This window comes from Rhipicephalus microplus, unplaced genomic scaffold (genome assembly GCF_043290135.1).
Source record: "Rhipicephalus microplus isolate Deutch F79 unplaced genomic scaffold, USDA_Rmic scaffold_16, whole genome shotgun sequence".
Lineage (NCBI taxonomy): Eukaryota > Metazoa > Arthropoda > Arachnida > Ixodida > Ixodidae > Rhipicephalus > Rhipicephalus microplus.
The window spans coordinates 13,955,032-14,099,210 of record NW_027464589.1 but is presented as its reverse complement, the minus strand read 5'-3'; the positions used below and the strand labels follow the sequence as shown (position 1 = coordinate 14,099,210).

The window sequence follows — 144,179 nt, the reverse complement described above, 5'->3', positions numbered from 1 at the left end:
AGGATAAGGGTATGGAGTACATAATCCCAATTTAACACTTAACAAAGGCCCTCTCATGTTTCTTCTGGCAGCCACGCTTCTTATCGCACACACGTTGGCACAGTCTTCCGATTTTTCCTGGTGCGGAAAACACCATCGGTACGACGTGCCTGGCCGCACGGCGTATATATACTTCAGTCCAACTCAGGAAAGAAATCATCGCTGCATTCTTAAGCAAGTCGGTTATTATTCTTTATTCTACACTACTTGTCGCGTGTGCGATACAGATCGCGCTTTCCGGCAACGGGCTCGGTCGTGTTGTATATCGCACGCACGAAATGCATCGCGAAGGTCAGCTTGGGCGTCTGCAGTTCGCCTGTGCTTTGCGACCGCCTGGAAATATGCCGCCATTGCCGTCGGCCTCCCGTACGCTCGCTCATCGTGTGCTCGCGTCTCTTCGCCGCTGCGATGAGCTCCGGGTTGACGATAATGGGCTGCGACCTCGTTGCTGTGTTGGGAGTCGTCGAAAACACGTTGCGAGTTCTCGTAAAGAGCTTTGTTGTAGTATGTCACGCGCTGTAAGTGCACCAGCACATGATGGTGGGGCTTTCGCCAGCATCGGAACTCGGTGAAATTTGATCAACATTACAGTTGGCTTACCCATCAGTCGGTACAAGCAGCTTAGCGCCGTTTGTTGGCCGCGGCGGTGGACTCGCGTTTGCGCGCTGCACTCGCTCGATTTTGTGGACAAAGGCCGCATTACCGTCGATTTCTTCAGCGCTAGCTCCAAACCAGTTCGACACTGTTCGTGGGGGCGGCCAAGCGTACGCTCGCTCTCCTGTTCGATGTTCGCTCGCGGCAGACACTCCGCGTGCAGCGCCGTGTTTGGTCTCGCGTTCGTTTGCTTGAGCTGAACGACGTCGCTCGCTTAGGACTCGCCGACTTGTTCGCGGCACGGTGGTTCGCGGAGTTGTGGCTGCGGCCGCCACTCCTAAGCTGTTGCGCTACGGGTATCGAAATGAGTCTTTGACAATGTGTGACATCACGGTGAAATTATTAACATGTCATATCTCACGCATGTTTTTATTTCATCTTGCACGTATTTCTGATATGCATTTGTATTCATCCTCTGTCACGTGTGACTCACTATTTTACATATTGTGCAGCCGTGGGAACGCACCATGCTGAAGACTGTGTGCGCTGGCGTCTGCGATGGCTGTCATCCATCTCCTTCGTCAGAGCAGCTTCAGAATGACTGCGCGAGATGTGAAGATAAAGTTATTTGTGTGTCATATTTTAACGCTTGTTTTTATATTAACGTGCACGTACTTATCATATGCGTCCATCTTCATCTTCTGCCACGTGTGTCTCACAATTTTTACTATATTATTGTACGTGAAGACGTGGTAACACAACAGGCAGAAGGCTGCGTGCGCTGGCGTCTGCAATGCCTGTCATCTATCGCTTCCGTCGCAGGAGCTCCACAAGGAGTGAACAAGATTTGACAACGAGACTGGACTTGTACACTTCACCATGAATTCACTTAAAAGAATGGAGAAACTTGTGTATGTAGAAAAATAGAAAATTTCGATGTGTCACTTTTGTATTTCGTTGTTGCCGTGACTGCGAAAGCAGTTTTATATAGGTGGCTAACTACTTTTTCGCGTGTTCTTTCCCGTGCTATTTGTTGCTGACTGCGCAGAAAAACAGGTGAAAAAAGTATTAGGCCTGTCTGGAAACAAACAAAAACAAACAAAAACAATGTTTGAACTTGGGGATAAAAAACTCATCCGATTGGAGTATTTGAGTGGATGAACCGTTCGTCCGGCGAGGTGCGAGTGTGAGGACTAACGGTTGCCCGGTAAGGTGTACTGCGGGGATTAACAATCGCCCTATAAAGTGCAATTGTGAGGACGAAATGGTAGTCCTTAGAGGTGAACTGTGGGACTAACGGCTACGTAATAAGGTGTAAATGTGAGGACTAAATCTTAGTTTCTTGAGCTCGTCTGTGGAGACTAACTGTTAGGCATGATACCGTTAGTCCTTAAAGAGATTAATGGTTGTGGCAGCCCCATTAGTCCCCAAAGAGACAAACCACACACCCTTTTAACACTCTTTTGCCTTAGAGTGTAGGATTCTGCTGCAGAAAAAAGGGACAACTCTGAATGAGGCCCGCGCGTGCGTGGTTCTCACGTTTGCCTACAACTATCACAGAAAAGTTGTGCCTGTAAGAATGATGTGCTGCTTCCCACAATGTGGGGAATTCTCTTGCATTGTGCTTTGTAGGGCTATGTGCGCTATACAAAAAATGTAAATTTGATCATGCTTGTTATATAAACCACGGCCCGTCTTCAGATGCAAACCTACAATGAATGGTGTAGAGTGAATTCACACTTTTTTGCAGCAAAGATAAGTTTCTTCACCATTAATATCTATTTAATGCTTGATTTTGACACGGAATGAATTGTTACCTTTTACAGAAGCAGCGCGATCGGCCCCCGTGGTTTTCATTTCGGTAGCCATTGCAAATGACGCCGGCAGTAACGCATCATGATTAGCGCAACGCTTTTGGGGGGCGATTACTTAGGACGAGCGGGGACAAACAAGGGTCATAGCTCGACACTTAAAGCGCGCTGCTCAAATAAAAAGAAAGACGCACGTAATGAACGTACAGGTATACACAGGACGAGTGCAAACAACTATACAAACATTACTTCTCCATGTCGGACGAACGCGAACAACTGTACAAATATTACTTCTTCGTGCCAGATTAGCGCGAACAACTGTTACAATTATTGCTTTTTCCTGTTTGAGCATCTCGCTCCTTTCGTAAATGCACCACGGCAGAGAGTGAAGTGACCTACGTAATCTCCTTAAGCGCTGTAAATTCAAGTCAAACTTGCGGTGCATGCACGAGAAGCACAAAACGCCCAAATTGAGAGATAACAGTTCGTGCGAGTGAGCCACCCTGCTAGAAAACATCTTGACCGGGTGTGCGACCGATTGCGGCGCTGCGAAAGGCGCTTCTACGACTTCAGCTTGAGGATTTGGGCGCTTTCGAGGCATAGTGCCGTATAGAAACCTCTGTCGTGGTAAAACTAGACAAAGAAGCAGTTCAGTTGATTATCTTCTGTGTGGTGGCTGCCGACGCTGCTCTAAATACCATGGGTGTTCGTTTTTAACGCTTATTTGAAAAGCACGGTGCTTTGTTTCTTAAAACTGCGGCTTGTCTCCACGGTGAGTGCTGTGCAATGGTAGAGTAATGCTCTGTGCCTCTATGTGACCACCCGCCCATGAAAATGGGGTTAAATATCACAACTATCTTAAGGACGGACCCGAAGCTGAGGGAAAAGTGGATAGTCAAACTCAGAGAAGAGAAGAGCCCCACGGCATCATCGACCGTGTGCAGCAAGCACTTCACAGATAGTGACTTGTGCTATACCTGCTCCGTGCTCCACTTTTTGGCAAGCTTTCAACCACGTTTCAGCCTCTTGCCAGTACTTCGCCCGTTCATTGCACACCAGGCTAAAGGCGTAGGTGATTTCACCAGGTCAGCTGCCGTTATAAAACTAAATACCGCGCAGGCTTCTAGGCAGGAAACCGAGGACGGGGCCTCCGAATTGCTTTGGGTAAGCGCACTTTGTGAACGCAGCTGAGCGGCGCAAAACATCTGTGACTGCAGATTTATTTGGTTGGTCTCTGTTCGTATATATATGTGTAGTTTACTGAGAAATGGGAGCACGCGCCTAGCGCACTGCTTATCATAAAATTAAAGGGCCAGTCAACAGGTTCCGAAACTCGCATGAAAAGATTGCGCATTTTCCCTGCACGTTACCAACCTTCTTAAATGCGCAGTGGCGTCAACTCGATGATCAGTGACGTTAGCTTCATTACTCTTTGCTGAGACCTAGTTTATACAAATAGACGAACTGCGTGCTATATACGTCAAGTTTCCGATCGCCGAGTTGACGACACTGTGAGTATAAGGAGGTTCGTCACGCGCAGAAAAAATTGCGCGAGCTTTTCCTGCACGTTGCGAAGCCTGTTGACTGGCTCTTCAATAAGAGAAAGCTGCTCTCGCTGTTTAATGCACATTTACTAAAGGATGTTGTTGAAACTCGCCGAAGAAAAGAAGAAGAAGAAGAAAACAAGGGGCACAAAAGAGTGCGCGTGTTATTAGGCAAAGTAAAAAAAGAAGATTCGTGCTGTTTGTTCGCATCGATCGCAGTCCAAGCTTGTCTAGTCTCATTTCCGGGAAATGGTGCTGTGACCAGGTCGCGGCTTCTCCTCTTCCTACTGGCCATGGAATACCAAGACAAATGACATGCCACAGAGGACAGACGAAGAGAAGGCCCAGTGCAAACTGACGGCAGTGAGATGGGACATCGTCATCTGAGAGAGCAGCACAGACATGGTGGAAGCCACAGCCACGGACGAAGACTCACCGCTGAAATCCGTAAGCGACCAGCCATTTCCTGAATTGTTCAAGATGAACAGGAAAGTAATTTTGAAGAAAAGAAAAACGCTGAGGACGCAAATAACCCACCTAGTGAGCGAAGCAGGAAGTAAGCTTCAGGAGAAATAGGATCCTATGGCAATATCACTGAAAGGCAGTCATATTAGAGGTATTGTCGCCGTGTTTAAGAAAGTTGACGAACAGGTGGAAGAGTTCATAACGCCGGTAACAGCCGAAGCCGAGTTTGCGAGGACCACTGAGTACGAGCTAAAGATGATTAGCATTCTGCTTGATATCAATGCTTACCTTTTCCGGCAGGAGCAGCGTGAGCCAGTGAGGGAACAAGTCCCTTCCAATGATAATGCCAGGCAAGCACCAAAGCAAATGCACCAAAGCTACCAAAGGCAGAAATAAATAAGTTTGATGGTGACAGGAGGAAGTAGCAGAGATTCGGGCATCATTTAGAGTCGGCTGTTCACGTGAGAACAGAATCAAACGAGAATCAAAAGTTCACGTACCTTCTGTCATCACTAACCGGGAGAGTGGCAGCTACCGCGGAGGGACTTCAATATTCAGACAGTAACTATGTGAAAACTATCGACATGCTCAAGCAGCGATACGGCAAAGACGAAGCGCTTCTAGAAAACGCATGAAGGAGCTAACTAACCTGAGTACAGCAGCAAGCTGCAGGGACTATGAAAGATTAAGAAAACTGTCATACAAGGTACAAGTGCAGACACAATTGCTAGAATTCTTAGGCGTGAAGCTCGAGTCCTGTGCATCGATGATACTACCAGTATTCAAAAAAATATTTACCTGCAGAGATGCACATGAGGTTCAAACTGAAACAAAGAAAATCGGCCGGTAGGTCTTCATATCAAGATCAGATTGCAACAAAACATATAAAGAAACTCTGAAGCGCTTGGTGAGATATGTAAAGACCAAGTTGAGTGCAGAGAGGAATTGGTAGAGTGGAAGGAAAGCCACGGCAACAAATTTGACAGTAGGCAACAGAAAAGAACGGTTAATCTTCAAGGCACCGCTGCAATGTTTTGCATATTCTGTGGGACCAATACCCACTATTCTGATTACTGCAGAAAGAATATGTCATATGAAGTGAAGAAAATGAAGCTAGAAGCGTCTCATAAATAATTCCGTTGCACAAGGCCTCGCCACACTGCCAAAATATGCAAAGCAAGCATAAGATGCAAGATAGACCGGAAAAGGCACGACACGTCTATGTGCCGGGGAAAAGAACTCACAGTGCAGTGCTCAGCAGCCATTGAAGGTAAAAATGAAAATCAGAAAGAGCAAGGGTCAACCTGCCTATATACGAATATATCGTGAAGCATTTTTCTGCAGACTGCGTGGCAATAGCAGAAGTTAGAAACAAGTTGTGCTATTGTCGGGTTCTCTTGAACACTATTAGCCAAAGAACATTCATCCTTAAGAGCTTGTCAAAAAAGCTTGGCTACCCGGTCAAAAAAACAAAAAGACTGTCCCTAGGCTCTTTCGGAGGACAAGAGGAAAAGACTATGCATTCAGTTGAAGTCAAATTATCGCGCATATAGTGGCGAAGAGGAAAGCACTTGAGGTTGACGTTATATCAAGAAAAGAATAATGTTTCTGATTGATTGATTTGTGGGGCTTAACGTCCCGAAACCACCATATGATTATGAGAGACGCCGTAGTGGAGGGCTCCGGAAATTTCGACCACCTGGGGTTCTTTAACGTGAACCCAAATCTGAGCGCATGGGCATACAACCTTTCCGCCTCCATCGGAAATGCAGCCGCCGCAGCCGGGATTCGAACCCGCGACCTGCGGGTCAGCAGCCGAGTACCTTATCCACTAGAACACTAAGGCGAGGCAAGGATACCGTTTCTGCCAGCTTCTCTGAACAAGTATGAAGACGATGGATTAAAGCTGGCTGAGGGTTCATGTACAAGCACAGACTAAAGAAAAATCGGAATACTTTTTGGATCCGACCAGGGCTGGCAAATTCATTGATGGTATTCATGGATGCTTAAAGGGTTCATGATTTCACGCTAAACCAGCTAAGCAAGACACAGCACCTCTACCTGCTGACAAAGTAAACCACCGACAACGATTTGAAGTGACTGGTGTAGATTTCGCCGCCAAATTCCTGTAAAAAACGCCTTGAAAGTCATGACAAAACTGTACATCGCAGTATTCGTGTGTGCAACAAGAGCTGTACATTTCCAAGTTGTCGATAACTGTAAAACAGAAGCATTCTTACTTGCAGTAAGAAGATTTACAGCGAGAAAAGGCCTATGTCGCACAATACTTAGTGATAACACAAGAACGTTCAAGAAAGCCAACGAAGAAATTAATCGTATGCTGAAGGAATTACAAAAAGAAGTCTCTAAAAGAGTTAACCAAGGAGATAAAATAAAGTGAAAGTTTATCACCGAACTAGCGCCTTGCTGGGGAGGCTTCTATAAAAGAATAATACGAAGCATGAAATCATCATTGAGTAAAGTGATCCGAAAGAGATTGCTAACTAAGGAAGAGATGGAAACGATAACAACTGAAGTTGAAGCGGTGCTTAACAACAGGCCGTTAACTTACGTATACAGTGAGCCGGATGAGCCGATACTTATTGTTCCAGCTGACATAATAGGAGAGAAATACAGTTTTGCTGGCAATAACGAAGATCGACACGAAGTCGAAATTGAAGAAACCTGGAAAAAGCGGCAAACCGTCATGAAAGATTGGTGGAATATATGGAATAAGGAATATCTGAAGGAATTTATAGAGCAAGCTTACGCCACTAAAGAAGAAAGGAGAGTGAACGGAGGAGACATCATACTGCTTGGCTCACGTACTCTACACTCTAAAAAAATATCGGATAAAAAGGGTGTCTTTTTGTCCCAAAACAATAATCGGCATCGGCCTTGCGTGCCCTTTTTTTTTGAAAACTTGGCGCTGGTCACTTTCCTATCGAGAATGCAATGTAACCCTGATAGCGGGCATGTCCATCATGACCGGAATGTACCGGACGCGGGGCGATAGTGCAAGGATGGAACGCAACATAGATGACGATTATTGTTGTGGGACAAAAACACACCCTTTCTACTCGATCTTTTTTAGAGCGTAGATCACTTAGAACGTGGCTAAAGTCATGAAAGTTTTTTCGGTAGTCGACGGGAAGATATGCTCCTCTTTTTCAAAACCAATGCAAAACTGATTCGGAGACCTGTATAACATATCTACCAACTTGAAGGTCCCTATCAATGAGGACAACAACACTTCATGTGGGTCGGAAGCTGTTGAATCTCGCCGAAAACAAGGAGAAGAAGAAGAAGACAAGGGGCATGGAAGAACGCGCGTTAATAAGCAAAATAAAAAAAAGAAGAATCTTTCTGTTCACTCGCATCGGACGCAGTCCAAGCTTGTCTCGTCTCGTTTCTGTCATAGTTGTCACATAATCTGTGTGGCCCTGTGCGTGGTATATAGAATCAGCACTAACTATTTATAATATTCCGATACCTGAGCAACGGTCTTGAGCAGTAATAATATGAACTACTTAATGATGTCGCTTTATTTGAACAGACATTACTGAGACAAACTGCAGTCCTTTGCAACGACCAGCGGGTGCAATATGGCGGAACTTGCCCTTTTCCTGAGGCACACCAGCTTCACCCCTCAAACTTCTCTTACTGCAATACAATACGGGCTTGCGTTCTGCCGAGGCACCTAACTGCAATACAAGCACGATTATCTCATTTGGGTATTTGATGCTGTTTAGAATTTCTTGTATATTCTAAAAACGGTTGACAAACTGCCGAAGCAGCAGTATAAACAGCCACTGTGAGGTAAATATCTCATCTGTTTTGCGAATGGCAGAATTGCAGAAAGCAGTAATTTTTACGCGTATCCTCGTGTACACTGTCACTATCGATGCACTTAAAAAAAATTATCCTAAGAAACTGGGCAGGCGTGCTTTTTACGTACATTGTGAAAACTAACGTCCTTTTCACGAGCAGACGAAGCACACTGTGGCGCAGAGCAGTACTTCACCTTTGCGCAGCACCCGATGACCACGGGAACGTTGTGCAGTGGGTTCGCAAGTCGACCTGTTTTCAGGACCACAGCCGTGACGGTGATGCGAGCTGCACTGACGGCATCAGCTGCGCACATTTCACAACGAGGCTTGTGTCTTACACCACCGCACCATCGATAAGACACCGCGACATTTTACTAGCTGCATTTACATGCTTGCAGATGCTTGGGAGAAGCACACTTATTTAAATTCCGTAACATCTGAACTTCTAAGTATTGCACGTTAGAAACTGCAGATGACGAGCATGAACACTAACACATTTCATTCATTTTTGTTTCTTATTTTTATTTACAGTGCACTTCAGTCACACAGGACCCTGCATAATGGGATAATATACAAATATAAGGTAGCAAGCAAAGGTAAAGCCGAAGGGAACACGAGCTCACAGAATAATTTATCGCATGTCTAGAAATATTAAAAAAATATCCAGCTTGATCTAACTAGATAACAAAATCATACAGCTTACAGGAGATGGACGTCTAAACAGGATTTAAAACACAAACGCACACACACACAGACGCATGCAACACGCGTGCGCACACACGCACACGCACACATCCTCACCCTTCCACTTCAATATCTCCCATAATAGAGCGCAAAACATATAACAACTGGCAGCTGCTGGAAAAAACAAACAAACAACAACAAAAACAACAACAACAACACAACAACAACAACAACAAAAGCTCCCGCCAAAATAAGTCTGGAGTGTTAATACGGTGTTTGCAACTTATAAAGTACCACTAAGAAAAAAAGTAAAAATGATGAATTACAGAAATAAAAAGCACGGAGAAAAAATAAAAAGTCACACGAACATTCAGTTGTTTAGCACATTCCTGGATGGGTAAGTAGCGGACTTTCTAATGAACTTGGAGATTCTAAACAAACAATATTTTAGGCAGCGAATTCCTATTTGAAATGGTTCGTGGAAAAAAAGAGTACTTGAAAAGATTAGTGCGTGTATCATGAGAAAGTAGATTATATGCATGTCAATTTCTCGACGTGCGATACTTGAATGGCTGAAGGTACGCACGTGCTTTCACATAACGTCTATTGTAATAAAGCAAAAATAAAAATTTAGGTCTTCATGTTTTTTCGGGCTGCTCTAAGGTACGAATAATATTTGCAAGCATGATGGTGAATCTGTTCTTTTATATTTGTGAATTATGAAGCGTACAGTCCGCCTCTGTACCATCTCGAGCCTAATAACACCTTTTTTTGTAGTGAATATTCCAAACTATGCTCGCGTATTCAACTTTAGCTAAAACATAGGTTCTGTAGGCAAGAAGCTTTGCTTCAGGGGCCAAAATTTTCAGTTTGGGCCTAAGTAAGTCCAGTTTTTGAGTAGCTACTCTACAGGTGTATTCAATGTAGAAAGACCATGTAAGTTTGTTGGGGATTGTTAACTCTGTGATGGAGTGTGGGGAATCGGATTTTGTTGGAGTGTGTAGAACTTGAAACGGATTGGGTGAGCGGAATTTCACGTGGGCGCCGTGAACCAAGTTGGAGCTCGGCAACAAGAAAAAAGTTGGCATAGATGTGAACCAAAAAACGATAAATGACTGAAGCATCAGTTCAACGCAGCGATTTTTCGAAGCACGCGCGAGAGAGGAAGAGAAAGAAGAGTCGCAGCGGTGGCCCGAAGAAGACGAGGTCTTTGGCTTTGTCTCGTCGAGCTGTCGGCGTCAGCGACTGCGTTCGTGCCTGCGGCTGCGTTCCTTGTTCCATCCTCAGGGTTGCGGTCAAGTAGCCGGCGGTTACTTTTATTTTATTTTATTAGATCTACCTCTTGTTCCGCATTTGTTTTAGTGCATTGATAAGTGTAACTTCTTATTTCATGTCTGTTTCTTCTCCGGGCCAGAGGCCTGCCCACTGGTCAGCCTCTGTTCCCCCTCAAGATCTTCCTCTGGAGTTGTTTCTCCGCAATGGAACCCGTAGCGTTCCTGTCGCTTTGATGCCGACCACCGGTGGGTTCATCCGCATGAAAAACCCCAAGACAATCCAAACGGAACTTCGTGCGATCACTCCCCACTCTCTACTGATAACAGAGGTTCGTCAGTTTGGACGCGGGGGGATACTATGCTGCTCACCAGACAAGGCCTGCATCCAAGACCTTCTGAAGTGCACTACTTTTACATCACATCCGGTGAGCTCTTTTATCCCACCTCATCTAGCTTGCTGCAAAGGATTGGTTCGGGGGGTAGACGCAAGTCTAAGCCCAGCAGAAGTCTTGGACATCTTTTCCCCAGCAGGTGTTATTTCTGTTTACCGCTGTACCAAACAGGAAAACCAACAGAAAGTTCCCACTGAAACTGTAATTGCCACATTCGCTGGAACAGGTCGCCCTTCGGAGATCAAGGCATGGCCGCTTATCTATAAGGTCGAAGCTTTGGCTCCCCGTCCGCTGCAATGTGCTAAATGTTGGCGCTTTGGACACAGTACTAAAGGTTGTCGATCGGAGACTCGATGCCGCATATGCGGAGCCATATACGGAGCTGGTCATAGTACTGCTGAGTGTCAATCAGACAATAAGACATGCTGTTTGTGCAAGGCAAATCACGCTGCAGATGATCCTAACTGCCCTGCAAGATCAAAGGAACTTCAGGTGATTGAAATCATTGAAAGGAGACGATGCTCTCGTAGAGAAGCAATTGCAGAAATTCAAAGCAGGAGTCAGGGTTATGCCGGTATAGCAGCTCGTCCACCTCTTTCTATGGATGCATCACTTTCTCAGTCCATTTCTGCTATGGTAGAAAAGGCCGTAGAAAAAGTATTAGAAAAATTTTTACTCAATCTGTCCGACTCACTCAATAGTATTATGGATTCACAGATGTCGGGTGCATCTGATCGAATAACTAAGCGTATCCAACCTCCTAGTGCCTCAATTAGTAAACCTGCCTAACATCAGTCAGATGTCTCTATCGATAATGAGGCAATGCTTTCCAGTCCTAACACAACTGAGCAGGAAGGTATATCTGATTCAGAATCAATAATTAATCGGGATGTAGATATGGATGCTCGCCTTTTTAAACGCACCATATCACCCACTAGCAAACTTAATAATTCTTCTCATCCGAAAACAAAAAAGTGTGTGAAGGAACCTAGGACTAAAGCGGACTTCTTAAAAGATAGTACCTTAGATCAAGCAGTTGCTACTGCTTGCTTATCATCATAGGGTACCTTAGAGTACTTCAGTGGAACGGCCGTTCACTTTTTTCTGCAACTACAGACTTATTATACCTAATTTCTCAACAATCTCCAGACGTCATAATTTTACAAGAAACTTGGCTGTCTGCTGATCAAAACTTCTATCTAAAAGGCTATCAGTGCTTTCGACTGGACCGAGACTCACGTGGTGGAGGATTAATGTTTTTCATTTCATCCAAAATTTGCCATAAAGCACACTCAGTTTACCAACAAATATCACACGATTATGAAGTATTGGTTCTGGAAATTCACTTTCCCGGATGCGCGCCACTATCTATAGTCAACAACTACTTTCCGGCTGGAATACAAGATGAAAGAGCCCTCGACGTGACTGCGAGTTTTTGCAGAAACAGTATACTATTTGCGGGTACTTCAATTCCCATCCCGTTTCATGGGGATTCCGCACTGATTCATCAGGAAAACGGTTGTGGGACTGGACTAACCGGAATAACCTTATTTGTTGGAACTCCAGAGTTCCGACATTCGTTCGATGTAATTCGAGGTCCGTCTTAGACTTGACATTTGCTAGCTCAAGTGTGACAATATCGTCTTGGACTGTTCTTGATACTGCTACAAGTAGTGATCACTGCCCCCTGGTATTTGAAGTCAGCATTCCTTGAGTGACGGTAGATCGCCAGGTGCAAAGTTTTGTAAACTACTCTAAATTTAAAAAGAACTTACAGTCAACGCTATCTTCCTTGCCCAACATGGAAACAAATATGAAAGCTATGAGCCTTTGTTCCACCCTAAAGTGTACAATTAGAAAATCACAGTTCACTATATCTTCAACAAAGGGAAAATTCATATCTGCCTGGTGGAATGCGGAATGCGCCAGAGATTTTAGACGCCGCAACGCTGCATGGAAAAAACTCCTCACCAACCAATGTCCGACTAATTGGAGAAATTAATTATTTGCTAAAGCTACCTTTAGGAGAACAGTTTCATTAGCGAAAGACGATTATGAAGAAAAACGGTACAGCTACTTATCCAAGAGTGGCAACAAGAAAGCTCTATTCAGATTTCTCCGTAATCGTAAAGCTATTACAGCACACGTAAATATTGACTCAGTTATTTTTTCTCCAACTGATTTGGAAAATACATTAACGGAAATTGCAATAGAATTGGAGAAGAGATTTACATTACAAATCAAAATAAAGTGTGCAAAACCGTCATTCGGAAATGATTTTATTGAAGTAAGTAGGGATGAACTTGCGCACGTCGTTCGTATTCTGCCAAACACAGGTCCTGGACCAGATGGCGTCACTTCGGAAATGTTAAAAATATTATTCGACATCTCTCCTGAAGACCTCCTTAACGTTGTCAACTATTCACTTGAAAATAGTTGGATACCTCCTGACTGGAGACTTGCAAAAATAATACCGCTTCTTAAAAAACAGGGACTAGGAATGCAGATAGATAACATTAGGCCAATCGCTTTAACATCACACGTAGTTAAGTTAATAGAAAGAATACTTTACATTAGAGTTACGAAGTTCATAACAGTTAATGCGATACTCAGTGCGTGCCAGATTGAATTTAGACCAGGTTACTCTATATGGTGGGCGCATGTTACTTTAGAGGCTTGTATAAAGCTTGCTCGGCACAGACGACAATATGCGGCCCTAGTAACCCTTGATTTAGCCAAGGCATATGACAGTGTTGAACATGCTATTCTTATCAATGTCCTAAAAGAGCTTACGTTCCCGCAGTACATAACAAATTGGATATACGAATTTTTAAAAGACAGAAAATTTTATTGCTTCCAACGAGGTATTTCCACGCCGAAGTATAGCCAAACGAGAGGTGTTCCTCAAAGCTCTGTTCTATCGCCTGTGCTATTTAACATTTTGTTAAGTTCAATACCACAGAGTGATAAGGTACACGTATATGTATATGCAGATGATATCGCGTTCTTTGCATCTGACAACGATATTTATTCACTACATTCGACTTTACAGTGTTATTTGGCAACATTGGAAACCTGGTTTCAGAAAATTCATATGAACCTGAACGTAACTAAAAGTGCTATAATAGTTTTTCCGTTGGACGCACCAGCTACTATTTCTCTTCAGTACCATCAAGAAATAATACCCCAGGTTAATTGTATTAAATATCTGGGTGTACTGTACGATCAAAAACAGAGCTAGCGTGACCACATTGAATATATTAAAATTAAGGCTACACGCGCTGTTGGAATGATAAGTAGGCTTGGCCGCCTCCGTTCCGGTCTTCGCAGAGATACGATGATCATGATTTATCGCATGTACGTTCGTCCGATTCTTGAATTCGGATGTGTACTATTCTCTGGTGGACCAGCATACAAAATAAACCCCCTCATTCTCTTAGAGCGGGAAGCCCTACGTAGTTGTTTAGGTGTGCCAAAATTCACAGCTAACAATCTTTTGTATCAAGAAGCTCGGATACCCACCCTTGCTTGCAGATTTCGTATTTTAACAGTAAACACCTATTTAAAATTTTCTGAATCCACTTTGAGAAGGCGACAATTTGTATTCTTTGCCGAGCCTGGTGTCTTTTTCAATGAGCATTGGTCGTCCCGTGTATATAAACCCCAAGTGCTATTTGTTCAAACACTTCTAGATGCTTTAAATGTTAATATATTCGAGATCACACCATCTGTCAAACCAATCGGCCAAGTGCAAATAGAATTTGACGATATCTTCCCCATGAACGCTAAACACTTGCCCTCTAAATATTTGATTGGTTTATTAGAACAACACATGTCTCAATTAGGTACTAATACAGTAATTGCAACGGATGCATCTATGAGTGGCGAGAAGGCAGGTGTGGGCATTTTTTCTCTCTCATTATTCTGGTCATTTTCATTACGCCTCCGAGATTATACACCAATATTTGAAGCGGAATTAACGGCCGTTATACTAGCTATTCGTAAACTTCCTGCGACTCATTCGACAGCTGCGATAGTGACTGACTCGTATTCCGTGTGTTCATTCTTATCATCGTCGTCGATATCAGCAGTACTAGAGACTTTTAAATCATTAATCCCAGCAAACATTCGTCTAGTGCGAATGATCTGGGTGCCAGGCCATCGTAGTATATTTATAAACGAGATGGCTGACAAACTTGCGCGAACATCTCTTGATGTTCCGATTGTGCCAATCATGCCTCCTACAGCTTATGTAACAGCAGCGAGGTTTAGAAAACTTTCCCTTCTTGAAGATTCATCAAAAACCATGATACCGAATCCAGATTTCTCGCACCTGCACTTCACATGGAATAATAAATGGTGTCCCACGCGTAAATTGGAAGTCTTGGTAACAAAATTACGTTGCCGTGTACCATCTCTTAATTTCTACTTAAACAGGCCTGGTCTGGTGCCATCCCCTCTGTGCTCAAGCTGTAACGAACCTGAACATATCGACCATTTTCTTATCACATGTCACCGATTCAAAAATCAAAGAAAAAACTGCTTCGAAATTTTATTCAGAAAATTAGGAATATCACTTAATACTCCCAATATTTTGTCTTTTTGGGCCATTTCATTGGGACATAGCGACAGGAACATCTGCGGGGCTCTCTGCGAATTCATATTGGGGACATTGGGCACGGTTGCACCGCAGAAATGAAGTCTAACCCTTTCGTGTTTCTTGCGCAGTTGCTCACCACACTGCTACTGATATCGGCTGCGCAGGATGGAAGAAGCGAACCACAACGAGACAACACAACGCAGCTCGTCGCCGAATTCAGTTTTGGTGTGTCGTCCGCGCAGCACATGTGCCATCACAGCGGATATCGGCACGGAAGCCCTACAGCGGCGACCATCAGCGTCGACGCAGTATGCGGAGAGCCCAGGGGGCGCACCTCGCGCCCAACATATACGCCGCCGGAGGATCACTGCTGGACATTGGGCACGGTGGCACCGCAGAAATGAAGTCTAACCCTTTCGTCTTTCTTGCGCAGTTGCTCACCACACTGCTACTGATACCGGCTGCGCAGGATGGAAGAAGCGAACCACAACGAGGCAACACAACGCAGCCCGTCGCCGAATGCAGTTTTGGTGTGTCGTCCGCGCAGCACATGTGCCATCACAGCGGATATCGGCACGGAAGCCCTACAGCGGCGACCATCAGCGTCGACGCAGTATGCGGCAGAGCCCAGGGGGCGCACCTCGCGCCCAACATATACGCCGCCGGAGGACCACTGCTGGACATTGGGCACGGTGGCACCGCAGAAATGAAGTCTAACCCTTTCGTCTTTCTTGCGCAGGTAAGAAAACGTTATGGGAAGTGCTATTGATCGAACGATTTGTGCCTACTTGTGCTGCCGTGCCCAAGGCTGCTATGTTTATTTTTGTATGACTTGTCATCTCATGTTGTGAACGTATTGTTGCTTGCTGGCGATGTAGAGACAAATCCCGGTCTAGACTTAGCGCACATCGCGAAACAACTGCAGGTAATTGCAGGCGACTTAAAAGAAATAAAAGAGGAGAGGCTAACCGCCATAGATAAGAAACTAGAATTGCTGGACTCGCTTCATAGCAAAATAACAATCTGCACGGATCAAGTAACGCACCTGCAAAAAGTATAGTTTCAGACCTTGAACTAAAGCTTGACGACCTGGAAAATCGTTCTAGAAGAGGGAACCTGATTGTGTACGGCATTCCCGAAAAGCACGATGAGGATGATGTCTCACTCGAACAAACTGTTAACAACACGATTATTAAGAAAACACTGGAACTAGAGCCTGTAGCAATCGAAAGAATTCACAGGCTCGGAAAGCCAAACGCTAATAAAACCAGGCCAGTTATTTTAAAACTTCTCGACACGCGTGACAAAATCAAAATCCTAAAAAACTGCCAAAAGCTCAAAGGAACTAAATTAGCGATTAGTGAAGACTTTTCAGCTCGTGTTCGTAGCATAAGGAAAAAGCTGTGGGATAGCGCCAAATCTAACAAAGAATCTGGTGACGAAGTATGGTTGGTATACGACAAGATTAGTATCAATCGAGTACTTTACCGCTGGGATGATACCGCGGGCGATAAGGTTGAGATCAAAACAGAACGCAATGCTCCCTCCAATCAAAAAAACCCAAAAAACCAAGAAGGAACACCACCCATGCGCACTCGCCGCCATCAACCACGTCCAAAATAGTTTTTGTCAATGTGAATGCACGCAGCATACTGAACAAACTCGACTCGCTAGAATCAGTACTTCTTACTGTCGACCCTGACTTCTTGGCTGTGACGGAAACGTGGCTTTCAAACGAGATTGGAGACGCCGAAATAGCACCTCCAAACTACTGCATTGTGAGAAAGGACCGAGCAACACGCGGTGGTGGAGTTGCCATTCTTATTAACAAACGTATTCGATTCACACAGATGCCTGTTGTTGAGGGTGCTGAAGCGGTGTTCTGCAATTTATTGTGCGGCTCATTTTCAATCGTAGTTGGTTGTGTTTATCGCAGTCCAGGGTCAGACCATATCGCTATGCAATCGCTGTACGCATACATGCAGCGCAATGTGAAAGGCAAGAGACTAATCCTTTGGGGGGACTTTAATCTGCCCGACATAAACTGGCGGACCATGCAGCACGAGTGCTTAAACTCGGAAACCCTCTTTGATGCAATGCTATCTTTTAACCTCAATCAGATAATGGAGCCAACACGGGTGCAGGCGGAGAGCTCCAATATACTTGACCAGGTATTCTTAAGCGACCATTTTCCAAGTGACAAACACAGTGTAGAAATTCTCGATGGGATATCGGACCACAAGCTAATCGTGTGCAGCGCATCAATTTGTGCCAAAAAAAGCCACTGCCACTCGCAAAAAAACGTTCCAGATTTTCAGAATGCAGATGACACCAGCATAATTGACCATCTATCAATGAAATTAGCACCGTTTGAAGAAGATTCGAAACGCGCATCCATAAGTGTCGATGAATTGTGGTTAAAATTTAAACATACCATAACGCACTGTATGAAATTATATGTACCAAACAAAACAAAAACATCGAAGAAATATAATCCCTGGAATAATCGTGATATCATTCACGCGAAACGCTAAGTTAAAAGACTCAGGAAATCCCTAAAACTAAGTAAAAGCAATTCTAAGACTGCTCTCACAACTGCCATCACCGACATGAAATTAAAAATAAGAACCGCAAAAAGAACTATTTCACTAACACCCTTCCTAGTTTCAACAAAAACTCGCCGCAAAAATTTTGGGGCTTTTTAAAAAATTCAAAGTCTAGCGAAAACGCTAGTCATCCTCAAGATGGCCTTATTACCCCTTCTTCGCTCAATGAGCACTTCCAATCAGTCTTCACGGCCGATGACGGCAATCAACCACCAATCGACATTTTGAACAAAGAACCATTGGAACTGCCCGTGATAACCGAACAAGGTATCTTTCATCTGCTCCTCCAACTTGACACAAAAAAAGCCTCAGGACCAGATAACATTGCAAATTTGTTTCTCAACCGATATGCGGAGTGGATGGCAAAATATCTGTGCATCATATTTGATAAATTCCTAGCAACATGCACCATACCGGATGATTGGAAAAAAGCGAAAGTTAAACCAATACACAAATCAGGCCCAAAAGATGACGTAAATAACTTCAGGCCTATATCTCTTACTTGCACTTGCAGCAAACTTCTTGAACATATTATCTTAAAGCATATCAATATATATCTTGAAAACGAACGCATCCTGTCGCCTTCTCAACACGGTTTTCGTAGGAGGCTTTCTACAGTCACGCAACTAACAGAACTAACCCATGATTTATCCTTAAGTGTGGACAACCAAAAACAGGTCAACCTTATCCTATTGGACTTTGCAAAAGCCTTTGATAGGGTTTCCCATAAAAAACTAGTACAAAAGTTAGAATGTACCTTAGGCAATGGCTCCGTTACGAAATGGATAAAAAACTATCTTACCGGTCCCACACAATTTGTTGATTTCAATGGACAAGTATCCACAACAGTTCCCGTCAAATCCGGTGTTCCCCAGGGTTGTGTTCTTGCTCCGACCTTATTCCTAATTTTTATCAATGACCTATCCTGTCAAATTCCCGTCCACGTCAGACTTTTCGCGGATGATTGTATAATTTATCATGAAATAAACTCTGCAGAAGATCATCTTGCCTTAAACAAAGCCCTCGAAATAGTATCAAACTGGTGTTCAGATTGGCAAATGATACTTAATGTTAAAAAATCAGCTATAATGACAGTAACAAGAAAAAGGGAATGGTCAGAGTTCTCATATACCATCAATAGTATCCCACTTCCTAGAACAAGTCATCATAAGTACCTTGGCCTCAGCTTTACTAGCGATCTGAGATGGGATGCCCACGTTTCTAACGTTACAGCTACCGCACTGAAACGACTTTTTTTTCTGAGACGATGCCTTCGACTAGCACCTTCTGAAATTAAACTGTTAGCCTACAACACGTACGTGAGATCTGTTCTTGAATATGCGAACATTGTTTGGTTCCCGTACACAAAAAAAACATATTGCGAAGCTAGAAGGCGTGCAATGAAAAGCTGTTCGATTTATCTTTAACAAGTTTAGGCAAACAGACTCACCAACTGATATGCTCGAAGAAGCGGGCATGCTAACGCTGCAAAAACGAGCAAGACTTGCACGCCTACGATTCATGTACCAGCTACGCCATAAGCAAACCAACATCGATGCCTCCAGGTACATTACACTTCAACAATCACGACCCACCCGTAAGAAGCACCCCGAAATGCTACAAGAATACGCATTCCGTACGGAATGTTTCAAACACTCATTCTTCCCAGCATCAATAAGGGAATGGAACAGCTTAGCAGCTATGATTACTAGCAGCAATTCTTTAAATATTTTTTCACGTCTTGTTGAAGAACATTTGCGTTTGGAACCCTAATATTGCGCTATTGTGGTCATCTTTGCAAAATCCATTGTTTTAGACTGTGTTATTTTGACTCTTCCACACTGTAATCATTTGGATATAATACAATTACTGTTAGAACTTTGTTGTTAGAATTTGGTTAGAATTTGTTTGAATTTGATTGTTAGAAATTGTGAGAACTTGGTAGCATCAATGTAACGCGTATCCTAAACGATGTACAACTTACGGATGTTTTTATTGTGTGCTTTTATTGTGTGTTTTCTCGATGTCCTTTCTGCGAAAATCCCGACAAGGAATTGGCAGTATTTTTAAATATTAATAATAATATATAACACAAGAAGATTACCTTGCTGAGTCAGCCATCAGCTCTCGAATTTTACTAGTCACACTACCACTTACTATTTAGCTGATACACTGCAATGATTTAGCTTTCAGGAGAATGTCATATAACGATCCCACCACAGATATTCAACAAATTCTATGATTTCTCCCCCCCCTTTTTTTCTTTTTTTACATTGCGCCAAATTAATTTCACAGTCAAAACACAGTAATCATATTCCCCTAATCTAGAAAATCTATAGGTATTTACTTGCATTAACCACCGGCTTCTTGGCCAATCCCCCTTAGTGGGTGAGAGCCACAAAAGAAAGGAACAAGCAAGCAAGCAAGACGAGCCACGCATCAGGGCAGTCGGGTTTCAGAGCCGAGCCAAGGCTCCTACCTCCATTGTCCAGTGACTTGAGGGGCTTCAAGACTACTTGGCTGCTCTGACTTTTCCGTGCCCGTGAACAGGTCTGAGCTCTTGATCTTCGGGCTCAAGCTCAGGCGGGCTGTCCGGCCGGGACTCTGCCTCGGGGACAGTGCGGCAAAGGCAGCGTCAACTGGTGCGGCGTCAGTTAGTGCAGTGCCCGTCGGCAGCCTAGGAGGGCTGCTTCTTACGGCTCGTGTGGCTGCCCAGCACCGATGCCAACTACGACGACAACAGCATCAACTACCGTGCTTCGTGCCAGGCTTCCACTCAACGACGCCGGTGAGACCCCGCTCTTTCGCAACCCTCGGTTACCAACTCTGTGCAGGGACTGAGTGGTAGGACTTGATGACGAGTGACTAACTTATAGCATGTACATTTCTTTGTGACTGTATCTAAGGAGTAGGAGAAGTTATATTTGGGGTAAGTCTTCTCAACTTATTGTTAATAAATGTCTGCATCAAACGGACTCGTCCTTCGGGAAGTGTCCTGAGGTGGCTCCTCGGACCTCCCAAATCGATCCTGCGCGTTGTGCGAACAAAAAAACTGCAATGTTACAAATTCCAAATATTTATTCTCCGTAGCTTCTGCGAAGTAGTTATACGTAAACAAAAAAGGTTGTCTTTTATTGCTCACGCGTAGCAGCACAGTTTTCTCGGAAATAAGAGACATTGACGATCTTGTGCACCATTCGTGAATTTTCGCTAGGGAAATTAAGAAAATTTGGTAATTTTAGCAAGTTAGTCTTTTTAAAATCAAACAATCATCGGCAAACATCCTCATTAGAACATCAGGGCACACAGCAGCGGTAATATTGTTCGCACGCTTCCTTGAGGCACACCCGACGTAACTGGCAAGCGCGTAGACAAGCACTCATTGACATTAACAAACTGAGTACGGTTCGACAAGTACTGCTTAATCAAATTTATTGTAAAAGATGGTAGATCAAACATCTGAAGATTGCTTGGGAGTTTACTCTAGGATACATGGTAAGAAGCTTTGCTGAATTCCAAAAATAATAAATCAATCTGACCGGCCAAATCTCGAGTTAAAGCGGTACCATGAATAGTAGTAGTAAACTGCGTAATTGTGGAAAGGTTTTTGCGAAAGTTATGTTGGCGGTCAGATAGCAGTTATGCCGTTAAAAGAATTTGGTTATCAAATGTACGAGTATATCTTCAAGTAGTTTCCAGCAGGACAACGTTAGAGACATCGGGTGGTAGTTTTCATTTTTTAAGCCCTCTGCTTTTTTGTGAACTGCCACTACCGGAGCGACACGCCAATTATCTGGAATAATAGCTATGATTAAACATGAACGAAAAATCGCAGTGAAATTGTAGGACGATGGCTCGGCATACCGGCGCAAAAAAGCATTCGGAATGTTTCCTGGGCCGCGTGAAGATATTTCTTTAAGGTTCAGTAAAAGAGAAAAGACACCTTCTATAGATACAAAGTTCTCATCAAAATCTGATGGCTCAATTGACCGCACGCTGCTTTCAGCTGGATAAAATACAGAATGAAGTTATTCATTCAACACGTCAGCTATTCCACTAGGTTTCGTTATTAGCACATCCGCTTCTTTTATTTTGTATACTTTTTAGATTTTGAGCAGATAAAACGCCAAAACAATTGAAGATCAGTTTTTATAGAACTTGGCAAAGTAGCCTCAAAACATTCGTCTTTTTGCGCACGACAGCACACTGTGTAATCTTTCCTGAATTTGAAATAGATTCGTTATTGGAGACCTTTCTTTTTTACTTATTTATTCTCACGCTTCAAATGAATAATGTTTAAATCAACCCAGTGGCTGTGGCGACTTGGCCTAATAAGGTTCGTAGGAACTGAATTTTCAATGCATTTCTCAACAGTGTTTTCAAATTTATTCCAAAGAAATACAGCTTCGTGGTCTCGCAAGTTATCTGCAAGTTCTCACGGCTCGTCGAGAATCGCGCCATCAATCACCTGAATTAAGTTTTTGGAAGTTTTGCTTTTCGGCCTAGTCACCACGCAGTCATTATGATGCAGGCAAAAAGAACTAACTTATGGTCCGATATACCATCCTCTACACGAACAGAAAAATCAGCAATGCTTCTCCTGTCAAATATAGGATCCAGAATTGCGCCACCCCTTTCAGATTCACGGGTGGTTTCATGAACAACTTGAACCAAGTCACTTGCCAGCATTATATGCTGTAGTGCACTGTCAAGCAAGTGAAACATAGTGGTCCAAGCCCAATTTATTGATGTCAGATTAAAATCCGCAGCCATGTTTAGTGTTCCGCTAAATTCGCCGACATGTAATATGATAAAGACAGTAAGAACTCGGGGGGGGGGGGGCGAAGACGGAGGTCTTTAGAGCACACACTGTGTAAGTGCATGTCCCCAGCAGCTTATCTTTAAAAAAAGACTCGTGGTTTTTAAACTGTGGTCATAGTGTAGCTGGTAGTGTGTTTCTTAGGCTGTTGGCGACGCCACCTCCCCGTGACGTACGATAGCTACGTAAAATATAGCGCGAGTTGTCAACTAATACGTCGTCTGGCATGCCACCATGCAGCCATGTTTCCGTTATTGTTGTATTATGAGAATCGTAACCCCGCCGCGGTAGTCTAGTGGCTAAATATACTCGGCCGATGACACGCAGGTCACGAGACCAAATCCCTGTACTGGAGGCTGCATTTGCGATGGAGGCGGAATAGCTGTAGGCCCGTGTGCTCAGATTTGGGCGCACACTAAAGAACACAGGTAGTCTAAATTTCCAGAACTCTCCACTACGGCGTCGCTCATAATCTTATAATGGTTTTGGGACTTTAAACCATACATATCACTCAATATGAGGATCGTGGCTAAGCAGGAGGCACTCGAGTTCACTTGATTTGTTCACGATGCTACAAGGATTAAGTATTCTAAGAGATTTTGGTACCACCCCGCCGCGCTGGTCTAGAGGCTATGGTATGTGGCTGCTGACCCACTGGTCGCAGGATCGAATTCTGGCTGCATTTTCGATGGAGGCTAAAATGCTGTAGGCCTGTGTTCTCAAACTTCGGCGCACGTTAAAGAACCCCGGGTGGTAGAAATTACCGGAGCCCTCCACTACGGCGTCTTTCATAGTCTTATGGTAGTTTTGGGACGTTAAACCACACATATCAATAATATAAATGGACATTTCGGTCTCGCTCTTGCATGATTTCATAAAGCATTTGACGTGTTATGGCTGAGTTCCACCGATACACTCTTTGCCTCTGCGCTATCGCGCGTAAATGCCCTCGAAACTGCTCGATCGTTTCTGTCTTCACCCCACATATAAAGCACATCATCTCCTTTTAGTTTGTCATAAATAAGTGTCACCTACTTGCTGTTGAACTTATATTTTCTGCCCGGACTGCTACAAAAGCCGTCCCCTATTCGTGCCGAAAAACTGTAATCATTACCAATAGACATATTAGTGTCTTTCAACATTCTTTACATTCCGCGTTATGGTCTCTTTTTTTGTGAAGTCTTGGAAATACACAATTACTGGCCTATTTCGGTGACTCTTCCCGAGACGGTGAATTGTCGCCACCGATTTGCACTTTTGCCCAAATTTTCTTCCAAAAAGGTCTGTAATAACCTGTAATAACATTGTCTCTTAACATTTGTTCAACCTCTCTGCTCTGTTCTTGGATGCCATAATTTACCAGGTTAGATCTTCGGCTATGGTCTTCAAGGTGAATAGTTTTTTCGGCCTGTTGGCCTAGCCTTTGCTCAAGTGGGACAATTTCGTTCTGAAGAGTTTCAATTTAAAAAAGATTTGTCCGGAATGTCTGCGATAATTTTGTCAAATTTACTCGTTCCAGCGATGGCTGAGGGCACTTAATGCAGTTTCAGTAACTACTAGTCTATTTCTTATATAAGAAAGCTATCTAGTCTATTTCTTATATAAGAAAGCTAGCCAAGTAATGTGGGTTGACCACTTCGAAGTTTGTTTGACATTTTCTCGACTGTAGTTCAGGGATTTTCTTCAACATCATCACATAAAATTAGTTTACAAGCACACAACAACTATACGCTATCAGAACACATGTCCCTGGGCACAGCACAATGAATAACGTACGGTCGTCGTTTATTATGGTAAATGAATTCAAACAAACCTAGACAAAATCAGTGTCGATTTTGATAGCAGCATAGCTCGTGCCATGTCACTGTGCCCCCTTTTGAAAAACTCGTGCAGGATTTCTTTAATAAGCAGATCTTGTGACATTATCGATGACGAGAAGGGCAAGTGAATGCTGAGGTTTCTGCGCAGCAAGAATCTCGTGCGGTGGGAAGGGACAGCGCTGATAGTCGAAGCCATTCGCGCTGTCACCCATGTTATTCTGTGAGCATGTGCCGCAAGTCGGTGATGGGATGGCGGGGATGAGCAGAAAAGCTTGGAGGGAAACAGCGTGGATTTTGTTAGCAGCAAAACTCATGCCACTTCTCTGTGCCCACTCTGCTACTTCGTCGTGCCTACATAGGTTCACCAGCGATGCGGTCGGCGGCATCGGAGTGCTCATCGGCAATCTGGGAGGTTTCTTGGCCATTTCTATTGGGCTGCAACTAAGGAAATTCATAATTTCACTCGATAACATTCGTTGTGTGCGTTAGAGGACCCTCGCTAGGTTGTTTGTTCGACGAATTTCCCGCCAGAAGCAGACGATTCACGCACTAGAAGCAGCGGCTGCTGCAGCGTGGTTGCGAGTGGAGTCCGCAAACTGACATCACACAAGAGGGGGCTCCACTCCAAAATCTCGAGGCCAATACGTACTTTGAACACGCCAGGTAGAGGCGCACGGGCACAGTGACGCGTGGCTGGCGCGACACGATGACCTTTGAAGTGTGCGCGCCCGAAACGCACCCGTCGTGCCATCTCGCTACTGATGACGGAAACTTGCTGAAGCTGCCGAACTCTGAGGACTGTCAGTGGTACATGTTGCATATAAATGGCTCACCGTTAACGAAAATTGCGAAGTTTTGTTCTGTGACTTGGTGGTTAGCGTCGTGCACTGGGAGCGCAAGGTCGCTGGTTCGACGCTCACTGGGGCAACTTTTCCTTCTCGTTTTTTCTATGCAACCTGTAAGTATGTATGTTACAACGTCGTATTCGTGATGGAAGTAGGTCAGAATAGCCGTGGTAACCCCAGAATAAAACACTTTCGTGTTGAAAGAAAGTGGCCAACCTAAGAAATCGGTGTCCTCTATGACCATGGAACTTAAGGAAACTGTTGATGACAGAACTGCATAGATCCTTGGTTGATATTGCTATGAAAACAATGATAATGCAAGAGGTGATGCTCACATGCCTGTGTATGTTGGCAACTGCAGCGGCATCTCAGAGTTTATGGTAAAATCTTAGGAAAGCTATAAAATAACAGAAAATGCAACTCTCCCGCACGTTTACCTTTGTAGGAGCAACGCCATGCAAACATAGTTGGGGCACTTTTTTTCGTGTTTTGGCCACACTACCCAACTAAGCTTCGCAAAACTTGGTATCCTAACTATGTCGCCCTTCCAAAAGTCAGTGCACTTCATTTTTACTTGTTAGGGGCTACGTAAGTCTCAGAAGACATGCTCGAAATATATAAAGTCTTGACGAATGGTGTGGGAACTTGAAAGTGGCATCGCCACCCGCATTTTCTGTTGCGCCTTTTCTTGATTACCAAGCCTATTCGCGTCGCGACAGCTGTGCTTTTGCTATCGTTGAAGGGTGTTTTACTGTTATGAGAAACGTTTTTTTTTTCTTTAGCTGTGTCATACCCTGGTTCTTACAACGGTTTCTTTTCAACCATGCCCCGCCGCGGTGGTCTGGTGGCTAAGGTACTCGGCTGCTGACCCGCAAGTCGCGGGACCGAATCCCTGCTACGGCGGCTGCATTTTCTATTGAGGGGAAGTGCTAAGGACCCGTGTTCTCAGGATTGGGTGCACGTTAAAGAACCCCAGGTCGTCGAAATTTCCAGAGCCCTCCGCTACGTCACCTCGCATGATATGGTTGTTTTGGGAAGTTAAACTTCACATATAAATCAATCATTCTTTTGAATCATGGAAAACAGAATAGACAGTGATTTGATTAAGTTTGTAGCAAAATAGCGATCCAAATTTCTCACTTTAATAGTATGTCTACTTTTGTGAATGACAATAATATGACGATATATTGTTCAATAACAATAATATGTGTTTCGACAGAGCATGAAATATCTACTTATAATCGGCATCGTTTGGTTCGTCGTCGTGTCATCGCTGGACGCTTTCGCTGCAGCGAACGCCTGTGCCTTCGGCTTCATGAAAGAAAAGGTGCGTGCGAGTGTGTAGTCTTTTTTACGCAGCTGAAAATGAGAAGAAACCCTTTCACGTAGTACTGTGGTTGCTTGGTGAAATAAAGTGATACAACTGGTGGGCCTTTATTATCCGAAGTTAAAGTTAAAGCGCTGTATTGCGATCTCAGTCAAATATTGCGATCTCCCCAGATTGCACTGAAACAATACGAACCGAGGCTTTATTTTTACCAAACATAGTGCTTTCATAAATACATGGGAACACAGTATCAGAGCTTGACATTTCTTACGAATTCCAGCTAGAAACGGAGCTCCACTTCTTAAGCTAAGCTCACAGGGGCCCATTTACCGGGACTTCATGTTCGTAAGGGTGTATTTTTGTTTGTTAAATATTGCCTGTAATGATATTGAAATGCGTGCCCATTATTTTCACTTTATTGTTGTCGGTCGCCATGCACCATGGCCTCTTACCAACGCCAGGCTGAACCGCAATGACTGCAATCTTCACGACTGTGTTAGACTGCTTTTTTATGATGGGTTGTAGTCACTGAGTTTCTTCGAGAGCAGACGTGGGCAGCGGTGGAATTGGTAGAAGCTTGAATAAGGCGTCTGTAAATCAGGCGTATAGGCTCAAACTAGATTTAACAATACCCGATTCAACAAAAGTCCCTTTTTAAGGAAATTACCCTGAGTCCCCCTCAAAGGGCCATGGGGTCTAATGCTTTGACTAACTGCACACAAAGAAATGAATTTTCCTATCTCTGCTGATTTGACGAACTTTGCTTCGAGAACTGAGATCAAAAGGCCCGCAGAAGCACAGCTGTGGGCAAAGAAAAAGGCAAGCCAGGAGTGTTCCAAGCTGAGGCTTCGTGAAGTCTATGGTAACGTAGAAAGGTTCGATCCTTCTTGGCAACCAAATTAATCAGGACAGTTCAGCTTCAGCTTACATAAGAAATATTTCGAGGAAAGAAAACAGTTTGAAGTACCCTGCATGCGTTTTCTTACAGTCACTTACCTCGTTTGCGGAAACGATGTTCCAGGCCGCTAATATGTCAGCAAGAGTAAGTATCTCCGTTCATCTTCAGTGATAGGACCGGCCATGATGTCTCAACACAAAGCTAGGAAGTGTTAACAGGTCATCATTGGATGCTTTCAGCTGAGCGCGTCTTACTCTCCGGCCCGTGCAGATGTACCCTCCCGAGGGAGCTGCAGAGATATCGCGTTTTTGTTGAGCCCGTTTTGCTGTAACGTGCTCAGCTTGACTGCTAAATGACAGCGAATACGAGTGAACCCGCCTTTACTTTCTGCTCAGATGACTGCATAAGTGAAGGGACAGATTCGTTCCACGTTATGCTGCTCGCACGATCAGTCTGCGCCGGCGCACTGTGGCTGTTTCTACATGCTTGTGTGTAAATTGCCTCACGCGCACTCCACTTCCTTCTTCGCGCAGTGCAAATCGCTAGCATACGCAGGTATGACTGGAGCTTGTCGAAAACACTCAGCTAAACGTGCCGAATAAAAGTTTGGAAAGTGGTCGCAGACAACTAGACACTTGCTCACGTGGATGCGCCAGCGGTGCTATCCTTTCTCAATGGCATTCGCGCAATACAACGCGCATGGAGCCACACCTGATAGCTTTAGCCTTCGAGCCATCTTGGGCAAAAAAATACAGAGCTTATGAGGCTTTAATTTCGTAATATCTCATTGAGCTCTGATTGTGTTTCTCATTGAGAGGGTTTCACATTGGGTAAAAGATGTAAGAAATAGAGGACCAACATGAAAAAAAAGAATGCCAGGATGGTACAACTAAATGCAGGAAAATATGGTGATAACAATTGAATGAAATATTACTCGACTAGTGCTGAATAGGAAAACGTAGAGGACGTAACAGTAAAAAAGAAAGCGAGACGCCCCCGCCCTTCCTCTCCCAGAGTTATCTGTATTCGACGCGAGGACATACCGAGGCAGCGCTATGCGGAAGCATCGCGGTGGCGTGTATGATTGGATTGCACCGCGAGCCCTCTCACGCACAGGCCACGGCTGGTTACGCATTGTTATGCCTGCGAGTCCACAGCGGACGTCCGTGCCTCTGAAAAAGGCAATCTGTGTCAAGGCCAGCCCGCCTGACGCGAACAACTCAACGGCGTAAACACGTGCGGCGCCTTTCTGTCGCCCACGTGCAGTGAGTCAGCGAAGCCAGCGAGCCCGTCGAGTAAACAACCGGCGTCTTCCTGTCTGGGGGGCTGACGCAATGCGCGGCGACGTCACTCATCCTTGGGTGCAGCCATCTGCAGCGCAGCCTCTCCAGATTCGATGAGAAAGAAGGACGCAGACCAGCGGCGACCTCATTGGAGGATTCCGACCTCGCGACCAGCGGCGCTTCTGGTTGGACATTCGGGTTGGACCCGGTTCATATAAAAGAAGCCCTGCGGCGCGTCGAAGAGACCCCTTTTGACAGCAGTCCCGTTTGTGAGCAGACCTATGTGTTAGAGAGGAGAGCTCGGCTCTTCGAGTCTCTGTCGGCCCCAGTGCCGAATTTTTAACGCCTCTGTATATATGCTGTACATAAACCTTGTTTAACTCACCGTCGTCTCGTCCGCTCGTCTATCAGCTCTGCGCAGAAGCAGTCGTGAGCTGAAAAACCTACGCTACCAAACGGCTGGTGACCTTTCCGGTGGAGTTCGAAGCAGTGGCGCCTTCGGGACCATGTTGGCGTCGCCGTCTTTCGAAACAGTGGTTGCAGCGGTGAGATTCGTAGCGCCCTTCGTAACGTCGCCGGAGGTGGGATCTTCGCAACAGTGGTTGGCAGCTGCGGGATCGGCCGGCGTCAGCGACATCGATGCGGTGAGTGCCTGATGTTTTCCCCTCAGTTCACCAGACTACTCTAGCTCAGGTTATAGTAGTTTAGAGAAGGGCTGTGTGAAGCATTAGAGTGAGCTTTGATCGTTTCAAGCAAAGTCGAAGCGCTTTGAAACCAAAGTTAATGCGGAGGGTGTAAACACGGGAGTGTTAAAAATTGCTTGCGCGTCTTGCTAGTAGGCTTATAGTTGGTACGGCAAGTAGATTCTTAACTGGGGCAAACAGCAAGAGGCTAGTGTGAACGATAGAGAACCTTAAAGTGAAGGAACTCATCGAAATTTGTGAGGAACTCGGCATTACTTTGGGCCGTGCAAAACGAAAGCAGGCGATCCTTGAGATCATGAAGGATGAGGGAGTGTCAGCTGAGGAAGTCGATGAGGCCTGGGTGGATATCAAAGCACGCCGCGAGGAGGCTGAAAGGCAAGAAGCTCGCGAACGTGAAGAAGCTGAAAGGCGAGAAGCTCGCGAACGTGAAGAAGCTGAAAGGCGAGAACGTGGCGAGCGCGAGGAGGCCGAGAGACAGGAGCGCCTCGAGTTGAAACGAATAGAATTGGCAATCCTACAGTGTTCGCAGGCGCCTAGCGTAGCTTCTGCGACGATTCAGGTCAGCGGTTTTAGAATTCGGGACCAACTGCCACCGTTCGTAATAGGCGAGGACATGGCGAAGTATCTCGTCAAGTTTGAACACGTCTGTGAGCGAAACGCTTTGGAGCGGTCTCTTTGGGCGCGGAACCTGTTAGCTCTTCTTCCCGGCGAAGTGTCCGAAGCGATAACTTGCTTGTCGAGGGAAGCGTTTGAGAGCTATGACGAGGTTAAGGAAGTGCTCTTGAGACGTTATAAGTTGTCACCCGAGGCTTTCAGGCAAAGGTTCCGGTATGCTAAAAATGGGAATGAGTCACACGTTGACTTCGCGTTTCGTCTTAAAGCCGATTTATTTGAATGGCTCAAGAGTGAACGTGTTTATGACGATAGCGATAAAGTGGTGGAATGCGTTGCATTGGAGCAATTCTACCGCTGCATCGAGGAGGATGTAAAACTTTGGCTGCAGGACAAACTTGGTGTAGTACAGCTAAACAAGGCAGCACAGTCAGCTGTGGAGTATTATACTCGCCGAAAGGTGCATAGCAGGGCAGTGCGCGTTGAAAAGGATGAAAGAAAAGAGGACTTTTCAAAAAAACCTGATCAATGGAAACCCGCTCCGCACCGTAATTTCAAAAAGGACCCGTCTCTTACGAAGGACACTGTAGGGGAAGGGCAAACAGAAGCGGAAAAATCGAGTGAGGTTTCTAAACAACGCACTGATACCACACGGGCGTTTGAATCATCGAAACCACTAATCTGCTACAACTGCAAAAAGGAAGGACACATCGCGATAAACTGTCAGGAAAAGTTTGCTTTCGCAACAATCCGAGAATCAGAAAAAAACATGCGGTTGTTGGAGCCGTATCTGCAAGAAATTAGGGTGAATGAGAATACGTGCCGAGCACTTAGAGACTCAGCGGCAACCATGGACGTTGTCCATCCTTCATCGGTGTCTCCGGATGACTTCACGGGAGAATGCGCGTGGATCAGGCAAGTCGCCGAGGAGCAGAGTGCTTGCCTACCAATAGCTACGGTTGTCATTGAAGGCCCGTTCGGTAAGCTTCGCACCGAAGCGGCTGTGTGTGCCGCGCTAAACGATCGTTTTCCTTATCTTTTCTCCAACAACTCAGAGCAGCTTCTCAAAGAGCAGGGTAAATCGTTCTTCCCCAACTTAGTGTACATGGCCCTCACGCGATCGCAAGCACGGAAGCTTTCGCGGAAGCTTGACCTTGTTCAATGCGGTGAACTCTCAAGTGACCTTGTCGGCGGGTCGACGGAACCCCAGAAAGGAAATTTTCCGCGTGAGTCATGTGAGCAGTCACGCGAGCGGCCCGTCGCCGAAGCGACCGGCGCGGTATGCGTAGGGGGAGACGACATGGCGCCATTGAGTCAGAGCGAGAGGGTTGCAACGCTCTCGCCTGCAGCGAAAAGTTGGAGCGAGCTGTCGAGGGATGATCGAGAGACGCCCATTCAAGAGCAGCGCGAGGACCTCTCGATTAAAGCGCCAGTGGAAAGCCACATGAAAGCTGCACAAGGGTTGTCGAAAGAGTACAACGACGAATCGGTGAAGAAGCCCGCTTTTGAAGTAGGAAGCCAGGTAATGCTGCTGCAGCCGTCCAAAAGAAACAAGCTTGAGGTTGATTGGGAAGGGCCTGCCAATGTAATATCGAAGCTTCCCGATACGAATTATGAAGTGAAATTAGGAAGGCGGCAGAACAAAATTTACAACTTGGTGAAACCCAACGTTCAGCATCAAGCAGTCATAAATCAGCTGTTGAATGCTTCAGAGGAAGAGGAAGCAGAAATTTTTAGTTCTTGTGAGGTAATCGAAGGGGGATCGAAAGTAATCTGGGAGCAGAAAATCCTAGAGCCTAGGTTTAGTGAAGTCCGGAAGGAGGACCTGAGAAGGATTGTTTCCGAGTTTGGAGACGTGTTTTCGGACCGCCCCGGAAACACGACTGTGATCGAGCACGATATTGAGCTAATCGGTGAGGAGTCAATCCGTAGCAAGCCGTATCGTTGTTCCCCTGTGCAACGTCGCAAGTGTGAGCCGCTCTTGGTACCGCATAGGTATCGTCGCCTAAAAGTGGCCGGTTACTGAGATGGAGCGTGATACTCCGACAGCGCAACTTTGACGTTCGCTACAAAAAAAAAAAGGAAACCTATACGCTAATGCAGGTGCATTGAGCAGTGCGTTCTATCTAGTACCTTCTCAACCTTTCGGTTTCTCGCTGGCGATTCCGGGCAAAATTTTGACCTCATCACGACTTGGGCTGAGCGCTCTCGTTCAGAGTGATCTCAAGATGCCAACTTTATGTAGTTTTCTAATTCGTTGCGTTGTTGTAAGTGTGAAAAATTTAAGTTCTTATTTTAAGAGTCTTGTGTCCCACATGTGCCTCTTGATGTAGAGGGAACGAAATTCCGATAGACACGTCGATAGGTATATGTTGTACTATACTTTGTCTGGTGTTCTGTCGGGTGACCGAGGGCACTTGCTTGTGTCGTGTGTTGTCTGTTGTCGATCCGTTCTTGACAAGTTGCAGAACCATCGACAAGTGCTGAAACCAAGGATCTTCAGAGACGAGCGAAGCTGGTCAACAAGTTGTGGCGACAAGCCAGCGGAGCTGGGATCCGTCCTCAAGAATGGGACGTGTTCCTGGAACAGAGTCTGGAGCTGCATTCTCCCCATGGCCCTGGAGGCGAACCTGGAGGGACCTGGTGAACGAGCGCGCCTGACATACGAGCCCCGTGGAAGCAGCTCGTCTTTTCGGCGCATTGTCTGGCGGTGGGGGTGCTGTTATGCCTGCGAGTCCACAGCGGACGTCCGTGCCTCTGAAAAAGGCAACCTATGTCAAGGCCAGCCCGCCTGACGCGAACAACTCAACGACGTAAACACGTGTGGCGCCTTTCTGTCGCCCACGTGCAGTGAGTCAGCGAAGCCAGCGAGCCCGTCGAGTAAACAACCGGCGTCTTCCTGTCTGGGGGGCTGACGCAATACGCGGCGACGTCACTCGTCCTTGGGTGCAGCCACCTGCAGCGCAGCCTCTCCAGATTCGATGAGAAAGAAGGACGCGGACCAGCGGCGACCTCATTGGAGGATTCTGACCTCGCGACCAGCGGCGCTTCTGGTTGGACATTCGGGTTGGACCCGGTGCATATAAGAGAAGCCCTGCGGCGCGTCGAAGAGACCCCTTTTGACAGCAGTCCCGTTTGAGAGCAGACCTATGTGTTAGAGAGGAGAGCTCGGCTCTTCGAGTCTCTGTCGGCCCCAGTGTCGAATTGGTAACGCCTCTGTATATATGCTGTGCATAAACCTTGTTTAACTCACCGTCGTCTCGTCCGCTCGTCTATCAGCTCTGCGCAGAAGCAGTCGCGAGCTGAAAAACCTACGCTACCAAACGGCTGGTGACCTTTCCGGCGGAGTTCGAAGCAGTGGCGCCTTCGGGACCATGTTGGCGTCGCCGTCTTTCGAAACAGTGGTTGCAGCGGTGAGATTCGTAGCGCCCTTCGTAACGTCGTCGGAGGTGCGCTTCGAAACAGCGTCTCTCTGCTTAATTAATAAAAACAATAGTCTTTCCTGGGGACCTTCAACGCCGAAGGTTTGGCCTGTCTGCCTGCCTGTCTGTCTGTCTGTACGTTTGTCTGTTTGTCAGCCCTTAACGGTACCTTAAAATGGCACTAAAGTGGCCAAACGATACTCCAAACAGCCGACCCCATCCTCAGCGCTCACAAATGTTGCTCAAGATTCAGCGCTCATACTTGTGCGTTTGTCAATTAAAAATCAATTATTGCGCATATTCAGGGCACCATAACAACATGCAGACATTCCGTATGTGCGTTTTTTACTATGAAAGGCATACATAAGTAATTCTAAGAACCGTACGCTCTAAAAACATTTACACCCATAAAGGTATAAAACGGGTGTACGCATTAAAAGCACCTATATGAGCACTCTTTTTACGCCCCAGTTTTTAAATTAGAGGTGTTCGTAATTAAAACACCCTCAAAACACCAAATTTACACCCTAATATTTGGGGTGTAATGAACAAGGCTACAAATAATTGATTTATATGTAGGGTTCAACCACCCAAAGCCACCATACGATTATGAGAGACGCTGTAGTGGAGGGCGCCGAAAATTTCGAGCACCTGAGGTTCTTTAACGAGCACCCAAATCTGAAAACACGTGCCTACAAGGTTGCAAATGCACATTTTCGGGCCGTTTTGCTTATACTGTAAGTATACGTTAACCATCTTGATACCAGCAAGGCTCCCACTACTAGCTGCTTGCGAGTCTAGTAATGAATCGAAGCAGAAAGTTACGTGACCGAAACGCAGTTTTCATCGATAAAGCACGCAAACTACTATAAGATGGAAGATACAGTAGGAGCGACGTTTGTTCAATAGAGTAAGGGCCAATTCACCTGTACCTGTTTCTTTCATCTGCGTCATTTGCGTGATTAGTCAACATTCACAAAGTACACTGATTTGCCTGAACAAGGTAATGTTGCGCACATTGGTGCAGCCATGCATAGAACACTACCCCCCTCCACCCGTCCCCCATAAGATCGAAGGTTTTAAAGCTAGAGATAAAACGTCCACCACCTGCAAAAAAAACAACAGCAGCACAGTTGTTTAGCCATAACCACTACGTAAGCCGGCCATCAGGTTCCTTAAAAACGACCATTGACATCATGTATTTTGAGCAGGTACGTTTTATTCAATTACTGTAGCGAATGTTTCTCTTCACGTGTACATAAGAGTGCGTCATGGAAATTGAAAAGAGGACACCGACCATAAAAAAAAGCAGAATAAGGACATTTCGGTGACCTTGACGCAGCCTTGCTCACAATGACGGGAGTCTGTGGACTAAATTGCGAACAAAGCTCTCCTCAGGAGAGCCGAAACGCATTCTCTAGTTCTCTCTCTCTCTCTGTTTTTTGTGGATCCCCTGCTTTTAATTTATGTAACTTCCCCGGCAGACATGCTTTGGTCACAGCCTTGACTTTGTAGGTAGTGAGAAAAGAGCATTGAAGAAATATTCTCAGCTGTGGTCTTGTTCTAAGGACTGCAAGCTGAGTACAAATGTATTGCCGCAGCGTGAAGACAGAAGTAGTAATTGACAGGTTGAGAAAGTAGCAGCAGGTCAGTATTTTTATTTACTGCGTGCCAGAGCGTTCCTCTTCTTTCTTGTTATTGGTTGCTGCATAAAATCGTGCAGATGCGCGTATACGCTGTCGTCTTCGTCTTCCTAGCAGTACGCACGTGGCAATATGTTCTCATCGAATAGTGTGACGGCCTATGCATGCAATGTTGAAATGTCTTTACCGAAATGAAAGTGCTGATAAAATATCGCCTGCGTGACCTTGAATGTGCAGTCCCTAAAGACCCATAGAGCTAATCAAAAAGCATCAGCTTAGCTTTTTTACCGAAATTCACTTCATTAGGTCAGTGAAGGTGCGCTAAACATTGTTCCTGAATATTACAAATGCGCGTTCTGACTAGTAGCTCGTGCTGGCCGCACTGCACCGTCACAAAAATCACTGCGACTCAGATGCACTGTTAAAGAACGAGTATAACGCAACAGATTGCTGCCGCAAAAAAAAAAGCAGCGCCGGCGCCATCAACAGAGGGCCGGAGGTAGCGTTAAACCGCATCTAGCCGGTCTGAGAGCGCCACAAGGCGCCATCAGGTCTCGTCGCCTAGACGACCTTGGCTGCCTGGTTTGCTGCGCGCCGGGCGCACAGCGCGGGAAAGAGAACGACATCGTTTTACATGTCACTGCGTGCGCTGGCGAGAAACCTTCCCGTTGTGAAGTTTGGCCTGGAAACTCGTCTGAGCAGACGCCTTTGTGCGTGGGCCGATCCACTGGTGAGGCCCTCAATCCCTTCGGCTCCCAGTCTGACGGACGCTGTCAAGTATTTGAGCGATTATCCAGACCGGGCGGTGGGCAGAGGCGAGTTCCCGTCCTTCAAGTGCGGACCCTTTTGTCGTCCCCTCAAGCAGCAGCGTGACTGATGGCCTCGTCGACTCATCGGGCGACAGGAGGGCTGGCGTGGCCGGTGCCGGAGCTGACGGCGGAGTGGCGCTTCTTTGATCCTCATTCAAGTGGCCGACCGGCCGACTGCCTATGCCCGCCAGGCATTGTCCCTGCTGGCCGGGGGAGGAGACGTCGTGTCGCCGCGGCGCCACAACGAAGGGGGGCAGCAGGGACGGCGTCTTCCTGAAAGAGACTGCAATGGCCACCGCGGATCGCCCCGCTAATTGGGCGAGCTGTGCGGCGGACCCTTTGAAGTGTGCTGCCGGGATCGTGGGAGCTCTCGAATGGCGGCGCACACACGACGAGGAACAGCCCTGCTGGCGCCACCACAGTGCAGTGTTCATGTGGACCGTGCATGCTTGTCCCCCTCACCTGTTGTGTGTGTGTGATTGGTGCTCCACTCGGAGAGGAGGAGCCCGACAGGGCTTAAAACGCCGCCGCAGAGTGCTGGACGTCGCTCTGAACTATGTAACGTTCAACCACCACGCTCGTGGTTTGTGAAACCACTAACCCTTCTTTTCTGTAAATATGTGTAAATAGTGTCATAAACCCCTGTTCTGTTTTTCGTATCCTCAAGCGACCTATTTCCTTCCTTTCAACATCTTACAACTGGTGGCAGCGGTGGGATTCCATCATCAGCAACTTCCTCCTTCGGACCCCGGCCTTACAACTGGTGGCAGCGGTGGGATGCCATCAGCGACCTTCCTTCCCATCCCCAACACCGTGTGCTCATGTGGTGCGCATGGCTTCTGGATCGGTAGAGTTTATTAGTCGGTGTTTAGTTTGAAATGTGCCTGCGCTCTCTGCTCCACCAGTGTGTTCTGTCAGTGCTGATTATTGCGAAGATGCACCATCCTGAAGACTGGACCTGTGGATTCATATTGTGGAGCACTCAAAGTGAAATAGTGAGTACCGCTCTCACGTCGTTCCGTTCAGCGCTTTGTTAACTGCGTAAGCACGAGAATAACGCCTTCAAACAATTTTGTTTTCAACTAGTTGATGACAAATCAGCATTTGTTTACTTAGCGAAAATATTTGTCCGAACTGTTTCACGGGGATGATGGCGAAGTGTGATTGTGGGCAAGTTTTTTTGTTTGTTTGTTTAGATCGTTTGGAGTAAAAAGCCGAGTGAGCGTGCGCCGCTGAGATTCAGCGAAGAAATTGAACAGATTTTTGCGGTGCCCTTTGTTTGAAGCCGTTTTTAACGGGGCCCGCTCGTGCTGCACATCAATTTTAGTTTACTAATCAATACGTGTGTGGGGACGGCGCCTGTTAGCTCTTAGCATCAATCGTATGTAAGACGCATATGCTTGGGCATGTTGGTAGTTCGTTTACTTTCTTTTTTTTTCTTATTGCACAAAAAGACCGATAACGGAAAAAAGGGGCGTGGTGTCCATGTCGTTCATTTCGGATCTTTTTCGTTTTGTGCGGTAAAACTACCGTGATAACTCGGGTTGATGCATCGGGTGACAGCACAGCATATTGTTTCGCTAGAGGTGCGCCTCGTGAAGTTTGCCTACTTGCTAATACATTCAATTTTGTTAAATTTGTCTTCACCGGTGTTTTCGTTCACCCGCAACGTAGTGTGACACTGCCGACAGCCGTGCCTATGTAGCGGATTGAGCACTGAAGCTGGACTTCTGTTTGAACAGACCTTTAGTCTGTGTGTGTGGTCGAATTGCCTACTTGAACCGCGAAAACGCTTGTTTGAATATAACTGGTAACGTTCGAGCACATTTTATTCAGATTGTTTCCATCATGTGTAACTTTCAAAATATTCTTTATATTCAGAGTTTTATTGCCATCGCCTCGCTTTGGCGTTTATCTTGGCTAAGTACTTCAGATGTTAAAGGTATTTTCGCTATGTGAAGCGTATTACTTGTTTTTTTGTTGTACAAAAACACTTTAATGTTATACACACTGCACGGTATCTAAGCATGTGTTGCAGCCAAAATGTAAGACTGGGCAGCATATCTATCTGGGAACACAACAAGCACAACCACTGAGCAGTCTACGCTGCATCGGGAAGGAGTTATGCTTTTTCACCCTAACAGCATGATTGAAACTAATGGCCCTAATTTAGCAGTATGCAATGGTCATTGAGTGAAGGTAACAGGGTCACTTTATTCGACATTTCCCAGCCAATTTTGCGGCTATGGTAAATGTGTTTGAAAAAAAAAATCGTGCTGATTTAATGCACTGCAAACAGTGAACTGCTTGAATATTTCGGAGAGAAAAAAGTTTTTGGTCACGTGGTTGCCTTTCCAACTTTCCAGACTGTTGTTTGAGTGTTGCTTGTGAAAACAAAATATTTTACAAGTACCACACTTTTTTGTATACCAATTTTCAACATGTTAAGTAAAGGAGCTTATGTAAGGTGTTTGAAACTCAGCAATAATAATACAAATTTTTGGCCACATACGTTGCAAGAATTTATCCGAAGTGTGTTATGTTTGCATTTTCTCATTGCTATACTGCACTTCGTATGAATATCTGAGCTGTGACTACTTACTTCACAGAAAAGATATTTTGATGAAAAAATTATTTTTAGACATCTTAAGCTGTTAACCTCTACGAAAAAAGATCACTCATTTCACAGAATTGTCATTTTTGTCGGTATTGAGGCGCAATTTGCACCATGTGGTGGTCCAGTTAAAAATTACCTTCTACCTAAATTGAAAGCAAATAAACAGTTCTTTGTATGTGACAAGTTCCTTTACAATTTCCATTTCAATGAATAAAATATTTTTTGAATTTTCCCATCAATGGCAATGGGAAACTTCAAAGCGTCGGCTGCAGTATGACCAAATGGCGAATGGGGAACTTGGAACTTCAAAAATCATTTAGTGGCAAAGCTCTTGAGACCGTGGGTAATCCCTCCTCTGTAGTCGTACTAGTATTATGTAGCCACTTGATGCGTTGCACAATAGATAGCGTTAGTGGTTTTCACATCATATACACCGACAAAATGATGATTCGTGGGGCGAATCGTTCGTCCGTATATTTGTGCTTTCGTCCGTTCGTCTGTGCATCCATCCGTTCGGGCTTCCGTGTGTCGGTCTGTCCGTGAGTCCGTCCGTGTTTCTGTTTGTTCAACTGGCGTCAGACTGTCTGTTCATCCGTTTGTGCGTCCGTACGGACGAAACGCCCTACTCATCATCATTCACTCCGTGGTTATGCTGTGATCTTTTTCTCAAAACATAAATTGCTATGACAAAATTTGGCACATAAAAAGAACTGTTTATTTGCTTTGATTTAGGTGCAACGTCTATTTTAATTCAACCACCACATGGTTCAAGTTGCGTCTCATTATAGACAAAACAATTATTTTGTGAAGATTGCGCTTTTTTTCTCGTAAAGTTTGACAGCTTGAGAAGTCTAAAGTATATTTTTCCTCCAAATATACCTTATGTGGATTAAGCATTCACTCCTCAGATAGTCATTCAAAGCGCAGTATTGATATAGAAAAATGCAGATATAATACATTTCGGCTAAATTATTTGAGGCGTATGTGGTGGAAAAATGGTAATAATATTACTGAGCTTCAAACACTTTACGCAAGCCCTTCACTTAACTTGTAGACCGAATTTGGCACGGAAGAAATAATTTTTGGCACTTATGAAATAATTTTTTTCACAAACATCCAGACGAGATTCCGGGAAGTTCAGGAAGCAGCCACGTGACCAATAAATTGTTTGTCCGCGAAATATTCAAGCAGTTACCTTTTTCTATGCAGTAAAATCAGTGCAATTTTTTCGAATACATTTGCGGTGGTCAACAAAATGGCTGGGACGTCTGATGTGGAATGACCCAACAGCTAATTCTTCCATTATATAATAGTGTCAATGGTGAGCCATTTCAAGAACACTAGTATCCTTCGCGTTTTAAAACGTAACTGTGCAGTACTTAATTTTACAAGTTACCTGCACTGAATACCTTCTCAATGCGCATACGTCATGTATGCTCGGTTGCATTGTGCTTTTCTGTAATACAGATAAAATATGTATATGTTGTTGCGCGGCTTACTGTATTCCTTTTAATAAACTAATCGAATGAGTACCATCGTAGATCTGCAGGAATACACATGCAGCTGTGTTGATGCATACTTACGGATAGAACTTGGCATTTACTTAGATGGGTCGTTGCATGCAGCTAATGGAACATTATCAACTTCGAGCAGCACCTTTTTATTTGCCTGCACGAGCAAGCTGAAAGGGTAAAGTAAGGTTCATATTTACGGCACGAAAGGCATAATGATTTTGCCACAGCGCGCTTTTTATGGCGTTTATTGCTCAGTATACGTTTTCTAGCATTTCTCACTGCAGTGGAGCCCGATGCGACTGAATATGCTTGGTATGCACTCAATTTATACTTACACATAAAAAAGCAGTTAGTTATGCATGGTGCACACTGTATGTTGCACTCTTTGTGAAATTTCAGTCATTGTTCCTTGTGTATTTGATTTAGGTTTCCGGGATTTAATTTCCTGTACAGAAAGAACAGCTTCGCCCCACTTCTCTCGAAGGCACCAGTCAACTCAGCAGCTGAAGATGATTGTGCAAGCAGCAGTGACGAGTGGTTTTGCAGTTAGAAGTATACCAACACTGACAATACATTAATACAACCACAGTTACACTACCTTGTTGAATGTTCTCTTTTTTAATGTCGAAATTTATACTGCTAGATGTAATAGGTTGTAAATGTGACTCCAGAAACTCGCTTACTCTTTCTAAGTATCTTTTTTCTATTGTATAGGTGTCAATCAAACGCCATACGTCTCAGTCGTTTGCCCGACTAGCCCAAATGTTTTGAAAGTTGTGAAGATTTGTTGTATTGAAAACAATGAATATTTAGTATAGAGAGAAAGAAACTTGGTCCCGTGACATATTTCAAAATTTTGCAGAATGCCTTTAGAGTCTTGTTTGTCAGATTTGCAGTTTTTCTATAATAAAGGCAGAAGTTAAAATTTGGCCTAATTGTTTTTTGCTTCGGCGTTAAGCTCGGTTGGACCTTATGCTACAGCTTACTGCTTGCAATACTGTGGTGTTGTGTGTGTGTGTGTGTGTGTGTGTGTGTGTGTAAGTGCCTTCTGCGTCTTTGCCGTTTCCGGCTTAGTCTACATACACCTATATACACCGGTCTCATGCAGCTCATCCAAGACCATGGCAGCTTATTTCATCAGCTGCATGCATACAGGTATAAATGCAGTGGGTGACTTCAGTATCTTCCTTCTTCCCCTGTCAGCCGCAGAGAAGGTTCATATATGCTTCTCCCTGAGAACAATGGAGGCTTGGGCCAGTTGGTAATGCATATTTGATGGAATGAAGTGCTGTGAACGGCTCTCCTCAACACAGATGTCTATGCGTAACCTCCTGTGTCTCTGCTTTTGTTGCCCGTGAATTGCGCTTCATTTGATCAAGTATGCTCATCCATATAACTGCCATCGTTTCAAGGGAGTTTTCAGTGTACAGCCCACTCGCATGGGTGTAGCTTCATCCAACACCCATAGTTTAGGGGTGTTTATAAACAGCTATTAAAGTAGGGTGTAACGTTTTTTTACACCCTACGGTTTTATGGTGTTTAACACCTTATTGTTTAGGGTGTTTCTAGAAACACTAAAAGGGTGTTGCCCACGGGACAAAACAAATACACCCTTAAGGGTGTAAATTTTTTAGAGTGTATACTGTTTATCACGCGGCGCTGAACATGCAACGCTTGCACGAAAAGGCGAGTTTCCAATGCTTTGCTAAGACGACATGGTGGTGGCACATATCGGTCGCCTTGCGTCCTACACCTTATCGCCTCTAAGAAGGGCACCCACGCCAGTCTCAGAGCCATGCACTTCGTTTTTCAAGAAAACTGCCAAATAGCGCTCATGTCTTACGTGTGACGTGACTTGATTCGTTCGTTCGCTTCCGCTGAATGCGCGAGGCACTCTTATGCAGCGCCTTCAGAATATCAATCACTGATTTCTTGCGCAGAACATCAAATAAATGTTTTTTTTTACTTTCTCCGCACGCAAGGTTATCGTCTTTGAACGACATTTGCATTGTAACATGCAGATACGTGGCCATTTTTTATTGTTGCCCTTAACTTTAACAAAATTGATAGAATATTGCTGTAGATTCCTCACTGCACGAAATGCTGATTAACTGCTACGGCAAAATGTATGTTTCGACTAATGCCTGACTGGCAGCGTCATCTGCATGACCACCTAATATAAAACCACAGAGGCTGAGCTTGGTGCTTTTGTAAAAGGTAACAATTTATTTTGTGTCAAATTGAAGCATGAAATGAGCATTGACGCGTGCTTGCTATGGAGAAACGTATTTTTGCTGCAAGAAACGTGTACAAGCGTGCTACGCTAATAATTGTGGGTTGATTGATTGATTGATTTGTGGGGTTTAACGTCCCAAAACCACCATTTCATTATGAGAGACGCCGTAGTGGAGGGCTCCGGAAATTTCGACCACCTGGGGTTCTTTAACGTGCACCCAAATCTGAGTACACGGGCCTACAACATTTCCGCCTCCATCGGAAATGCAGCCGCCGCAGCTGGGAATCGAACCCGCGACCTGCGGGTCAGCAGCCGAGTACCTTAGCCACTAGACCACCGCGGCGGGGCTAATTGTGGGTTGGAAGTTAGCGACTGGCCGTAGTGGACACGACAAGCTTATATTCCTGTTTAGAAGACATAGCCATACGAAGCACAGCGCAAGCGGATGCACACGTTTATAGGAAGCAACCCAGCGTTCCTAGACCTGCATGCAGCCAAAAACTTTCTGTTATGATTGCAGGCAAACGCAAGAGAATAGCGCGCACAAGCGTACTTCATTCAGTGTAGCTAGGCGAAATTTCACATGAGAAAGCGTTTCTCTGCGGCATGATCCTAATATTTGTTGCTTCAATTTTCTACGATTTTCACAAGCGCGAATTCGATTGTAATCGAGCCATATTGTGGTGAATTTTTCGGATGATTGGTCCAGCTCTGCAGCTTCTATAAAATCAGTCGCAATCGAAAAACGCAATCCTAACCAGGTTAGATCACGATAGTAAATGCACCAAGTATCAGCCAGTCGTGTTTGTGCCCTTGAATGAGCATGGTGCGAAGTCCTGCTTAACATGAATCAATGGCATGTTATACTGGAACATGAATGGCATTCTAATGTTTCGAAAAAAAAAACCTTTCGATTGTTTTTACAGCTTCAGCAGTAAGATGATGAATAGGTTTTCGAAGCTGACTGCATTTTCGCCTAAAGCTCAAAACAGCAAAGCGAAAATGGCTATACGCGCGCATTCTACAGAGTGAATCCTTGAAGGGGCCCTGCACCACTTTTCGAGCATGTTCAAAAAACGCCGCTGATCCGTAGTAGAGGCTCCCGAGAACATGCGAGTCAAATATTCTGGCACAGCAGGCGGCGTGGAATTCATGATAAGTTATAAAAGGCGACTAAATTGATTTCTCTTCTGTCGAAAACTCACGGAAGAAACTCAAAAATCACTCGTAGAAGGCCACGTATCAGTCATTGGCTAATTTAAAGATGGCGCTCTGTCGTTAAAGAGGTCGCCGTGGACGGCAGTGACATGTCCATGCCCGCGCGTGCGATCGCACAGAAAAAGCCGCATATTCAAAGAAAAAAAAAGTGCTCAAGGTAACAAGGCACGTGTGAGGTGTTTTCTTTGCGCCTCCCCTCTTAGCTTCCAGCGCTTTTGTCGGAACGAGTGAATAGTGAATAGGATTGCAGCGTGCGACAAATATTTGTTTCTCTGTTCATACTGAACGAATTCTTAAAAATTTTGTGGCGTGGAGTTTGTAAGGCCGTAAGCTCTTCAAGTAAAATCATCCTGTGGTTACCTAAAAACTGTTTAGGGCACCCTTTAAGCAAAAAAAAAAACCCCTAAGCTGAAGTCAGCAATTGCGGACAGAAATCCGCAAGGTTAAAAAGACATGAAGACACCTCACATGGACAAATAGGAGTTGTGGTGCTGTGGACTGCGGTAAAAGTTACCTTGGTGAGATAAGTGACCTCAATATGAAGACTCAAGTACGCATTAGGCCAAAATGGCCGAATTGGGAGCAACAGCTGCTTTTAGTCCTTCATACCAACTTTCACTCCGCGAAAGGACCAAGCGAAACAATATGACCGACATGTTCGAAAACGGGAGAGCAACTGTATTAGTCTCATTTGATTAATATGTAGGGTTTAACGTTCCAAAACAACCATATGATCATGAGAGACGCTGTAGTGGAGGGCTCCTGAAATTTCGACCACCTGGGGTTCTTTAACGTGCACCTATATCTGAGCACACGGGCCTACAACAATACCGCGTCCATCGAAAATGCAGCCGCCGCAGCCGGGATTTGAACCCGCGACCTGCGGGTCAGTAGCCGAGTACCTTAGCCAGTAGACCACCACGGCGGGGCAGTGTATTAGTCTTAAGTTCGTAAGAGAGCAACGGAAGGAGGAACCACAGCAAATGCCCTCGTCACGCAACGGTTACTCCCCTGAAGGACGCCGCACACAAACATGCATGCCGCCCACATATATATTCATAGGTCAGAATATTATATTGTTCTGTATGCCAAACTTCACCAAACCAAAACAGTGATCCATTTTAGCATCCGCAGATAATAAAAATTGGCTGATCGCACGTACAGTGGGAATCGATGATATGCAAAGCACGAATGAGAAATGTTGATAGGTCACTTTAAACTCAGCATAACGTTACCAGGTGTCGGTAAATGATGCCGTACATGACTTCCATGTGATGATTATTATGTTTGGATGTGTCATTTAGCCTCGTCATGTTGGTATGTTGTCATGTTCTTACATGACATGCGTGTCATAGTTATCATGTTTGCACCAGTCATATACTTCCTCAACTAATAACGTCACGCAACACGAATTTTGGTATATGTGGAGCTAGCAACATGGCCGCGAGCGCATCATGAAGAGCCCAATATACTCCTATGTAGCATTAATGGGCGTGCACGCTGGGAACAGCGACGATACGTTAGCAAAACGCGAGCACTCTATAATGTGACGCCAAGCGCGTCCAGCGTCCATCGGCATGGCCCGAAGACAACCAGCACGAAATGCAAGATGTTGCGTTTTGCGTCGATGCGTTACCCAGACAACGATGCGTCTGCCTTTTTCCATGACGGAGAGACGTCGGGCTTGCTGACACTCGAATGCGTCAAAGCAACGCAGCGTGGTGCGCGCCAGCGAGACCAACTTCGTGTGCTCCGCGGATGCCGGCCGTCTCCTCACCGCCCGCTACGTGCGCGAGCGTCATCCCGACCCTCGCGTAGCAGCTGGAAAGCCGCCGCGGCGGCTTCCTCTCAAGGGACTCCCAAGACGAGACCGCGGTTTCCTTCTCCGTCTCCGCACCGGAGACAACTACACCGCCGAGCGAAAACATCGGCACTCCGGGCGTGGCAGTCCATACTGCATGGACTGCGGCGACCTGGAGACTCTGGACCACCTTTTGCTTCATTGCCCGGCTGGTGACGCGAGCAGACAGGTGATGCTCGCAACGTACGGAGCTCTCGGCCTGCCTCGGACAACAACTGAGCACCTCTTGTTCCCGAACAGTGGCCGCGCGCATATCAAGCGTGCCCTTTCAGCGCTGCTCGACTTTGTAGACGGAAGCGGACTGCGTGAGCGAATTTAGAGAATTCGCGCCCCGTGATTTTGGTAGACGATCTGTGCGTCCCCCCCTTCCTTTGCTCGCTCTCTCCTTTCTCTTTCCTCTCTTCGCTCAAGTCTATTATCCCCCATTCCCCTTCCCATGTGAACCACTGCTGAGGTGTCGCACTTAGCTGCAGACAGTTGCGGGGTTCACTTTTCTTTTCTTTTCCAATTTTAAGAACCACTTCCCCCCAGCGAGTATATGGCAGGACCGGCACCTGGCGTGGCAACGCCGGCGTGACACGACGGTATAAACGCCGGCGAGCACGCACACCACGTCACGTCGAAATGTATTGGCGCCTTGACTGTGGCATGTAGTCATGTTCTCACAAGACACGCCTCTCATGATTATCATGTTTGCACCAGTCACATACCTTCGTCATTCATTGGTGTCACGTAATACCAAGTTTGGCATATGTGAAGATAGCAAAATGGCCGTGAGCGCTTCATGAGCGTGGTATGCAGTCATGTTACATGACACGCATTTCATGATTATCATGTTTGCACAAGTATGATACTTTCGTCATCTATTCACGTCTCGTAATACCAAATTCGGTATAAAGCTAGCAAAACGGCTGCCAGCGCAATGTGAGCATGGCTTGTAGTCAAGTTGCTACATGACACGCATCTCATGATTATCATATTTGCACCAGTCACATACTTTGGTCAGTCATTGACATACCGTAGTACCAAAATTGGCATATGTGACGCTAGTGAAACGGCCGCGAGCTCATCACAATCATGGCATGTAGTCATGTTGTTACATGGCACGCATGTCATAAATTTTATGCTGGGTCGGTCACTTGTGTTTGGCATGCAATCATGTCATACCATACCGCTTTTGCAACATGTCATGCGAACGAAACCACCGCAAGAGCTTCGAACTATGAAATGTAAATAATGACATTCACGACATACATGTCACGATTTTCATGTTATGACAAGTCAAATATGTTCCTCATACAGTGATGTTATGCCATACCAAGTTTGGTATCGATACCATTATCAAAATGGCCAGGACAGCTAAAAGTTGTAGGCGGCTAGATAGATAGATAGATAGATAGATAGATAGATAGATAGATAGATAGATAGATACGCTCAGAGTAGCTGAAGTTTGCTTAGAAATGCTTGACATTTAAAATGGCAGCGTTGGCTGGAAGCACAAGACCTGATAATACAGCTACCGCATGCGCCTAACACACGCAGCAGCAGCATAAATACAGATGGCACGTCAAAGCAGACCAAACGCCAAAATACGTGCAAAACAAGGATGTAAAAAAAGAAAGCCCAGATGAGCCGTTTGTCTGGTAGGGAAGGGCATCAAAGCCGATCATCACCGAAACACATGCGAAACAAGACCTAAAAAAATATCGAAAAAAATTGGCCCCGTCTCTGCATTTAATCTGATATTTTCGTCGAAAGACGATAGTCTTGCGTGTAGAGAGAGTGAACAAAGCATTTATTTGATGTTCTGCTCAAGAAAATCGGTGAATTGTATTGTGGAGGCCCTGCGTTAGATTACCTCTAGCGTGCAGTGGAGGCAAACGAGCTGATCAAGTCATGTCACACGTGAGACATGACCGCTATCTGGTAGTTTTTTTTAAGAACAAGGCGTGTGGCTCTGAGACGGGTGTGCAGGCCCGCCTCAGAGGTGATGAGGTATAGAACGGAAGGCGACGGGTAGGTGCCTCCACCGTCTCGTTTTAGCAAAGCGTTGGAAACATTCGCCTCTCCGTGCAAGCGTTGGATAGTCAGCGCAGCGTCATAAGCGCTACGGTCCTTAAAATTGCTTCTGTATGCGTTTCCAGTAAAAGACACACATGCAGAATATATACGTGTTGTTATGGTGCCCCAGACACGCGCAAGAATTGCTTTTTAATCGACAATTGTACAAGTATGAACGCTGAACTTTAAGCAACATCAATCAATCAAGCAATCAGTTTATTATCATGTCATAAAAGGATGATACAGGCAGTAAAATATACAGAAGAGGGTCCCAAAGTACAAGATTGCAACGGGACCCTCTGTGATCATTACAAATAATAAAAAAACAAGCAGCTGTTAGAATCGTAGAAACAAAATTATATAAAGCAGGATGAAAACAAAAAGGCATAGAATCAAAAAACAAATAATACAGCATAAAACAACACAAAGAAGATAGATCAACTATTTAACAGGTACTCTTTTATAGAGTTTTTAAAGGAAAGTAAAGAAACTTTGCATTTTAGCGAAATGGGCGAATTATTCCATATGGTGATGGCACAGAAGAGAGAAGATGATTTACCGTAGTTAGTACGAACCTTAGGAAGTAAAAAGTTATTATTGGCCGCAAACCTGGTTGTGTTAGTATTAACTAACATCTTAGGATCAATGAAATTAGCAGAAAGTTGATTTCTTATTTCTTTATGCAGAACATAGGTGGGCGCTGCGGATGGGGTCGGCCGTTTCAAATACCCAATGCTGTTAAGAGTAGACAAACATACAAATGTACAGACAGATAGACAGACAGACCAAAATTTTTGCGTCGAAGGTCCCCAACAAAGACTATCGTCTTTAGAAAAAAGCATACCCAGACGCGCATTTCATGAGCCGTAAAATATAGTAGCACGCTCTAACGTGTAGTTTGAAGGGCAGGTGTGCGCCGAGGCGGTTTCGACCAGCGGCGGCGTGAAGGTCGTTCCGAGTCGACGGCGGCGTCGTCGTCGGCGCATGCCGGGCAAAATGATCGGCGGCGGCGCACGGGCACTTTTCGTTGGCGGCAGCAGCGCCGGTGACGTGAAAACCGAAAGTACAATTTAAAAAAAAAAACTACTTTAGTGTGGTTTCTGTACTTATTTAGCAAAAATTCAGTACTTTTACAGTAATGCCTGAGACAACAGCATGGAGATGTAAGAGGACTGGCAAACGCTCCGTAAATGATTTGTTTTCCTGCATACATATTGAACGCAAGTTCTTTCAGGGCCCCGTTTGGTCACATAGCTAACACTGTATCGCAAGAAATTTTATTTCTTTTACTCTCGCAGCGATGCTGTTATGTCTGCTAGGTTTTTTCCTTATTACCTTCCACTTTGTAATGTTTTTACTTCCAAAAAACTGTTAAGCTTTGATTCATTATCAAATGTCCCACCTGCCTCTGTAATGCCTTCCAGCCTTGAGGCTACTAATATATGAATGAATAATGAAGGAGCCTCTTTTCAATGGTTAAGTAGGAGCAAGTCGAGCTCACAGTCTGTGTGCGTATGCGCTGCTTTTTTTTTCTGAGTAAGAGACAGGTCGCCAATTTATGTAGGTCAGAATGGCATATAGTGAATCATGAAACACCCGAGAAAGGCTCTAATTTGTCTCCCATAAAGGACACTGCTCAGCGACTTATCGCGCAAGTGCTACAACGCAATGAATTCTAAAAGAGTGAAATCATTATAGGACTCGCTTTTAGGGGCGAAGATCCTTAGAGCGACACCCGTTCATCCCTCGTAGCCATTGTAATGTGTAACAAGTATAACATTTCGGCCTCCAAGGTGGTGCCGGTGAGAGATTTCTTCTGTGCGTTGTTGAAAAATAAAAGATAGCGTTCAAAATACATGTCAATGGCTGCTAAGGAGGAATGAGAGACAGGAGAATTCGGCTTATAGTTAACGCGCACACTGCGATCCCCATTAGCAGCCATTGGCATGTACATTGAGCACTATCTGAAAAGAAAGCGTTGCTACGTTATTTTCGCTGCTTGTAACCTCCTTAGTTTTAAAAAGGTTTAGCAAGCGTTGAGCCGCAGTGCCGTGAATACAATGAGCTATTATATATCATGAACTCGAGGTGGTTAAAGGTGGGAAGTAAACCCGAAGCGCAAGCCGTAAGGAAGTGTGCGTGTGCCACCTCTCGTTTAGTCCTTGGAATGTCCGCTGAATCGCGGTGCCTCTATATAGAGAATATATGATGAAAACATGCATGATAGTGGTACTTGGAGTGTTGAATAGATGGACGAACGGACACACAGACAGATGCATGGATGGACGCATGAACGGACGCAGGAGCGGATGCATGGACGAAGGCAAGGACGGACGCTCGAACAGACGCACGCATGGACGGGCGGATGGACACATGAACAGCCACACAGACGGACGCATGGACGGACGGAAGCAAGAACGAATGGGCGGACGAATGCTCCGCCCACTCTCCATCATTCACTCCGTGAATATGCTGCCATTTGTTTTTCTTTGTTTCCATTTTTGAAGACTACATTGTTGTAAGACGCAAGGAGGTGAGGTGGGGGGTGGGGTGGAGTGCATTGCTTGGGTCTCATTTGTTTGTAAGAGTCCTTTTCACCAACCCACTAGCCCATACTCCCTCGCCCTTTCGTTCCCTAAATGGAGTACAAAAACAAAGTTTTGAAAGCGACATAACCTGTCGAACAGATTTGTGTAGATACACAAATCATCTACGAATTGTAATCAAATATTGTCGCCCAAGACGTAGTTAAAATTAATTTTTAATCACGTATCGCCCTAGAGCATAATGGATATGCTCGTCATTCGGGTAAACAAACACCCCTACCCCCGTGACGTGTTTTGTGTTGGCTGCTCCTGGCGAGAACCATTTCAATGGAAAGAGGGGCAGACTTGTACGGGAATAAAAAGGCTGGTGTTTGAGCTTCAGCAGGATTTTTTGAATGGGTCATGCATACTGTCACGATGAGTCACGAGTACTGGGGGATTTATTAAACCACCGGGTAGCAATCTCTAGGACGATGCGTGAGTCGTGGCTGGCTCTCGATCAGAAAAGAAAACACGCGATCTTCTTTTTCCTCCAGATTGAGAGCCGCTCTTGCTGTCGACCCACTACGTGCTGGTGGCATTATCCCCCCTTCCGAAAAGAAAAAAAAAACAAGTCTCAAAAAGAGGAAATAAAAGTACATAGCATCACCGCGATGCTACTACATAGGCACGTGAAAAAGAAATTGAAAATTTGGATAAAGTGAAAGTAAAAATTGAAGAGCGTGCCAATATAAGAAACGTCAATGAACGAGAAAGCAAGTTCACACAAATAAACAGAAAACACAAAGGATGCTGTACGGTAAAAGAAAAGTTACGAGCAACGCGCAATAAATGGTTTCATGCGCAACACATGAACGACGTCCGGCCTCAGTCGTGTCCCGCTCCGTGCATGGGGTGTTGAGTCCGGAACCACTTCGTAGTTCACGTCACTGACGCTGCGTAACACTTTGTATGGGCCAAAGTACCGGCTCAGTAACTCTTCACTAAGGCCACGGCGGCGGACGGGCGTCCACACCCAAACTTGATCTCCAGGGTTGTAAAACACTTCTCTGTGGCGGGTGTTATAGCGTCGTGCGTCTGCCTGCTGTTGCTGGCCGATGTGCAGTCGCGCGAGTTGCCGGGCTTCCTCAGCACGCTCTGCGAATTCTTTGGCGTCAGTTGCCAACTCGTCTTCGTCTTGACACGGTAGCATAGAGTCTAGCATGGTCTGCACTTCGCGGCCGTAGAGAAGCCGAAATGGCGTGAATCGCATGGTCTCTTGCACGGCGGTATTATACGCGAAGGTCACGTAAGGTAAGATCCGGTCCCATGTTTTGTGCTGTACGTCAATGTACATTGAGATCATGTCTGCGAGGGTCTTATTCAGTCGCTCGGTAAGTCCGTTTGTTTGCGGGTGGTACGCAGTTGTCCTTCGGTGTCTGGTGTTGCTCAGTTTGAAACCTTCGTCCGTAAGCTGCGCCGTGAATGCCGTCCCTCTGTCCGTTATTACACTGGAAGGAGCACCGTGTCGTAACACGATGTGGCGCATAAAAAATTGTGCTACCTCAGAAGCCGTGGCTCGTGGGATCGCTTGCGTCTTAGTGTAGCGTGTCAAATAGTCGGTCGCCACGATCACCCATTTGTTGCTGTCCGCAGATAGGGGAAATGGCCCGAGAATGTCCATGCCGACTTGGTCTAACGGCGTGCAGGGTGCTTCGATGGGCTGAAGCAAACCGGCTGGTTTAACAGATGGTTGCTTTCGGCGCTGACATTCCCGACAGCTCTTGACGTACTTTTTGATGCTTGCTGAAAGTCCTGGCCAATAGTACCTCTCGCTCACTCTGGCAAGTGTCCTTGAGTAGCCCAGATGACCGGATGTGGGTTCATCATGGCAAGCAAAGAGGACGTCGTCTCGCATGTCTCGAGGAACCACCAGGAGATAAGCACGGCTGTTCGAACGAGCGTTCTTCTTGTACAGCACACTGTCTCGCAGGCAGAACGACGTCAAAGAGCGGGATAAATGACGTGGTATGATATCGTTCTGGCCCTCTAATTGATCAATGATTGGACGAATCTCTGCGTCATCTCGCTGCCGTTTGCTCAAGTCTGATGCGCTAATGGCGCCCAGGAAGCCTTCGTCTTCCTCTGCTTCCTGACTGACGACATGAAGGGGTGCGCGTGACAGTGTGTCAGCGTCTTCATGCTTATGGCTGGACTTATGGACGATGGTGACATCAAATTCCTGCAGCCACAAGCTCCACCGTGCTAGCCGACCTGAAGGGTCACGCAGGCTTGCCAACCAACAGAGCGCGTGATGGTCCGTCACTATCTTGAAGGGACGACCATAAAGGTACGGGCGAAACTTTGTGATTGCCCACACGACTGCGAGGCACTCTTTCTCCGTAGTGAAATAATTCGCCTCGGCACGGGATATAGAGCGGCTGGCGTAGGCAATGACTCTTTCGGCGTCCTCTTGACGCTGAACGAGCACTGCACCGAGCCCAATGTTACTAGCGTCGGTATGCACCTCCGTGTCAGCATCATCATCGAAATGAGCGAGAATGGGCGCTGATTGCATGCGCTGTCGCAGCTCATCAAAAGCTGCTTGTTGCTCGTTTACCCAACCAAACGGCGTGTCGTCCCTTGTGAGACGAGTCAGAGGTTCTGCTATCTGTGAAAAGCCATGAATAGACCGGCGATAGTAGGCGCACAAACCAAGGAAGCCCCGGACGGCTTTCTTATCGACAGGAGCTGGTAATTCGGCAACAGCGGCAAGCTTGTCCGGATCGGGCCGGATTCCTTCGGCGCTAACTACATGCCCAAGAAATTTTAGCTCTTTATAGCCGAAGTGGCACTTCTGTGGCTTTAGTGTGAGGTCCGCTGATCGGATAGCTTCCAGCACGCTGCGCAGGCGGTGAAGCTGCTGCTCGAACGTGGTAGAGAAGACCACCACATCATCAAGGTAAACAAGACAAGTCTGCCACTTGAGCCCTGTGAGGACAGTGTCCATCATTCGCTAGAAAGTCCGGCGCTGAACACAAGCCAAAAGGGAGCACTTAAAATTGGTATAGGCCGTCTGGAGTCATGAAGGCTGTTTTCTCACGGTCTCGCTGATCTACCTCAATTTGCCAATACCCGCTTTTGAGATCGAGAGAAGTGAAATAATGGGCACGACGAAGTCTATCCAGCGAATCGTTGATACGTGGCAGCTGATACACATCCTTTTTGGTCACGTTGTTAAGCTTTCGGTAGTCGACGCAGAAGCGTAGCGACCCGTCCTTCTTTTTGACAAGTACGACTGGAGATGACCACGGGCTGTTAGATGGTTCAATAACGCCATCGCCAAGCATCTCGCTGACTTGCGTACGTATCGCTTCACGTTCTTTAGCCGACACGCGGTAGGGGTTCTGGTGTATCGGGCGTGCGTCCTCGTACGTGATGATCATGTGTTGAGTGATAGACGTCTGGCGGATCTTTGAGCAACTTGCGAAGCAAGACCTGAACTCGAACAAGAGCGCTCGTAGCGCAGTCTGGTTATCGGTGGGCAGATCAGGATTGATGTCAATATTACTCATTGACGTGTCGGTGGTATCCACTAGTTCTGACGTGGGACAGTTGGTGACGTTTGCTAGTTCGTGGGCAAACGCTATTGAAGTGCTACGGAACAGATGCCGATGCTCGTTGCTAAAGTTGGTTACGAGCAAATCAGATCGGCCATCACGAAGGTGTATTACGCTTCTAGCTACACAAATGCCTTGCTGCAGGAGGTGTTCTAAATTTGTCTCGGCCACCACATCGCCATTGCCCAAACCACAGCATGTTATGTCGACTAGAACACTTGCTCGTGAAGGAAGCGTCACGCTCTGTTCAGAAATACGGAGTACGTCGACACGCTTTCCGTCATCCTGCACGTTGATTGCTCGCTGGGCTGAGAACGTGATGCGGCGCTCTTGCAGATCAATGATCGCCCTATTTTCCTGTAGAAAGTCAACTCCCAGGATAATGTCACGGGTACATTCGCGTAGAACGAGGCAGCTTGCTACAAATGTATACCCTTGGATCTGTACTCTAGTTCTGCAGGCACCCAGTGGAGTAACGACGTGGCCACCAGCTGTCCGAATCTGCGAATTGTGCCACGGCGTGATGACTTTCTTCACCTGCGTTGTCAGTTTCCCGCTCAGTAGGGAATAGTCAACGCCGGTGTCCACAAACGTATTAACTGCACAACCATCAACTGCCGCTGCTATGTCGAGTAAAAGTCGGCCATCTTTTGCAGCAGTATGTGATGTCGGAGTGGTTTCTGTACGGTTCTGCGTTAATAGGAGGTCTTCAGCGCTTCGACGTTCAGCGACCCCACCCCCAGAGGTCGCGTGGGCTAGTTTCTCAGGCGGGGGCTGGGAGATCGTGTGGTAGAATACCGCTGGGGCGTTGATGAAAATTGCCTCGGTGATGGCGAGCGCGACTGGCGCCCGGCAGACGGTGGTGCATGCTGCTGGGCGAGGTAGTTTTCGATTTCGTGTGGTCTCTGGCCGTAACGGGGTGGCGGTGAGTACGCAGAGAAGCCGCGAAGCCCAAGACGGCGATATGGGCACTGGCGATACAAGTGATCAGCTTCTCCACAGTGAAAGCACAGAGGCCGGTGATCAGGTGTGCGCCAAACATCAGACTTCTGAGGAGACGTGCGCTGATCGTCGATGTACTGAACTGGTGGCACCGAACGATGGGCGACAGGAGGGCCAGGGACAAAGGGCAAAGGCGGTGGTGTGTACGTGCGTTCGTAGTACGGTATGTGCTGTGCTGACTGGAGTGCAACAGCAGGAACAGGATAGACGAGTAATGGCGGCGATGCAGCAGGGAGTTTCAAGGCTTCCGCGTAGGTTGTCTCACGGCGGTATTCAGCAGAAGCTGGTGCAGATGTATCAGGAGGCAAGGTGTTCCGGAGGGCCTGGTGCAGCTCATCCTTGATCACAGTTGCAATTGAGCTAACCATAGGATGAGGTGTTACACCAGCCTTTTGCAACTCTTCGCGTACTATATCACGGATGAGTTCACGTAGATGGTCGTTGCTGGTTCTAGTGGCGGTGAAAATGTCGGCAGTAGACATGCCACTGACTTGCCTGTCGTATTGGTTGGATCGCTGCTGCAGCATTTTTCTATTGTCACGGCTTCGGACAGGAACTCCGCGACCGTCTTCGGAGGGCTGCGCACGAGGCCGGCAAAAAGCTGGTCCTTGACACCGCGCATCAAGTGACGCAACTTCTTGTACTCCGTCATTTTTGAATCGGCCCGTTTGAAGAGGCGCGTCATGTCTTCGACGTACGTGGTCACAGTTTCGTTTGGCAACTGGACGCGGGCCAGAATAGCTCGTTCAGCTCGTTTTTGGCGATCAGCACTGGCATAGGTCTGCAAAACTCTACGAGAGAACTCGGGCCACGTCGTCAGCTGCTCCTCTCGGTTTTGATACCACGTATGTGCCCCGTCTTCGAGATAGAAATAGACATGACCCAGTTTCGCCGCGTCGTCCCACTGATTCAAGGTAGCTACACGCTCGAAGTTCGCCAACCAGTCCTCAACATCCTCGTGCTCCGTGCCATGGAACGTCGTCGGTGCCCGTGGGCTTTCGTATAGCGGTTCAACGTCGTGCTTCCCGTGCCTGTTGACGAGGTTTGCACCGAAGCGCTGGTCATGTTTGTCGACGTGGTTGGAGCAGTATCGTCGATTTCCGGAGGCAATCCCCTGATTCAGCGGCTGGTCCGATGCACGGGAGTATTGATTGGCACTGGACTCGTATCACGCCTTCCTGGGGGGAGGGGTCTGCAGCATCCGTGAGACTACCCAGCACCTCCATCAGTTTGTCACGATCAGTCACAAGTATTGGGGGATTTATTAAACCACCGGGTAGCAATCTCTAGGACGATACGTCAGTCGTGGCTGGCTCTCGAGCAGAGAAGAAAACACGCGATCTTCTTTTTCCTCCAGATTGAGAGCCGCTCTTGCTGTCGACCCACTACGTGCTGGTGGCAATATTTACAACGCCGGAGAGGAAATCGCAGGAGTGCCCACAAAACCTTCGTTTGAATGACTTGTCAACATGGTGATTCACCTGCACGCGGTTTCGCGCGTCCACCTAGCCAGTTATTTTTGCACAAAAAGTTGTGATTCCTTGCCTTTGTGCACAAACCCCTTTGGGTGCCGCCTCTCTCGGCGCTCTGTGGTACCAAGACTTCAACAATTACCATCGCGTGGCCGAGCAAACGAGCTTTGCGGCCGTCAGTTGCAAAAAAATAAAAGCGACAATTTTTCGTAAGTGCTCCTTTGCTCACAGAGTCCAAGAAATAGGGGCTATTTATGACACGCACCAATCTTATCTCCAATCACAGTGTGAAGACGGGGTTGCTGGGGCGTAAAGTACGACTGGAGCTGGGGATTATCATAAATAAAAGGCTGTCGCAACGGCTTTATCAGCGCTTCATTGCGCAAGAGATTCTTTTTTTTATCTTGCTGTGCTATCTCCATGCCTTACCATTACCTCCCACACAGCTGTTTTGTGCTTGCAAGCTATGGGTGAGGCGAGTTTAACCTAATCCCTCCAGCCTCCCAGATCAGTTACTGCAGGCTTCCCTTGAAAAACATGTACAAAAATATTTGAAATCCGCTTTCTCGGGCAAGAATAAATAAATCTGAACAAACGTAAGAACTCCAATCAAAATAAGCAATCACTTATTCACCACTCGTCACCACAGCGGTGGAAGGGAGAAAGTAATCCGTGACCTCTGCACCAACGGTTATTTACAAAGGCGTTTATTCGCAGAGCCCTCCGTGAGAGAAAAGACGGGGAAAATGTGGCATCAACTGCGCCGCAACAACGTCACGTGTTGGTCCCCTACATTGTGGGCGCCAGACTCTAGCCTTTTTAGGCAAGAGTCGACGTTGCCTTACACCACCATCGGCAGTTTCATCCGCTGCTCCAAAGACCTTGCACCTGCGGGAAGAGTGCAGGGCATCGTGTGCAGGATCGCGTGCTCCGGCTAAACCAAGAACTTAAATGAAAAAAAAGTGACAGCACAGGAATGACTTCCGTCAAATGAACAGTGAACGGAGTGCAGAGGCAGAACATTGTTAGCGGGTTGCCAACCATACCAGTCCCGACAACGCGGTGATCTCCTAAACAAAAAAGATTGCCCGCAGCTTCCCTCGGGGGAACACTGAGGAGGATGCGGAGCATATAGTTGGTTAACGGGGTGTTAAAGTGTGACTTACTTGGGTCGATGGCTAAATTGGTTAACGTGGTTGTGAAATGGGGTGTTAAATTGCGACTTACTTGGGTCGATGGCTAAATTGGTTAACGTGGTAGTAGGAGGGGGTGTTAAATGAGTGAACACGTACACACGTATGCGAAAAGGCGGCGCTGGTCGAAGGGACGTTGATCATTGTGTTTGTGGATTCGTTGGCATTCATTTCACCGCGACTTTGGGCGTCGACGCGCCGTACAAACCAACCGACGAGCGGCAACTGAGCGAGCGAGCGCCGACCTTGAGTATATATACAGCGCGACGGCGCATGCGCGTCCACTGGAGAATCAGGAGAATTGTAGAATGTTCTCGAAGGGGAGAAGCGCGCGCGGCACAGATGGTGGGTGATGGTGCATGCGCGCGTCAGCTGTCGAATGTTCGAGAAGGGGGAGAAGCGCAACGGCGCATGCGCGCGCGTCAGCTGCCGATGTTTTCGAAGCACGACGGCGCATGCGCGCCGTCGCGCTTCGAGAACATCGGCAGTTGATCACCTCACAAATGATCACCTCACAAATGATAAAGATATTTGTGCTTCACGCCGTAAACCTGGAGAGTAGAGTGCCTTGCTGCGTTTCGTAGCCTGTCTGCATTTCCTGGGGCGTAAAAAGATTGCAAGAGCTCCGGTACGAGTAACTTGAGCCTGGGAAAAGCCCATGTGGTCAAGCTTTTCGCAGAATGGACTGGTTGAACACATTGACGGGTGAGGAACCGCCAAAATCGCTTCCGCGTGTCAAACCTGACTATGAATAAAAAAAGTATAAATAATAAAAACGAAAAATACAAAAAACGGGCCTTACTATGCTGTCCTAGTATGGAGTCCTGAGCTGCAGCTGTGCTGGCAAAATATTTAGAAGCTCCTCAAATTTTCACGGTGTCACAAAATAGTTTGACCCCATCACAGTTTGAAGGAACTTGTTTTTGCCAGTGACTAATAGCGAATCTGATTGGGAGAGCAGGAGCACTCAAAAGCACGCTTAAGGTGCTCTCTGCAGAGCCGACGTGTTTGAGTAGTCGAACAGGTGCAGGAGCACTGTCGTCTATTGGTAGAGCGAGAGTGCTTTTGCTGCGCCGAGAGCAGCCAGGAGAAGTTTGTTGTGCTCTCGCCTGAAAAGCGGAGTTGGCGCAGTGCGAGAAGTCACGTGGTCCTTGAACGTCAAAGTCTTCAAATTTTTCTTCAGCTGGCAAGCTTGGCGGCCATGGTAGCAACCATGTGTAGTTTGACACCACTGTTTTGTACGGATGTCTACGATGAGAGTTGGACGTTTGCCGAGTGAGTCATTGCACAAGCGAAGTAGGTATTAGGATAATGAAGAATATGTGGCTGACCGATTTCACGCGTATTTTGCTGCTGCCCCACGAAAAATATGCCAGGGCTTCGAATAATTTAGTCACATGGTCTCCCTACTCATCACTTTCTCACCTGCCCTCCGGGAGCGCGACGCGTTCCAATTGCAGGTTGACTGACCCTGCTTTCAGTGCTCTGCTCCCAACTCCTCAGTGCCCTGCCCTTCTACTCGCATTATCTCAATGGAATTCGCCATAAGCGTCGCGCACGGCAGGAGCAGTGTGTTAATTCCTGCCCCCCCTCTCTTTGGAATCCACTCGTAGAGCTTTCAACGTATCACATGGCACGTAACAATATTGAAGCTGATAGCTTGTGTTGTCACTACATTTACAAAACTTGAAATTCGTCGAGATTTTGCTTTGATATACGAAACTTTCAGTGCAAAACACTACATAGAAAGGGCATTCGCATGCGCCCGTCCCGTCTCTCTCGTTCTTGTAAATATTTTGTTTTGCGCTCCGTAATTTTCGAATCGCCACTTTTATTCATGCAAAAAAGGAAGTGGCGTCTGAGGGCAAAGAGTTCAATGCAGGAGAGAGCAAGGCGGGGCTCGATGCTCGCAAATTGTGCTGCTCTGTCAACTTGGAAGTCGCATGATTTATGATGGTGGAATACAGTGCTAATTCTTCGTTGATTTAGCACATTAACGTAGATTAACCTCAATGTAAATCACGATGTTACGTAATAAAACTCCCGCGAGTTGCACATGTGCCAAAACATGCTGCACAGCTCACTTCCATGCCCTCCTAAAGCTATGTTAATTTATTTCGAAGAATTTTGAATAATACTAGATACAAAATAATGCAGTTATGGATAGTTATTTAGTTTTTTCTTTCGTTATCTTCGCAATCCGATATGCGTTCGGCTCTGAGAAAAGATCATACGAGTTTTGTAGCATGCATAAGCATAAATTGCTCATTTAGGATGACTGCCAGTTGGGCGTGTTGGTAAAGGTTCACGATGAGACACGCGCAAAAATACACACACTCAGAGAGGACACAGACAAGCGCTTACTAGCAACTGAAAATTTTATTTCGACGCAAACACTAATGAATACACCACACGCATGTACGTCATTCTTGACTTCTCCTGTCATCATCAACAACGTGATGTAACAAAATCTGCACGCGCCCACAGCCGGAAACAAACACGTGCAAAGAACTAAGAAAAAATAAAACGTTAAAAACAAAGAAATAACAAAAAAATGTAACACAGAGAAAAACACTGGGTGATGCGACGTCCAAAAAAGCTAATTCTGCATTTGTTAATAGAACTGACGCTTGGCTGACGCAACTGTCCCCTGCTTTCCTTATTCCATACGCTTCCAATATATCTCTCGTCGTCCGCTTGTTGTGCCTGTCATTTATTCGTGTGTCGGAAAATTTTACTTGGCAGGTGCAATCCTTGCAGTGCATCGCTAAGTGTGAGTAAGGGGCCTCCTTTAGTAAACTCCCATGTTCACGAAGGCGCACATTTATGCACCATCCCGTCTGACCAACGTATTCATTTCCACGTGTGAGAGGAGTTCCGTATACAACATATTTTTTACACTCAACGTACCTCCTGCCGTACTTTATGCTGCATCTGTTCGATTCTCCGGTTCCTTTCTTGTTGACAAGCCTTTCTACCGCTGGACAAATCTTTGATAACTTGTTTTCAGATGAAAAAACTAACCGCACGCCATACCTAATGCAACTTTTTTCAACCTATGTGAAATATTGTGCAGATACGGGATCACCACTGTCCGCTCTCTTCCACCCTCAACTTGTCTCCTCTTTTCGAGTGTGCCAATGATTGCATTTTTCACTTCCTGACGATTCTTCTCGCAGGCCAAAAGGATACAATCATCTTGGTAACCAGCTCCCCTCAAGCGCTTGATCTGCGCGGAAACACTCTCATTCATTGAGTGTACGCACGATTTTATGAGGGCAGCTTTGATGCAAGAAGTGGCAATCCCATTCTTTACTATCTTCGAATGTGCCGAATGATAGCTCAGCAATGGTTTTTCTGATCTAGGGTGATACATACAACACACAAGAAGGTTTTATGGAGATTTTGGCCATGTATCTGAGTTCCACGTTAGTGGGGTGGAATGAAGAATTGTACGTCCAGAAGGATAAGATTTGCATTGGGTCTAGTGTCGCCCCGATCTTATGCAATGTTTTTTTGAGCAAACTTCACACAGCAGTAGGTAAGGAGCTAGATGGTATGGATCTGAAGCTGTTCAGATTTGTAGATTTTCTTGTTTTGGTAAAAAACGATCCGGGTATGAACACGTTAGTGACTGTTTTAAAAGTTTTAGGAAAAACGGGTGTGGCTTACAGTTTACCTTTGAGGTGCCAAAGGAACGACGCATTCAGTTTCTGGACCTAAAAATTAATTTGCCTCCTTTTCACACGTGTTGGATGTATCACCCTAGATCAGAAAAAATCATTGCTGAGCTATCATTCGGCACATTCGAAGATAGTAAAGAATGGGATTGCAACTTCTTGCATCAAGGCTGTCTTCATAAAATCGTGCTTACACTCAATAAATGAGAGTGTTTCCGCGCAGATGAAGCGCTTGAGGGGAGCTGGTTACTAAGATGATTGTATCCTTTTGGCCTGCGAGAAGAATCGTCGGGAAGTAAAAAATGCAATCATTGGCACAATCGAAAAGAGGAGACAAGTTGAGGGTGAAAGAGAGCGGCAAGTGGTGATCCCGTATCTGCACAATATTTCACATAGGTTGAAAAAAGTTGCATTAAGGTATGGCATGCGGGTTGTTTTTTCAGCTGAGAGCAAGTTATCAAAGATTTGTCCAGCAGTAGAAAGGCTAGTCAACTAGAAAGGAACTCGAGAATCGAACAGATGCAGCATAATGCACGGCAGGAGGTACGTTGAGTGCAAAAAAAGATGTTGTATATGGAACTCCTTTCACACGTGGAAATGAATACGTTGGTCAGACGGGTTGGTGCATAAATGTGCGCCTTCGTGAACATGAGAGTTCACTAAAGGAGGCCCCTTACTCACACTTAGCGATGCACTGCAAGTAGTGCACCTGCCAACCGAAATTTCCCACACACGAATAATTGACAGGCACAACACGCGGACGACGAGAGAAATAATGGAAGCGTATAAAGGAAAGCAGGGGACAGTTGCGTCAGCCAAGCGTCAGTTCTATTAACAGATGCGGAGTTTGCTTTTTTGGACGTCACATAACCCAGTGTTTTTCTCTGTGTTACGTTTTTTGTTCTTTCTTTGTTTTTTTTACGTTTTCTTTTTTCTTAGTTCTTGGCGCGTGTTTGTTTCCGGTTGTGGGCGCGTGTATATTTTGTTATATCACGTTGTTGATGATGACAGGGGATTTCGGGAATGACGTACATGCGTGTGGTGTATTTATTAGTGTTCGCGTCGAAATAAAACTTTCAGTTTGTAGTAAGCGCTTGTCTGTGTCTTTTCTGAGTGTGTGTATTTTTGCGCTTGTCTCATCATGAATAAACTGCTCATTATACTTTGTCTTAGTGTGCGAACGCCGTACTCTATAAGGTATAAACGCATTACCTATTAGCATTAAAGTTGAAGCCAGTGCGATGCATAAAATTAGTGTTACAACACCAAAAAGTAAGGATTTTTAGGAGCAGCTCATAACGTCTTGTTGGAAATTCTAACTTCAAATTGGGAAATCACACCGGTGCGATCGGCATTAGCTCCGTGAACAAATACTCTGCAAACAAATTTACAAATGGCTGTGCACCTAGGAAGTAGGCAGTATACATTAGCTTCTTATTCATGTTGTGATTTTGATGTGGATATCTCATCTTAGTGGTGCATTTTATGTCGCCATTTCATTCCATGCCTTTGTGTTAAGGTTATCTTTTTTATTCAAAGATATGAGCTAGTGGTTTTAATTAGCGACCTTCAGTGAAATTGGTTCCAAGGTTGTGGCGAATTAGACATATTTACAATTTAGAAAATTCATTCTGTGGCTCTACAAGCCGGCACATACACGAATACAAGGTACGCCATAAAATGAGACTCTAAATATATTTAACCATAGGTCAGCAAAATAAAAATACGCCCTCAAAAACCAGTTTTTTTTTCCACGGCACTCACATGGACCCAGACTAAACAAAATTTTACAAAATCGAACTAGGAACCCGCTAAAACTCAGACTTACCATGGTCAAACTCAGCAGGGCTCACTCGAACTGAGGGTTACCTAAAGACAACTCAGCCGGACTCACTCAGACTCTGGGTCACGCCTCAATCTGAGTTTTTCAATTCCTCTGACAGATTAATCAGTGAGTTTGCCGACTTATAATCGGAACACATATCTCGTTCACGTCACGCGTTAAAGACTTTGTGCGTGCTCACGATGTTGAAATATGGGAGCATGAGGGAGGTTGGTTTCTATGCCCACACCGACGATAATAGGGAGGAGCTTTACTTATCTACGCAAGAAGAAACCTACAAAAACACGAATGCAGTCTAGGAACCAGAAAAAAACAAGTGCTAGACTTAACACTAAATGTAAATAAAGAAAGCCCCTATAATAAGTAACCAGAACCACATACTTAAAACGGCTATCTAAACGACAGCTGCACAAATAACTGTGCCTTTTTTTCCAGCAGACGTTTCAAGGTGCTATGAAACAGCCGATTTACATGGAACACCAAAGTATCAACGCCAAGTATACCCGCTGTCATACCGCGATTTTTTTTTATCTGTGAATAAAGCTGTGGGGTCACTCACATTTGACACTTCTCTGTTTTTTATTTCGAAGGCTCAACGAGTTCATGTTGAATCTATTTTATTTCCTTTGCCAAGGATATGCGCTGATTTGAAAGAAATTCCTTTGTCATCTGTCCGTGTCTACTGAGATCAGACAGGTCGAGGCCTAGCACCCATAGGCAGTGTGAACATCCTTCAGGCACAAAACTGACCTCCTCGCTAGTCTCTGCGTCCCCAATACATCAGTGTCATTGGCAAAGGAAGAAATTGATTCAATGTCAAGATTTTGAACAGACGTTTCAAGGTGCTATGAAACAGCCGGTTTACATGGAACACCAAAATATCAACGCCAACCAAGTGTACCCGCTGTCATACCGCAAGTTTTTTATCTGTGAATAAAACTGTGGGGTCACTCACACTTGACATTTTACTCTGTTTTATTTCGAGGGCTTCACGAGTTTTTTGTTGAATCCTTCAGGCACAAAACTGACCTCTTCGCTAGTCTCTGCGTCCCCAATACATCAGTGACATTGGCAAAGGAAGAAATAGATTCAATGTCAAGATTTTGAAGCCTTAAAAGAACAATAAAAGGGCCAAGTGCAGCGCATATATATAAGTAATTCTTCAGTTGTCTCTACAGCTAGATAAGGGGTTCGCGTTGCTAGATAGCTGGTGCACGTGTCGTTTATCATGGACGTGGGCTGTTTGTACCATTTTGACACACTTCTTGCCTTTGTAGTGTTAGGTGTGCAGCTGTGGAACGCCTCAGGCCATTTTCCAATAATGCGCTTCTGGTACATGGTTTTGTGGACTTTCCGCCATAAATCTTTTGCTCAATGTCCTGTCAGGTTGAGATTGTTAGTTCTTTCAAAAATATCAAAAACCAACTCGCCGAGAAAGCTACCAATGTGGTGTCTTTTTTGAAACAAGTTTTCTAGAAATTGGCGTCTATAGTTAATTGAAATAAGTCTGAGATGAAAACTGGTAAAGAAAAGGCAGATTACTTGATTTGATAGAGTGGCTTGGAGCGTTTTATGGTGTGCAGTACAAACCACGTTGAAAATACAAGCCCATGCTTCAGTGTTTTGTAAGCATTCGTCTTTTCTGCATTACCTCACAGTTCGCACAAAACTTAGATAACTGTGATTACCATTTCGTCCAATATTGTTGATATTGCTAAACCTGCCCATACAATGGGAACCGTTTCTGTTTAATAGAGCATTTCATATAATATCTGTCATTTTACCTTTCTTTTTTTTTTAAAAGCCCTGCATGTGCTCCAGTTTCCTGTTTTTTTTTGTATATGGCTTGTTATCCCGTCATCAGTTTTACAACATCTTCCATACACATTGCACTTCTACCCTGCCCATCATCAGTTCCGGCCCCCACCCTTCGCATTTGAGCTGCCTTTTTTCTCGGACTCACTTGCACAGTCATAATTGTGAATAATCCAGTACCGACTTTCCACATCTTTAATGTTTGTTCAAAGCACGCCTCACATATTACATATTCTCGTCAGCTAGACTATGTCGACCGTCATCGCCAACACCTCCGTTAGCGCTGTCACTGACCGGAATTCGCTGAAATGCAATGAACTCAAAAATATCCTAAAACTCGCGTTTAAATCTAATTCAACAATAATAGGAACACTCGACAAGATTTTTTATAGTCCACCTATTTAACTTTAAATGACAGGTGAGCCAATTTCGATGCGTTTGCGAAGGAAAAAAATTATGGCCAGGCTGGTGACAGAAGGTGCAAAATAAACGTAGGTTAGCTGAAAAAATAATCCTCTTTAAGGGCCGTTCCACGCGATTCCCGCACAGCCGCAACGCACGTGGCGTGAACCCTATTGCACGCGAGCGGGGGACAAGTATACCAATTGGCGACGCTCTTTCACCCTCTGCAGCGTTGCCAATTGGCTTATTTGTCCCCCGCTTGCGTGTGGTAGGGGTCCCGGCACGTGCGTTGCGGCTGTGCGAAAAACGAGTAGAACGGCTCTAAACGGCGCATCGAGAGAACAAGTCGGTGGTGGTGGCGTAGCGAAAATTGGCGGCGGTGGCGCGCTGATGCCCCGACGCACACCTCTAGGGCAGAATGACAAATATGCGCCATCTGCGCCCGCACGCCAAACGTGGTGCTAGCATAGCAAGTGATGTACTTTACAAAGTGATGATTATTCATTATTTATATGTACTAACACTAAATAAAAATAAATGGATTTTTTTTCTTAAATAACTAAGAGTTTCAGTATACCTCAGTTTTTATTAGTGTATTAAGAGAACACACTGAAAGCATTGCGCTGACGCCTGTGCTGCCACCGCTCGACATTTTTTTTGGTGCAACAAGGTTCGCGTTCGCACTACACACTAGACCAATTCTGACACATAATGGTGACCAAAAGGGTGCCGACACATTAAGCACACCCTTCGAGCACCATATTCGCGCCTCAGCATTCAACAAACTCAAAAACTATCGAGTAAAAAGGGTGTCTCTTTGATTGATATGTGGGGTTTAACGTCCCAAAACCACCATATGATTATGAGAGACGCCGTAGTGGAGGGCTCCGGAAATTTCGACCACCTGGGGTTCTTTAACGTGCACCTCAAATCTGAGCACACGGGCCTACAACATTTCCGCCTCCATCGGAAATGCAGCCGCCGCAGCCGGGATTCGAACCCGCGACCTGCGGGTCAGCGGCCGAGTACCTTAGCCCCTAGACCACCACGGCGGGGCGGGGTGTCTCTTTGTCCCACAACAATATTCGTCATCAGGATTGTGTGCGCTTTCTTTCTTGAAAACTCGGCGCTGGCCACTTTCCTATCGAGAATGCAATGTAACCCTGATATTGGGCATGTCGATCATGACCGGAATGTACCGGGCCTGGGGCGATAGCGCATATGGAACGCAATATTTGTTATTTTTTGTTGTGGGACAAAACTACACCCTTTTTACCCGCTCTTTTTTTAGAGCGCAAGCGGAACCAAAAGGGTGGAGACTAGGGTGGGAAAGGGATGCGACAGCTAATGGGTGCTGATGAGCACCCATTAGGGTGCACAGTCGCCGAGAAAACTTTGTGAGCAACGTGGTAATAAAGCATAACCAAGAGCTTTTAGAGGTCTCCTGGTTAGACACCACGGTCTCATTAGTAGCCCCTCTGCCGTAACGGATATCTCAATAGCGGTAGTGCCCGGCTGAATGTAAGTTCTGCACTGGTTCTGGCATTCTCGCTTTCTTTTTCTCGTCGCCTCACGGCCGGCGCTGACCAAGCTATGCGCTACAAGCACACTAGCCATTGGCGGAGTACGCAGCTCGTAGAGCTACAACAGGATTGTGACTTACACAGTTATCGGCCTCATTCGCGCCTAACATTGCAAACAAAACTTTGTCTATGACAGTATATATAAATCATACATTTGTTAATGCAAAGAAATACCCACTAACAAGACCGTGGTAGGGAAAATAGTTTTTGTGTTGTACAAATATTTGTTAACCTTACAGTGTATCAGTTGAAACGTGTTATCAATTTTTATGGTGGGCTACGGAACTTAACGTTTTATTTATTATTATAACATTAAAGAAACGTTTCCTTGCTTTTGTTTATAGAAATATTCTTCAAAGTAAGTTAAAAAGAGCCTTGACTAAAACCTTTTTCTAAAGAAAATTCACTAAAGACAGCTTAAGTAATGTTTGCCAACCAGTACGCTTATTTTTTTGTGACGATCTTTGCTTGCTGCTTGTAATTTGTACTAATCTACAATCATTTTAACACTCTTTTTACCAGCCAGCTTAACCACTCAATCAATGTACAGATGTTAACAAGGTATCGGTATAAGAAATACACAAGCAAGCAAACGTTTCAAATTTGGCGCGCTTTTTGACATTTAAAGTTTTGCGTGAATACGCGTTATGATTTTTGTTTTCTCAAAATTAAGAAATACCCTATGTAATACACACTAGCCTATCTTTCATTTTCACAACTTTTTACTATAATTTTAAGCAGAAACAATTTATTTACTTATCATATAAAAGATGTGCGCAAATGCGGATCGGTAGCGTCAGAAAGACAGAAATGGCGGAATCTTCCTGGAGGCCACAACGGCCGCGTGCAGAGCGTTCAAAGTCGATTTTTTATGTTGTTCAAAGTGTGCTTGCGCTGTCTTTCGTGTTCTGTCGGTGCTGCTTGTTACGAAGATGCACTATATACTCAAAAGAGGACCGGCTGCTTCGTACCGTCGAGCACTCGCCAAACTAAAAAGGTAGGTGAATGTTTCTGCTGTCGACGCTTTGTTTTTTGCTTCTCCCGCCAAGGCCGCGGCACGCCTGATCCAGGCTGCTGTGCGTCCGCTCGCGTTGTCTGCTCCTCCCGCGGTTAACACCGGGAGCTCTATTGTATAATAACGTTGTCAACTAAGGTTTTCCTAGCTAGTAGATGATAAGTGAGTTTTTATTAACGTAGTGAGCCTGTTGGCGTGTCTGATTTCATTAGGCTCAAGTCTAAGCCCAGGGACGTTACGCGCGGATGAATTTTTTTCATGGGGAGGGGGGTTAAAGCAATGTGCGCTGTGCGGCTGTGATTTGGCGGGTGATGCTCTGCACGCTGTGAATCACTACATTTTTGCAATGCCATCTGACGCCGTTCGGGGACTGCGCCTGTAAGCCGTAAGCGTCGTCTGTGTGTCGCGTGCGTTGGAGTATTCCGGTGATTCGCGTCGAATTGATCTTTGCGTATTTAATTTCGAAGAATGGAGAAGAATGACGTGGTGTCCGCGTTGGTATTTACGCGGCCTTGTTGGTTTTTTATGTCAAAGAAGTATCTGAAGAAAATTTTATATGTTACGCGTCCTCTTTTCAACAGCTACATGATCATTAAATGCGTGTGACTACTATAAGGTAGGTGTGTTTCCCTGTGTAACCAAATGTGTTTGCATCCACTGGGCACGTATAATATTAAATTACCATGATATTCAGCTTAATTAAGTGTTCGTAAACTTGACACAGCATGCTGTAGGTGCGGATCTCAAAGCGTGCAATTACGCCTGGGTCAGTAAATTTTGTCTATGAGTGGCCGAATAGCCGTACCTTAGCTGTGGAAGCGCTAGGTTGAGCAGTAGTTCACTCGTTCGAGCGCAATTTTTGTGGTACTGCTTGTTCCTCCTTGTTCACCTATCATTTCATTGTTCTGGTTTTTAAGAATTATGGGTGCTGCACCCCGCTTTGGAGCTAACACTTTGCCGAATACCTTTACGTCTACAAACATGCTAAAATAAAGTTCTACCACTACTTCCAATGACACTTTCGAAAAGAAGTGACCTGTAGTATGTGCAGTGTATGAATACCTAATTTATTGCTCAAAACACAATAAGATTATACATCACGGTATGCGTGCCTAAGGCGTGCATATGTTGCTGCTGACATGCAAAATTAGACATTGTATTTATGTGAGAATGAACAAATATTAACTGCCATTTTTTGAAGATGTGCGCATCAGACCAATTGAATAATATCAAAACTGATGTTCACCAAGTGATTGTTGTTTATTGCCTTGCACCGACGTCACTAAAACCACCTTATTGGTACTTATACCACATGGTAGGATGCAAGATTCATGACGCCGTACTGAATGTATTCTCACATGATTTGCAAGGTAAATTGTTATTAGCATTCACAGGCCAATAACGTTGTGGCCTCATCATTATCATAATGAAGCAGGTTAGGCACAATGTGATTCTGCTGTCTTTACGTCATGTTGGGAAATCGTAACGTTATGTAGCTATCTGTAGTTTTTGAAATCCTGATTGCCGGTCATTATTGCTGAAGCTTGCCTGCTTTATTGTGATGGCTTGTGGTTCACGATTGATGTTTTGTCTTAGCATTTCCACTTTTCCCCCTATGGTCATTAGACAGCTTGTGCTGTTTGATGAGAAGTGAGGAGTAGAGCCTTTTTTGCCAACTAGCACAATTTAGATCAATGATCACAGTGAAGCAGCACACAATATTCATTTAGTGAACTCAATTTCAGGCAAATTATGAACGTCCGAACCTTAGCCGCTTGAAGGAAGCTCCATTCGTTGAACTCACGAGAAGAAATGGTAAAGAAGAATGGCAGGGAGGTTAGCCAGACCAGCAAAGCCGGTCTGCCACCCTACACGAGGGAACGGGGAGATTGAAGTCCTGTCACAGTGGTCTAGTCGCTAAGGTACTCGGTTTCTGACCCAAAGGTCGCAGGATGAAATCCCGGCTTTGGTGGCTGCTTTTCCGATGGAGGTGAAAATGCTGTAGGCCTGTGTGCTCAGATTTGGGTGCACGTTGAAGAACCCCAGATGGTCGAAATATCTGGAGCCCTCCACTACCTTGGTAAAACATTTATGTGTCAGTATTCCTTTAGTTTTATGTTTTATCTGCAGTGGATGTATATGCACATACTGACTTGTATATTCAGTGGTATTGGAATTTTACGTAGTAAAATATTCATATGGTGCATATTGCATGGCATTTGCCTAAGAAACACATCACATGGGTATCATTACTACATAATTGCAAATGTGCCTCTATGGATGCACTCGTGCATATATTTGGCCAGCTTCAAGAACAAAATTTATTGTTCGCAGGCAACAACATGACTCACACATGCATATCTCTTAATTACACGCAGTCGATACAGCTAAAAGGGGGTGTCTTCGTCTAAGAGTTCTAACTTCATCTTCGTGCATGAGCGAGCTATAAAAGTGAAGGAAAATTCACATGTATGACATCGACTTGAAAAGCTCTGCAACAACATGTTTTTCGTTGTATTTATACCGCAGCATGCCTTTTTTGTATTTCTCAGTTGCGCGCCACTAAATATATGTTGGCCACGCGTTTCTAGTCATTCACTACAATTTGGCAAGCAGCCCATGCAGTCTAGACAAACCTCACCAAAATAATTTTTTTACACCGGTGCGGGAATTCTTCGGCACGGTCTGTCATTTCTTGTGAGTGAGGGCTGCTCAAGGAAAGTGTCAGTCGAGGTCGAGGAGCCCGAGCACCAGCAAACTCTGAACCATTGTTCCAAGCATCAGCTCTGTTCACCCTGCTCATGCGCTGTGCCTCACCAAGCTACTGGATGCTGCCTACTGATATGAAGTGCTCGCCCTATTTCCCTCAGGTTGGCAGCAGTGTGTGTGGTCTTCACAGTGCTTGCCAAATTTTTTTTTGCACAGGTGAGACACTCATTTCTTGCTTTAATTGTGTTAGTATTGCTGCATTCACTCCTGCCAAGCAAGAGTACTACTGTTTCCTGTGAATTGTTTGTTATGGTAAGCAGAGGATTTCAAGCACAATATTCATGCTGAACCTTGGTTCTTCAAGTAGTGTGGAACGAAGCTGGTGACAGTGTCAACGCGCTCTCTTTAGAAATATAAGCTTTGCATGAAGAGCCTGTCGCACCTTGAAAGAGGCACGAAAACCTTCCAGGTGAAAATAAGCAACATTAGATGTAAATTGAAGAATTTACACTGTATTCAATGTTGAACTAACTGACATCAAAGGCATCCCAGGTGAGGGTTTTCTTTCGACGCTGTCCGATGTTTTTGTGCGATGATGGAAAAACCATTACTCGTGATGATATTGACACTACAGACAGAGTAGGAACAAACAAGCCTAGTTTGAAAAAAAATAGTAATGCATTATGCCCGATGTCACAAATGAAATGTTCTGGATAAGACAAACAATTTACGTCTTTCTACAGTGGCCTTTCGTTTTAAATTAAGTAGTCCTGTTTATGTCAACGAACACTTGACAAGACAAGGTAAGCAGTTAGTGAGAGTACGAATGCAAAAAAAAAAACAAGTTGGATATTTATTTATTTATTTATTAGAATACCCTCAGGGCCCGTAGGGCATTACAGAGGGGGTGGGTACAACATTTATAACACACAAGAAAAAAAAGACAAAATAAAGAAACAAGTGTCAGATGCGCAAATCGGGAAGGCAACATAAGTCAACTAAAAATGTATAAGAATTCAAGCACATACAAGACAAAGATAGATAATGGAAACTGCGTATAGTTACAAGCATTGCTGAGAAATTGCAGTCTTGAATAACAAAGGGTCTGTTATTGTTACAACGGAAGAGGGAAGGTGGTTCCAATCGGCGGCTGTTTTCGGTAAGAAGGCTGCTGAAAAGAATTTGGTGCGGCAAAACGGAATGGCAACCTTATGCTGATGATCAATGCGCGATGAGTGGTATGACGGTTGTGAAATGAGGTCTCGCTTCATTGATGGATGGTGAAAAAATATCTTATGAATAAAATGCAGTCGCGCCAGTTTCCTCCGGACAGTTAAATTGGGTAGGTCAAGGTTAGATTTCATTTCTGATATGCTAGCAGTACGGGAATTATTAGAACAAATGAACCAAACTGAGCGGTTCTGAACAGATTCTAACGCGTTAATTAAATTTTGCTGCACGGGATCCCATATAGCAGATGCGTACTCAAGCTTTGGGCGAATTAGTGATCGGTATAATAGAATTTTAGGGACAGCGGAGCGCGAGAAAAGTTGCGGCGTAAGTATCCTAGCGTTCGGTTAGCGTTATTACAGATGTAGGTAACATGCGTGTGCCAAGATAGATTGTTGGTAATGTAAACGCCGGGGTACTTATATGAAGAGACATGCTGGAGGGGAACGGCGTTAATTCTGTAGGTACAAGGGGGAGAAATAGATCGTCGGGTTATTGACATGCATTTAGATTTGTTAGAGTTGAGAGTCATAAGCCATTTATTGCACCAGGTTGAGACAGTGTCAAGGTCTGACTGTAGAAATTGGTTATCATATTCATTGTTTATTTCGCGGTAAATTACACAATCATCTGCAAATAACCTTATAGCGGAGTTAATGCTGTCTGGGAGATCATTAATATATATAAGAAAAAGTGAAGGGCCTAATACGGAACCTTGGGGTACGCCGGATGTTACTTTAGAAAGAGGTGAGTTATAGCCATTAGTTGTTACAAACTGAGTGCGATTAGTCAGAAAGCATTCAATCCATTTAAGAATGTTCGGGTCAATGTTTAAGGCACTAATTTTCAGGAGGAGTAATTGGTGAGGTACTTTATCGAAAGCTTTTTGAAAGTCAAGAAAAATGCAATGCACAAGTGAGCCGCGATCTAAAGCCGATGCTATGTCATTAGTAAAATAAAGAAGTTGGGTTTCACATGAGTAACTTTTTCGAAATCCGTGCTGGTAGGCAGTAAAAAAAGAATTTGATTCTAGGAATGAGACAAGGTTGGAGTAATTTATATGTTCTAACATTTTACAAGGAACACTGGTTAGGGAAATTGGTCTGTAATTGAGAGGAGACTGTGTGTTACCAGATTTGTGCAGAGGGACCACCTTCCCACTTTCCAGTCAAGCGGCAAAGTGGAGGTCTGAATAGATTGCGAAAAGATTAAGGACAAGTAAATTGATGAATACAATGCAGTGTTTTTTAGAAACTTTGAGTTGATTTCATCTACGCCACAAGAAGAGGATAACTTAAGCTTGTGAATTAAATTTTGCACTCCAACGGCATCAACGGTAACAGGATACATGGGTAAAAAATCACGACTAGGCATTTGCGGCAACGCAGAAGCAGAACAACTTGAAAAAGAAGTAACAAAAAAATCATTTAATGCAATGCAACACTCCTCACAGCGAACTGGCTGCCCGTCTGAGTTCGTAAGCGAAATGTTTTTCTTTTCCCTAGGTTTAACAGTTTTCCAAAACTTAGAAGGGTTGGTTACAAGAATTGAGGGAAGGGTATTATTAAGAAAAACGCGCTTGGCTTCCTTGATAGCTGCTCTGTATTCGAAAAGGACAGATTTGTACACGTGCCAACGGGCTAACGAATTAGTCTGCTTTGCCTGACGGAACAACCGTTTCTTTTTATTCCGCAATTTTTTTAAGTCAGTTGAGAACCAAGGGCGGCGTTGGCGACCCTTGATAACGTATGTGGGAATGTATCGCGTGATTAAAGATTCAACTTTCATTTTGAACAAGCTCCAGTTTTGTTGAACGCTGCGATCAAAGAAGCCATTAGCAAAGCTCTCAAAATTCGATTCGAGTTCACTGTTGATTGAGTCATAATCGCCGCGTGAGTAGTCTCTTATTGTTTTCCAATTGTTTGACCGACGCCTTAAAGAACCTGTTAGATTGAAGTGCACGAAACAATGGTCACTTATGCCTGGGATATGTGAAATAGAATGGACAAGGTCAGGTACAGTGGTGAGAATCAGATCAAGAACATTTGATGAAGTGGGGCCCATTCTTGTTGGTTGCGTTACGAGTTGGGTAAGGTTAAAGTCTTCGCACAGTTCCACGAAATGTAAACTGTCGGCTGAAAGTGAGCTTAATGAACAGGAAGGAAGTGACCAGTTTATTTTCGGGTAGTTAAAATCGCCTAGAATAAAAACAGGTGTATGCGGGTGCCTTTTGACAATATCATTCAAAGCATCATGCAGTTGCTCGCAAAACACTGGCGTCGCACTCGGAGGGCGGTAACAGCCACAAAATATGACATTTTGATAGTTGACATGGAAGGAAACACAGACAAATTCTAGATAGAAGTTCGTTTGGATGCAAGGCACGAAATTTATAGCAAAAAAAGTTGGAAGCAATCGCATTTTTAAGGACTGCCTTCTTAAAAGATCTGGCTGTGTTGATGCCTTCAGAGCCACACTTTTTTGAGCTTGCAATGTCGGTAAACTATGACTGACATGGCAGAATTTTGATAACTGGATAGTGAAAATTGATACCTAGATAGTGAAAATGGCCACCAGCTATCTTCAATGCGTTTACCCTAAATGCTCTTAGCATTATAAATAAGACTAGTAGGCTGTGTATCTAATTCGATGATATGTCAGTGAAATTTGATGCCATTCTTTTCACATAATCCTTGTATTTTTCGCGCGTTATAGCCGACCTAAAATACCAAGGTATAATTATCATGGCATTCTGTGGTTCATGAAATGGGGAAGAGGAATAGCGCGGTACATCAAAAGTTAATTTTCGGCCGTTGTTAATGGACTTCTGTGTGCTAAGACCTGTGTTGAGTGTCTAGTAGTACGACTTGGGGGTTTTGTTTTGCAGCAATTAGCACGCCTTCATTAGGTAATAGGTAGAAATTTTTTCAGTTTCTGGAACCTAGGTAGCCCCGCCGCGGTGGTCTAGTGGCTAAGGTACTCGGCTACTGACCCGCAGGTCGTGAATTCGAATCCCGGCTGCGGCGGCTGCATTTCCGATGGAGGCGGAAATGTTGTAGGCCCGTGTGCTCAGATTTGGGTGCATGTTACAGAACCCCAGGTGGTCGTAATTTCCGGAGCCCTCCACTACGGCGTCTCTCATAATCATATGGTGGTTTTGGGACGTTAAACCCCACATATCAATCATGGAACCTAGGTAACTTCATTTTTCGGTCACAGATGCACAAACGATTACTCGCTCGCAACCAACGGGGCAGATACCGGTGGCGGGTTTTTTTCGACACAAGCTCTTCAATGCTATGATGTTAAAAAGCTGACATAGGCAGCATTGACCAAATGAATGCAAAGAATAAAGTCAAGTGTCCCAGCAGGAATCGAAACCTTGGATTCTGCTTGGCAATTAAGTATTCTACCACAGAGCCATGCCTGGTCTCGGTTACACTTTTCAAATAGTCTCTAATGTTTGTGTAACATCAGCTGTCGTTGCAGTACTGGCTATCAAATTTATAACTATTACATATGCACTCCTATGATGCAGCCGTGAGGTCGAATCAAAGTCAATTGTAGTCAGGCACCATCCTGTGAGGTATTTGTGTAGCAGTGTTAGGGCTACCATCCTCGCGAGTCCCAGCGCAAACACCAGTGCTTCATACCAGCCTACCACTTCTAGTGTGGCTAATATCCATGTTTCTATTGGCATCGTTACGAAACTGCAAATAACTGCTAATGTTGTCATGGATGTAACATCTTCCCATAACAAATGAAACATATGCGGCTGTTTAACGTATGTGTGTGCGAGAATTCGTACATATATTGAGCTACACTTCATAAGATCGCCGAATAAGAAAAATTAAAATACATTCACCTTGCATCCGCGTGTTTCGCATAACATCAATTCCCAAAGTATGTGGGATCTGCGGATATTTTATCATCAATTTTGTAACCCGAATGCTACCATAAACGATTATTTATTGAACATGAACAGCTGGACTGAAACATACTATGTTTTAGGTATTAAGAAAACTGAATATATTCATGACTACGGCATACCTAACAGACAAATACTAGTACTACATACACGACACACTATAGTAGAGCTAGACTAGAATATTGCTTATTGGCACTCTACAATTCTTTAAAAATCCTTATTACTTCAGTGCCTTATTGGGTTTGTTCGAATCGAATGTGCGCAATCACTTGATAAATAGCTTTTTTACTCAAACCTAACTCGTGTTTCACGTGTGCATCATGCTGAATCATTGCTCAGATGTTTCTTGTATATATATTTCCTTTCTACTATGCTGTTTGTTTTTGTATGTGAAATCTGTTTTATGTGCTACCCTCTTTAGGCCCCCAGGTACTATCAAGTTGTTTACACAGCTTTTTGCCTGGGGGACCCCCAACAAGCATGTTTCCGTTGAAAACAAAGTGAATTTTGATAATGACTTCTACTCACACAGAACTAAGAACACTCCAGCATGACAAAGAATATTGTATCTTGGACAGTCTGTCTTGTCAAACCCTTGGTGATTACTTCTGTCCTTATTTTAGGCTTCCGGATGCGCATGTGCTGTAGAGAAGAAGCGCCCTGACCAGACTTCTGTCAAAGGAACAAAAGTCGCCTGGGCAACTTAATTGATTGTGCAAGTGTTTGAATGATCACATTATAATAACCCGACACCACTTGCATTTCTGTCAATATTTGTGATTTTGTAACGCACAAGTTTAGAAACACGCACACATATATAAAGTGAGATCTGTAAATAAGCCTTGAGCAAGCTTGTAGTCAAGGCTTTTAGCATGATGACCAAAGCTTGTTATATAAGCCCACATGTTTTACCACACACCTACTTTCCTATCCATTTTCTTTTTCGATCGTGTGGGCACTGGCAACACCCTCAATAAGCGCCTTTGGACTGCTGGTGCCTCTAACTTATATTTTGTTGTTCTAAATAATTTATGTGTTGCCTTCTAGGCAAGGAGGGAAGTCAGAATGTTAAAAGTTAAAAAAAGAAGTCTCGTCACAAAAAAGATGTCTACTCATAAAAAAAAGATTAGAAAAACAGAAGATTGTCCTCACTCACCCAGATCTCACCATTACAATCGATGCAGTAGGTCATAGCTCATGTTTCCTATTGTCAATCTTTTTGGGTTGTATGCTTTGTACAATAAAATAGTGACATTTGCATCATGTTAATTTATTTGTCATAAATTTTCTTTGGGGCCTAATATCTTGCATTCACGCATGCATAAAAGCTCACTTCTGCTACACATAATTTAAAAGAGCGCAATGTGGTAAGCTTCTGCATTTAGCGAATATTATCTGTTTGTCTTCTAAAGTGAGTATATGGCTTCTGAAATAATCACCAGTATTCGAAACATTAACTTTTCATTTGCAGGTATGTATGGTGACCAAACATCCACAAATCGGGCATGCATGTGTGCAGGAAGGGGCCTTGAATAGATTACATTCATTCTGGAACAAAAATGGGTAGCAAACGCCATATACGCACTCTGGGATCAATTTCATGGTTATTGAAACACACATATTTATTCAATATAGCTTGCTTTAGGTATATATTTACATATTGTCTGCTTCCACCTTGAACATTACACCATGCATCCGGCACTCTGCTGAGCGCTTCTCTAGGGCGCTTCGGTAACTAGTACACAAACGTACAGACAGCTGTAAGCGGGGCCTCCACTTTGTTGACTGCTGAAAAACGGCGGCTTCACCAAATCACATTTCCTTTGCGGTGAAGCTAATTTTGCTCTTGCAACAGTACAAGCTTATCTAAAATTCGGCACTCTTCTTAAGAAGTGCAGTAATTGCGGCTTGTTCTATCCAGAGCAACAAAAAACAAAAACCCAAGGAGCAGCACCTGGACAGGATGAGGCACAATTGCAGTACTTCTCGATAACAGTGCCAGATTCTCTATTTGCCTACACATAGAGAAAGCAAAACACTGCAGCCAACTTACCGGTAGCTTCACTGCAGAGCCACTGTGTTTTAAAAGACGATGATGCAAAAGCTCCACCTAGAGCTGTCACTGTGTTCAGTGCTAGTTTCATAGGCGCCTCCGGAAGGCACTCTGTGGAGGGCAGCCCGCGTGCATGGTGAACGTGTTCAGGGTGGAATGGATGACTTAGTACATGTATTCAAGTGCTAACAAACCGTATGTGGGCTGTCACTCAGCATGGTCTACAGAGTATAGAGCAATCTGAATTTTTAGCTATCTCGAGCATCAATCCTAGATTTGGCCCACTGGTACGACGATGTGGAGTACCCTTCCAGCACCCATTTGAAAGGGTGTTAAGACATGACAGCAGCTTCATAAAGGGGGCACTGATTACACCCTTTAAAATTTTTGCTCTGCACCCTTTCTCAGCACCCTTTTATAAACACCAAATAGGGAGCAAAGGGTGCTCGTCTGGCGACAAGCTCATTTACACCCTTTAGGGTCAGAATTGGTTTAGTGTGTACCATTATTCATATGATTTGTGGTCGGCAAGCACATGGGCAGGCGAGCTGGCGTGTAATGTTCTGATCGTGCACGTGAGTAGCAGATTAGTGTTTTTACTTAATCGTGATGAAGGTTAGTGTATATTTATATTTCGAGAGCGCAACGTTGTTGTATCTTCTGTCGATGAGTGAAAAGTACACACAGTTTAAACACGTCTTCAGCTATCTGCAAACCTAATCGCTTGTAGGACAAAAAACTGCGCATGCATGAGCTTGCAGGTAAGTGGCATTTCCAGCTACATTTATAGCTCTCACAGTGAGGGTATTTACAGTCTAACACTGGCTGAAGTGTTTTCAATTCTCAAATTTATGCTTGTTCACAGCTTGTTAAAAGAGTTGAGTTCTCGAACAGCTGGCTCATCGTTTTTTATATGCGAAGCATTTCTTAGCAAACTTTGGCGACTTTGAGCATTTCTATCTATCTATCTATCTATCTATCTATCTATCTATCTATCTATCTATCTATCTATCTATCTATCTATCTATCTATCTATCTATCTATCTATCTATCTATCTATCTATCTATCTATCTATCTATCTATCTATCTATCTCTGTATATATATATACCCGCCTACGACTTTTAACTCTCCTGGTCGTTTCGTTAATGATATCGATACCAAACATGGTATGGCATAACATGACTGTACAAAGAACACATTTGACTATACATAACATGAAAATTATGACATGTATGTCGTGAATGTCATGATTTATATTTCATAATTCTGCAGCTCTTGCGGTGGTTTCATTCACATGGCATGTTGCAAAAATAGTATGGTATGACATGATTGCATGGCAAACACAAGCGACAGGACTAAGCATCAAAATTGTGACATGCGCGTCATGTAACAACATGACTACGAGCCACGCTCATGATGCACGCGTGGCCGTTTCGCTAGCGTTACTTAAACCAAATTTGGTATTACGGTACTTGAATGGATGTCGAAGGTATGTGACTGGTGCACACATGGTAATCGCGAAATGCGTGTCATGTAACAACATGACTACATGCTACGCTCATTATGGGCTCGCGGCTGTTTCGCTAGCTTCACATATGCCAAAATTGGCATTACATGATACCAATGGATGACGAAGTTATGTGACTGGTGCAAACATGATAATCATAAGACGCGTGTCATATGAGAATATGATGACATGCCACAGTCAAAGCGCCAATACATTCTAACATGATGCGGTGCGCGTGCTCGCCGGCGTTCAATTCGCGTCACATCACGCCGGCGTTGCCACACCAGGCGCCGGTTCAGCCATATACTCCCAGGCGCGCACCGCGCTGCATTGCTTTGACGCATGCATGTTTTAGCGCGTCCGGCCCCTCTCCGTCACGAAAAAACGGGAAACGCAGTGTTGTCTGGATAATGCATGGGCATGAAATGCGGCATGTCGCAATTGGCGCCGGTTGCTGTCTGGCTGCGCCGCGGACGCTGGTCGCGCCTGGCGTTAGACTATACAGTGCTCGCATTTTGATAACGTAGCGTCGCTGAGCCCAGCGTTCGCGCGCGTCAGCAGTACAATGAAGTATAATGGGTCCTTCACGAAGCGCTCGTGGCTTGCTAGCTCCACATATACCAAACTTGGTGTTACGTGATGTCAATGGATGACGAAATATATGACTGATGCAAACATAATAATACTGACCCGCCTGTCATGTAAGAACTGTACAACACACCACGCTCATCGCGTGCTCACAGTCGTTTCTCTTGCTCCACATATGCTAAATTTGGTATCACGTGGGGTGAATAGATGACGAAAGTAAACGACACATCCAAGCATCATAACCTTGACACGTAAGTCATTTAGGGCATTATTTACCACCGCCTGGTAACGTTGTGCTCATTTTAAGGTGACGTATCATTTCTCATTCGTGCTTGGCGTATCATCGATTCCCACTGTACGTGGGATCTGCCAAGTTTTCTTCAAAGCATTGTTGAGTGGGTACGCTATCAAAAGAGAAATGATTTGCTCTTGCTTATTCACCGTATCTATTGCTAGCCGTATCGGAATAAATTACCACAGTTATTACCACGTGCATACTCTGTTGCTGCCTCTGTCACTACTGCCATGTCTGTGTACTTTTGCTGTTAAAAGTTCCTTTCCCCAACGCTAGCTAGTTCGAAAAAAATAACATAGGGGTGGGGTTGTAGCTGCCTTTACACTGGTACTTGTATCGCATTGGCTTTATGTAAGGTTTAGAGGTGAGTGTTGGGGCCTTCGGCCGTATTTTTTTGGAGCTGTAGAGAGTATGTAGACCAATAAGTCAACAAATTATTTTCGCATCAATTTATTGGCATAGCCAGATGGTGGCCCACGGAAGTTTTTAGGCCAGGCATAGAGATCGTAATATGACAATATGGCACTTCGTCATATTTTCTTGCCCGGGCTCCTACTGAGATGAGCGGACCCCCTCCCCCTCCCTTCCTGCACGTTTCCAAAAAAAGAAAAAAAATGCCTACATCACTGCATCACTTGCTTCGCCTCTACACTGAACGTATTATTTTAAAAGCGCACATACAAGCGACCACTTCATACATGGACAGAACAATATGAGGAGAAGTGACCATAATCTTTCAGTTTTCTTTAGTGATGCAAAACCTTCGCAGAACTGAATATTGTGAAAGACAATTATAAATGCGGTAGGTTCACGTCAGCGTTGCCATTATTGTGCATCATGGTATTTGTATGCGCTGTGAAAACTTAGGAAGCATATTAAGTCACATTTTGGTGTCAGTACCAATCGACGAGGATTTCGACAACCTCAATAACGCCTGACGATAGTTATAGCGCGAGAACAAAACGACGGTACAGAGACAAGAAGGACACGAAAGACACAAGCGCTCGTGCGCTCGTGTCTTTCGCTCGTGACACGAGCGCACGAGCGCTCGTGCGCTTGTGTCTGAAAGACACGAGCGTTCGTGTCCTTCTTGTCTCTGTGTCGTTGTTGTGTTCTCGCGCTATAACTATCGTCATACCAACTATCCCAAGCTGCCACACTCAATAATGCCGTTTGGGATTTGCCGCATCGCATAATTAGGCTGATTTCCACTTGGCTGTTTTCAACCATACTTGACTAGCAGTCTAGTCCGGTCAAGCCGAGTCTGTCAAGGCTGGCCATGTCAAGTCAAGTCTGGGAAACTAAGACAATATTTAATGCATGTGCTTTACTACTTTTTTCCAGGTCTATGACACAAACTTGGTTATAATGCCAATAATGAAGCCTCTAATTACGCTAGAGGACAAAAGGCAAGTGAATTTTGGTAATTAGAGACTTTTGGTACGTGTTTCGTACATGAATGCATCGCGTTCTGGGAGGGAGACTGCGCATGTGTTGGCCAGCGAAATGTGTATCGCGCCACATGGTTACGCTGGCACTGATAGTTTAACATGGCTACGCTAGCCCGTGTGTGTGTTTACACTGTTACGGTTGAGATAAAATGTTGATGTTTTCATAGAAGGAATAGGAATTACTGTTTGCACTAGAAATCTAACTGGCAAGATTTGTTTACATTGATGCTACTAAAAGTACGTTTTTTCTAATTACCCAGGTTTTCGATTGCACAAAGCATAACACTGGGCCTAGATTCACAAAGCTGTCCATGTGCAGGCCTTCGTAACAGCGTTTCATCACTCGCTTTTACCCTGCTTTCTGCACATGTTTCGTGGGTTTAAATGTCCCACTGCATGTTAATCTTTTGCACCCTAAGAAATTCTTGTTTAAAGTTCTGCAAGAGCGTGCTCAACTTGATTGATTGATTGATTCGGGGGGTTTAACATCCCAAAACCACCTTATGATTATGAGAGACGCCGTAGTGGAGGGCTCCGGAAATTTCGACCACCTGGGGTTCTTTACGTGCACCCAAATCAGAGCACATGGGCCTACAACATTTCCGCCTTCATCGGAAATGCAGCCGCCTCAGCTGGGATTCGATCCCGTGAACTTCGGGTCAGCAGCCGAGTACCTTAGTCACTAGACCACCGCTGCGGGGTAGAGTGTGCTCAACTTTCTTGTGCATCTCTTTGCTGTTATATGATCCTGAAGTGTTTCTGTTGCTATAGGTGGCAGTGTTCCGAATGTTTGCATTTTCATCACGATGACCAAGTGTGCGATTTGGGCTTGAGTGGTAGCACATCCTCAACAATTGTCTTTGTGGCACTTGCAAAAGGCAGTACAAAATAAATAGGCAGACATTCACACCAGGTGCTAACTTCCAATAACACTTTTTGCTTAAACCACGGCGCACTTCTTCCACTTTGTCCGACAGAGCAGTAACCTGCTCAGCTGTGAACCAACAAGACTTCGAACTATTAAAAGCTTGACATGTTGTTCCGCTCAGATATATGTGTATCGGCAAGTTATCTGTGACACTGCCTGACAAGTAAATAAAACATCTGCGCATGCTTTAAGATATATTGCTTTGTTCACAGATTTCATGACTGTGACTCGTCAACCGAGTGAATAAGTGCGCCCTACTTTCCTAAGTTTAAAGCATCATCTGCATGAAGCACTGTCTCTATTTATTTGTGTCTATAGTTTTGTCCAGCCATTTACGTCAACTGCAAATAAATTTGCTAAAGACCATCATGTAACTTCTGCAAAAGGTTACTTTGAAGCAGGTTTCGCATAGTTGGCTTGTGCCTACAGGTATTGCAAATTTAATGATGCAGCAGCGTATGACAGAACAATAGAATCGAGAGTAACTATGTGCATGAGCTATATATATATATATATTTTAACATGAGTGGCGGTACGTTTTATTTGCCACACACGTGATATCGCTCAGAATGCCCACTGGTGAATAGGCCCATGGAAATGTCACTTAGCTGTGTATAGAAAAGAAGTTAACTGAACCTAAGAGTAGCTTCAACTGCTATAAATATAATGCCTTCTTGAGGTGCTGCACATTGTCTGCCAAAATCTTGTTGTCTTGGCAAGAGACATCATGTGAAGAGCGCCTACCACATCAGCATTTATGTGGCTTGCCTAGTAACGTTTGGCCAAACCTGCTATTTTTTTCAAATTTCATTTTGCAGTGGACATTCTAATTGTAAACTCTGCTGCGGTGTGTGTGACTTACCGTTATTTATTCATTCTTGCATGTTGAACCTCACAATTCAATTTTTCTTGCAGCAATGAGACGCTTCACATGTGCCTGCAGTGATACTCCACGGCGCTAGCTTAATGGAAACACCAGTCCTACGCAACTCGAGTCATCAAGACTGAAGAAGTTGCCCTTCTCTCTCGAATGATGGCACAGACTTGCCAATGCTAGAAATTCAAGATTATTTTTCCACGAAAGGCGCAGAAAACCTTTTTTGTACTGTTCCGCTCGGTTATCACTCTAAGCCAAAACGGAGCAAAAGGGGTATAGGGGTTGCTCCTTTCAGGGAGCAATTGCATTGCCACTCCCATTACTCTCCTAGAAGGAGTAACTGCAGAGGGTGGAACCGTTGCTCTCCTTTCAGTTCCTCCTTCGGGGGATGAACAGTTACTCCCTCCAGTTATTCCCTGCTGACCAACAGTTACTCCCACCAGTTGCTCCCTGCCGACCAAGCATTACTCCCACCAGTTGCTCTTCTAAGAGCAACAGTTACTCTTTACCGTTCCTCCCACGTGTTCGCAGTTACTCTCTGAAAACCAACTGTACATGCTTCCAGTTACTCCTTGGCAAAATGAGTACTTATCTCGAGTATGCTTGTCACACGCTTAACACAAGGCGAGAGCTCCTTGGAAGAGCACTGCTTGGGTGCTTCTAACACAAAAAGTGGACAATATTGAAAGGAAAATAAATGCTTTATTGTTCTTTTTATGAGGCGACGTGTGACCACACGTAAAAGTAGACTTCGCCACACCACAGCCAGCACTAAACAAACACCATAATACATCAAAGGTTTTCTGCGTCATCCGTGGAAAAACAATCTTGAATTTCTAGCATAGGGCAGTCTGTGTCATCATTGGTGAGAGAAGGGCAACTTCTCCAATTCTGAAGAAGTCAAGTTTCGCAGCTGGTGTTTCCATCAGGCTAACGCAGCAGAACGTCACCGCAGGCATATGTGAAGCATCTCCTTGCTGCAAGAAAAAAAATAGAAGTGTGAGGTTAAACATGCCAGAATCAATTCATAACAATGAGTCACACACACTGCAGCAGCGCTTACATTCTAGGATGTCTACTGCAAAACGAAATGTGAAAAAAAAAAGGAAGGTTCGGCCAAACGTTACTTGGCAAGCCATATAAATGCTGATGTGGTAGACGCTCTTCACATGATGTCTCAGACAGCAATATTCTGGAAGAAAATGTGCAGCACCTCAACAAGGCATAATTGTAGCAGTTAAAGATACCGTTAGGTTCAGTTAACTTGTTTTCTATACACAGCTGAGTGACATTTCTATGAGCCCATTCACCAATGGGCATTCTAAATGAGGTCATGTGTGTGGCAAATAACACGTACTGTTCGCTCGTGTTAAAATACTTATTTAGCTCGTGCACATAGTTGCTCTCGATTCTACTGTTCTATCATACGCTGCTGCGTCTTGAATTGTGCAATACCTGTAGGCACAAGCCAAGCATGCAAAGCCTGCTTGAAAGCAACCATTTGCAGAGGCTACATGATAATCTTCAGTATATTTCTTTGTACCTGACGCAAACGGCTGGACAAAACTATAGACAAATAAATGTAGACCGTGCTACCTTCAAAAAATGCTTTAAATTTAGAAAACTAGGGTGCATTTGTTCACTCGGTTGACGAGTCACAGCCACGAGATATGTAAACGAAGCAATATATCTTAAGGCATGCACAGATATTCTGATTCTTTGTTTGACAGTGTCACAGATAGCTTGCCAATACATATATATTTGAGAGCAACAAGGTGTGAAGCTTTTATTAGTTCAACGTCTTGTTGGTTCACAGCCAAACAGGTTACTGCTTGTTAGACAAATTGGAATAAGCACACCATGGTTTCCAAAAAAAAAAGCATTATTAGAAGTTAGCTCCCGGTATGAATGTCTGCCTATTTATTTTGTACTGCCTTCTACATGTGCCACAAAGACATTTGTTGAGGATGTGCTACCAGTGAAGCCAAGATCGCATACTTGGTCAATGTGATGGAAATACAAACATTAGAAACACTGCCACCTCTAGTAAGAGCATAACACTTCAGTATCTTGGACTAGCAAAAAGGTGCACAAGAAAGTTAAGCCCACTCTTGCGGAACTTTGAACGCGAATATTTCAGAGTGGGGGAGGTCAACATGCTGTGGCACTTTTAAACCCACGAAACATCTGCAGAAAACAGGGTAAAGGCAAGTCAAGAAACGCTGTTATGAAGGCCTGCGCATGGACAGCCTTGTGAATCTAGGCCCAAGTGTTATGCTTTGTGCAAGCCAAAATCCATGTAAATAGGGAAAGCATACTTTTAGGAGTACCAGCGTAAACAAATCTTGGCAGTTGGCTTTTTAGTACAAACAGCAATCCCTGCAATGAAAACATAAACATTTTATCTTAACGGTAACAGTGTGAGCACACACATGGGCCAGCGGAGCCATGTCGAATTGTCAGTGCCAGTGTAACCATGTGGCATAATGAACTATTCTGTGGCCAACACATGCACAGTTTGCCCCTAAAAAGCGATGCTTTCATATACGTAGTACAAAAAGTCTGCACTTACCAAAATTCACTTGCTTTCTGTACTTTAGCATCGTTGGGAGCATCTTTATCTGCAGTATAACGAAATTTGTGTCATATCCCTGAAAAAAAAAGTAAAAGACATGCATCAAATATTGTTTCATTTGGTAGCAGTGAAGTCAGGTTAAGAACAGCCAAGTGGGAATCAGCCTAATTATGTGCATGCGGCAAATCCCAAACGGCGTTATTGAGGTTGTCGAAATTTTCGTCGATTGGTATTAACGTCGATATGTGACTTTAACGGCATGCCAAGTTTTCACAGCGCATAAAAATTTCATGATGCAGAATAAAGACAGCGCTAACGAGAACATACAGAATTTATGATTGTCTTTTACAATATTCAGTCTTTGCTAAGGTTTTGCATCACTAAAGAAATCTGAAAGATTTGGGTCATTCCTCCTCCAATTGTTCTGTCAATATGTAAACTGCTCGCTTGATAGTGCGCTTATAAAATAGTACGTTCAGCGCAGAGGTGAAGCAAGTGACGCAGTGATGTGGGCAGATTTTTTTTTTAGGCGTGCGGGGAGGGGGGGGGGGGGTCCGCTTATCTGAATAGGCAGGGCAAGCGAATATGGTCGTCAATTTGGGCTCCATACGCCCGGCCTAAAAAAATTCTGTGCGCAACCGCCTGGCTATGCCAGTGAAGTGATGCGACAATGATTTGTTCACTTACTGATTTACATACACTTTTCATCTCTAAAAAATGCGGCCCAAGGCCCCAACACTCAGCCGTAACCATTACATAAAGCCAATGGTAGAAAAGTGCCAGTATGAATGCAGCTAAAACCCCGCCCCAATGTTTTTTCAAGTGAGGTAGTGTTGCGGAAATGAACTTTTAACTGCAAAAGTACACTGGCACTGCAGTGGTGACAGGGGAAGCAAGAGGGTATGCAGGCGGTAATAGAGGTAATTTAGTCCGATACGGCTAGCAATGGATACGGTGAATAAGAGCAAATCATTTCTCTTTCAATAGCGCAACCACTCAACAATGTATTGTAAGAGCATTAAATGTTGCTGGAAATGCCACTCACCTGCACGCTGATGCATGCACAGTCCTTTGTCCGACGAGCGAACAGGCTTGCAGATAGCTGAAGACGTGTTTACGATGTGTTTGTTCCACCCAGCAGCAAAATCCACAACTACTTCGCGCTCCATAAAGATAAATATACACTAATCTTCATCACGAATAAGTAGAAACGCAAATCTGCGACACACACACACGATAAAAACATAGCTCACAAGCTCGCACGTCCATGTGCTCGCCAACCACAGACCATATAAAAATGAGTAAGTAGTGCGAACGCGAACCTAGTTGCGCCGAAAAAAAAAAAAAACGTCGAGCAGTGGCAGCACAGGCGTCAGCGCAATAATTTCAGTGTGTTCTCATAATACAATTATAAAAAAAACTGAGGTACACTAAACTCATAAATAAATATAAAAAGTTGAGTGTAATTTTTATTTAGTGCTAGTCAACATAAACACTGAATAAAAATTACTTTGTAACTTACATCGTTTGCTACACTAGCACCACACTTGTCGTGCGGGTGCAGATGGCGCAGATTTGTCATTCTGCCCTCAAACTACACGGTGAAGCGTGCTACTAAGTGTATGGCTGATGAGAAGCGCGTCTGGGTTTGCTTTTTTTTTTCTTCTCCGATATATTTGGGCGGGGGGGTGGGGGGGGGGGGCTTTTTATGCACGTGTTTCGGTGCTTGATCGACTTTGACGCCCTTACTTCGTGGACGAACGGCGTGTCTAGGCTTTTTTTATTGTTGTTTTGCACGTGTTTCGGCGTTCGGTCCGCTTTGATGTGCCAACTCTCCATTCTGCTGCTGCGTGTGTTAGGTATTTGCCGTACTGTATTCTCAGGCCTTCTGTGTTCAGCCAGCGCTGCTATCTTATTATCTACGGATGCTAAAATAAATCACTGTTTTGGTTTGGTGAAGTTTGGCACACAGAACAAACAATAATCTGGCCCATGAATATCAATGTGGGCAGCATGCATATTTGTGTGCGGTGTCCTGCCGGGGAGTAACCGTTGCGTGACGAGAGCATTTACAGCGGTTCCTCCTTCCGTTGCTCCCTTACAAACTTAAGATGAATACAGTTGCTCCCCCATTCTCGAACAAGTCGGCCATCTTGTCCCGCTTGGTCTTTTCGAAGAGTAACAGTCGGTCTGAAGGAGTAAAAACAGCCGTTGCTCCCATTTTGGCCATTTTTGGCTTAGAGTGTTGGCTATAGTGTTGGCCACAGCCAACACTATAGTGTTGACTGTGGTGTAGCGAAATATACTTCAACGTGTGCTCACACGTCATCTAAAAAACAAAAAAAATAAAGCATTTCTTTTCAATCTTGTCCGCTTTTTGTGGTACAAGCACCCAAGCAGTGCTCTGCCAAGGAGCTCTCGACATGTTTTAAGCGTCTCACAAGCATATTCGAGATAAATATTCAGTTCTCCAAGGAGTAACTGGAAGCATCGGTAGTTGGTCTTCAGAGAGTAACTGCGAACACGCGGGAGTGACGGTTATGCCTAACCGTTGGTCTTAGGGGAGCAACTGGTGGGAGTAATGTTTTGTCCGCAGGGAGCATCTGGAGGGCGTAACTGCTCATCCTCCGGAGGACGAAATGAAAGGAGAGCAACTGTTCGTTTCTCGGCAGTTACTCCTTTTAGGGGAGTAATGGGAGGGCCAATGCAATCGCTCCCGGAAAGGAGCAACCTATATACCTCCGTTGCTCCCATTTGGCAGAGAGTGTATGCTGTAAAGAAGAAGGTATCGTCCTTCAAGCATGCTGGTGAAACCCGCAGAGGCCAGAAAAATAGCCCACATTAGGGTAAGATAACGGAAACAGAAGATAACTGAACTCGTCGGCTTTCTCTTGAATCCTTCCAAAGCTCGCACAATGGAAGTAAAAGCTAAATAATGCTGTTAAAAAGAGACAAGAGTTCCCAGACTTAAAAAAAAAACAAGGCATTCAACCATTCGCTTTCCTTGGGCAGAGTGAGGTGAGATCACGTTATCCAACTCTACACGTCATAGCGATTTTAGCGCCCGAGGCTCGAGTGGTGGTCCTCGCACCCAATAGTACACATGCTATCAGAGCTCGAGGAGAGCTCACAGGTTCTTGATTGCATTTATGAATTTTGAAGGTTTTCTCAAGTTCATGTCTCGTCCTGTCTACATACAGGTCCATCGCTTTGCATCGATATGATAAAGAGTAGCATGCGCAACATTCAACATATGTGGCAAGGCTGTGCTGGAAGAACTATGAACCTCGCGTGCGTGTTATCGTGGGTGATGATTTGGACATCGTCCAGTCTGTTTTACGTATGAAAGTCTACAAGACAACTCGCTCGCGTAAACGACCTTGCCCTCACAGAGAACAAATGGCTTCGCGTGCTTATGTGTCCACGGTTATCACGCAAGATCTGCCCTTTTCACACGACGCAGACAACATAATCTTTTGCAGTCCGAAAAAGCATCATACAAACCTTATCAACCTACTATTTTCCTGAAGCAGGGGCTTGCAGAATTAATGTAGGCGAGTGGTTCTGAGGCGTTCACGTGTTAGAGAACCTTTGTGCACTGGTTGGAGCGATGGCAATTGAACGCCTTATTTCGGGGTGGCCACGAGACGTGCTTCCGTTAAATGAAAGAAAGAGTAGATGAAGGAAATGGTGCGCTATTTCGGCTGATGCTGACCACACCATGAAGTCTGCGTCCTCGACATCATCCGAGAGCAAGGCAGAACGCTGGGGCTAAAGCTTGTCAGATGTGAGGCCGCTAGGACAGGTCAGAAGAAGACTTCAAAGGCATGTGAGTGAGGAGTTGACATCTAGAGGACCACCTCAAAACAACACAAAACGACACAAAACTCCAAGATGTAAATCAAGACTGGACAAAACAGCCCTAAAGGTCCCTAACGGCTGCGTAGAATTGGCTGACTAGTATAAAGTATTTGTTCTTGTAGGTGTTTTATATTTCTCTATCACAATTATGAATGACATTAGTGTATCAGTTGAGTTTTCTTGTGTCCCACCTGTTTGCACCCTACCGTTAGTTACGTGAGCGTTGCCCCATATAATGTAGCCGTGACCCGTGATAGGCCTCCCCCCTAAAGTGCATCAGCCGTATACAACCAAATGTCCAGCCCACGTAAAGGTGCCTTCTCTTCCTGAAGCAATCGTTTAGCATGCAGAAAGGCTTGTTTTCATAGCTTCGGAAACATACGCAGAAAAGTAAGAGAGGCTTGATTCGTTTGTTGTATTTCTATGTTTTTTATCTTGAATATTTTGGATTACCCTTCTCCCCCCTGTACCGCCTTTATACGCCCTGAGGGTAAAATATGTGAAATGAAACTTTCACGGTGTACATTGCGTAGTCTCTCGAAAAGTAAAGAAGCCCACACTAGAGTAGTGCCAAGTAAGGTCGGTAGCGCTATCGACTACATAGAGGCAGCAGCCTTGCCTGAAAGTACCTTATCTCAGCCAAGATTCGCAAACCTTAATGACCATTCAGGCTCATAATTTGTGAGAGGGGTATTAAACAGCGTTTTGTGGGCCTGTTTTGCAGCTGTTACTGCGATGAAAGTGCAGCGGCTTTCTTGCCTGTTGATGATCTTTTCATTGTTAAAAAGACGCTGAAAGTTTCGCCTTCTTATAAACTGAGCAAACGAGAGTTGGGAGCGCCTTTTCATTTCCTCTAAAGACCTGCATTATTTATTGTCATATGCCTTCATTTTTAAAGCCTTTGAAGAGGCTGTCGATAACACCACTGCCTGCTGTTTGCTGTGAATATGGGGCCAACGTTGGAGGCTTTACTCAGTGTCATTTTACCGACACTCCACACTCATAAAGTTCGAAGAAGGCCTTTACACCCGGAACAAGGACATCTGTGTCGGTTCATGCATTGCGCTCATGTTGAGTGATCTTGTTCTCACTCGCCATTAAACAGGCCCTGCAACACCTTTCGAACATGGTCAGAAAACACTGCCGATTGGTAGTATAGGCTCCCGACAACACGCGAGCCAAATAACGTATTTCAGCACGTAGCTTAGAATTCACAAAAAAATTATCAATGTCAGCTAAAATAGCTTTCTCTTTTCTCGACAAATCGCGGAAAATAAGCGCGGTAAGCCCACCTATCAGCCATTGGAAGATTTGAACGAGGCACGCTAGGTTATTACAGAGGTCACCGTAGGATGCCGTCACTTGTCCACGCGTGCACGCGCGATTGCACTGAAAAAGCAACGTATTCGAAAAAAAAATTTAAAAATGCTCAAGGTCACGAGGCGTGAGTGACGTTTTTTGTTTTCCCCTCCAATCCCTCTCTGCTCAGCTTCTAGTGCTCTCGTCAAGACGAGAGAAGAAAGACTGTGATTGCAGCGTGTGACAAATCTTCCAACTTTACTTGTACTGAATGAATTCTTGAAATTCTTGCGGCGTTTAGTTTATGAGGTAATACGGTTTTCCAGTGAATTAATTTTATGGTTACTCAAAAAAGTGTTTCAGGTCCCCTTAAACGAGACTCCATGATTCTCTGAAAGGCATCACACTTGAAAACGTATTGGGATCGTCGACAACTTTCTCATCTTACACAATGTGTGCGATAATAGACAAGATGCAAAGGTCTTTTTTCAAGTTTTCGCAGAAAACACGGGTGAATTTGGGCTAACAAAAGAGATTCTTTTAAAACAAACCTCAGTTTTTAAATTCAAAGCTGTACTTGCACGCTGAGAAACTCTACTAGAGATATGTTTTTCTATAAGAAAAAATATTTTATGCCGTTCCCAATGGCACATTCAAAGCATTTAGAGGGAGGAGTGACCACGTGTGCCTTCAAGAACTCGTTCAGTTGACGCTGCATTCACTTTGCAAAACAGAGTCTTGCTGATCAAACGCCATCTGCCCTTGGCTTATTTTTTGGAGAGTGATTACAGTGCAAGCGAAGACATGAGATAACGAGACAAATGCGAAATGGCATCGCCAGTGCACAAGCCTCGAAAAAAGTGAAATTGATTTGATTGATTGATATATGGGGTTTACCGTCCCCAAAACCACCATATGAATATGAGAGACGCCGTAATAGAGGGTGCCGGAAATTTCGACCACCAGGGGTTCTTTAACGTGCACCCAAATCTGAGCACATGGGCCAACAGAATTTACGTTTTCATCGGTAAAAATGAAATTGCAGCCACATTGTTTTCAAGCCACAGCTCAAGAAAAAAAAAGGGTGATCGGCTGTATAACTTGCTTTTTCGAACACGAACAAATTATGTAGCCTGTTTCGACAAGTAAACTAGAAGGATCTTGCATGAAAACCGTGGAAGCAAAAGCGTACTTAGATATTTTTTTTTTCGTTTCTGAGCAAAGTGGTTTACGAGATCTTGTTGTCTTGTGGACGGTTATACGCAGAATGTATGGGTAGGTGCTTCACAGATCGCGCGCGTGAGAAAGAAGGCAACGTTTAAATTTTTTCCAGGCGCCCTCTTGTCGCACATGTTGCACATTATGCATGCCGCAGTGCCTCATTCAATCAGAGCACAGTGATAGGCCGGGATACGGATAGGATGAAACGCGAACTTCTGGGAGGCTTTTAATACTCATAAAAGTGGTCAACAATCGGTCCGATTTTCCTAGGTTACCCCTAACTATAACGAAATATAGTTCCTTGAGTTCTGATTGTGTGCGAAGTTCTGAATTATGTGGAAGTGGTGGCGTATCCATTACGTCACATGCGTTTTCGTAATTAATATTTGAGAAGCGATGACTCTTTTACTTCTTAGTCAGCGCTGCGTATTTGTGCTTCTTTACGCTCGCCCGTCTTGGTCCACTATTTTTCACGCTCGCTGTGCACTGTATTGTTTGCACTGTTTTTCAGCGCTGCTGACAAACAAGATTTTTGACGCTAGGTTTTACAAACTTAGAGTGCAGAGATGGCGTAAGATGTCTTCACGGTCATTCGTTTAAAGATTTCAATACCTTGTACCGAGCGGGGTTAATTTGTACAGCGCCGTGGTCATTGTTGAAACATTTTTTCATGCCCGTAAATTTCAAAGTATCGTTAGGGGAAATTTCAATACTCATGTTAAGCTCCTTCTTTAGAGAATAATACCTTTGTTTAATGTTTACACCATGATGACGATGGTCTTCTTTATGGCGATTAAAAATACCAAATCGTCACCCATGTACCAACAATTTTTTATGTATCATCTGCGCTTAGAAAAATGCTGTAAGCTGTTCGAACATCAAGGCGTAGATGTTCGTGCAGCAGTAAAATTTGCGCTACATCTCCACAAGTCATTTAACTCTGCTCGAGGTTTTGATGCAAATATGTCAGTAAAAGAAAAATACCTGCGAAAAGAAAGCGTTCGTTTTGCTAACACACAATAGCAATGACCTGGAACTTGCTTTTTTCCTTAAAACAAAAACAAGATGTATACGGATAAAGAGAAACCAGATCAATCAGGTCACAGAAGATGTTTAAAAAGCAGCTCATTGGGTATGTACATGATGACTACGCACCAAGTAATCGTCTAATCCCACGTTCTCAAATCTCGACAAAGGTCATACTGATACATGTATTCTCTTCGTTGTCGGTGCGGTATACGCATCAAAATTCTCATGTTTATCGAAATAAGCGGTTTTTGGACTAGTTGTACTGATAGGTAACTCTGCAACACTGGACAGAGACGAATGGGTCTGGTCGTGGGCGCTCGGTTGCCAGCGAAGTTATGCCAGGAGCAAAGTTCACCTGTGCTGAAATGGTGAGCGTAGCAAACCGAAGCATGATTGGGGTGTGCTATATTTACGCTAAACGGAAATGAAACGAAAGAAGGGTGAATTATTGTTTCGTGTGCAATAATTTGAAACTAGTAAATTTCTGAACGAGCCACTTGAAATTGGTTACAGCGTTGCCGAAAACTGAGGAAGGCGAGTCGGAACGTGACCAACAAACACCAGCTTACAATCTCACAAACCGCGTGGCCGCCACATCGAGTCGTTGCTCGTTGCATCGATTCGTCACTGCACACTAGTGCAGTGACGTGGACTTACGTGGCCGGTGGAGATGGACATAATGCACTAAGCGTCAAGGTTTTTTTTACTGAAAACCATAGTTATTACAATTAAATTAGAAGAATTGTAGTGTTTATATCTTTCGAAATGACAGGAAGGGTAAAATTTTAATTGAAGTGCTTCACTGATCTGCAAGTGCTAGAACAGGTGTCATTTACATTTTTCTATATACGTTCCATTTCTTTTGGAAATTGCTATTTGATCGGCATCTGTACATTTCTGACACACTCACTGGTGGATAACCAGTCTTTTGATGTTGTTGTATTGCGTTGGTAGATGATAATGTATATCTTCGAAAAATTGCCAAATGGGATGCGGAATTGCCGTATTGCTTTACCACAAAGTATGTTGAGACAATGCAGCCGACGCCAATCGAAGGCTGTAAGAGGGAGGTATTCCTTTCCGAACAACCAACAGAGTTTTGCGCCACTCCGATTAGCACTGTATTTTAAGAGGTTGTTTTTAGGTACCTAGGTTTTGCCCACTACGAAAACATTCAGATCACGTCTAAGGCCAAAATTTTTTCCTTGTAAGCATACTGTAGGAGTATATTATGGTCATGCACCATAATGATTCTCCACAGCTTTTTATCACTGCATCTGAAAGGGTCAAGTACGATTTCTGGAACATTTAGGCATGGAATGAACTTGACTGATTGACTGATTGATTAATTGATTGGTGATAAATTTACGAACCCGGGCCCTTGAATCCTACTGCGTAAAAACTTGCCTATGTAACAAGTATCCTCAGACTTGCAATTGTATTCCACTCTCTCGGTCACTGCTGGTAGCAAGTAATCTTTTCTTTCGTTTTCTTTCTTCACAATTACTTTGCTTCAAGTAACAGCCCCAATGCTTTCCTTTGGATCTTTTTTGTTAGTTTTCATGAATACTGTGTATTACAAAAAAGTGAGCCCTTAACTCTTTTCTTCATTCACAGCGACGAACTCGCTCTGGCAGATTTGATGCCTTGATGTGCTACGCAAGGGAAAGTAGTGACATGCTGTCTCCTAATAAAATAACGTGCTACGTCATGACAACAGACAAAAAATTTGGCCCCCTACCAAATCAAATCAACTCATTTTATTTTTCCGGATAGAAACAGGTTCTGGAGAGGTACACTGGCTAAAAGCTCTTTATGGACAGCTTGACGAGGCCAGTGAACCCTTTACAAGGCAAGTGGGACAATGACAAAGATGTGTATAAAAATAAAGGCCATAAGCTTACATTACAATACCAAATACTTTGTAAGAAAAACTTATATATACATTACTATGACACATTCTGATATGAGCATAGCCCAGAAGATTACATGGACACGGGCAAAAAACAAAGAAAAATGCAAAAGCAAAATTCAGCAACCATAACACCATAATCCAAAAATAAAATGATAAAAATAAAAAAACATAGACGAAATATCTGGGAAGATATACAAATTTGCTCCTTGTGTATGACCTGCATCATACAATGTACATGACATGTCAAACAAGATTATACAGACACTATGTTCGCTATTCCTATTCGGTACAGCATGATTACACACACTTCAAGAAAAATGATATCGTGCCATCGTACAGACAGCCCATTTTACAACGTGAAAAGGTTAGCTGAAATTTAGAAAAAAAGGATCGTAGTTCTTTTAATCAGAAACTGTTTACGTGACTGTATTTATTGAGAATCATTCGTAAATTGTATTGTAATGTTTGAGATTTGCAATTTTGCGAAACCTCGGAAAAATCCAAACATCACTGCTTCTTTTTCTTAACAGAGTATGTTTTGCAGTTAGACATGCGGTATTTTTCTTGAATTGTTTAAACGAACTGGAGGAGAAATAGTAGGATCGCAGGATGCGAAAGATATACATATATTCCACTTTAATAATACTGTGTTCTCGACACACAAATTCTGATGATGTCAAACATTCTAAATTAGCGAAATGCCTAATAACTTTTTTTGCATTGTCTGAAGTTTCAGTAGGTTAGTTTTTGTCGTGGTTGCCCACACCAAACTGGAATAATTTATGGGCGAAAAAAAAACAGCCTAGTATCGGCATGTTCATCCGGAAATATCGTCGAAAGACAATAGTTTTACGTCTGGAGAAATCGAACAAAACGTTTATTTGGTGTTCCGCGCAAGAAAATTGGTGAATGGTATTCTGGAGGCTGCGTTATGGTGAATTCTATTGAGAGAACAGGAGTAGAGGGGCAGGACAGGAAGGAGTGGGGGGCAGAGCGCTGAGAGCAGGGCCAGTCAACCTGCCAGTGATATGCCTCGCGCTGCAGGAGGGCAGATGGGAAGGTGACGAGTAGGGAGACCTTGTGACTGAAACATTCCAAGCGCCGGCATATTTTTCGTGCGGCAGCAGCAAAGTACGCGCGAAATCAGTCAGACACGTGTTCTTCATTATCATATCAGCTAGTATATTTGTGCAATAACCGATTCGGCAGACGTTCCGCTGTCATCGTAGCCATCCGTATTAAACAGCATTATGGTGGCTACCATAACAGCGGTGTCAAACTACGCATGCCCACGCTCGCCGGCTGAGAAAAAATGTGGAGACTTTGACGTTCAAGGGCCACGTGCCTCATGGTACTCCACTTACTCTTATTTTTAGGCGAGACCACTACAAAATGCTCCTGGCTGCTCTCAGCACAGCAAAAGCACTCTCGCTCTACCAATGGATGACTGTGCTCCTGCACCTGTTCGACCACTGAAACACGCCGGCACTGAAGAGAGCACTTTCAGCTTGCTTTTCAGTGTTCCTGCTTTTTCAGTGGAACTCACGATTAGAGTGCCTCGAGCATGAAGCGGAGGTGAACGAGCGCATCAAGTCAATCCACACGTGAGACATGAGCGCTATCCGGTAGTTACCTTGGAAAACGAAACGTGCGGCTCTGAGATGGGTGTGCGCGCCCGTCTCAGAGGGGTTAAGGTGCACAACGCAAGGCGACGGGTAGGCGCCACCACCGTGTCGTCTCAGAAAAGCGTTGGAAACACTTCCCTTTTCGTGCAAGCGTGGCGTGGTCAGCGCCACGTGATAAATGCTACGGTTCTTAGAAAAACTATTGTATGCCTCTTCTAGTGAAAGACGCACATACAGCATATGAACGTGTTGTTATGGTGCCTCAGATATGTGCGTTAATTGCTTTTAAACGGTAGTCTTTCTTGAGGATCTTCGACGCAAAAACTTTGGTCTGTCTGTCTGTACATACGTCTGTTTGTCCACTCTTAATGGCACTGGGTACTTGAAACGGCCGACCCCATCCGTAGCGCCCACCATTTTTGCTCAAGGTTTTGCGTTCATACTTGTGGAATTGTCAATAAAAAGCAATTATTGCGCATGCCTGGGGCACCATAATGACACGTATACACTGTACATGTGCGTCTTTTACTAGAAAAGGCATACATGGGTAATTTTAAGGACAGCAGCGTTAATCATGATGCACTGACCATGCAACGCTTGCACGAAAAGGCGAGTGTTTCCAACACTTTGCTAAGACGAGACGGTGGTGGCACCTACCTGTCGCCTTGTGTTCTACACCTTATCTCTTCTCAGACAGGCGCACACACCCATCCCTGAGCCACGTGCTTTGTTATTTAAGAAAACTGCCAGATGGCGCTCATGTTTCACGTGTGACACGACCTGAGGCGCTCGTTTGTCTCCGCTGCACGCTCGAAGCACTCTAATGCAGTGCCTCCACATTAGCATTCACCGATTTTCTTGCGCTGATCATCAAGTAAATGTTTTGTTCACTCTCTCCACACGCAAGTATTGTCTTTCGACGACATTTGCAGATTAACATGCTGATATGGGGCCACTTTTTTAATTGAAAATCGCACAAGTATGAACGATAAACCTTGAGCAACATTGATGGGCGCTGCGGATTGGGTTGGACTTTTGGGGTATCCACTAGCGAAGTTTAATGTGCTCTGTACCATTGGGGTAGACAAACAGACAAAAGAACAGAAAGACAGACACCAAAATTTTTGCAACGAAAGTCCCCAAGAAAGACTATTGTGTTTAAAAGTGTTCCATACTCGCCGTAAGGACTACTGGTAGCGCTGACCGACGCCCCCCGTCAGCGCCTCTCCTACTTTTCAGTGCCCGGTAGAAGGAGCAGATTTCAATGGGAAGCGGCCGTCGGTGCTATTGCGGTGTTTTGCCGCCTGTTGCCGCAGCTGGAGTACGGATGCTAGGGTACCTTGATGCCCGTGCGCTCCGCTGAGAGTGAGGACAGCCGCGTCGTCTGTTACCAACGCCATTGCTCCTCCCCACCGTAACTCGACGGTATGCGAAGCGCGCTACGCAACGCGCGTGTGGTGCCCTGATACGCCCGGAAACAAGTGAAAGCTAGCGAGCTTTTCCTCTTATAGAAGCTTGGACATCTTTTAGAGTTAATTTTGCCTGAATGCATGCAGGGAGATCATATTTTATGTAAGCTGACGGCTTGCGCATGAGTAATGTGCTAGAGGCAGACGCTGACTCTTTTATGTTGAAAACAAATCCCTACGCCGGATATCACAGAGGGGATTCTAAATCTATATCGGTGGTGTCGTTTATATGCCTTCTTTGTTAGTGTTAATTTATATACGTTCCAAAACCACGCCGCATTGGAGGACTGCGGCGATTTCGACAATATTTTTTTTGCCCTGCACTGACACAGTACATGGGCTCCTGGTGCTCTACTTTCTTCAAAATGAGACCGCCGTGGCCTAGATCGAAACCGTGATCCTCGCATCAGCAACCGAGCACCGTGACCACTGTACCGTTGAGGTTGACGTCTTTCTTATTACATTAACTATTTTTCCATGATCTACTCAACGCCCAACTTGACATGTTTTTGTTTGTTCTTTAGTGACATAGCGTGTTGATTTTACAGTGGTGCCCCGTCTTGTCTTCGTGCATCTTCTTTGTAAGGACGCTTCGCGAGCACAGTTTGCACAGGCACTTCTGTATGATCTCTGATAGCTTACAGTATAATAACTAAATTATTTACCTAAATAATAATGCGCGTTGATAGAGTCTAAATACTGATGGTGTGTTTGTGCGTGTGTAACCGCCTGCCGTTTCCTTTATTATCATCCAGTGTAGAAATCATTTATTTTTGCGCATTAGTGCAGCACTGACAGAAGCCATTGAAATTATGCGGTCTATGAGAGAATTCACTCAGGACGGCCACTAATTGCTTCGCAGTGGTCATAAATGGTAAAAAAACAATATATTCTGCGTATTGATTCAAGACAGGATGAAAAGAAAACTTGAAGTGCAGGAACAATGATAAAAATTGAGCTGCACACATTCTTAAAAGGGTTATCAAAAACAGCATAGAAGCACCTAAACCGAGGAAAAGATTGTAGAAAGAAAGAACTTGCGTGGCTTTGTAATGGTTCGGGAACTCGAATGGGTGATAATCGAAATCTGGCCGCAGTGGCCCCACTTCGATGGAGATGAAATGCCGGAGTTCTTAAGCTTAGGTGCAAGTTACATTAAAAAAAACCTGTTCGAAATTTCCGAAGTCTTCCAATTATACCGCGTCTCTCGTAATCATAAGGTGATTCCGGAACATACACTCTTCAAACTTCATTGTGTACGAAACCGCCGCTAAGCAAAGGTAAATTTTCACAAAGTAATAATATGAAAAGAAAAAAACAAGGATATCATCTGCAGAGAAACAGGTGTAATGTATATTTCATAATGAGGTTCTCAACGAAAATGGTAAAACCAAGAATGAAGGGCAGATACAGTAGCAACCGAGAGCAGCAAGCAATGTTTATGAAGTGAAACACACGATTGATGCACACGAGAATCAAGCATACAGCCGTCAGCGTGTCTGTTGCTCACACAAAATCGGTGCCGGCACAAGTTATGCATGCGGAATACCAGCTCGAAGCTTGCGCTGTGAATGGATGATCTGTTTGTCGGATGCCACTTCTCATGTTTGACTTTCATTGTTGAAAAGACCTTAATTATCGGTGTCTTAGGAAATGATACAGCTTCCAGAGTTTCTGCAATGATTAGTGCCCTGCGGCACGCAATAGCCGCTATGGTGACGGTAGCGAATGCAATAAATCGGAAAAAGCGAGCGCCGCCACAATTATCCGGGTGCAGCGAACACGCAGAAGTGACTGAGCGGAGTCAAAATGGCGGCCGTGCCATTTGACTCCGCTCAGTCACTAAGACCGAGGGGGTGGCACCGGCCCTTTCAAAGGCTGACACCACTCTAAGCGGGGGCGCACACATCGAGGCATGCTAACACGTGCCGCCGCGTCGTCTCGCTCAAACGAATGCCGCGGCAGCATTTGAAGCTGCTATACGGCTCGGTTTACAGCTGTATTCGCATTGTTTATAGTTTAATGGAAACTTAGAAGCAATAATCGTGAAGTATTTGGTGTTCTGGACACCCAGCTCATTTGAAAGGCATGTCTCGTTCGCGATCACTTGATTGAGGCACTCGCGCGTCGTCTGCTCGGCCGATACCAGATAGCTCATGCCAGTGATCCGCGGATGACCATTTTGTCACCGTGGCGATCGTTTGACTGAGAGCTTCTTTTTCGATTAACTGAAAATCAATTTTTTGAGAAAAGCCTTTGCAGGAGCTGATATTAGAAGCTTGGGTGCTTGTATACCCCGATGCTTGCTACTTTCTAGTGACGTAGCACTTTATGCGCAAGCCTGTATTAATGCACTAAATAACACAAAATGCCACAAGACTGCTTCCAGGGATATAGGTCATCATTCGTTCCCTTCGCAAAGCATTACATCTGTGGCCACCGAGAAAAGGCAAGTGTAAGAAAATTATGATTTATGGCAGTTGATTTCACCGTTTGAGAGCTTAAGCAATAAAATCATAGTAAAATAAACAAGAACAGCTTTATATGTGGCTTGCTTCCTCTGATCATTGCTTATGTTTTCAACAGGCGCTGTAATAGTTTGACGTCAAATGCCGACTCTCAGCTTGAGCCAAAGTGACAGACATGAAAAATGCGGCCAGTGGTCAGTTGTTTGAGCTTGTTTGGGTATTAGTGGATGGACTGTTGTAGCTCTGCTACTCAGATGCTAAGCTGTTTCTTCCTTCACTCTGACATCTTAATTTCGTAGTGAGCAGAGTAGAGGCCGAATGGCTGTGTGCTGCCGATGGGCTCCCATTCTGCTTCAGGGCGTAATGTTAGCGTTACACACGGCTGTGATCGCGAGACATAGACTCATTTGTTGGCTGTTCTGATGCAGCACACTCCCATTAATGATACGAATAGGTGACCGGTAATATGGGCATTCGCAGAGAACTGTGGGATACAACGGCTTCCGGTTCGACGCACCACGTGGGTTTGCAGCGGCACGCGTACATTTTTGTACCGCGCTAATAAAAAAAGCACTTCTCCGTGCAATTTCAGTGCTTTAGAAGTTTTTTTTTGTTTTTGCTAACCATGACTGTGACGATGACAAGCTATGAAAGCCATGAACGGTAACGAAACTTCTTTGTCGCACTAAAATGATCTGCAATGTTTTGATGCTGTTTGGTGGTACTGTCAGTTTGAATAGCAGATCAGCCGATACAGACGACAGTTTTCAATTTATGATACGTTACTGCAGATAAAAAATCACAATTCTAAAGATCTCAGGGGATGGGAATGACTGTAGCAGTGTGCTAAGAATTCAGTTCAGAATCGCTGCTTCGGCCTACATCGTCGGTCGATCGGCATAAAGCGCAGCACTTACTGAACGCGTTGAGATATCTTATTTTTTCTAGCCTTTACGGCGCGATAACATGCATTTTTTAAGTCGAAGCCAGGTGCTTATTTTAACGCTGATGTTGGTCGAGCTGTGCGGTACGGCGGCACATAATATAGTCAGATATAGACGGCGCCAAATAATCGAAATGTGGTGCTTGTTTAACGCATTTCTTGCTTTGTTTCCCGTCCTGGCGCACAGTTTGACCAAGATAAACGCAAAAGGACTCGCCCAGCGCTTCGTGTAAACTTACTCTTGAGTGAAGCTTTCGCGCTTTTTGTCATATATATGGGTGCAATGGCCGGCGCTCATCTGGTATGAAAGGTAGATTTCACTCGTGCGTTCCCAATAATACAAGGTGTCGGCTGACGGTAACAGGGCATTGTGGGACATAACCAAAATGGGCGCCTCAGGCTGAAAGAGGCTGACGTTGTTAGTGATCTGTGTTGTGGCTGCGGACTGTCTACTGTTATTTCTACGTAGCAATAACTTCGCTAGGCGCGCCTGCGCGTCAAGTTATTTCTCGATATAATAATCGCAGCGAATTCATGCGTAAGCTTTTTAATAATGCGGAATACACACGTACCTGTGACAAAATGGTGTTAAGATACTCTGGCTTCAACGTTTGGTAATAAAAGGCTACCTGTCGCTGTGGCTCTCCTCACAGCCGCGACCAACCTTATTTTTTTTTCTTCATTCCATGGAAATCAACATCTGCGGTTGGCTTTCACGCTTGAATCGCAGCAGCCAATGGCTGAACAACCGAAGATAGTTTATCAGGAGGAAGATAAACGGGTGACCGCGGGCGCGAATCTCGAAAAATCTGAGGCTTGCGGCGGAGCGGTTCACCGTCGTCTACCCTTCTCGAACCGGAAGCCGGCAGCAGACGGTTTATCCCACGATTCGTCGATCTTTTACTGGTCACCCATTGTGACGGGTAGTCTTAAGCTACCACTGCTTATATTCTATAAAATACTCGGTTTGTAAATGACGGCTACATATTATAGAGTGTAGTATGAAGATTTATTAGATTTATTTGGAGACCAATTGTTCTGCCTTAATACTGCAAGCACGCTTCCCCGAACACCAGCGGAAGCTGCAATTTCAGGAGCTACAGCCGCACTGTGCATTAGGGTGATAGCTTTAAATGCCTCATTAAAAGCGAAAATTGATCGCTGGAGGCGTCCGGCGTCTTTTCTCGTCGGTGGCGTGAACACGAGTGGTGTAAGAAAATATCATTCCGTGAAAACGACATCATATAACGTCACATATCATAAATGTTCGTGACGTATCTGAAGGTCACATAACTTTACGGCATCATATCTCATTTTCACTTAATTGATATGGGCCGATCATAAGGGCAGTGCATAAGCAGCTGGAGGAAGAAAGCTATAGCTTTGTCTCCAATCCTTGTGGCAGTAAGAAAACTATGTTGGGCGCAGAACAATTTCCGAAGGAAGTAGGAAACATTTAGTGCATTGAATCGACAGAAAACTAAGATAGGTTTTGCCTTTCAGTCGTCTCAGGTAAATCTATAAGGGGACCGGCGAGTTTTTTTCTTTTTGTTACTAATAAGAAATGAAAAAAAAAGACAATCTGACTTTTTTTCGTCAGATATTCAGAGTGATACGCAGCAGTATTATATACCGAGGCATGCATATAATGACGCTGCAATAGCTTGAAAGAGAAAATAAAATGCTAAGGCTATAAAACTTGAACGCATATATCGAACTCATAGCACAGCCTGACGGAGCACGGTGAAATCAGCGCGCCGCTATGTTCGTGTTACTTTGCATACTCCCTGCACCCGTGAAAGCCATGAAGAAGCAGGACTGCAAATTAAATCGCACGGAAACACGAGTTTTCGAGCATCTTACTACGCGCGGCCGTTCAGCGCCAGTATCCCGTAGTCTACTATCGCAGCGCCATCATGCAGCAGCGGTGAGCGGAGTTGGAGCGCAAGCTCGATGGCCTGAAGTGATCGTTCCCCCGGGCACTGAAAAAATAGAGAAGGCGCTGCCCCCGTTTATATGCACATGTGAACCCTACAGAGTGGACGGATGGACGATTGCCACCGTGGCTCAGTGCTGGAGCATAGGGCGTGTTTTGAAAATCACAGCTTCCGCCCCTGCTGCTAGGCAAATGACCTTTTCATCCACTTTTGTTTCTTCGCACTTAAATTACAGTTGCTTTTGTTGACATCCCTTATACTTTCCTTGACATGTATAATTGACGGTTAGTTCTAGTTATTATGCCGTCGCGTTGAGAATTTTCAAGGTAATTATGATTAACGTGCCAGAGAAACCAACATTGCATGGCAGCCCACAATACTCCATTGTTGATTAGGACCTCTCGCAATGGCACAAAATATGAACTGTAGAACAACAAAAAGCTAAAAGACAATCTTTCATGGTAGTTGGTAAGGTGTGCACACACGCGCACAGAAGACTATAGAAAGCTCAGATTATCTTGTGCCAGTGCGTTCATTACCTTCTTTCAAGACAAGTCATTTAATACAATTAGTTATCTCCTGTTTTATCACTTACATGTAGATATTTTGAACTACCATAAGTTTCAATAATTATTTTCATTACGTTCATTTTGTTTTATTCGCTTGCTCTTTTTTCTTTAGTTGCCAATCTTTGTTCTATATTTTTATACATGAATTCACAGGAGGTCCCCCTGACAGTTTTTACTTTGGGACCTCCTTCTGTATTATATCAACTTTTTACTTGCACTGTATTTTTACTGAATAAAGAAAGTGTTTATATGATCAAAAAAAAATAGCTCAGCTTTGCACAGAGCCGTTCTAAGCATATCGTTGGTAAAATTTGTTCCTTTATAGCTGAATTTGGTGGATTTGGTTGTGAAAAGGTGTTGCAGAGTGAGTGCATAAGATTCCAACTGCCTGGCGCAGTAATTTGTTCGTGATAGCTGTGACGACTGAGGGGTGGCTTCGTTTAAGGACGGCGCTGGGTGTAGCATAAATCACGCGTGTTTTTGTAGTCGTACCACCTTTTGCTGAGTATTAAAGCAAACGATGTGAGTAAGCGTATATATTGTTTAGAAATTGCTTGTATATTGCTACCGTCATATTTTTCACGATGTGTTTTCTCTGTTTCTTTCAGATATACGTGTTGTGGTCTCTAATATTGAGCTATCATGCCATGTATTCTATAAAATCATCCACCGAAGTGACAGCCTGACCGGACACCTTTCCTTTGTACGCAGTGATCATCTGCTCACGAACACACCTTCGTCTAAAGCTTATTTCATGCACCAGTAAAGCATATTGCGTTGACTAGAAATCGACTTTTCTTCGATAAATACGACATAGGAAACAGTGTGGTGGCCTACTTCCTTTTAAGGCTGCGCGAAGAAACCTTGAAATTTATACAAGACACTCGGGCAAGAAGCACTTGAGAAGTACTTGAGATACACATACGTCCGCCAAATTTGTATCTCATATGATACTTCCAAGTGTCATCTTAGGGTACTTCAATACACTGATAAGTTTAACAAATATTCAGGCACCAAAATAAGAAATTTCTTCACGCTGCGAAAAAAGTGGTCTATATATATATATATATATATATATATATATATATATATATATATATATATATATATATATATATATATATTGAAATGGGTCGAACTCTTGAGTACCTTCTAGTGGGGCTACCCAACAAGGACGCCGCTCGCGCAGGAGGAAGCGTTTGCTGGGCGGCGTCTTGTTGCATGGTTGAAGGCACGGTACGGGATCTAAGCTCCAAGGGCATCGAATGTGAACCGAAGATGTTTGAAGGGCACAGCACCTCCACCAAAATGTTAAGGCGTTTAATAGCCGGTCCACAGCGAGCAAGCACAATGGCGACAGTAACGGCCAAGCACGGGCTCTCCGTGCGAGCGGCGTCCTTGTTGGGTAGCTCCACTAGAAGGTACTCAAGAGTTCGACCCATTTCATAGTTCGGAGGCTTCGCTACAATATATATATATATATATATATATATATATATATATATATATATATATATATATAATGAGATATAACAGACAGTAATGCCAAGGAATGTACAGGGGAAGTTATTAACATTAATGGAATGTAAATAAGAAGAGAGAAAAGTGGATGAAAAAATTACCAACTGTAAGCAGGAATCGAACCTACGACCTTCGAATTACGCGTTCGATGCTCTAACCACTGAGCTATTACAGCGGCACTCCCTCCATCCACTTTTTTGGGTTTATCTGTGAATTTAGAAGTAGGAGCGACAGTCAGCGCCATCTATAAGCCAAACAACGAGTGTGAAAACACTCTTATGCGCATGTTTGGCGTCACGTAGCACGTGAACTTATTATGAGCGGGCAGCTGATTAATTGTCCCTCTTATACAACCTAAACACACCAAGTCTATATATATATATATATATATATATATATATATATATATATATATATATATAAAGTGCATACTTATGGGCTCGTTTTTTGTGTGTTTACACAAAAGAAATGAGATCTAACAGACAATATTGCCAAGGAAGGTATAGGGGAAGGTATTAGGCCAATTGTAATGTAAATAAGAAGAAAGAAAAGTGGGTGGAAAGATAACTTGCTGTGGGCAGGATTCGAACCTGCGACCTTCAAATAACGCGTTGGATGCTCTACCACTTGAGCTACCACTACAGCTATCCCCCCAAGCCACTTTATTTGGTATCTATGTCATTTTTTTAAACGTGGGAGTGTCATTCAGCGCCACTAGTAGCCATGGCGGCGAGTGTAGGAACACTCTTCATGAGCCTGTTTGGCATCACGTAGCACGTGAACTTATTACTAACTGGCAGCTTACTAATAGTCCCTCGTATACAACCTAAAGGCACCAAGTCTGCCAGTATGAGACCCTCGTTAATGAATAAGGGGAACAAGTGTATACTTAAGGGCTCGTTTTTCCTGCTTTTGCACAATATTATTGAGATCTAACAGACAATAATGCCAACGAAGGTATAGGGGAAGGTATTAGGTCAATTTTAATGTAAATGAGAAGAAAGAAAAGTGGGTGAAAAGATAACTTACCGGAGGCAGGATCCGAACCTGCGACCTTTGAATAACGCGTTTGATGCTCTACCACTTGAGCTAACACTACAGCTTTCCCCCCAAGCCACTTTATTTGGTATCTATGTCATTTTTTTTAAACGTGGGAGTGTCATTCAGTGCCACTAGTAGCCATGGCGGCGAGTATAGGAACACTCTTCATGAGCCTGTTTGGCATCACGTAGCACGGGAACTTATTACAAACTGGCAGCTGACTAATAGTCCCTCGTATACAACCTAAAGGCACCAAGTCTGCTAGTACGAGACCCTCGTTAATGAATAAGGGAAACAAGTGTATACCTAAGGGGTCGTTTTTCGTGTTTTTACATAATATTATTGAGATCTAACGAACAATAATGCCAAGGAAGGTATAGGGGAAGGTATTAGGCCAATTGTAATGTAAATAAGAAGAAAGAAAATGGGTGGAAAGATAACTTGCCGTGGGCAGGATTCGAACCTGCGACCTTCGAATAACGCGTTGGATGCTCTACCACTTGAGCTACCACTACAGCTTTCCCCCCAAGCCACTTTATTTCGTATCTATGTCATTTTTTTTAAACGTGGGAGTGTCATTCGGCGCCACTAGTAGCCATGGCGGCGAGTGTAGGAACACTCTTCATGAGCCTGTTTGGCATCACGTAGCACGTGAACTTATTACTAACTGGCAGCTGACTAATAGTCCCTCGTATACAACCTAAAGGCACCAAGTCTGCCAGTATCAGACCCTCGTTAATGAATAAGGGGAACAAGTGTATACTTAAGGGCTCGTTTTTCCTGCTTTTGCACAATATTTTTGAGATCTAACAGACAATAATGCCAACGAAGGTATAGGGGAAGGTATTAGGCCAATTTTATAGTAAATGAGAAGAAAGAAAAGTGGGTGAAAAGATAACTTACCGGGGGCAGGATCCGAACCTGCGACCTCCGAATAACGCGTTCGATGCTCTAGCACTTGAGCTACCACGACAGCTATCCCCCCAGCCACTTTATTTGGTATCTATGTCAATTTTTTTAACGTGGGAGTGTCACTCAGCGTCCCTGGTAGCCATCGCGGCGAGTGTAGGAACACTCTTTGTGAGCCTGTTTGGCATCACGTAGCACGTGAACTTATTACTAACTGGCAGCTGACTAATCGTCCCTCGTATACAACCTCAAGGCACCAAGTCTGCCAGTACAAGACCCTTGTTAATGAATAAGGGAAACAAGATTATAAGAAAAGCTCGTTTTTTGTGTTTTTACACAATATTATTGAGATCTAACAGAAAATATTGCCAAGGAAGGTATAGGGGAAGGTATTAGGCCAATTGTAATGTAAATAAGAAGAAAGAAAAGTGGGTGAAAAGATAACTTGCCATGGGCAGGATCCGAACCTGCGACCTTCGAATAACGCGTTTGATGCTCTACCACTTGAGCTACCACTACAGCTTTCCCCCCAAGCCACTTTATTTGGTATCTATGTCATTTTTTTTAAACGTGGGAGTGTCATTCAGCGCCACTAGTAGCCATGGCGGCGAGTATAGGAACACTCTTCATGAGCCTGTTTGGCATCACGTAGCACGGGAACTTATTACAAACTGGCAGCTGACTAATAGTCCCTCGTATACAACCTAAAGGCACCAAGTCTGCTAGTACGAGACCCTCGTTAATGAATAAGGGAAACAAGTGTATACCTAAGGGGTCGTTTTTCTTGTTTTTACATAATATTATTGAGATCTAACGGACAATAATGCCAAGGAAGGTATAGGGGTAGGTATTAGGCCAAATGTAATGTACATGAGAAGAAAAAAAGTGGGTGAAAAGATAACTTGCCGTGGGCAGGATCCGAACCGGCGACCTTCGAATAACGCGTTCGATGCTCTACCACTTAAGCTACCACGACAGCTATCCCCCAGCCACTTTATTTGGTATCTATGTCAATTTTTTTTTAACGTGAGAGTGTCATTCAGCGCCCCTTGTAGCCATGGCGGCGAGTGTAGGAACGCCCTTCTTGAGCCTGTTTGTCGTCACGTAGCACGTGAACTTAATACTAACTGGCAGCTGACTAATAGTCCCTCGTATACATACTAAAGGCAACAAGTCTGCCAGTACGAGACCTTCGTTAATGAATAAGGGAAACAAGTGTATACTTAAGAGCTCGTTTTTCGTGTTTTTACACAATAATATTGAGATCTAACAGACAATAATGCCATGGAAGGTATAAGGAAAGGGATTAGGCCGATTGTAATGTAAATGAGAAGAAAGAAAAGTGGGTGAAAAGATATCTTGCCGTGGGCAGGATCCGAACCTGCGACCTTCGAATAACGCGTTCGATGCTATACCACTTGAGCTACCACGACAGCTATCCCCCCAGCCACATTATTTGGTATCTATGTAATTTTTTTTTAAACGTGGAAGTGTCATTCAGCGCCATTAGTAGCCATGGCGACGAGTGTAGGAACACTCTTTATGAGCCTGTTTGTCGTCGCGTAGCACGGGAACTTATTACTAACTGGCAGCTGACTAATAGTCTCTCGTATACAACCTAAAGGCACAAAGTCTGCCAGTATGAGACCCTCGTTAATGAATAAGGGGAACAAGTGTATACTTAAGGGCTCGTTTTTATTGCTTTTGCACAATAATTATGAGATCTAACAGACAATAATGCCAAGGAAGGTATAGGGGAAGGTATTAGGCCAGTTTTAATGTAAATGAGAAGAAATAAATGTGGGCGGAAAGATAACTTGCCGTGGGCAGGATCCGAACCTTCGACCTTCGAATAACGCGTTCGATGCTTTACCACTTGAGCTACCACTACAGCTCTCAGCCCCAGCCACTTTATTTGGTATCTATGTCAATTTTTTAAAACATGGGAGTGTCATTCAGCGTCACTAGTTGCCATGGCGGTGAGGGTAGGAACACTCTTTATGAGCCTGTTTGGCGTCACGTGGCACGTGAACTTATAACTAACTGGCAGCTGACTAATAGCCCCTCGTATACAACCTCAAGGCACCAAGTCTACCAGTACGAGACCCTTGTTAATGAATAAGGGAAACAAGTATATAATTAAGGGCTCGTTTTTTGTGTTTTACACAATATTATTGTGATCTAACAGACAATATTGCCAAGCAAAGTATAAGGGAAGGGATTGGGCCAATTGTAAAGTAAATGAGAAGAAAGAAAAGTGGGTCAAAAGATAACTTGCCGTGGGCAGGATCCGAACCTGCGACCTTCGAATAACGCATTCGATGCTCTACCACTTGAGCTACCACGACAGCTATTCCCCAAGCCACTTTATTTGGTATCTATGTCATTTTTTTAAACGTGGGAGTGTCATTCAGCGCCATTAGTAGCCATGGCGACGAGTGTAGGAACACTCTTTATGAGCCTGTTTGTCGTCGCGTAGCACGAGAACTTATTACTAACGGACAGTTGACTAATAGTCCCTCGTATACAACCTAAAGGCATCAGGTCTGCCAGTACGAGACCCTCGTTAATGAATAAGAGAAACAAGTGTATACTTAAGGGCTCGTGTTTCGTGTTTTTACACAAAATTATTGAGATCTAACAGACAATAATGCCAAGGAAGTTATAAGGGAAGGGATTAGGCCAATTGTATTGTAAATGAGAAGAAAGAAAATTGGGGAAAAGATAACTTGCCATGGGCAGGATCCGAACCTGCGGCCTTCGAATAACGCGTTCGATGCTCTACCACTTGAGCTACTACGACAGCTATTCCCTCAGCCACTTTATTTGGTATCTAAGTCAATTTTTTTAACGACGGAGTGTCATTCAGCGCCCCTAGTAGCCATGGCGGCGAGTGTAGGAACACCCTTTATGAGCCTGTTTGTCGTCACGTAGCACGTGAACACAATACTAACTGGCAGCTGACTAATAATCCCTCTTATACAACCTAAAGGCACCAAGTCTGCCTGTACGAGACCCTCGTTAATGAATAAGGGAAACAAGTGTATACTTAAGGGCTCGTTTTTGTGTTTTTACCCATTATTATTGAGATCTAACAGACAATAATGCCAAGGAAGTTATAAGGGAAGGGATTAGGCCAATTGTATTGTAATTGAGAAAAAAGAAAAGTGGGTGAAAAGATAACTTGCCATGGGCAGGATCCGAACCTGCGACCTTCCAATACCGCGTTCGATGCTCCACCACTTGAGCTACCACGACAGCTATCCCCCAGCCACTTAACTTGGTATCTATGTCAATTTTTTGCACGTGGGAGTGTCATTCAGCGCCCCTAGTAGCCATGGCGACGAGTGAACACTCTTTATGAGCCTGTTTCTCGTCCCGTAGCACGTGAACTAATTACTAACTGGCAGCTTACTAATAGTTCCTCGTATACAACCTAAAAGCACCGATTCTGCCAGTACGAGACCCTCGTTAATGAATAAGGGAAACAAGTTTATACTCAAGGGCTCATTTTTCGTGTTTTCACACAATATTATTGAGATCTAACTGACAATAATGCCAAGGAAGGTATAGGGGTGGGTATTAGGCCAATAGTAATGTAAATGAGAAGAAAAAAAAGTGGGTGAAAAGATATCTTGCCGTGGGCCGGATCCGAACCTGCGACCTTCGAATAACGCGTTCGATGCTATACCACTTGAGCTACCACGACAGCTATCCCCCAAGCCACTTTAATTGGTATCTATATAATTTTTTTTTAAACGTCGGAGCGTCATTCAGCGCCATTAGTAGCCATGGCGATGATTGTAGGAACACTCTTTATGAGCCTGTTTGTCGTCGCGTAGCACGGGAACTTATTACTAACTGGCAGCTGACTAATAGTCCCTCGTATACAACCTAAAGGCACCAAGTCTGCCAGTATGAGACCTTCGTTAATGAATAAGGGGAACAAGTGTATACTTAAGGGCTTGTTTTTCCTGCTTTTGCACAATAATAATGAGATCTAACAGACAATAATGCCAAGGAAGGTATAGGGGAAGGTATTAGGCGAATTTTTATGTCATAGAGAAGAAATAAATGTGGGCGAAAGGATAACTTGCCGTGGGCAGGATCCGAACCTGCGACCTTGGAACAACGCGTTCGATGCTTTACCACTTGAGCTACCACTACTGCTCCTCTCAGCCCCAGCCACTTTATTTGGTATCTATGTCAATTTTTTTAAACGTGGGAGTGTCATTCAGCGTCACTAGTAGCCATGGCGGTGAGTGTAGGAACACTCTTTATGAGCCTGTTTGGCGTCACGTAGCACGTGAACTTATTACTAACTGACAGCTGACTAATAGTCCCTCGTATACAACCTCAAGGCACCAAGTCTGCCAGCACGAGACCCTTGTTAATGAATAAGGAAAACAAGATTAAAATTAAAGGCTCGTTTTTTTGTTTTACACAATATTATTGAGATCTAACAGACAATATTGCCAAGCAAGGTATAAGGGAAGGGATTAGGCCAATTGTAATGTAAATGACAAGAAAGAAAAGTGGGTCAAAAGATAACTTGCTGTGGGCAATATCCGAACCTGCGACCTTCGAATAAGGCGTTCGATGCTCTACCACTTGAGCTACCACGACAGCTATCCCCCAGCCACTTTATTTGGTATCTATGTCAATTTTTTTAACGTGGGAGTGTCATTCAGCGCCCCTAGTAGCCATGGCGACGAGTGAACACTCTTTATGAGCCTGTTTGTTGTCCCGTAGCACGTGAACTAATTACTAACTGGCAGCTTACTAATAGTTCCTCGTATACAACCTAAAAGCACCGATTCTGCCAGTACGAGACCCTCGTTAATGAATAAGGGAAACAAGTTTATACTCAAGGGCTCATTTTTCGTGTTTTCACAAAATATTATTGAGATCTAACTGACAATAATGCCAAGGAAGGTATAGGGGTGGGTATTAGGCCAATTGTAATGTAAATGAGAAGAAAAAAAAGTGGGTAAGAGATATCTTGCCGTGGGCCGGATCTGAACCTGCGACCTTCGAATAACGCGTTCGATGCTATACCACTTGAGCTACCACGACAGCTATCCCCCAAGCCACTTTAATTGGTATCTATATAAATTTTTTTTAAACGTCGGAGCGTCATTCAGCGCCATTAGTAGCCATGGCGATGATTGTAGGAACACTATGAGCCTGTTTGTCGTCGCGTAGCACGGGAACTTATTACTAACTGGCAGCTGACTAATAGTCCCTCGTTTACAACCTAAAGGCACCAAGTCTGCCAGTATGAGACCCTCGTTAATGAATAAGGGGAACAAGTGTATACTTAAGGGCTTGTTTTTCCTGCTTTTGCACAATATTAATGAGATCTAACAGACAATAATGCCAAGGAAGGTATAGGGGAAGGTATTAGGCGAATTTTTATGTCATAGAGAAGAAATAAATGTGGGCGAAAAGATAACTTGCCGTGGGCAGGATCCGAACCTGCGACCTTGGAACAACGCGTTCGATGCTTTACCACTTGAGCTACCTATACTGCTCCTCTCAGCCCCAGCCACTTTATTTGGTATCTATGTCAATTTTTTTAAACGTGGGAGTGTCATTCAGCGTCACTAGTAGCCATGGCGGTGAGTGTAGGAACACTCTTTACGAGCCTGTTTGGCGTCACGTAGCACGTGAACTTATTACTAACTGGCAGCTGACTAATAGTCCCTCGTATACAACCTCAAGGCACCAAGTCTGCCAGCACGAGACCCTTGTTAATGAATAAGGAAAACAAGATTAAAATTAAAGGCTCGTTTTTTTTTGTTTTACACAATATTATTGAGATCTAACAGACAATATTGCCAAGCAAGGTATAAGGGAAGGGATTAGGCCAATTGTAATGTAAATGACAAGAAAGAAAAGTGGGTCAAAAGATAACTTGCCGTGGGCAATATCCGAACCTGCGACCTTCGAATAACGCGTTCGATGCTCTACCACTTGAGCTACCACGACAGCTATCCCCCAGCCACTTTATTTGGTATCTATGTCAATTTTTTTAACGTGGGAGTGTCATTCAGCGCCCCTAGTAGCCATGGCGACGAGTAAACACTCTTTATGAGCCTGTTTGTCGTCACGTAGCACGTGAACTAATTACTAACTGGCAGCTGACTAATAGTTCTTCGTATACAACTTAAGGCACCAATTCTGCCAGTACGAGATCCTCGTTAATGAATAAGGGAAACAAGTGTATACTTAAGGGCTCGTTTTTCGTGTTTTCACACAATATTATTGAGATCTAACCGACAATAATGCCAAGGAAGGTATAGGGGAAGGTATTACGCCAATTTTAATGTAAATGAGAAGAAATAAATGTGGGCGAAAAGATAACTTGCCGTGGGCAGGATCCGAACCGGCGACCTTCGAATAACGCGTTCGATGCTTTACCACTTGAGCTACCACTACAGCTCTCATCCCCAGCCACTTTATTTGGTATCCATGTCAATTTTTTTAAACGTGGGAGTGTCATTCAGCGTCACTAGTAGCCATGGCGACGAGTGTAGGAACACTCTTTATGAGCCTGTTTGTCGTCGCGTAGCACGGGAACTTATTACTAACTGGCAGCTGACTAATAGTCCCTCGTATACAACCTAAAGGCACCAAGTCTGCCAGTATGAGACCCTCGTTAATGAATAAGGGGAACAAGTGTATACTTAAGGGCTTGTTTTGCCTGCTTTTGCACAATATTAATGAGATCTAACAGACAATAATGCCAAGGAAGGTATAGGGAAGGTATTAGGCCAATTTTTATGTAATAGAGAAAAAATAAATGTGGGCAAAAAGATAACTTGCCGTGGGCAGGATCCGAACCTGCGACCTTCGAACAACGCGTTCGATGCTTTTCCACTTGAGCTACCACAACAGCTCCTCTCAGCCCCAGCCACTATATTTGGTATCTATGTCAATTTTTTTAAACGTGGGAGTGTCATTCAGCGTCACTAGTAGCCATGGCGGTGAGTGTAGGAACAATCTTTATGAGCCTGTTTGGCGTCACGTAGCTAGTGAACTTATTACTAACTGGCAGCTGACTAATAGTCCCTCGTATACAGCCTCAAGGCACCAAGTCTGCCAGTACGAGACCCTTGTTAATGAATAAGGAAAACAAGATTATAATTAAAGGCTCGTTTTTTGTGTTTTACACAATATTATTGAGATCCAACAGACAATATTGCCAAGCAAGGTATAAGGGAAGAGATTAGGCCAATTGTAATGTAAATGACAAGAAAGAAAAGTGGGTCAAAAGATAACTTGCCGTGGGCAATATCCGAACCTGCGACCTTCGAATAACGCGTTCGATGCTATACCACTTGAGCTACCACGACAGCTATCCCCCCAGCCACTTTAATTGGTATCTATATAAATTTTTTTTAAACGTCGGAGTGTCATTCAGCGCCATTAGTAGCCATGGCGACGAGTGTAGGAACACACTTTATGAGCCTGTTTGTCGTCGCGTAGCACGGGAACCTATTACTAACTGGCAGCTGACTAATAGTCCCTCGTATACAACCTACAGGCACCAAGTCTGCCAGTATGAGACCCTCGTTAATGAATAAGGGGAACAAGTGTATACTTAAGGGCTCGTTCTTCCTGCTTTTGCACAATATTAATGAGATCTAACAGACAATAATGCCAAGGAAGGTATAGGGAAGGTATTAGGCGAATTTTTATGTAATAGAGAAAAAATAAATGTGGGCAAAAAGATAACTTGCCGTGGGCAGGATCCGAACCTGCGACCTTCGAACAACGCGTTCGATGCTTTTCCACTTGAGCTACCACAACAGCTCCTCTCAGCCCCAGCCACTATATTTGGTATCTATGTCAATTTTTTTAAACGTGGGAGTGTCATTCAGTGTCACTAGTAGCCATGGCGGTGAGTGTAGGAACAATCTTTATGAGCCTGTTTGGCGTCACGTAGCTAGTGAACTTATTACTAACTGGCAGCTGACTAATAGTCCCTCGTATACAGCCTCAAGGCACCAAGTCTGCCAGTACGAGACCCTTGTTAATGAATAAGGAAAACAAGATTATAATTAAAGGCTCGTTTTTTGTGTTTTACACAATATTATTGAGATCCAACAGACAATAATGCCAAGCAAGGTATAAGGGAAGAGATTAGGCCAATTGTAATGTAAATGACAAGAAAGAAAAGTGGGTCAAAAGATAACTTGCCGTGGGCAATATCCGAACCTGCGACCTTCGAATAACGCGTTCGATGCTGTACCACTTGAGCTACCACGACAGCTATCCCCCAGCCACTTTATTTGGTATCTATGTCAACTTTTTTTAACGTGGGAGTGTCATTCAGCGCCCCTAGTAGCCATGGCGACGAGTGAACACTCTTTATGAGCCTGTTTGTCGTCGCGTAGCACGGGAACTTATTACTAACTGGCAGCTGACTAATAGTCCCTCGTATACAACCTAAAGGCACCAAGTCTGCCAGTATGAGACCCTCGTTAATGAATAAGGGGAACAAGTGTATACTTAAGGGCTCGTTTTTTCTGCTTTTGCACAATATTAATGAGATCTAACAGACAATAATGCCAAGAAGGTATAGGGGAAGGTATTAGGCCAATTTTAATGTAAATGAGAAGAAATATATGTGGGCGAAAAGATAACTTGTCGTGGGCAGGATCCGAACCGGCGACCTTCGAATAACGCGTTCGATGCTTTACCACTTGAGCTACCACTACAGCTCTCATCCCCAGCCACTTTATTTGGTATCCATGTCAATTTTTTTAAACGTGGGAGTGTCATTCAGCGTCACTAGTAGTCATGGCGGTGAGTGTAGGAACACTCTTTATGAGCCTGTTTGGCGTCACGTAGCACGTGAACTTATTACTAACTGGCAGCTGACTAATGGTCCCTCGTATACAACCTCAAGGCACCAAGTCTGCCAGTAGGAGACCCTTGTTAATGAATAAGGGAAACAAGATTATATATAAAAGCTCGTTTTTTGTGTTTTACACAATATTATTGAGATCTAACAGACAATATTGCCAAGCAAGGTATAAGCAAAGGGATTAGGCCAATTGTAATTTAAGTGAGAAGAAAGAAAAGTGGGTCAAAAGATAACTTGCAGTGGGCAGGATCCGAACCTGCGACCTTCGAATAAAGCATTCGATGCTCTACCACTTGAGCTACCACGACAGCTATCCCCCCAAGCCACTTTATTTGATATCTATGTCATTTTTTTTAAACGTGGGAGTGTCGTTCAGCGCCATTAGTAGCCATGGCGACGAGTGTAGGAACACTCTTTATGAGCCTGTTTGTCGTCGCGTAGCACGGGAACTTATTACTAACTGGCAGCTGACTAATAGTCTCTCGTATACAACCTAAAGGCATCAGGTCTGCCAGTACGAGACCCTCGTTAATGAATAAGAAAAACAAGTGTATACTTAAGGGCTCGTTTTTCCTGCTTTTGCACAATATTAATGAGATCTAACAGACAATAATGCCAAGGAAGGTATAGGGGAAGGTATTAGGCCAATTTTTATGTAATAGAGAAGAAATAAATGTGGGCGAAAAGATAACTTGCCGTGGGCAGGATCCGAACCTGCGACCTTCGAATAACGCCGTCGATGCTCTACGACTTGAGCTACCACGACAGCTATCCCCCCAGCCACTTTATTTGGTATCTATGTCAATTTTTTTAACGACGGAGTGTCATTCAGCGCCCCTAGTAGCCATGGCGGCGAGTGTAGGAACACCCTTTATGAGCCTGTTTGTCGTCACGTAGCACGTGAACACAATACTAACTGGCAGCTGACTAATAATCCCTCTTATACAACCTAAAGGCACCAAGTCTGCCAGTACGAGACCCTCGTTAATGAATAAGGGAAACAAGTGTCTACTTAAGGGCTCGTTTTTGTGTTTTTACCCATTATTATTGAGATCTAACAGACAATAATGCCAAGGAAGTTATAAGGGAAGGGATTAGGCCAATTGTATTGTAAATGAGAAGAAAGAAAAGAGGGTGAAAAGATAACTTGCCGTGGGCAGGATCCGAACCTGCGACCTTCCAATAACGCGTTCGATGCTCCACCACTTGAGCTACCACGACAGCTATCCCCCAGCCACTTAACTTGGTATCTATGTCAATTTTTTTCACGTGGGAGTGTCATTCAGCGCCCCTAGTAGCCGTGGCGACGAGTGAACACGCTTTATGGGCCTGTTTGTCGTCCCGTAGCACGTGAATTAATTACTAACTGGCAGCTTACTAATAGTTCCTCGTATACAACCTAAAAACACCAATTCTGCCTGTATGAGACCCTCGTTAATGAATAAGGGAAACAAGTTTATACTTAAGGGCTCATTTTTCGTGTTTTCACACAATATTATTGAGATCTAACTGACAATAATGCCAAGGAAGGTATAGGGGTGGGTATTAGGCCAATTGTAATGTAAATGAGAAGAAAAAAAAAGTGGGTGAAAAGATATCTTGCCGTGGGCAGGATCCGAACCTGCGACCTTCGAATAACGCGTTCGATGCTATACCACTTGAGCTACCACGACAGCTATCCCGCAAGCCACTTTAATTGGTATCTATATAAATTTTTTTTAAACGTCGGAGTGTCATTCAACGCCATTAGTAGCCATGGCGACGAGTGTAGGAACACTCTTTATGAGCCTGTTTGTCGTCGCGTAGCACGGGAACTTATTACTAACTGGCAGCTGACTAATAGTCCCTCGTATACAACCTAAAGGCACCAAGTCTGCCAGTATGAGACCCTCGTTAATGAATAAGGGGAACAAGTGTATACTTAAGGGCTTGTTTTGCCTGCTTTTGCACAATATTAATGAGATCTAACAGACAATAATGCCAACGAAGGTATAGGGAAGGTATTAGGCCAATTTTTATGTCATAGAGAAGAAATAAATGTGGGCGAAAAGATAACTTGCCGTGGGCAGGATCCGAACCTGCGACCTTCGAACAACGCGTTCGATGCTTTTCCACTTGAGCTACCACAACAGCTCCTCTCAGCCCCAGCCACTATATTTGGTATCTATGTCAATTTTTTTAAACGTGGGAGTGTCATTCAGCGTCACTAGTAGCCATGGCGGTGAGTGTGGGAACAATCTTTATGAGCCTGACGACATATTGAGCGCTAAGAGACAGGGACAGGAGAGAGTGGACACCACAATGCGCTAACTTCAACAATTTTTATTTTCAGGAAACGCGAACCTATAAATCCGTGTACAGTGGCGCCACCAGTCTATCCACTAGCCCAGCAGAAAAGCCCTTTCTCGATCTAACAAGTCAACTGACGGTGCACTTACACATGCGTCACCTTTGCGAAAGATAGCATGGGCTTCAATTATCTCTCGCACGTCTTTATCTTTATGCTTCGCCAGAACACTGCAGGATGCGTACAAGGGTGTGCAACCACATTCCACGCAATGTACTGACAAATGGCCATAATTATTCTTGTTTTTAACATTGAGCTTATGTTCACGAAGACGGTCATTAAGGCATCTACCCGTCTGACCTATACATATACCACCACAAGTCAGAGGAAGCCCATAAACTACCCCTTCAACACACGCCACAAAATGATCGCGATGCTTCTTGGAGCAACCGACAGCAGGCTTGCGGTGCGGGTCCGTCAAGCGACTTATCCTGCCAAGCTTTTGTGGTGCTGAGAATACTACTTTGATGCCCACTCGACTAGCTACTTTCTTCAGGTTATGAGCAGTTTTGTGCAGGTACGGCTGTCGGTTGCTCCAAGAAGCATCGCGATCATTTTGTGGCGTGTGTTGAAGGGGTAGTTTATGGGCTTCCTCTGACTTGTGGTGGTATATGTATAGGTCAGACGGGTAGATGCCTTAATGACCGTCTTCGTGAACATAAGCTCAATGTTAAAAACAAGAATAATTATGGCCATTTGTCAGTACATTGCGTGGAATGTGGTTGCACACCCTTGTACGCATCCTGCAGTGTTCTGGCGAAGCATAAAGATAAAGACGTGCGAGAGATAATTAAAGCCCATGCTATCATTCGCAAAGGTGACGCATGTGTAAATGCACCGTCAGTTGACTTGTTAGATCGAGAAAGGGCTTTTCTGCTGGGCTAGTGGATAGACTGGTGGCGCCACTGTACACGGATTTATAGGTTCGCGTTTCCTGAAAATAAAAATTGTTGAAGTTAGCGCATTGTGGTGTCCACTCTCTCCTGTCCCTGTCTCTTAGCGCTCAATATGTCGTCAAGCTCCCTTTACCAACACGCCCAAAAAATGGCACTGCTAAAATTTATGAGCCTGTTTGGCGTCACGTAGCTAGTGAACTTATTACTAACTGGCAGCTGACTAATAGTCCCTCGTATACAGCCTCAAGGCACCAAGTCTGCCAGTACGAGACCCTTGTTAATGAATAAGGAAAACAAGATTATAATTAAAGGCTCGTTTTTTGTGTTTTACACAATATTATTGAGATCCAACAGACAATATTGCCAAGCAAGGTATAAGGGAAGAGATTAGGCCAATTGTAATGTAAATGACAAGAAAGAAAAGTGGGTCAAAAGATAACTTGCCGTGGGCAATATCCGAACCTGCGACCTTCGAATAACGCGTTCGATGCTCTACCACTTGAGCTACCACGACAGCTATCCCCCCAGCCACTTTATTTGATATCTATATAAATTTTTTTTAAACGTCGGAGTGTCATTCAGCGCCATTAGTAGCCATGGCGACGAGTAAACACTCTTTATGAGCCTGTTTGTCGTCATGTAGCACGTGAACTAATTACTAACTGGCAGCTGACTAATAGTTCTTCGTATACAACTTAAGGCACCAATTCTGCCAGTACGAGACCCTCGTTAATGAATAAGGGAAACTAGTGTATACTTAAGGGCTCGTTTTTCGTGTTTTCACACAATATTATTGAGATCTAACCGACAATAATGCCAAGGAAGGTATAGGGGAAGGTATTAGGCCAATTTTAATGTAAATGAGAAGAAATAAATGTGGGCAAAAAGATAACTTGACGTGGGCAGGATCCGAACCGGCGACCTTCGAATAACGCGTTCGATGCTTTACCACTTGAGCTACCACTACTGCTCCTCTCAGCCCCAGCCACTTTATTTGGTATCTATGTCAATTTTTTAAACGTGGGAGTGTCATTCAGCGTCACTAGTAGCCATGGCGGTGAGTGTAGGAACACTCTTTATGAGCCTGTTTGGCGTCACGTAGCACGTGAACTTATTACTAACTGGCAGCTGACTAATAGTCCCTCGTATACAACCTCAAGGCACCAAGTCTGCCAGCACGAGACCCTTGTTAATGAATAAGGAAAACAAGATTAAAATTAAAGGCTCGTTTTTTTTTGTTTTACACAATATTATTGAGATCTAGCAGACAATATTGCCAAGCAAGGTATAAGGGAAGGGATTAGGCCAATTGTAATGTAAATGACAAGAAAGAAAAGTGGGTCAAAAGATAACTTGCCGTGGGCAATATCCGAACCTGCGACCTTCGAATTACGCGTTCGATGCTGTACCACTTGAGCTACCACGACAGCTATCCCCCAGCCACTTTATTTGGTATCTATGTCAATTTTTTTAACGTGGGAGTGTCATTCAGCGCCCCTAGTAGCCATGGCGACGAGTAAACACTCTTTATGAGCCTGTTTGTCGTCACGTAGCACGTGAACTAATTACTAACTGGCAGCTGACTAATAGTTCTTCGTATACAACTTAAGGCACCAATTCTGCCAGTACGAGACCCTCGTTAATAAATAAGGGAAACAAGTGTATACTTAAGGGCTCGTTTTTCGTGTTTTCACACAATATTATTGAGATCTAACCGACAATAATGCCAAGAAAGGTATAGGGGAAGGTATTAGGCCAATTTTAATGTAAATGAGAAGAAATAAATGTGGGCAAAAAGATAACTTGCCGTGGGCAGGATCCGAACCGGCGACCTTCGAATAACGCGTTCGATGCTTTACCACTTGAGCTACCACTACAGCTCTCATCCCCAGCCACTTTATTTGGTATCCATATCAATTTTTTTAAACGTGGGAGTGTCATTCAGCGTCACTAGTAGCCATGGCGACGAGTGAAAACTCTTTATGAGCCTGTTTGTTGTCGCGTAGCACGGGAACTTATTACTAACTGGCAGCTGACTAATAGTCCCTCGTATACAACCTAAAGGCACCAAGTCTGCCAGTATGAGACCCTCGTTAATGAATAGGGGGAACAAGTGTATACTTAAGGGCTCGTTTTTCCTGCTTTTGCACAATATTAATGAGATCTAACAGACAATAATGCCAAGGAAGGTATAGGGGAAGGTATTAGGCCAATTTTAATGTAAATGAGAAGAAATAAATGTGGGCGAAAAGATAACTTGCCGTGGGCAGGATCCGAACCTGCGACCTTGGAACAACGCGTTCGATGCTTTACCACTTGAGCTACCACTACAGCTCCTCTCAGCCCCAGCCACTTTATTTGGTATCTATGTCAATTTTTTTAAACGTGGGAGTGTCATTCAGCGTCACTAGTAGCCATGGCGGTGAGTAAACACTCTTTATGAGCCTGTTTGTCGTCACGTAGCACGTGAACTAATTTTTAACTGGCAGCTGACTAATAGTACTTCGTATACAACTTAAGGCACCAATTCTGCCAGTACGAGACCCTCGTTAATGATTTAGGGAAACAAGTGTATACTTAACGGCTCGTTTTTCGTGTTTTCACACAATATTATTGAGATCTAACCGACAATAATGCCAAGGAAGGTATAGGGGAAGGTATTAGGCCAATTATAATGTAAATGAGAAGAATTAAATGTGGGCGAAAAGATAACTTGCCGTGGGCAGGATTCGAACCGGCGACCTTCGAATAACGCGTTCGATGCTTTACCACTTGAGCTACCACTACAGCTCTCATCCCCAGCCACTTTATTTAGTATCCATGTCAATTTTTTTAAACGTGGGAGTGTCCTTCAGCGTCACTAGTAGCCATGGCGACGAGTGAACACTCTTTATGAGCCTGTTTGTCGTCGCGTAGCACGGGAACTTATTACTAACTGGCAGCTGACTATTAGTCCCTCGTATACAACCTAAAGGCGCCAAGTCTGCCAGTATGAGACCCTCGTTAATGAATAGGGGGAACAAGTGTATACTTAAGGGCTCGTTTTTCCTGCTTTTGCAGAATAATAATGAGATCTAACAGACAATAATGCCAAGGAAGGTATAGGGGAAGGTATTAGGCCAATTTTAATGTAAATTAGAAGAAATAAATGTGGGCGAAAAGATAACTTGCCGTGGGCAGGATCCGAACCGGCGACCTTCGAATAACGCGTTCGATGCTTTACCACTTGAGCTACCACTACAGCTCTCATCCCCAGCCACTTTATTTGGTATCCATGTCAATTTTTTTAAACGTGGGAGTGTCAATCAGCGTCACTAGTAGCCATGGCAGTGAGTGTAGGAACACTCTTTATGAGCCTGTTTGGCGTCACGTAGCACGTGAACTTATTACTAACTGGCAGCTGACTAATAGTCCCTCGTATACAACCTCAAGGCACCAAGTCTGCCAGTACGAGACCCTTGTTAATGAATAAGGGAAACAAGATTATAATTAAAGGCTCGTTTTTTGTGTTTTATACAATATTATTGAGATCTAACAGACAATATTGACAAGCAAGGTATAAGGGAAGGGATTAGGCCAATTGTAATTTAAGTGAGAAGAAAGAAAAGTGGGTCAAAAGATAACTTGCAGTGGGCAGTATCCGAACCTGCGACCTTCGAATAACGCATTCGATGCTCTACCACTTGAGCTACCACGACAGCTATCCCCCCAAGCCACTTTATTTGATATCTATGTCATTTTTTTTAAACGTGGGAGTGTCGTTCAGCGCCGTTAGTAGCCATGGCGACGAGTGTAGGAACACTCTTTATGAGCCTGTTTGTCGTCGCGTAGCACGGGAACTTATTACTAACTGGCAGCTGACTAATAGTCCCTCGTATACAACCTAAAGGCATCAGGTCTGCCAGTACGAGACCCTCGTTAATGAATAAGAAAAACAAGTGTATACTTCAGGGCTCGTGTTTCGTGTTTTTACACAATAATATTGAGATCTAACAGACAATAATGCCACGGAAGTTATAAGGTAAGGGATTAGGCCAATTGTATTGTAAATGAGAAGAAAAAAAAGTGGGTGAAAAGATATCTTGCCGTGGGCAGGATCCGAACCTGCGACCTTCGAATAACGCGTTCGATGCTATACCACTTGAGCTACCACGACAGCTATCCCCCCAGCCACTTTAATTGGTATCTATATAAATTTTTTTTAAACGTCGGAGTGTCATTCAGCGCCATTAGTAGCCATGGCGACGAGTGTAGGAACACACTTTATGAGCCTGTTTGTCGTCGCGTAGCACGGGAACTTATTACTAACTGGCAGCTGGCTAATAGTCTCTCGTATACAACCTACAGGCACCAAGTCTGCCAGTATGAGACCCTCGTTAATGAATAAGGGGAACAAGTGTATACTTAAGGGCTCGTTGTTCCTGCTTTTGCACAATATTAATGAGATCTAACAGACAATAATGCCAAGGAAGGTATAGGGGAAGGTATTAGGCCAATTTTTATGTAATAGAGAAGAAATAAATGTGGGCAAAAAGATAACTTGCCGTGGGTAGGATCCGAACCTGCGACCTTCGAACAACGCGTTCGATGCTTTTCCACTTGAGCTACCACTACGGCTCCTCTCAGCCCCAGCCACTATATTTGGTATCTATGTCAATTTTTTTAAACGTGGGAGTGTCTTTCAGCGTCACTAGTAGCCATGGCGGTGAGTGTAGGAACACTCTTTATGAGCCTGTTTGGCGTCACGTAGCACGTGAACTTATTACTAACTGGCAGCTGACTAATAGTCCCTCGTATACAGCCTCAAGGCACCAAGTCTGCCAGTATGAGACCCTCGTTAATGAATAAGGGGAACAAGTGTATACTTAAGGGCTCGTTTTTTCTGCTTTTGCACAATAATAATGAGATCTAACAGACAATAATGCCAAGAAGGTATAGGGAAAGGTATTAGGCCAATTTTAATGTAAATGAGAAGAAATAAATGTGGGCGAAAAGATAAATTGCCGTGGGCAGGATCCGAACCGGCGACCTTCGAATAACGCGTTCGATGCTTTACCACTTGAGCTACCACTACAGCTCTCATCCCCAGCCACTTCATTTGGTATCCATGTCAATTTTTTTAAACGTGGGAGTGTCATTCAGCGTCACTAGTAGCCATCGCGGTGAGTGTAGGAACACTCTTTATGAGCCTGTTTGGCGTCACGTAGCACGTGAACTTATTACTAACTGGCAGCTGACTAATAGTCCCTCGTATACAACCTCAAGGCACCAAGTCTACCAGTACGAGACCCTTGTTAATGAATAAGGGAAACAAGATTATATATAAAAGCTCTTTTTTTTGTGTTTTACACAATATTATTGAGATCTAACAGACAATATTGCCAAGCAAGGTATAAGGGAAGGGATTAGGCCAAGTGTATTGTAAATGAGAAGAAAAAAAGTGGGTGAAAAGATATCTTGCCGTGGGCAGGATCCGAACCTGCGACCTCCAAATAACGCGTTCGATGCTATACCACTTGAGCTACCACGACAGCTATCCCCCCAGCCACTTTAATTGGTATCTATCAAATTTTTTTTAAACGTCGGAGTGTCATTCAGCGCCATTAGTAGCCATGGCGACGAGTGTAGGAACACTCTTTATGAGCCTGTTTGTCGTCACGTAGCACGTGAACTTATTACTAACTGGCAGCTGACTAATAGTCCCTCGTATACAACCTCAAGGCACCAAGTCTGCCAGCACGAGACCCTTGTTAATGAATAAGGAAAACAAGATTAAAATTAAAGGCTCGTTTTTTTTGTTTTACACAATATTATTGAGATCTAACAGACAATATTGCCAAGCAAGGTATAAGGGAAGGGATTAGGCCAATTGTAATGTAAATGACAAGAAAGAAAAGTGGGTCAAAAGATAACTTGCCGTGGGCAATATCCGAACCTGCGACCTTCGAATAACGCGTTCGATGCTCTACCACTTGAGCTACCACGACAGCTATCCCCCAGCCACTTTATTTGGTATCCATGTCAATTTTTTTAAACGTGGGAGTGTCATTCAGCGTCACTAGTAGCCATCGCGGTGAGTGTAGGAACACTCTTTATGAGCCTGTTTGGCGTCACGTAGCACGTGAACTTATTACTAACTGGCTGCTGACTAATAGTCCCTCGTATACAACCTCAAGGCACCAAGTCTGCCAGTAGGAGACCCTTGTTAATGAATAAGGGAAACAAGATTATATATAAAAGCTCGTTTTTTGTGTTTTACACAATATTATTGAGATCTAACAGACAATATTGCCAAGCAAGGTATAAGCAAAGGGATTAGGCCAATTGTAATTTAAGTGAGAAGAAAGAAAAGTGGGTCAAAAGATAACTTGCAGTGGGCAGGATCCGAACCTGCGACCTTCGAATAAAGCATTCGATGCTCTACCACTTGAGCTACCACGACAGCTATCCCCCCAAGCCACTTTATTTGATATCTATGTCATTTTTTTTAAACGTGGGAGTGTCGTTCAGCGCCATTAGTAGCCATGGCGACGAGTGTAGGAACACTCTTTATGAGCCTGTTTGTCGTCGCGTAGCACGGGAACTTATTACTAACTGGCAGCTGACTAATAGTCTCTCGTATACAACCTAAAGGCATCAGGTCTGCCAGTACGAGACCCTCGTTAATGAATAAGAAAAACAAGTGTATACTTAAGGGCTCGTTTTTCCTGCTTTTGCACAATATTAATGAGATCTAACAGACAATAATGCCAAGGAAGGTATAGGGGAAGGTATTAGGCCAATTTTTATGTAATAGAGAAGAAATAAATGTGGGCGAAAAGATAACTTGCCGTGGGCAGGATCCGAACCTGCGACCTTCGAATAACGCCGTCGATGCTCTACGACTTGAGCTACCACGACAGCTATCCCCCCAGCCACTTTATTTGGTATCTATGTCAATTTTTTTAACGACGGAGTGTCATTCAGCGCCCCTAGTAGCCATGGCGGCGAGTGTAGGAACACCCTTTATGAGCCTGTTTGTCGTCACGTAGCACGTGAACACAATACTAACTGGCAGCTGACTAATAATCTCTCTTATACAACCTAAAGGCACCAAGTCTGCCAGTACGAGACCCTCGTTAATGAATAAGGGAAACAAGTGTCTACTTAAGGGCTCGTTTTTGTGTTTTTACCCATTATTATTGAGATCTAACAGACAATAATGCCAAGGAAGTTATAAGGGAAGGGATTAGGCCAATTGTATTGTAAATGAGAAGAAAGAAAAGAGGGTGAAAAGATAACTTGCCGTGGGCAGGATCCGAACCTGCGACCTTCCAATAACGCGTTCGATGCTCCACCACTTGAGCTACCACGACAGCTATCCCCCAGCCACTTAACTTGGTATCTATGTCAATTTTTTTCACGTGGGAGTGTCATTCAGCGCCCCTAGTAGCCGTGGCGACGAATGAACACGCTTTATGGGCCTGTTTGTCGTCCCGTAGCACGTGAATTAATTACTAACTGGCAGCTTACTAATAGTTCCTCGTATACAACCTAAAAACACCAATTCTGCCTGTACGAGACCCTCGTTAATGAATAAGGGAAACAAGTTTATACTTAAGGGCTCATTTTTCGTGTTTTCACACAATATTATTGAGATCTAACCGACAATAATGCCAAGGAAGGTATAGGGGAAGGTATTAGGCCAATTTTAATGTAAATGAGAAGAAATAAATGTGGGCAAAAAGATAACTTGCCGTGGGCAGGATCCGAACCGGCGACCTTCGAATAACGCGTTAGATGCTTTAACACTTGAGCTACCACTACAGCTCTCATCCCCAGCCACTTTATTTGGTATCCATATCAATTTTTTTAAACGTGGGAGTGTCATTCAGCGTCACTAGTAGCCATGGCGACGAGTGAAAACTCTTTGTGAGCCTGTTTGTCGTCGCGTAGCACGGGAACTTATTACTAACTGGCAGCTGACTAATAGTCCCTCGTATACAACCTAAAGGCACCAAGTCTGCCAGTATGAGACCCTCGTTAATAAATAGGGGGAACAAGTGTATACTTAAGGGCTCGTTTTTCCCTCTTTTGCACAATATTAATGAGATCTAACACACAATAATGCCAAGGAAGGTATAGGGGAAGGTATTAGGCCAATTTTAATGTAAATGAGAAGAAATAATAGTGGGCGAAAAGATAACTTGCCGTGGGCAGGATCCGAACCTGCGACCTTGGAACAACGCGTTCGATGCTTTACCACTTGAGCTACCACTACAGCTCCTCTCAGCCCCAGCCACTTTATTTGGTATCTATGTCAATTTTTTTAAACGTGGGAGTGTCATTCAGCGTCACTAGTAGCCATGGCGGTGAGTGTAGGAACACTCTTTATGAGCCTGTTTGGCGTCACGTAGCACGTGAACTTATTACTAACTGGCAGCTGACTAATAGTCCCTCGTATACAACCTCAAGGCACCAAGTCTGCCAGCACGAGACCCTTGTTAATGAATAAGGAAAACAAGATTAAAATTAAAGGCTCGTTTTTTGTGTTTTACACAATATTATTGAGATCTAACAGACAATATTGCCAAGCAAGGTATAAGGGAAGGGATTAGGCCAATTGTAATGTAAATGACACGAAAGAAAAGTGGGTCAAAAGATAACTTGCCGTGGGCAATATCCGAACCGGCGACCTTCGAATAACGCGTTCGATGCTCTACCACTCGAGTTACCACGACAGCTATCCCCCAGTCACTTTATTTGGTATCTATGTCAATTTTTTTAACGTGGGAGTGTCATTCAGCGCCCCTAGTAGCCATGGCGACGAGTAAACACTCTTTATGAGCCTGTTTGTCGTCACGTAGCACGTGAACTAATTTTTAACTGGCAGCTGACTAATAGTTCTTCGTATACAACTTAAGGCACCAATTCTGCCAGTACGAGACCCTCGTTAATGAATTAGGGAAACAAGTGTATACTTAAGGGCTCGTTTTTCGTGTTTTCACACAATATTATTGAGATCTAACCGACAATAATGCCAAGGAAGGTATAGGGGAAGGTATTAGGCCAATTTTAATGTAAATGAGAAGAAATAATTGTGGGCAAAAACATAACTTGCCGTGGGCAGGATTCAAACCGGCGACCTTCGAATAACGCGTTCGATGCTTTACCACTTGAGCTACCACTACAGCTCTCATCCCCAGCCACTTTATTTGGTATCCATGTCAATTTTTTTAAACGTGGGAGTGTCCTTCAGCGTCACTAGTAGCCATGGCGACGAGTGAACACACTTTATGAGCCTGTTTGTCGTCGCGTAGCACGGGAACTTATTACTAACTGGCAGCTGACTAATAGTCCCTCGTATACAACCTAAAGGCACCAAGTCTTCCAGTATGAGACCCTCGTTAATGAATAGGGGGAACAAGTGTATACTTAAGGGCTCGTTTTTCCTGCTTTTGCACAATAATAATGAGATCTAACAGACAATAATGCCAAGGAAGGTATAGAGGAAGGTAATAGGCCAATTTTAATGTAAATTAGAAGAAATAAATGTGGGCGAAAAGATAACTTGCCGTGGGCAGGATCCGAACCGGCGACCTTCGAATAACGCGTTCGATGCTTTACCACTTGAGCTACCACTACAGCTCTCATCCCCAGCCACTTTATTTGGTATCCATGTCAATTTTTTTAAACGTGGGAGTGTCATTCAGCGTCACTAGTAGCCATGGCGGTGAGTGTAGGAACACTCTTTATGAGCCTGTTTGGCGTCACGTAGCACGTGAACTTATTACTAACTGGCAGCTGACTAATAGTCCCTCGTATACAACCTCAAGGCACCAAGTCTGCCAGTACGAGACCCTTGTTAACGAATAAGGGAAACAAGATTATAATTAAAGGCTCGTTTTTTGTGTTTTACACAATATTATTGAGATCTAACAGACAATATTGCCAAGCAAGGTATAAGGGAAGAGATTAGGCCAATTGTAATGTAAATGACAAGAAAGAAAAGTGGGTCAAAAGATAACTTGCCGTGGGCAATATCCGAACCTGCTACCTTCGAATAACGCGTTCGATGCTCTACCACTTGAGCTACCACGACAGCTATCCCCCAGCCACTTTATTTGGTATCTATGTCAATTTTTTTTAACGTGGGAGTGTCATTCAGCGCCCCTAGTAGCCATGGCGACGAGTGAACACTCTTTATGAGCCTGTTTGTCGTCGCGTAGCACGGGAACTTATTACTAACTGGCAGCTGACTAATAGTCCGTCGTATACAACCTAAAGGCACCAAGTCTGCCAGTATGAGACCCTCGTTAATGAATAAGGGGAACAAGTGTATACTTAAGGGCTCGTTTTTTCTGCTTTTGCACAATAATAATGAGATCTAACAGACAATAATGCCAAGAAGGTATAGGGAAAGGTATTAGGCCAATTTTAATGTAAATGAGAAGAAATAAATGTGGGCGAAAAGATAAATTGCCGTGGGCAGGATCCGAACCGGCGACCTTCGAATAACGCGTTCGATGCTTTACCACTTGAGCTACCACTACAGCTCTCATCCCCAGCCACTTCATTTGGTATCCATGTCAATTTTTTTAAACGTGGGAGTGTCATTCAGCGTCACTAGTAGCCATGGTGGTGAGTGTAGGAACACTCTTTATGAGCCTGTTTGGCGTCACGTAGCACGTGAACTTATTACTAACTGGCAACTGACTAATAGTCCCTCGTATACAAGCTCAAGGCACCAAGTCTGCCAGTACGAGACCCTAGTTAATGAATAAGGGAAACAAGATTATATATAAAAGCTCTTTTTTTGTGTTTTACACAATATTATTGAGATCTAACAGACAATATTGCCAAGCAAGGTATAAGGGAAGGGATTAGGCCAATTGTAATTTAAGTGAGAAGAAAGAAAAGTGGGTCAAAAGATAACTTGCAGTGGGCAGGATCCGAACCTGCGACCTTCGAATAAAGCATTCGATGCTCTACCACTTGAGCTACCACGACAGCTATCCCCCCAAGCCACTTTATTTGATATCTATGTAATTTTTTTTAAACGTGGGAGTGTCGTTCAGCGCCATTAGTAGCCATGGCGACGAGTGTAGGAACACTCTTTATGAGCCTGTTTGTCGTCGCGTAGCACGGGAACTTATTACTAACTGGCAGCTGACTAATAGTCTCTCGTATACAACCTAAAGGCATCAGGTCTGCCAGTACGAGACCCTCGTTAATGAATAAGAAAAACAAGTGTATACTTAAGGGCTCGTGTTTCGTGTTTTTACACAATATTATTGAGATATAACAGACAATAATGCCACGGAAGTTATAAGGGAAGGGATTAGGCCAAGTGTATTGTAAATGAGAAGAAAAAAAAGTGGGTGAAAAGATAACTTGCCGTGGGCAGGATCCGAACCTGCGACCTCCGAATAACGCGTTCGATGCTATACCACTTGAGCTACCACGACAGCTATCCCCCCAGCCACTTTAATTGGTATCTATCAAATTTTTTTTAAACGTCGGAGTGTCATTCAGCGCCATTAGTAGCCATGGCGACGAGTGTAGGAACACTCTTTATGAGCCTGTTTGTCGTCACGTAGCACGTGAACTTATTACTAACTGGCAGCTGACTAATAGTCCCTCGTATACAACCTCAAGGCACCAAGTCTGCCAGCACGAGACCCTTGTTAATGAATAAGGAAAACAAGATTAAAATTAAAGGCTCGTTTTTTTGTTTTACACAATATTATTGAGATCTAACAGACAATATTGCCAAGCAAGGTATAAGGGAAGGGATTAGGCCAATTTTAATGTAAATGACAAGAAAGAAAAGTGGGTCAAAAGATAACTTGCTGTGGGCAATATCCGAACCTGCGACCTTCGAATAACGCGTTCGATGCTCTACCACTTGAGCTACCATGACAGCTATCCCCCAGCCACTTTATTTGGTATCTATGTCAATTTTTTTAACGTGGGAGTGTCATTCAGCGCCCCTAGTAGCCATGGCGACGAGTAAACACTCTTTATGAGCCTGTTTGTCGTCACGTAGCACGTGAACTAATTACTAACTGGCAGCTGACTAATAGTTCTTGGTATACAAATTAAGGCACCAATTCTGCCAGTACGAGACCCTCGTTAATGAATAAGGGAAACAAGTGTATACTTAAGGGCTCGTTTTTCATGTTTTCACACAATATTATTGAGATCTAACCAACAATAATGCCAAGGAAGGTATAGGGAAAGGTATTAGGACAATTTTATTGTAAATGAGAAGAAATAAATGTGGGCAAAAAGATAACTTGACGTGGGCAGGATCCGAACCGGCGACCTTCGAATAACGCGTTCGATGCTTTACCACTTGAGCTACCACTACTGCTCCTCTCAGCCCCCGCCACTTTATTTGGTATCTATGTCAATTTTTTTAAACGTGGGAGTGTCATTCAGCGTCACTAGTAGCCATGGCGGTGAGTGTAGGAACACTCTTTATGAGCCTGTTTGGCGTCACGTAGCACGTGAACTTATTACTAACTGGCAGCTGACTAATAGTCCCTCGTATACAACCTCAAGGCACCAAGTCTGCCACCACGAGACCCTTGTTAATGAATAAGGAAAACAAGATTAAAATTAAAGGCTCGTTTTTTTTGTTTTACACAATATTATTGAGATCTAACAGACAATATTGCCAAGCAAGGTATAAGGGAAGGGATTAGGCCAATTGTAATGTAAATGACAAGAAAGAAAAGTGGGTCAAAAGATAACTTGCCGTGGGCAATATCCGAACCTGCGACCTTCGAATAACGCGTTCGATGCTCTACCACTTGAGCTACCACGACAGCTATCCCCCAGCCACTTTATTTGGTATCTATGTCAATTTTAACGTGGGAGTGTCATTCAGCGCCCCTAGTAGCCATGGCGACGAGTAAACACTCTTTATGAGCCTGTTTGTCGTCACGTAGCACGTGAACTAATTACTAACTGGCAGCTGACTAATAGTTCTTCGTATACAACTTAAGGCACCAATTCTGCCAGTACGAGACCCTCGTTAATGAATAAGGGAAACAAGTGTATACTTAAGGGCTCGTTTTTCGTGTTTTCACACAATATTATTGAGATCTAACCGACAATATACGCCAAGGAAGGTATAGGGGAAGGTATTAGGCCAATTTTAATGTAAATGAGAAGAAATAAATGTGGGCAAAAAGATAACTTGCCGTGGGCAGGATCCGAACCGGCGACCTTCGAATAACGCGTTCGATGCTTTACCACTTGAGCTACCACTACAGCTCTCATCCCCAGCCACTTTATTTGGTATCCATATCAATTTTTTTAAACGTGGGAGTGTCATTCAGCGTCACTAGTAGCCATGGCGACGAGTGAAAACTCTTTATGAGCCTGTTTGTCGTCGCGTAGCACGGGAACTTATTACTAACTGGCAGCTGACTAATAGTCCCTCGTATACAACCTAAAGGCACCAAGTCTGCCAGTATGAGACCCTCGTTAATGAATAGGGGGAACAAGTGTATACTTAAGGGCTCGTTTTTCCTGCTTTTGCACAATATTAATGAGATCTGACAGACAATAATGCCAAGGAAGGTATAGGGGAAGGTATTAGGCCAGTTTTAATGTAAATGAGAAGAAATAAATGTGGGCGAAAAGATAACTTGCCGTGGGCAGGATCCGAACCTGCGATCTTGGAACAACGCGTTCGATGCTTTACCACTTGAGCTACCATTACAGCTCCTCTAAGCCCCAGCCACTTTATTTGGTATCTATGTCAATTTTTTTAAACGTGGGAGTGTCATTCAGCGTCACTAGTAGCCATGGCGGTGAGTGTAGGAACACTCTTTATGAGCCTGTTTGGCGTCACGTAGCACGTGAACTTATTACTAACTGGCAGCTGACTAATAGTCCCTCGTATACAACCTCAAGACACCAAGTCTGCCAGCACGAGACCCTTGTTAATGAATAAGGAAAACAAGATTAAAATTAAAGGCTCGTTTTTTGTGTTTTACACAATATTATTGAGATCTAACAGACAATATTGCCAAGCAAGGTATAAGGGAAGGGGTTAGGCCAATTGTAATGTAAATGACAAGAAAGAAAAGTGGGTCAAAAGATAACTTGCCATGGGCAATATCCGAACCTGCGACCTTCGAATAACGCGTTCGATGCTCTACCACTTGAGCTACCACGACAGCTATGCCCCAGCCACTTTATTTGGTATCTATGTCAATTTTTTTAACGTGGGAGTGTCATTCAGCGCCCCTAGTAGCCATGGCGACGAGTAAACACTCTTTATGAGCCTGTTTGTCGTCACGTAGCACGTGAACTAATTTTTAACTGGCAGCTGACTAATAGTCCCTCGTATACAACCTCAAGGCACCAAGTCTGCCAGTACGAGACCCTTGTTAACGAATAAGGGAAACAAGATTATAATTAAAGGCTCGTTTTTTGTGTTTTACACAATATTATTGAGATCTAACAGACAATATTGCCAAGCAAGGTATAAGGGAAGAGATTAGGCCAATTGTAATGTAAATGACAAGAAAGAAAAGTGGGTCAAAAGATAACTTGCCGTGGGCAATATCCGAACCTGCTACCTTCGAATAACGCGTTCGATGCTCTACCACTTGAGCTACCACGACAGCTATCCCCCAGCCACTTTATTTGGTATCTATGTCAATTTTTTTTAACGTGGGAGTGTCATTCAGCGCCCCTAGTAGCCATGGCGACGAGTGAACACTCTTTATGAGCCTGTTTGTCGTCGCGTAGCACGGGAACTTATTACTAACTGGCAGCTGACTAATAGTCCGTCGTATACAACCTAAAGGCACCAAGTCTGCCAGTATGAGACCCTCGTTAATGAATAAGGGGAACAAGTGTATACTTAAGGGCTCGTTTTTTCTGCTTTTGCACAATAATAATGAGATCTAACAGACAATAATGCCAAGAAGGTATAGGGAAAGGTATTAGGCCAATTTTAATGTAAATGAGAAGAAATAAATTTGGGCGAAAAGATAAATTGCCGTGGGCAGGATCCGAACCGGCGACCTTCGAATAACGCGTTCGATGCTTTACCACTTGAGCTACCACTACAGCTCTCATCCCCAGCCACTTCATTTGGTATCCATGTCAATTTTTTTAAACGTGGGAGTGTCATTCAGCGTCACTAGTAGCCATGGTGGTGAGTGTAGGAACACTCTTTATGAGCCTGTTTGGCGTCACGTAGCACGTGAACCTATTACTAACTGGCAGCTGACTAATAGTCCCTCGTATACAAGCTCAAGGCACCAAGTCTGCCAGTACGAGACCCTAGTTAATGAATAAGGGAAACAAGATTATATATAAAAGCTCTTTTTTTGTGTTTTACACAATATTATTGAGATCTAACAGACAATATTGCCAAGCAAGGTATAAGGGAAGGGATTAGGCCAATTGTAATTTAAGTGAGAAGAAAGAAAAGTGGGTCAAAAGATAACTTGCAGTGGGCAGGATCCGAACCTGCGACCTTCGAATAAAGCATTCGATGCTCTACCACTTGAGCTACCACGACAGCTATCCCCCCAAGCCACTTTATTTGATATCTATGTAATTTTTTTTAAACGTGGGAGTGTCGTTCAGCGCCATTAGTAGCCATGGCGACGAGTGTAGGAACACTCTTTATGAGCCTGTTTGTCGTCGCGTAGCACGGGAACTTATTACTAACTGGCAGCTGACTAATAGTCTCTCGTATACAACCTAAAGGCATCAGGTCTGCCAGTACGAGACCCTCGTTAATGAATAAGAAAAACAAGTGTATACTTAAGGGCTCGTGTTTCGTGTTTTTACACAATATTATTGAGATATAACAGACAATAATGCCACGGAAGTTATAAGGGAAGGGATTAGGCCAAGTGTATTTTAAATGAGAAGAAAAAAAAGTGGGTGAAAAGATAACTTGCCGTGGGCAGGATCCGAACCTGCGACCTCCGAATAACGCGTTTGATGCTATACCACTTGAGCTACCACGACAGCTATCCCCCCAGCCACTTTAATTGGTATCTATCAAATTTTTTTTAAACGTCGGAGTGTCATTCAGCGCCATTAGTAGCCATGGCGACGAGTGTAGGAACACTCTTTATGAGCCTGTTTGTCGTCACGTAGCACGTGAACTTATTACTAACTGGCAGCTGACTAATAGTCCCTCGTATACAACCTCAAGGCACCAAGTCTGCCAGCACGAGACCCTTGTTAATGAATAAGGAAAACAAGATTAAAATTAAAGGCTCGTTTTTTTGTTTTACACAATATTATTGAGATCTAACAGACAATATTGCCAAGCAAGGTATAAGGGAAGGGATTAGGCCAATTTTAATGTAAATGACAAGAAAGAAAAGTGGGTCAAAAGATAACTTGCTGTGGGAATATCCGAACCTGCGACCTTCGAATAACGCGTTCGATGCTCTACCACTTGAGCTACCATGACAGCTATCCCCCAGCCACTTTATTTGGTATCTATGTCAATTTTTTTAACGTGGGAGTGTCATTCAGCGCCCCTAGTAGCCATGGCGACGAGTAAACACTCTTTATGAGCCTGTTTGTCGTCACGTAGCACGTGAACTAATTACTAACTGGCAGCTGACTAATAGTTCTTGGTATACAAATTAAGGCACCAATTCTGCCAGTACGAGACCCTCGTTAATGAATAAGGGAAACAAGTGTATACTTAAGGGCTCGTTTTTCATGTTTTCACACAATATTATTGAGATCTAACCAACAATAATGCCAAGGAAGGTATAGGGAAAGGTATTAGGACAATTTTATTGTAAATGAGAAGAAATAAATGTGGGCAAAAAGATAACTTGACGTGGGCAGGATCCGAACCGGCGACCTTCGAACAACGCGTTCGATGCTTTACCACTTGAGCTACCACTACTGCTCCTCTCAGCCCCAGCCACTTTATTTGGTATCTATGTCAATTTTTTTAAACGTGGGAGTGTCATTCAGCGTCACTAGTAGCCATGGCGGTGAGTGTAGGAACACTCTTTATGAGCCTGTTTGGCGTCACGTAGCACGTGAACTTATTACTAACTGGCAGCTGACTAATAGTCCCTCGTATACAACCTCAAGGCACCAAGTCTGCCACCACGAGACCCTTGTTAATGAATAAGGAAAACAAGATTAAAATTAAAGGCTCGTTTTTTTTGTTTTACACAATATTATTGAGATCTAACAGACAATATTGCCAAGCAAGGTATAAGAGAATTGATTAGGCCAATTGTAATGTAAATGACAAGAAAGAAAAGTGGGTCAAAAGATAACTTGCCGTGGGCAATATCCGAACCTGCGACCTTCGAATAACGCGTTCGATGCTCTACCACTTGCGCTACCACGACAGCTATCCCCCAGCCACTTTATTTGGTATCTATGTCAATTTTAACGTGGGAGTGTCATTCAGCGCCCCTAGTAGCCATGGCGACGAGTAAACACTCTTTATGAGCCTGTTTGTCGTCACGTAGCACGTGAACTAATTACTAACTGGCAGCTGACTAATAGTTCTTCGTATACAACTTAAGGCACCAATTCTGCCAGTACGAGACCCTCGTTAATGAATAAGGGAAACAAGTGTATACTTAAGGGCTCGTTTTTCGTGTTTTCACACAATATTATTGAGATCTAACCGACAATAATGCCAAGGAAGGTATAGGGGAAGGTATTAGGCCAATTTTAATGTAAATGAGAAGAAATAAGTGTGGGCAAAAAGATAAATTGCCGTGGGCAGGATCCGAACCGGCGACCTTCGAATAACGCGTTCGATGCTTTACCACTTGAGCTACCACTACAGCTCTCATCCCCAGCCACTTTATTTGGTATCCATATCAATTTTTTTAAATGTGGGAGTGTCATTCAGCGTCACTAGTAGCCATGGCGACGAGTGAAAACTCTTTATGAGCCTGTTTGTCGTCGCGTAGCACGGGAACTTATTACTAACTGGCAGCTGACTAATAGTCCCTCGTATACAACCTAAAGGCACCAAGTCTGCCAGTATGAGACCCTCGTTAATGAATAGGGGGAACAAGTGTATACTTAAGGGCTCGTTTTTCCTGCTTTTGCACAATATTAATGAGATCTGACAGACAATAATGCCAAGGAAGGTATAGGGGAAGGTATTAGGCCAGTTTTAATGTAAATGAGAAGAAATAAATGTGGGCGAAAAGATAACTTGCCGTGGGCAGGATCCGAACCTGCGATCTTGGAACAACGCGTTCGATGCTTTACCACTTGAGCTACCATTACAGCTCCTCTCAGCCCCAGCCACTTTATTTGGTATCTATGTCAATTTTTTTAAACGTGGGAGTGTCATTCAGCGTCACTAGTAGCCATGGCGGTGAGTGTAGGAACACTCTTTATGAGCCTGTTTGGCGTCACGTAGCACGTGAACTTATTACTAACTGGCAGCTGACTAATAGTCCCTCGTATACAACCTCAAGGCACCAAGTCTGCCAGCACGAGACCCTTGTTAATGAATAAGGAAAACAAGAATAAAATTAAAGGCTCGTTTTTTGTGTTTTACACAATATTATTGAGATCTAACAGACAATATTGCCAAGCAAGGTATAAGGGAAGGGGTTAGGCCAATTGTAATGTAAATAACAAGAAAGAAAAGTGGGTCAAAAGATAACTTGCCATGGGCAATATCCGAACCTGCGACCTTCGAATAACGCGTTCGATGCTCTACCACTTGAGCTACCACGACAGCTATCCCCCAGCCACTTTATTTGGTGTCTATGTCAATTTTTTTAACGTGGGAGTGTCATTCAGCGCCCCTAGTAGCCATGGCGACGAGTAAACACTCTTTATGAGCCTGTTTGTCGTCACGTAGCACGTGAACTAATTTTTAACTGGCAGCTGACTAATAGTTCTTCGTATACAACTTAAGGCACCAATTCTGCCAGTACGAGACCCTCGTTAATGAATTAGGGAAACAAGTGTATACTTAAGGGCTCGTTTTTCGTGTTTTCACACAATATTATTGAGATCTAACCGACAATAATGCCAAGGAAGGTATAGGGGAAGGTATTAGGCCAATTTTAATGTAAATGAGAAGAAATAAATGTGGGCGAAAAGATAACTTGCCGTGGGCAGGATTCGAACCGGCGACCTTCGAATAACGCGTTCGATGCTTTACCACTTGAGCTACCACTACAGCTCTCATCCCCAGCCACTTTATTTGGTATCCATGTCAATTTTTTTAAACGTGGGAGTGTCCTTCAGCGTCACTAGTAGCCATGGCGACGAGTGAACACTCTTTATGAGCCTGTTTGTCGTCGCGTAGCACGGGAACTTATTACTAACTGGCAGCTGACTAATAGTCCCTCGTATACAACCTAAAGGCACCAAGTCTGCCAGTATGAGACCCTCGTTAATGAATAGGGGGAACAAGTGTATACTTAAGGGCTCGTTTTTCCTGCTTTTGCACAATAATAATGAGATGTAACAGACAATAATGCCAAGGAAGGTATAGGGGAAGGTATTAGGCCAATTTTAATGTAAATTAGAAGAAATAAATGTGGGCGAAAAGATAACTTGCCGTGGGCAGGATCCGAACCGGCGACCTTCGAATAACGCGTTCGATGCTTTGCCACTTGAGCTACCACTACAGCTCTCATCCCCAGCCACTTTATTTGGTATCCATGTCAATTTTTTTAAACGTGGGAGTTTCATTCAGCGTCACTAGTAGCCATGGCGGTGAGTGTAGGAACACTCTTTATGAGCCTGTTTGGCGTCACGTAGCACGTGAACTTATTACTAACTGGCAGCTGACTAATAGTCCCTCGTTAACAACCTCAAGGCACCAAGTCTGCCAGTACGAGACCCTTGTTAATGAATAAGGGAAACAAGATTATAATTAAAGGCTCGTTTTTTGTGTTTTATACAATATTATTGAGATCTAACAGACAATATTGCCAAGCAAGGTATAAGGGAAGGGATTAGGCCAATTGTAATTTAAGTGAGAAGAAAGAAAAGTGGGTCAAAAGATAACTTGAGGTGGGCAGTATCCGAACCTGCGACCTTCGAATAACGCATTCGATGCTCTATCACTTGAGCTACCACGACAGCTATCCCCCCAAGCCACTTTATTTGATATCTATGTCATTTTTTTTAAACGTGGGAGTGTCGTTCAGCGCCGTTAGTAGCCATGGCGACGAGTGTAGGAACACTCTTTATGAGCCTGTTTGTCGTCGCGTAGCACGGGAACTTATTACTAACTGGCAGCTGACTAATAGTCCCTCGTATACAACCTAAAGGCATCAGGTCTGCCAGTACGAAACCCTCGTTAATGAATAAGAAAAACAAGTGTATACTTAAGGGCTCGTGTTTCGTGTTTTTACACAATAGTATTGAGATCTAACAGACAATAATGCCACGGAAGTTATAAGGTAAGGGATTAGGCCAATTGTAATGTAAATGAGAAGAAAAAAAAGTGGGTGAAAAGATATCTTGCCGTGGGCAAGATCCGAACCTGCGACCTTCGAATAACGCGTTCGATGCTATACCACTTGAGCTACCACGACAGCTATCCCCCCTGCCACTTTAATTGGTATCTATATAAATTTTTTTAAACGACGGAGTGTCATTCAGCGCCATTAGTAGCCATGGCGACGAGTGTAGGAACACACTTTATGAGCCTGTTTGTCGTCGCGTAGCACGGGAACTTATTACTAACTGGCAGCTGACTAATAGTGCCTCGTATACAACCTACAGGCACCAAGTCTGCCAGTATGAGACCCTCGTTAATGAATAAGGGGAACAAGTGTATACTTAAGGGCTCGTTTTTCCTGCTTTTGCACAATATTAATGAGATCTAACAGACAATAATGCCAAGGAAGGTATAGGGGAAGGTATTAGGCCAATTTTTATGTAATAGAGAAGAAATAAATGTGGGCAAAAAGATAACTTGCCGTGGGTAGGATCCGAACCTGCGACCTTCGAACAACGCGTTCGATGCTTTTCCACTTGAGCTACCACTACAGCTCCTCTCAGCCCCAGCCACTATATTTGGTATCTATGTCAATTTTTTTAAACGTGGGAGTGTCTTTCAGCGTCACTAGTAGCCATGGCGGTGAGTGTAGGAACACTCTTTATGAGCCTGTTTGGCGTCACGTAGCACGTGAACTCATTACTAACTGGCAGCTGACTAATAGTCCCTCGTATACAGCCTCAAGGCACTAAGTCTGCCAGTACGAGACCCTTGTTAATGAATAAGGAAAACAAGATTATAAATAAAGGCTCGTTTTTTGTGTTTTACACAATATTATTGAGATCTAACAGACAATATTGCCAAGCAAGGTATAAGGGAAGAGATTAGGCCAATTGTAATGTAAATGACAAGAAAGAAAAGTGGGTCAAAAGATAACTTGCCGTGGGCAATATCCGAACCTGCGACTTTCGAATAACGCGTTCGATGCTCTACCACTTGAGCTACCACGACAGCTATCCCCCAGCCACTTTATTTGGTATCTATGTCAATTTTTTTAACGTGGGAGTGTCATTCAGCGCAATTAGTAGCCATGGCGACGAGTGTAGGAACACTCTTTATGAGCCTGTTTGTCGTCACGTAGCACGTGAACTAATTACTAACTGGCATCTGACTAATAGTTCTTCGTATACAAATTAAGGCACCAATTCTGCCAGTACGAGACCCTCGTTAATGAATAAGGGAAACAAGTGTATACTTAAGGGCTCGTTTTTCGTGTTTTCACACAATATTATTGAGATCTAACCGACAATAATGCCAAGGAAGGTATAGGGGAAGGTATTAGGCCAATTTTAATGTAAATGAGAAGAAATAAATGTGGGCAAAAAGATAACTTGACGTGGGCAGGATCCGAACCGGCGACCTTCGAATAACGCGTTCGATGCTTTACCACTTGAGCTACCACTACTGCTCCTCTCAGCCCCAGCCACTTTATTTGGTATCTATGTCAATTTTTTTAAACGTGGGAGTGTCATTCAGCGTCACTAGTAGCCATGGCGGTGAGTGTAGGAACACTCTTTATGAGCCTGTTTGGCGTCACGTAGCACGTGAACTTATTACTAACTGGCAGCTGACTAATAGTCCCTCGTATACAACCTCAAGGCACCAAGTCTGCCAGCACGAGACCCTTGTTAATGAATAAGGAAAACAAGATTATAATTAAAGGCTCGTTTTTTGTGTTTTATACAATATTATTGAGATCTAACAGACAATATTGCCAAGCAAGGTATAAGGGAAGGGATTAGGCCAATTGTAATTTAAGTGAGAAGAAAGAAAAGTGGGTCAAAAGATAACTTGAGGTGGGCAGTATCCGAACCTGCGACCTTCGAATAACGCATTCGATGCTCTACCACTTGAGCTACCACGACAGCTATCCCCCCAAGCCACTTTATTTGATATCTATGTAATTTTTTTTAAACGTGGGAGTGTCGTTCAGCGCCATTAGTAGCCATGGCGACGAGTGTAGGAACACTCTTTATGAGCCTGTTTGTCGTCGCGTAGCACGGGAACTTATTACTAACTGGGAGCTGACTAATAGTCTCTCGTATACAACCTAAAGGCATCAGGTCTGCCAGTACGAGACCCTCGTTAATGAATAAGAAAAACAAGTGTATACTTAAGGGCTCGTGTTTCGTGTTTTTACACAATATTATTGAGATCTAACAGACAATAATTCCACGGAAGTTATAAGGGAAGGGATTAGGCCAATTGTATTGTAAATGAGAAGAAAAAAAAGTGGGTGAAAAGATATCTTGCCGTGGGCAGGATCCGAACCTGCGACCTCCGAATAACGCGTTCGATGCTATACCACTTGAGCTACCACGACAGCTATCCCCCCAGCCACTTTAATTGGTATCTATCAAATTTTTTTTAAACGTCGGAGTGTCATTCAGCGCCATTAGTAGCCATGGCGACGAGTGTAGGAACACTCTTTATGAGCCTGGTTGTCGTCGCGTAGCACGGGAACTTGTTACTAACTGGCAGCTGACTAATAGTCCCTCGTATACAACCTAAACGCACCAAGTTTGCCAGTATGAGACCCCCGTTAATGAATAAGGGGAACAAGTGTATACTTAAGGGCTCGTTTTTCCTGCTTTTGCACAATATTAATGAGATCTAACAGACAATAATGCCAAGGAAGGTATAGGGGAAGGTATTAGGCCAATTTTTATGTAATAGAGAAGAAATAAATGTGGGCGAAAAGATAACTTGCCGTGGGCAGGATCCGAACCTGCGACCTTCGAACAACGCGTTCGATGCTTTACCACTTGAGCTACCACTACAGCTCCTCTCAGCCCCAGCCACTTTATTTGGTATCTATGTCAATTTTTTTAAACGTGGGAGTGTCATTCAGCGTCACTAGTACCCATGGCGGTGAGTGTAGGAACACTCTTTATGAGCCTGTTTAGCGTCACGTAGCACGTGAACTTATTACTAACTGGCAGCTGACTAATAGTCCCTCGTATACAGCCTCAAGGCACCAAGTCTGCCAGTACGAGACCCTTGTTGATGAATAAGGGAAACAAGATTATAATTAAAGGCTCGTTTTTTGTGTTCTACACAATATTATTGAGATCCAACAGACAATATTGCCAAGCAAGGTATAAGGGAAGGGATTAGGCCAATTGTATTGTAAATGACAAGAAAGAAAAGTGCGTCAAAAGATAACTTGCCGTGGGCAATATCCGAACCTGCGACCTTCGAATAACGTGTTCGATGCTCTACCGCTCGAGCTACCACGACAGCTATTCCCCAGCCACTTTATTTGGTATATATGTCAATTTTTTTAACGAGGGAGTGTCATTGAGCGCCCCTAGTAGCCATGGCGGCGAGTGTAGGAACACCCTTCATGAGCCTGTTTGTCTTCACTTAGCACGTGAACTTAATACTAACTGGCAGCTGAATAATAGTCCCTCGTATACATCCGAAAGGCAACAAGTCTGCCAGTACGAGACCTTCGTTAATGAGTAAGGTAAACAAGTGTATACTTAGGAATCGTTTTTGGCGTTTTTACACAATATTATTCAGATCTAACAGACAATAATGCCAAGGAACGTATAAGGGAAGGGATTAAGCCAATTGTAATGTAAATGAGAAGAAAGAAAAGTGGGTGAAAAGATAACTTGCCGTGGGCAGGATTCGAACCTGCGGCCTTCGAATAACGCGTTCGATGCTATACCACTTGAGCTACCACGACAGCTATCACCCCAGCCACTTTATTTGGTATCTATGTAAATTTTTTTTAGACGTGGGAGTGTTATCAGCGCCATTAGTAGCCATGGCGACGAGTGTAGGAACACTCTTTATGAGCCTGTTTGGCGTCACGTAGCACGTGAACTTATTACTAACTGGCAGCTGACTAATAGTCCCTCGTATACAACCTCAAGGCACTAAGTCTGCCAGTACGAGACCCTTGTTAATGAATAAGGGAAACAA

At 44.2% G+C, this 144,179-nt stretch overlaps 1 long non-coding RNA gene across 1 annotated transcript; it reads left to right on the top strand.

Moving 5' to 3' along the window:
• Positions 1-26,563: 26,563 nt before the first annotated feature.
• Positions 26,564-104,945, top strand: LOC142784934 (uncharacterized). Its single transcript, XR_012888760.1, has 3 exons — positions 26,564-26,650; positions 27,639-27,692; positions 104,766-104,945. It is a non-coding gene; the product is annotated as an uncharacterized LOC142784934 (long non-coding RNA).
• The last annotated feature ends 39,234 nt before the right edge of the window (positions 104,946-144,179 follow it).